At 39.5% G+C, this 144,179-nt stretch overlaps 3 protein-coding genes across 11 annotated transcripts in view; 2 read left to right on the top strand and 1 right to left on the bottom strand.

The window, feature by feature from the left end:
- PRICKLE1 (prickle planar cell polarity protein 1) overlaps positions 1-43,844 on the top strand; it is a 66,017-nt gene extending 22,173 nt beyond the window's left edge. For 2 of the 5 annotated variants that reach the window (XM_072862173.1, XM_072862181.1), the window contains 7 exons: positions 34,202-34,381; positions 36,624-36,737; positions 37,575-37,712; positions 38,211-38,414; positions 38,961-39,147; positions 39,304-40,167; positions 41,582-43,844. In XM_072862173.1, coding sequence (XP_072718274.1) covers positions 34,250-34,381; positions 36,624-36,737; positions 37,575-37,712; positions 38,211-38,414; positions 38,961-39,147; positions 39,304-40,167; positions 41,582-42,438 — 2,496 coding nt within the window. In that variant the 5' untranslated portion in view covers positions 34,202-34,249 and the 3' untranslated portion in view covers positions 42,439-43,844. Of the gene's footprint in view, positions 1-24,378; positions 24,449-24,771; positions 24,793-32,873; positions 33,013-34,201; positions 34,382-36,623; positions 36,738-37,574; positions 37,713-38,210; positions 38,415-38,960; positions 39,148-39,303; positions 40,168-41,581 lie in introns of those variants that run through there. The other 3 variants (XM_072862191.1, XM_072862210.1, XM_072862199.1) reach the window with 3 other exon arrangements.
- A 6,820-nt stretch (positions 43,845-50,664) lies between these two features.
- PPHLN1 (periphilin 1) lies at positions 50,665-123,002 on the bottom strand. 4 transcript variants are annotated; one of them, XM_072862111.1, is made up of 10 exons: positions 122,870-123,002; positions 117,448-117,495; positions 116,253-116,344; positions 112,968-113,147; positions 111,978-112,039; positions 92,891-93,147; positions 88,855-88,937; positions 84,529-84,648; positions 81,729-81,869; positions 50,665-51,258 (listed from the first exon to the last, which is right to left on the bottom strand). In XM_072862111.1, coding segments are annotated over exons 2-10 (1,146 nt in total). In that variant the 5' UTR covers positions 117,449-117,495; positions 122,870-123,002; the 3' UTR covers positions 50,665-51,048. The 4 variants fall into 4 exon arrangements, with proteins under 4 accessions (XP_072718212.1, XP_072718220.1, XP_072718227.1 ...); XM_072862119.1 differs by having other exon boundaries at positions 92,933-93,147; XM_072862126.1 differs by lacking the exon at positions 84,529-84,648.
- Positions 123,003-123,055: 53 nt separating this feature from the next.
- Positions 123,056-135,247, top strand: ZCRB1 (zinc finger CCHC-type and RNA binding motif containing 1). 2 transcript variants are annotated; one of them, XM_072862159.1, is made up of 9 exons: positions 123,062-123,208; positions 127,133-127,226; positions 128,346-128,433; positions 128,601-128,629; positions 131,913-132,024; positions 132,113-132,220; positions 133,089-133,198; positions 133,307-133,382; positions 134,296-135,247. In XM_072862159.1, exons 3-9 carry the CDS (start codon positions 128,350-128,352, stop codon positions 134,425-134,427), a joined length of 651 nt encoding a protein of 216 aa, XP_072718260.1. In that variant the 5' UTR covers positions 123,062-123,208; positions 127,133-127,226; positions 128,346-128,349; the 3' UTR covers positions 134,428-135,247. The 2 variants fall into 2 exon arrangements, with proteins under 2 accessions (XP_072718250.1, XP_072718260.1); XM_072862149.1 differs by lacking the exon at positions 127,133-127,226 and having other exon boundaries at positions 123,056-123,208.
- Positions 135,248-144,179: the final 8,932 nt, after the last annotated feature.

Below are 144,179 nucleotides of genomic sequence, written 5' to 3'. Positions count from 1 at the left end.
TATTGCACATGGTGCAATATAAAATAAAGTCTAATTCAAAGGGCTGCAGTTGCTCACTGCTTGCCCTCACGATCTGGAGAAGATACTGATGACAGATTGCCCTCAAAGCCATGGCAAGTTCTTTATTCCACTGTATTTCATGATGCTGCTAGGCTTCAGCCTAGTGATTGTGGCATCTTTCCCTACCTGCCCTAATGTGTGTGTAATGTTTGTACTGTTTATGTTTACAGGTGGGTCAATGTTTGCAACCATTCAGAAGAGCTGGAACTACCTTTTTTTAGAAGGGAGGAAAGCTAACAAGGACCGTTAATTGACCAAAATCCACTTACTTATCTGTAAACTCTCACATCTGTTAGCCGTCCTGAGTGTTGGTTTAACAAGGAATCTAGAGATATGCTCAGTTCAAAGAAGAAGGCTTGTTTGCCGTGCTCACCTCTTTCTTCTGGGTTGGTAGAAATAGGAAAATTACTCTTGCATATGGGTTGTAGATATGTTGTGCAGAGAAGTGGTTTTAGAAAGAGCTCTAATAGTGACTTCTGTCTAAGAAGCAATAATTGCAGCTTTGAAACCTACTGAAGCAAAAGACTGAATACTGTCTAAGGATACTGTTACTTTTAAGATGTTTTTTTAAAAGCAGATCTCCAACATGAGATATTTAGAAACTTAATTAGGGTTAAACTCATCATGTTAACTTAGATATAGACTCAACAAGATCCCCAAAACATAGCTATTACTTGTTTTTACCAATTGATCCTGCAAAGTCAAGGTAACTGAGTTTAATTATCCCTGTGTTATGCCTAAGGAAACCAGACAGGGTTGTGGGCTGGGGTGTCTCATAGTACTGACCAGATTTGTGTGTGACTTGACTCCTGGACCCTGGGTGTTCTTCTGGGTCTTCTGCTAAGGACAAATGGACAAAGCTTTACTGCTGTGTCACTGTTTCTAAAGCCAGCAGGAGAGGTTTAGGGGTTAGCTTTTTTTCCCCAGAGTTGCTATTAACTTAATGTCCATACTCTCCAAAAACCTAGTAGCAAACAGGATGGGTTGTTCTCCAACATTTGTGTAGTTACTAACTGATTGTTTTGAGGAACTATAGCATGCAGATATAAAGACTATCCTTTGAAACCAACCCTTGAATCTGCACAAAGGATTTCTCTTGCAATGGATAAATAGCTTGTTCACAGACATTAAGGTGTATATTTACAGAAGTTCTGTTTACTGTCTAGCCAGGAGATGGCTCTGTCTAGCCATTCCCAAAGGACATCAACATTTCTGAAGCTAGAGATACTTGGTATTCCTTGGGAGAAGTGTGTTTAAAACTGGTATTTTTATGCATCTGTTTCATGAATTTCAGGATACCTGTAGGGATAAGCTTGAACAGGAAGGAATCTGAACAGAATTGGAGTAAGAAAAATGGATGCCTATGGATGTGCTTGCCTGCAATTGGAGATCTGTTTGTGGAAGGCCAAGATAAAGGCCTTATGGTAACCAGAACCTGGCTACAAAAGCCGGGTGAGCACTTGCGTGGTACTTACTGCCAGAAACACAGCCTTTGGGCTGGAGCGTAAGCAGCTGCGAAGCATGGTTTTCTTATTTCTCTACAAGTGTTGTTATGCCTTGTTGCTACTTCCACTGATCTTAGAATAAAATAATTATGGTACATGCTGAGGGGCCTCACACCATTAAGCCACCGGTATTTCAGTCCATGCCACTCGCAGGAAGTAAGAGAATGGAGCAGGAATACTGATCTGCTCTTGTGGTACTTAGTGGTCCGGTACTAGACTGGGGGACCCAAGAGGCAGGAATAAGTTGCGGGTTGCACAGACTGTTTTACTAAATTGAGGCAAAGCGAATACTTGGGAAGAACCGTCTTCAAAGAGCAGTTGTTGACCACTGTCTGTTTAATATGCTGCAAAAACTGAGGAGAGCATGCGTCCAGAGTCTTACATGCTGCAGAGTAAACTATGACATGAAGGAAGCATGTTCGGCATATGTAGATTTTATAGTTAAAGGACTCATCTGAAAGAACAGATACAACCTGACCATGAATTGTAATTTTGAAGTATTAATACAGATGCTGATTATCACAATTCTTACACCACCATACTCTTGTCATCTAGATATGCGTAAGTGAATCCTTGCTGATTAGGTCAGGTGAAGTAACTACTGAGTATCTTGTCTACAGTCATAACTTCTTTGGTCAAAGAGAACTAGTGTTTTCCTGATGGGCGTTAGGTTATTAGCTGTTACTTTTTTCTAAAATCAAATTTAAAATTTGATAATTTGCTAGTATAAATTTGCTAGGTAATTGGCTAGTATAAAACTTCTTACTGTTCTTGTGTTGTCTTCTCTGTTGCATTGCAGATGACTTGCTTAATTTAGACCCACATTGATGGATCTATAGAGTATTCGCTAGATATAGGTCTCTAAGTAGAAGATTTCTGTCTAGTTGTACTCTTTACTGGTAACAAATGTTGCAAAGACTTTGCATAAGCAAACCTTACTGGAAAAGGAGGAAACTGTGATTTCCAGCCCCTAAGACTTCAAGTGAAGTCTTTGTCAGGATTCTGAAGTTCCAGGCACAAAAATGTCACATGATATATTTGAAAGTATTGCTGTAAGATTGTCTTAAAACGGCCAGTGCTTTTTTTAGTTCTTAATATCTGGTGAAATTTTCATCAGTGTTTAATGCTGAGATCAGCCTTCAATTCATAAATGAAAACCTATACATTTAAACTCAGGCAAATTTCTACTGAAAAGAGAAAAGCAAAATATAAGCATTTTAAAGTTTCAATAAATATGGCAATGTGATGGGTAGCATCTGTTCTCTGGGGATAAGACTCAATTTAGGACTTCTGGAAGTTGCTTAGTTTCCTGTTTCTCTTTATTTCCTGCTTCCTGTATAGACAAGATGATTTGCATTTTTCTTGATACTAAGATGCCTATGTGATCTTGAGATAAGAATCTCAAATTATTCATCACATCTGGGAAACCCTGGCTAGTACATATGGATAAGTTTGGCATTATTATTGTCCCAGCTTCTGAAAAGCTGGACTTCTCCATGAGGTTTCAGTATGGTTAGTTTTGTTTCAGTTGGGAGACATGTGAATTTAGTTTTTTTTTTTTTCCCCAGGGGTTTCACGGAACTGAGTAGCTTTTGGGCACACAAGGCCGACTTGTTAGGATGCTTTTTTTTTCCTGAGACTTGATACTTAAATATTTATATAATAATACTCAAGTATTTCTGACCTCTTTTAAAATCAGTATGGCTGAATGGTTTTCTATCAATGTTTTGCAATGTGACAAAGTATGAAGATCTAATCAGTAGAGGGAGCTGTGGGGAAGACCAATGTTTTCTTCCTTTCTGTGGTCCAAATTCTGTGAGGCAAGACAAGACTATTTAAAAAAGCTTTAGAGAACTGGCTGGCTTGCTGTAGAATACCACTGGCTGTTTACTTCAGGCACTTGTGTAAACTAATCTAAATCCTTTAGGGAAGTGCATTCGTACACAAATAGGTATAACTGCAATTATCTTTTTTCAGATGTTCATGAAACCATAGGCTGATCATAGGAAAGTTTAATTTTGAGATGCAGATCTCAACTTGGGCTGTACATATTTTGAGCAACAAGTTGCAAAAGGGAATGAAAAGCACCCAGTTTAAAATCCCTTTAATATCTGTAAGGCTGCTCAGTACAGGGCAAATCCTTGTCTTAAGTTTTCAGAGCTCATTTACAACTGTACAAACACTTACCCGCTAAGAAAAACAATTGTACTTGATTTTTTTCCCCACCCTCATTAATCCTTGTAGTTTTTATAACTCTGAAGTAGGATGGTTTAACAGCTGCCTCATGAGCAGCAGAGACATCCTTATTACCACTCTTCTTAGAGAAGGGTGGGACAGGCAGGTGGGGAAGGAACATCTACAATCATGTAAACATAAGTTATTCTGAATTCCTGGCACATCTAAGCATAAGAGGATCTAGAAAGCAGACTTGAGCTTTTTGTGAATCTTTGATTTACTTCTGAATCTTCTAACTCTTTGAGAATTAATAAGTGTGGCTTTTAGTGCAGCACTGTGATATAGAAGGTTTGCATTAGTAAGCTCTTTACTTGAGCTGCACAACAGCTGGTGGTTGAACATGTAATTTTGCCAAAGTTAAAATAAGAGATTTAAGAAAGAAGCTTTTTCTTGTAATTTGTGCATGCATATAATTAGTAGGTTTAAACTTTTCCATCTGCATGGTTGTTCTTTTGCATTACATAAGTCTTCAAGAACAGGTTTAATTACCTAATTAAGGCTATGCTTATTATTTCCTGTGGAGCATTTTAATTACAAATAAAATCTGAGGTGAAGTATCTAATGTTGAAGGAGAAGGTTTGTTCTGAGATTTTACAGCTGTTTATGCTGGTATAACTTAGTAAATGTTTCCATATGAAACCCTGAGGAGCAGGAACTCTTATTTACGTATATCCACCCACAAGAACAATTCCTCTACAGGTAGCCTGCAGAAGACGTTTTTGAAGTTGCTCTCAAGCCACCTTTGCTTCATACCTCAAAGTAGGAGGCCTAAAAATGGTTGCAGTTAAGTGGTATATATTCTTTAAATAATTGTTTCTTGCCTTAGGTACAAAAGGTATTGGATTAGTTACCTAGATCTTGATGGACTAGTGGTCAGGTTCTCCACAGCATGTGTTTTTGAAGGTTTACCAAGGTACGGGACAAGAAATGGAATTTCTTCAAAATTTACATCACTGAAGTATGAAAAGGTATTAATTAGTTCTTTAATGACTAACTAAAAAGAAACTCTCCTTTTAGTACATTAGGTTTTTCTTCATGATGAGAGGAAATTAAATACATACTTATACTTTCTCCAAGTTCTGGCTCCTCAGGAAAGAGGTTGATCTTTCAAATGAAATGCTGAGACCTGGAAGTGGTTTGGCTGAACTGCTTTTCTGTTTCTTCAGAATTTAGACTTCTCAAGAAAGTAGTGGCATTTTATGTGGGAAGATGCTCTATTCTCCATCCCTCAACCCTCAAGAAAATCCAAGTCAAAACCTAATTTTTTTCCAGCTGTTTTGTCAACAACAACAAAAAGCAGATAATCCTGTGTTTATGACAACGGCACAAGAACTAATGCTTGTACAATCACTCAAGATTTCTGTTAGACAAGACCTGAAGCTTTAGTGTGAAAATTACTTGAAACTAAGAAAAGCTTACTCGGAAAAGGACACTATAAACGTTGAGTCCATGGACTGCTTTTGTGAAGTGGAGGAAGCCATGTTCTCCTTTTTACAGTAAAGAAAGTGAAACAGATGGACCAAGTGGTTTGGCAGAAGCAGAATGTTTTATTGTTGGAAAGGATTAGAGTTTAGGAATTTCGGTTTAGTGGCTTGCACACGCCCTTCTGACTATTTACTTATTAATTTTTTTAATAAGGATGTGGTTTGAGATGCAGGATTTCTTGAGGGGTTTTTTGGAGAGGTAGGGGAGGTAGTCTTGCTTGACAATTTAATTCATATGTGCTTAATGCTATGCACTGGAAATGCAGCACAAAGCTCCAAAGATGAGCTCCAGAAATCTCTCTTGCTGAGGAGAGGAATATCCACAACTTGTTTGCCCTGGTGAAGTGAAATGTGGTCACAGATATGTGCTTGCATTCAGGCTTTCCAGTGACTGGAATAGTTGTGGTGGAAAAAAAAACAGATCTTCGTGCCACTCGCCAGAATGAGTGTGAGTCTGCACACTCAGTAAGCCTGTTTTGGGGCTGGCAATGAGAGAGGTTAACCTTTTTCTTCTTTGTTGGTGAAGCTTTATGAAATTTAAGTTCTATGGATGGTTCTTGGTCCAAGTGGAAGAGGATTTACTTCTCCTTCAACAGTCCATGTCTGGCTCGGAGCTCCGGAGTACAGCAAATCAGGCGGCTGGAAGACCTGTGTCACCTGGCTGCTGGGTTAGTGCTTTAAGGAAAGCAGCCATGGCTTTACACAAACTATAGTTATAGCTATTTAGGGTCTAGCCATAGAATAAAATAAAGAAAAAAGCCCAACGATTTAAGGCTTGTTAAGTTTGGCAGGGATTTCAAGTTAACTTATTTCAGGTCAAACTAATCTTGTACCCACACAAATAATTAAGAAAGTTATCTGAAGCCTGTTTGCATAAATTACTCCGGAAACAAATTTTACTGAATACAAAATGAATTATTCCACCATAAAATAGATGGAGGTACTTCTTAGAATAAACTACTTTGCATCTTTTAGCTGTCAGCTTGCTCTTTTAAATTGTGTTATTACTGACTTGTCTCAGCCTGTCTACTGTTGTGTCCTTAAGCGCTCTGGAATCATCTTGCCTGCATATAGTCTTGCCTCTGTGTGTGTGTGCATACATACATATACACACATGTAGTGTATATCTTGTATGTATAGAAAGAGCATGCAGCTGAGTGTGGCTTTGTTGTAGCTCACAGTCTTTGTGCTCTGCTTCCCTGTTGTCCTGAATCAAGATCTCTCCCTCCCTGCACTTCTGAGTCCTGTCCTGAGAATAGTAACCAAAGTGTTGAGATTACTTCATTTTACATCTTTTCAAATGAAAGAGAGGGAGTGTGTCTGGATCAGTATTGTAGTGAAGTTGTAAAAACCGAGATGGCCTTGGGGAGAGAAATCGTAAGGCCTGTATGTGTCACTTCAAATAGTAAGACTGATCATGGGGCAGGTCCTCCTTCTGCCAGGCAGGCTGCCAGAGATATTGCTGCCATCACAAAATAGTCGAGAGCTGAAGCCCCATTAGGTCTTAAGCAGAAAGAAATCTGATGCAAAACCCTGTGGGTGGTGTTGGGCATCCCTAATTCCTGGGCAGAAGAGTGAGCGGGACGTGCTAGGCTGTGCGTAAAGCAGAGTATGTTCTCCATTGAGCAGCCTGTCCCCTCTAACCACAGTGTACCACGGCTTTCTGGCTTGCTGTTCTGAAAGCTCTGCCTTTTGGGGGAACGTGGCTCTGCCCCAGGGGTGTCTCCACAGCAAGGGCAGCCTCTGGAAGTGCAGATGCTGTTACTGAGCCTGCTCCTGCTGTCCCTCTTCCCTACCATAGGATCTCCTGGCATGGCTGGAGCCTGGGGGACCAGGGTCCTCCAGACCAGCGCAGTGGGGTATGGGGAGCAGAAGCGGGAGGACAGCATGGTGGTGTTTCTCTGCCTCCTGCCCTCTGTGCTCAAAAGGAAAGCACTTCAAGCGGGCAAAACAAAGAAAATGTGATAGTATTGCTTCAATATTAACCATTCAATATGGAGGGGAAGGGAAAGCAGTCTCAAACAGCCTCCAGTGTGTGGTCAGACCTCTCTTCCCACTACTTTTCACTCCCTGTAAGTAGTTCCAGTGATTTATGTGCCTTAATGGAAGTTGTCTTCTGTTGTCTTTCCCATCCCTGCTCTGTGCAGCAGTGACTTGTGTTTTGGCCTAGAGCTACGGGCCTCCCTGAGAAGCTTTCTTCCCAATTTCTGTGTCCTGGCTCAGTCTGCTGCGTTAGCGTTGGCTTTTTCCCAACACTGCCAGTGCTGACTGTGCTGCTTACTTATCCCATTGGACATCATTAAAATAAAGCTTCAGTATCATTTCTAGGCTATTCAGTAGATTAGTGCTGTTTGCATCTAAAGCTGTCATAGTCTCACCAATATTCGAAGGCTTGACTGAAAGCAACAATCCTTTCTGAGTTTACTCTGATTTTTGTCAAGGACTGAAGTCCTATTTGAAACTTACCCTTAAACAGCTTTACACTTTTAACATTTTCTTTCTTCTTTGGTATCTTTTTTTCTTTGGTGAGTATCTGTTTCCAGATCCAGACTGTCTGCATTAGCTCTCCTGTTCACCCCCTTCTGCTCCTGGATATTGCAGCTGCTTGTTAGGATGGGGGATGGGGATGGGGAAGGAGGTTGGTTGTTAAATCTCTTCCATCCTTTAGCTGGCAGGAAGACAGTGATTCATCCTGTCAGCTTTGACTTGGAGCATTTCTAGACCCCAGATGTGCATTTCCAGTGTTCCCAGATTGGCTGCACTTCCTTGGAAGCAGAAGCTGTGGGGGAATGTGATAGAGACATCCAAGTTCAGCGGCACAAGAGCTATGTAAATGCAGCTATACTGTTGCTGGCTCAAGCTGAATATCCAGCTGCACTGCATCATGTGGATTTATGAGCCTGAGTCTCCACTAGCTCATGAATCTCTGCTTCTGATCTGTTGCTTGGTGTAGGCACGCACGTCTTTGCAGATGCATGCGCTCAGGGGTCTGGTCTGAGACGGTTGTAACTCTCTGTATCTTACCATTTCAAGTGCTGGTTCTTGAGCTATGACTGGCAAGGAGCCCAGCAGCCATATGGCAAAGGGCATGTTGCCTAATGCCTTATTCTTTTCACTGACTCCATTTGGAGTCATATCGAAGTTTTGAACTCTCCAAACTTTTGGATGGACTAGCCTGGTCTCCCACTTTGAAGCTCTCTCCCAGGAAACAGGTAGGCAACTGTGTAACTTAAACTGCAAAGGAGGATGTAAAACTTTCTTCTTACTAACGCTATGAAATGAACTCTCCAGCAAGACTTTTCTTAGGGAGACATGCTTAGAAGGTCATGAGCAGCATGAGAAAACCCAAATGGGTGATGATGGAATAACAAAATAATGACATTAATAAAGAGATCAGCTCTTGTAGATCAGTAGTAACTATTGTAGAAAACCTAATCCATCACTTTCCGATAAACCTTTACATACTGAATCTTGCTTTGTTCAGTTCCCAGGGCTATCCTGGCTTGCTTATATGTTACACTATAAAGTTAGGCATGTGGTGTTTTTAATAAATACTTATACCTTGGTCCAATAAAGAGATGTTTCAGGATAAGCTGAACGTTGCACAATCTTATTTCAGTGTTTTGTTTCTCTGTCCTCAAGTAAAGTTACAAAATGACAGGTTGCACTGCAGTTAAAGCAGTGTTGTCAAGGAGAGCCATCTAGGTATTAACTGATTAGTTCTTTACTAAGCTTTTCATGATAGAGCTGTTTTGTCAGTCAGGTCCCTGCTTATGTATGCGCTGGAAGAGTGGCATTAAATTAACTGTTCTCCTTGAGTTAAAAATTACATATGCATCTTAGCCTGCTGTCCCATAGTTTTCTACTGTAAAACTTGCCAAAACCAGTGCACAATGGCATGATGATTAAATGCCCTGTAAATGACTTGCTTTAAACAGACATGTGCAATATAGGTGGAAACTCATGGCTCTGGAGTCCATGTAGTACTTACTAAACTTGAAGTCTTAACACTAGCTTTTTTCTTCCTGCAAAGCCTACTATACATTGTTAGATCCCTGAGGATCATGGATCATTTTTCAGTAATACTGGCTTAGAATTTCTTCTAAAGGGAGAAAATAATATGTTGCATCTAAGTGCTAATGGAGGGAAATGGCTGGATGAACCCTGGCAACCGCTGGAGTAATAAACCCTTCCTTGGGCACGGGTTTAGAGCCTCCTCTGGCAGCGCACTGTAGTGGGTGGCTGGGGAAGTACAGCTGATGGGGCCACGTATTCAATACCAATACGTGGCTTGGTATTGAAATGCTTTCACTGTGTGTACACCTAAACCAAAGTGTTTACAGGGGCACAAAGACTTATCTGTACAGGTTGCCTCTGACACTCAAGTGTTGAGGGCTAAAGAAACTGGGCAGCTCTAGCGGAGGGGCTGCTGGTTTACATGCTGGTTGTGTAAGCATACCAGTACTCGCCTGGTAGACTTATGCACAACCACTTGCCTTTAAGCTTTGAGAGAGTCCTTTCTGAATGTATTGTATGGAAACAAGACCAGTGTTTTTATTAGGGGTCGCTAGCATAAAGATTTAAAACATCTCCTATCTAATGCCTCCAATTTTGTTGTCTTTATTCTTCTTCTCTGAAAAGCATGTTCTTTCTGAAAAGATTGCTCCTTCTAGAGAGAAGGCAGGTACTAATGTTATATATAAAAGATCATCTAAGAGATCAGAGAACTGTGTGTTTTGCTGTACTCCTGTGACTAATTGAAAGGTAATGCAGTAGAAGGAAGATGGGAGAGAGAGGACAAAAGAGAAGAGAGACTACATGTGTGCAAGTCACAACCACAAGCTGTACTACTTTGCTGCTGGGGGCATGGAAGGAGAGGGTGTATAAATGTACATTAGCCGAGACAGAATAAAGCCCTAAGACAAAACTGCTTATAACTTGCATGTTGTATCCACATCAGCCTATCAGCAGTGGAGATTAGGGTTTTATTTTGCCCGGGTCAATTTTATTAAAACTACAATGTGCCTTGTGTTATGGGCACACACTGGGGAATGCTTGTGTTGCTGCCTGTTGGCTAAGCCAAGGGAACTGCAGCCTCTGCAAAGTCTCATGCGTTGGCATAAACTGCTCTTACAGCTTTGCTGCTGGGACAAGTGGAAAGTATGTGGGGCTCTGCTGGTATGGTGTAACTTGCTGGTGTGCGATAATATAATAATGCATCCCATGCCCTTCTAAACCATGCTTGCATAAACCAAGCAAGAGAGGTCCAAGTGGAAGTTTCCTTTTCCCTTCTGAAGGTAACTAGAGTAACTAGAAAAAGGGTAATTCCTTCAGTGAAGATTGAATCTAACCCTTATCTGAGTTTAAACTGCTTTCTAGAATTAAAACTTAATTTAATCATAGTCTGTTTGTGGTTTCAACAGGCATGTTTTAGAGTAGATGGCCTTCGTTTGCTGTGGGTCACATGTTTACTCCTATGTGTAAACTGTGGCCTGTTGATCAGACAGGAAATGTTTTGGGTTGAAAAGCTTCCTGTCGTGTCTTCATTCATGTGAAAATGAAGCTTCTTGCTGTTGCAATCCTTTTCTGGCACATCTTGTTACCGGTGTCCCAAGGGTTACGAGCTAACGGGTCAAGAGAACTGTAGACATTCGAAAGGGATTGCAGAGCTCTTTACAAAGGATGCTGCTCCGTCCAAGCAGATGGTTGGCCTGAAAAAACAAGGCTGAGACTCTGGGATGTAGCTCCGAAGAAAGTGGGGAGAGAGCTAAGTGAAAAGGAATTTTAAAAGATGAATGACGTGCAAACTTCTTGCTCTCGGGGCAGGAGGGGTTTACTTAAAACATATGGTTTATGTGTGAGGAAAGGTCGCAGATCAAATGCTGGGAAAGGTCTGAGGCTGGTTGTCTAAGATCTAGATAAAGGTATGTGTATCCAGTGCTGATGCAAACTGGCAGATGTCGGATGACCTCATATGCTCCTCATATGTGTTGATCTATATCGTGATCCTGTGATAACTGGAGAATGACCAGTCAGTCCACGCTGACTGTGCTCAGTTGCCTCAACTTCATTCCATATAGCAAGATAACCAGCAAACCCCATGTCTGTAATCATCCAAGGGAGTACTGGTTCTCCTGGCTACACAGCCAGCTTAAATGAATCCAGGCTGGTGTGTCAGACAAGCAGCTAATCAATAGATCTGCTCATGTGAATGTCCGCTCCTGCAAGTTCTCCTCAGTAATACTACTGCCCGTGTGTTTTCCCTTGTGGGAAGAAGGGTTGCAGGTCTGTGGGATATAAGCACGTCCTACTGCCTCCGGCTCCCTGCTACAGCAGGCTAGTTGGACTTTGTACTATAGTAGCCCCATTTCTCTCTCGGTCAGGTACAGGCTTCTCTCTACCTAGGAAAACGTGAGGACCTGCTTTGGGGAGTAGAGGCACGTGATGGATTTGCTGCATTTCACACGACTTGTTACCTGCTTTTCATTTGCCTAGTGAAGACTCTGACCTCTGCATGAAAAAGTCTGTTGGATAGCGATGGCATAGAGAACTTGGCAAAATCAAAGCATTTACAACATCTATATCTTTGAAGTGCCTGTTTAATAGTGCCATTGTCATGCCAGTTGGAGGCAACACTTCTCTTTGCAGTTGAAAGGCTCAGCAGAGCTAGCTGATAAGCGCTGGTGCCCTGCTGGGAAATTGACCCTTTGAACTGGGAGGAATCCCTCCAGATAAGCAAGTAATGGAATTTTTATCAGGTCTCGCTTTTTATTGTAGTGTGTTTTAGAGTTGTCAGTCTTTCTATGCAGCACAAGTATTTTCTCTCTAGTCTAGTAGGTGTGTGGGTAATGTAATATTCACACTTTAAAGATGCTGCTCCCAGGCTTGGAAGGAATAGCCATGCCGTGCTCTCACAGAACAGAAGGGAAGCAATGACAATGTAACTTAAATAACAAACATATGTTGATTTAAGAGCCAAACTTGCTGAGCATCCTAACTCCCAAGGGAAGCGAGAGGAGTTGTGAGGCTACTCTTAGCATCTTCATAGGACAGATACAAAGTTTTTTTCACTGTTACCTTTTTTTTTAAAAAAGGTGAAAATAAAAAAAGGTCAGGAAATATATTAACGACTTTTTTTTTCATTTCACAGTAGAAATAAATGCTCTCTTCTACATTAAACCTCATAGATACATTTGTCTCTAAAAAGATAACATTGGTCTCAACAACATAATAACGTTTGCAAGCAAAGCGCTGTTAAGCACTAGGCTGCTTCTGTGCGGGTGAGAATCTGCATTCATTTAAAGCACAGATCAAGCTTTTCAAGGCTTTTCTTTCTAAGCCATAAAACTGAAGCATTAGACTTCTTGTCTCACATCTCAGTACTAAAAAAGCAAAGAGAAGGAAACTAAAATTCAGACTTGACCTGGTTTGGAGCCTTGTTGTGTCCCTGTCTTGGACTATTGATATTTCCAGTATGACCATCCCAGGAAACCACAGCGTGGGTCCTGTGGAAAGGTTGCTGTGGTCTGTGGAAGTGTTTAAGTCGGCTTCGCGTGTTCTGGACTGGGACATTGCAGATTCATCCTGCGCAATCTGTTTGGCAAAGCAGCCATCTCTGGGAGGCTACACATCAAATACAAATGGTTTGAGTTTTGAAGTTTGAGATAATGACAGAAGATATGGCTCTATTAAATATATCGATCCGAACAGATCTGTCTCGTGGACAACATTTCATAGAATGAAAGGAAACTGTAAGGAAAGGGTATTGTGAAGCGATGTGGGAAGCTGCTGCCGTGGCGGGGGGGGGCATGGGACGGGATGGCACAGGACGGCACGGGACACATTGCTCTAAGTACAAATTCATCAAGTTCAGGCTGACATTCCTTCGTGTCAGGTTTCCCCTTTGGTCTCCCTAAGACACTGCTGCGGTGGAAAACCTTTCTGTCCAAGTAGTTTTATCCCACTTAATTGCTCTTTAAAATGTGCTTTATTCCTTGCTAACAATATAGCACCATTGTGCTATGTTAATGAATTTGTAATTTAAAGAAGGGGGGCAGGGGCTGACATGCAGCAAATATGTGCTTTAGTTCTGGTAAGCACATAATTTTGAAGATAAACAAAGCTGTTCACTTACCCTCAGCATGTACTTATTTTGTTTTGCTGATAATGAGAAGAAATTAACACTGTTAAACATGATTGAAAACAGCAGTATCCTCTGAAATTAATGTATGTGTGAATGACATTGAAAGTCTCTTTGCTTCTTTGCATTTACTCTAAACTAGAGTTCATTTATAAGTGTAAGATGCATTAAAAAAATCATCCTAACTCCAAAAAGTAGTTTCAAATCACTCTAATTTTGTTTCCTTTTCAGTCTTGTAACAATGGTCTTTCTGCATTTGCTTCTCAAATGTGTATCGCTAAAAGCTATTTTTATTAAAAATCAGATTATATCAAAAAGTTTCCAAATGATGGAAGAGTTTTTAAAAGTATTTTATAACATGGATGTTTTGCATTGAAGTTTGTAACTACTTCCAGCGCTCAGGTTAGAGTAAATCATAGTTCCAAAATTGTGTTTTATAAGGAAACTTATATAAGCCTAAAAATTGAGGGAAGGCGGCAGATATTCTGCTATTCCACATTGTAAACGCATTTATTAAAGTTAGTGGAAGACTTCTCAGAAGCCCAAGACTACATCTGTCTGGGCAGTGTTTCATTTAGCAGTAACTGGTCCCCTGACCCTGAAACCAGATGCCAGACTGCCCAAATCCATGTTGCGTAGCCCTTACCCATAGATGCACTGTGCTGTGCACCCCACCACACACGTGCCGTTCGTAAAGACATTGCTTTTTGGTGAATTGTCTTTTTTCCATTCAATGTCTCTGAAATTCTCATCAGGGAGCTGAGAGTGTGTGTTGCATGCATTGGGGTACTACATGAAAGCGTGGGCTGAGTGGTTCAAAGCCTCTTTGAGCTAGAGCTCAAGGACTGTGGAGGGAGGGTGGAGAAACCCAAACCCAACTCTTTTCCAGCCCACGTGGTAGGAACGGACCGTAGCCTTTCCTATATCCCACATGCTATGTCCAGTTACTCAAAACCACACCATGGAGCGTACCACCAGTGAAATGGTGTAGGTGACTGCAGGCTAGTGCGTGAGCTTGTGCCCTGGCCCTGTTTTATGTACTAGTGCAGAGTCACTGGAGTGTCCTTCCTGTCAAAGGAGGGCCGAGGTACTCTACGTGCCTCTTGGCTGTAGCGGCTGGCTGTATTTGGTGCTGTGCAGCCTGCAGCTGCACCGAAGGCTCGTGTCTTGCTGGTCCTCCCAACCCACGCTCCAACGTGAGTGCTCTCCTGTGCCCCCTGGGCTGGGGGCTGAAGGCTCTCAGCACTGTCCTCTAGCAAAGTGCTCAGTGTGACCTGCACACTACAGCTGTCCATCCAGTCTGCTCCTGGGGGCTTCCTTTCTGGTGACTGCTTCTCTCCAAGGGGACAGTGGGTCAGGAGTGCCCAGATCACCATTCTGCACCTACAAGATAACTATGCACTTAGATTATTATGTATGCACGGTACAGGAGAAGCTAATCTAGGCTGTAAAAAGAGGAGCCAGGATGAGGAGGCTATGATGGGTAGCCCTTTCTGAGGCTGAACTGAGATCAGTGGTCTGTCCGGAAAAAAAGTTGGGCACCGCTGTCTTACAATACTGTTGTAGAGGTAGCATCATCTCTAACTCTTTACTGAAGCATTCTAGAAGAGAGTCTCACTGAGGTCATGGGGAGGGAGGCTGATGCTGTCAAGAACAGGAACCTAGTTTATAAAGATCTCTGGCATAACCTAGCTCTGTTATCAGTTTAAAAGAGAAGACCCCTTTTAATACAAAGCCCAGCCTCTGAAGTGGCTTCTCTCCACCAAATCTGAAAAATGTCTTTGCGCCCTGGAGTTGTGGGAGGAAAAAAAGAAGAGAGCATGCGATTTGGAGGTCTCTTGTGATTTGTTTTTTCCTTTATCTTTTAAAGTAGAGAGGTGATGTGTCGCTTGTATATCCCTTCTTAGCTGTTTCCATGGACTGAACTGTAGATGTAAAATCTTCTGGCCCTTGTTGTTAATGCTATGATGTTCTCCTACAAAGTGACTGTATTGTGAAGAGCACAGAAAAAGCAGTGGATTGTTTTACGCTTCTTCATTGTTCTTCTGATTAATGATGTCTATTTTCTCCTAACACCTATCATACAAGGGTTCTAGCTCACTCTTTGAAACAGATGTACAACTATGACGGTAATTAGATCAACTCCAGTGACTGAACTTGGCCCGCTCTCCCCAGAGGGATTCTCCTGTTTTGCTTGCATCACTGCCTAGGAGCAAGAGAGCACGGTGCAGAGCAAAACACGTTATTTAGCTGGAAGAATGGATTCTGTTGCTGCACTGGTCTTCTAGAGAAGAGATGTGCATGCTGAAACCTTTACTAATCAAGTTCCAGTCATTCAGAACAAACTAAGCTAATTGTCGTCAGTATTTCGTGGATGCTGCTTTGCAGATGAGTTGAGGCAGCAGTGCTTTCAGCGTTCTTGCATTGTTACCCCTTATCATGAAACATGTTTTCTTGTAAAATAACCAGAGTTTCTACATAAATTTGAATGGTGTGAAATTAATTTCTCCACTGTTCTGAAATGCTTTTCTTTGCCTCCATTGAATAGAGTCAAAGTAGTGAAATGTTGATTATACAATGATGCACTATTTTACAGTATTGTCAAAGTAGCATTCAAATAAGTAATGAATCTTTGCAAGACAAGGTGGTGTCAACCCATCTTTCAAATGAGGAAAGCTGACAAAGAATGTAAAGGTTCTGCTGGAGATCTGTTAGTAGTCACAGGAAGGAGATACTAAACCTTGTTCCATATTCCAGGAGTTAAGTTTGTATTGTGCACTCTGTTTTCATAGCTGCTGTGTCTTTCTTTAAATGTTCTGTATACATCTAATGATACAGAAGCTTCGTTCTGTCTCATAGATCAGAATTGAAAGGGTAATGTGCAAGCGTCTTGCTGGAAAATGTGACTAGATTTGATTATTTGGCAGTGGGTACACTTGGTACTGCTTAGAATAACTAAGAAAATTTACAGCTCTGCCTCAGGTAGTCAGCATTGTCCCAAAAAACAAATGCCCACTGTTTGAGGGATTCGGTCTTTCCCAAGACAGACCATGTGCTTAATTATTGCCTTGCTGTTCAGAGCAGAGATTGGCTTTCTAAATGATGGGATTTGCTTTGGGTTCTCATTAAATGTTGTATGCTGTAGTGTGACACATGATATGCCCTGCAGTGTGTCATGTGCTATGATGCTAATCAACATTCAATACCAAAGGAGGAGAGCAGCTGCTCCGCAGTCAGCATGTCTGAATAGTCCTGTGCCCAGCAGGGTATCGCTTAATTCACGCTAATGGATAAAGAACTGGCCTCATAACACTTATGTAAATGAGGCTAATGATTAGGGAAAAAAATGCAAACTAGTTTTCATTTATTCATAGAGATAGGTGTAATTAGAGGTAATAGCTGGATCCAAAAACTTGCTCTCCAGCATTTATTTGTTGATAGTACAAAATGTGAATGGCTTGTTCCACTGTCTGTCTCTTGTGAAGTTATTAACTTCACATAGAAGTTCAAGTATGTATGCTCTTAAATTCTCATTGAGAGAGTTACAAGGCTTAATGGGGAAAAGCTACAGATAATTGCACCTCCTAAACTTACCTCAGTCATTTTCACTGTGTGGTAACGGATCTCTATTGAAAATCCACTGCTGGGAGGATCAGCGTATTGATTCAGTTTTTTGACCTTTTTACATTAGCTCCTCTGTCTTCTGTAGATCAGAGAAATCAAGAGGAGGCAACCTCTCCATTGCAGTTGTGGCAGATGAGTAATAAGATCGTAATTAGGTACGAAGGTCTTATTTTAGCATCTAGGCTGTAGAGTACTAGCTGCCCTCTTCCATTTCCCCCACATGTTCTTCCTGTTCCTCATCCTTGAAGTCTGCTGTCCCTCTCACAGGTGTGTCATCCCAGTGGCACAGCTGATGCCACTTGATCATTCATGTCTTGAAGAATCGATCTATTATGGAGGCGTAGTCTAATGGTATCAAGCAGGAGTTGCTCTAGCTGTAATTTTAACAAGTCATCATCTACTGGGGGACTTCAGACAGTGCCGAACGTGTACTTCTGATCCTACACTACAAGCTAGTTTTGGCTATGCAGATTTCTCTACCAGTAGTCTTCCTGGTGTGATGTGTAGTGAAGAAGTAAATCCAGCCTTAATCTCATTTACAAGTGGAAGCTGAATAACACTTGAGGTTCTGTGGTCCCAATACAGAGCTAGTCCAGGTTGGTATGGGTGTTCGTTATTTTCTGTTGTTTAATGTGGTACAAACTAGCTACATAAAATTCTGCGAGAGTTTCACTCCCACTGAGCGGGCACCTCTCTGGATCTTTGCATGGTAACTAAGTCTTGCAAAATTTTAGATATTATCTGATCAGCACACCAAGAATTGATTGAGGAAGGACTTTCTAATCTAACTGCATAATGGCACCAAGCTGGTTGAGAAAGCAGTGGCAGTGCTCAAACCCGTGTGAGGATTCTCCATTCTGTAACTGAAGTCTTCTTAATGAAACTGTAGCTAATTTAATGAGATCATCTTTTTTAACTTTGTATCTCTTTTTTCTTTTCTTTGATGTGCCCTGTAGTAATCTGTTAAGGTCCTCTTTCTGGGAATGGAGTTTCCACCAGCCTGGAGGTGTGGGGGGGATATCTGCTGATGAAAGCCAATTGTCCAAACCTAAAAAGTTATTCTCGCCCAAATTCCCACCCTGATCTTTGTTGGGAAGAGTGTTTCTTGCTTTAAAACTTGCCCGGTGCAAGTATTCAGAGTAGCTTCAGAAGACTGGAGTTCTTGTTATGATGTTGGAAGTAAAGTCCAGGCCAGATGTCAATAGATTGCAATTACAAAAACAATGTAATTATCACTGAATTGTCACTGACTCATTATTTCTGCATATCAGGGAAGGAGAATTATGAAGGAGTACCACTGAAGAGAAAGTAGATGATGACTGAGGGAGGGAGGGATGTGTGTAACACAAAAATCCAACGATTACATCAAGCTGGAGAGTCATGCATATATGGCTGTTGTGAAACATTAATTCTCATCTTTCCTCTGCTTACTAATTGCCTAAGAGTTAATCTTGTCTCAGCAATAATTGTTGTAGACAAGAAAGCAAGTCAGGAAAATATGCAAGTTTAAAGGTACTAAATCGTCAAAAACTTAAACTAACACTAAACATACATGCATATGCTCAGGACTTTTTAGACTCTGTATGTAATGATTGCCATTTCTCAGACCTGTAAAAACATCATGTCTTGACAAATTGTCTGTCAGACATATCTGAAGTCGCATCAAGCAGCTCTGATGTTCACAGTTTTTACTTAGCAAAACCTGATTTGTCGAAATTTAGGGTTTTGCCTTGAGTTCACATTGCTATCTCAAATATTTGCTTTCAAAACCTGTTTAAAAGATACTGACGTATTATGTAGTGGAAAGGTTGTATGTTTTTCTGCTGTCTCCTCCTGAAAATGATTGAACTTTTTCCTTAGAAACTGCAAACTGCAGAAATTAATCTTGAACTATCTTTGTGAAAGTGGCCTGACACTTGAGCAGATTCCCTCAAGCCCTGATGCTGGACCTCATAGCAACGGTGAAATGCTTCACTTCATAGTGGCTGAATGTAAATGTATTCTTAAAAATGGGGGTGGAGGTTGCCTGTTCCAGAAGTATGCGTTGTCTATGGCCATAGATTGCATTAGCACTTGTTCACTTCCATTAAATTCTGGGACCCTTTCAAAGCTAGGCATTATCACTTCAAGGCTATGCATCTGAAGGAATCCATCCTCCTGAGCAAGCTCGTAAGAAAAGCTGGGGCATGCTGGCAAGCCCAGGTGGGTGTAGCTTAAAGCTTGGAGGCTGCCAGCTGAGTATCAGGTGTCAGGTATTGTCAAGCAGTTGCTATTTCAGCAGCTGACAGTACCGTAAGGACTTAAGGATAAATGGATGCTTGTACAAAGGTCGCTCATGTCAAGGGTAGCAGTTGAGTGTTCTTAAAACAATCTTCATTTGTACTGTGCTTCATACATAAGGATTTGCATTATTATGAATAATCTAAAATATTTTGCTCTGAAAATATGCTTTATATTCTTAGGAGTCTGCAAACATTTCTATAAATACAGTTAAGGAAATACATATGTACTTGGAGGCTCCAGACTTGTCTATAGTAACGTCATGTTGGTGATGAGGTGACGCTTGATATTTAGGGGACTTAAACTGATTTTTCCTTGTTGTAGTTACAATTAAATATCTTGCCAGTTAGTGTGGAAAGGGTAATGACTGCTAGCTAAGGAACATAATAAACTGGATTTCTATTTGAATATTTGTTTAACTGAGATCCTCGGTATTATCCTACTGGAAACCAGGCATAACTCGCATCTTGAACAGACACTGCCTGTCCACTTGGCCTTGAACTTCAAGTGCAGTGGAGATGAAGAGAAGGAGCACCTTTATGTCTCCAACCACCTGATCCTAAGCATCCAGCCCTGTGGTGAAGGGAATACTTGGAGGAGAAATTTTACTCTTTCAAATGCCTTTGGACTGTGACTCTACTAGGTCTGGGGTTTTTTACTGATCTAGCACTTCTTGCCTAATCTTTCTCCTCAATTCATACCTGTGTGTCCATAATCCCAGGGGCACTTGGCAGGCAACTGAGAGAAGTGCTGGTGAAGCCATCTTCCCTGGCTGACTTTTGATGTGGTTTTGATGTATTGGTATAGTTATAATAGCTAGCTACTGACCAGGAGTGGGACCGTCCCTCTGGGCTATCCTGCCGTCCCCTCCCTAATACTGACAATTGCACTCAACTCATCCTGCAGTAAACCAGTTCTGGGAGCTAAACCAGCAGAGAAAAACTAATCATACTCAGAGGAAAAAAAAAAAAAGAAGCAAAAGGAAAAAAAAAAGAAAGGATGTAACCTCCCAAATCGGCATTCCTCACTCTGTTAAGCGGAAAGCCTGTTTGGGTCTCCCAGAAAACATGCCGAATCATAACCCTCCTAGGAAAAGAGACAGCAAGCATAAACCCTACGTGTTTACCCCGCATTTTATTTGGTCATACACAATTAGATTAATGTGAAGTAAGGTGGAGTTCGTACTAAGGCTAAAACCCCTTTCACATTGATTTTTACTTGGCCAGGCATGTAAATGGGGGCTGGTTTGGTGCCCATTTTGGGGTAATGGTTACATTACAGCACTTCCACTGGGAAACAAGACAGTGGGAACTTTTTTTAGCAAGATGCCAGCTTATAAAGATTTGTAATGCATTCAAGAAAGACATGGGAGTGAGGGGGAAACCTTCATGCCTCTCATAGAAGGAACTTCAGTTAGAGGACTTTCTCTCATTCATCTCTCTTTTTTTTTTTTTTTTTTCCTTCTTTTTCTTTTTTTTTCCAGGGTGGGGGAGAATAAGAAGGGGAAGGAGGAGATTTGAGTGTCATTTCTGGTTTAAGGCAGTAACAACTTAAAGCATGGAAACTCACTGTAAAACTGTGTCTTAGTGCGTGGAGTCAGGGTGGCATTTGGATGCTGCCTAGCCCATGACGAGCCTTCTTAAGCATGAAGAAAAAGAAACCTTATAAAAATCAAGAAAGCTACAGTAACAGTAGTGGCAGAGGGCATGAACTGGACAGAGATGGGAGTGCAGTGAACCTCTGTTGGGGTAGAAGCCTGTCCAGCTATGAGACAGAGTGTTTTGTTTGCTGAGCAAGAAGTGAGAGGACTGTTCCCAGGCTTACCTGGCTGGGATAATTATTTAGCAGTTGATCTTTCTATGCAAACACTTATCTTTTTTTTTCGTGATGCCTTTTGGTAGAGTTTGTGACCTTCAGTCTTGACAGCTCACCACTTGTTTCTCTCTTGCAACTGCTGTACTAAAGAAAGCTAGTAAAGTTGTAATGCATCTCGTTATCCACCTGACATTTTTTACATCCTCCTTGCATCACTGTCTGCCTTGAGGATGGCCTGTGAGATTAATTTGGTAAAATAAACTGATAGTTAATCTAAACATTGTTCTCTCCCCCTGTATTTGTATTGTGCTGTGGGTATGGCTTATGGAAAATGGCAACATAGCACTCTGCTGGTTACCTGTTTCAGTGACTGCTAGATTTCCCTCCCCCTCCTGATTTTAAGCAAGAGGAGCTTACCACAAACCTTTGCAAATCTCATCTTTGGCTTAAAACTGGGTTTGATTTCTCTGGATGTAATGCCACAGCAGTAGCAGTAATCCTCCAGGTCAAACTTTGCCTTCACTTAAACTCAGTCACCTGTTTTTTTTCCTAAGTTCAGGCTGTCGAAAAGCATCACCAGCGACAGGGCAGACTAAGTGCAACTGGAGCATTACCCATGCCACAAAACTGTACTCACGAAGGGTTTGAATCTTTTTTTTAAATATTAGTTCAAATATATGTTTAAATATAAGTTTAAATATTTGTTTCTTTACACGGATGCCCTGCTCCTGGGGTGAGCGTCCCTTTGTGTGTGTGTGTGTGTGTGTGTGTGTGTGTGTGTTGGTCATAGTGGAAGAGCCACACAAAGTTTGCAGCATTTCCTTTTTTAATCTAAATCAATTTCCAAACCAATTTAGATTAATTGTGAGGAGTTCTTCGGAGGCAAGGCCTGAGAACGGAGCTTCACACAGATAAGAGTGACATCATTCATCATCCACACAGGGCTCTGGCATAATACTTGGCTGAAAAGTCTCTCAATAAGCAAACAGCGCATTAGCACCGGCTCTGCAACACCTTCCCCGTTGCATAATGGTGTTTGTGCTGAGGTGTTATTAAAAGCCCAGGCAGCAATTCCACCCTGCGTCAGCCTCTGCTACCGGCAAAGCGTTGCAGGCGCGTGTTGTTGCAACGCACTTTGTTGTGCCTTGTGCAGCCTGGGAAACGGGGCGCTAATTAACCGAGGGTGTCGATGTGGGTAGGAGAGCCCTGCTCGCACCCGTCAGCCGGTGGTTGTGGCAGTATTGTGGGCACCCAGGTGGTTACCCCTGCCCTGCGTGACTGTGGGCTGCGCAGAGCCAATTACGATAAAATCAAGATTACTGCCTTCAGAAAAGCCTGTGGGGTTAAGAGTTTCCAGATACGGCAACAGACCTGTTGGTTCAGGAGCAAGTCCTAGCCCGATCCAACAAGGAAGGGCATTTTAATGAAACTTTAATTCTTTGCTGCTGAAGCAAAGTAGGATCATGGTTTTAAAAGGTGTGTTGGTCTTCAACTCTGAGAGCATTAAGAAAAGGAAATAAAATAAACCTCTCTTAGACATGCATTCCCAACACACAGTAGCTGATGCCGGCCAGTCCTCAGGCCAGCGGTAGCTGGTGCAGCTCTCCGTAGCAAGCTGTGCAGGCGCTGTTTCTCTCCTTGATGTCTGGTTGCTGGATGCCTCAGCAGCTCCCTGTGCTATTGTTTGGTGGGTGAAAATACAAATGAGCATGTCTTTATATTTGTTTATTTGTTTGTTTGTCTGGTGCCACTTGATTGTCTCCTGATTTGTTATGTGATGTTAATATTTCCATTGGACGCTTTCACTGACTTTCTGAAGTCATTTGGGGCATTGTTGTCTTTTCCCTATTTTTTTACTTGCTGCATTTCTTCTGCACGCTTCCTTTTAATCCCCATATCTCCCCCTCTCTGTTGCATATAATCTCTTGTCTTTTACCTGCCTGTCTCCTACAGAGCTGTTTTCTCTGTATTTTTAAATGTTATTTAAACAATAGCAAAGATTCAGACTCTGAAGCCATTAGGACTCCTGAGGTGCTGCCTCCGTGTCCTTTCTTTGCAGCCTCAGAAAAGAAAATACAGGGAGACACCAGTCAGCGACCCGGTTGAGAGGCCCCAATACACCAGTAACAGCACCGATCTGCCTCTTGTAGCTTGTACTCCCAGCAGCACGTGGTGATCCACTGTTGGTGCCAAACTCGCCCATTTGGGTGGGCAGGAGGAAGCGGTGTTGAACAGGGAGAGCACAAGCAGGTTTCACCTACAGCTGTAGGCGTGGAGTGGCACAAAGAGGGGTGGCCTTGCTCTGGTGGCCCATTAGGGTCCTTCAAGGCTTCAGCTTTGCTTCAAGGGCATCCAGTGTGTCAGGTGTCTCCTAGTGATCATATATAGTGGTAAAATTGTGCAAACTGTTCCCGCCTAGGAAGGCGTACTTCCACACTCATGTTCTTAACCTGTGAGAGGAGGCCTAGGGCCAGGTTTGACAAGACGTTCAAGTATCTAGAGATGCAGGTGGATGTCCGCAGGGGTTTCTGAACACACCAAGGCGAGCATAGTTAAATTTCACGTGTATTTGAGTGCTGTGTAAAGTGGTCTTGGAGGTCAGGCTGTTGATGCACTGGCGGGGCAAGACCCTCTTGCCCTTGTGTTTGCAAGGCCCACGACTTACAGTTTTCCCAGAAGAGAGGGAGAGTGCAAGGCTTACAACTGAGCCTGCAGCTCCACAACAGTCCAGCCTCATAGGAGTCTGTCCTGGTTTTTCCTTGTGCTAACACTGGCAGATCCAGGGAACTAAAACAGCATTTTTTCACTGGATTGGGTTTTCCCGTAGTCAGCTCAGACCCTGGTGGAACCGCATCCCTTAGTCTGGCCTCTTCGCTCCCTCGGGACACAGACCTGGGGCCACTGAAGGTGGAAAGGACCTTGGTGCTGTAAACATGTTGTAGAGCTCCCTGCGCTGTAGCCTGCAGGCAGGACCGTAGGCTGTCCAGTCACCATCCCTAAAATTCCTGAAGGGCATACCCACCGGCGTCAGGCGCGGGCTTTGATTTGTGCGTAACCCCTTGGGGAGCAGTTGTAATTCCTGCTCCATGGACAACTCCTGTGCTGTCAGAAACAGGCAAAATCTTTCTTGGTTTGTTTTGTTTCAAAACACAAAACCTGGTTTATTTTGAATAGTTTTCTCATTGACTTCTCTGAAAGAATTATTACTCACGGATTTTTTCTTTTTTTGTTCTAGCTTCCATTCACCTTACTGCATACTTTCACCTTTCATAGCTGACTCATGACTTTTTATTTTAAATGAACAGGTGAGATGATGCTTAATTAAAACTCTTGGAGTGGGGGTGGTGATCATTAAAGGGTGATGATGTAGAGGGTGAACTCCTCTGTTTATCCACAGAACTAATTGGGCTTGAGAGGTGGGTGTTATGCCACTGTCCTACCCGGAGAAGCCGCCTCTGAAGCACAAGAGGTTAATTCGTTCTCTGCTCCTTGGTCTCTCTTCTGTGACTGCCAACAAAGGTAGCAATTACAGTGTTATCTCAGGGGATGTTCCCTGATGTGGATAATTGCGGAACTGGGAAACCACACGGATACGCTTAGCGAATTTCTTACAGGCCAGAGAACACCCCTGGACTGGTCAGTAGTAAAAGTAAGTTGTTACCTAGGCTAAATTTGTGCTAATACCTTAGGGCAAAAGGTTCCATATCCATTACAAGTCCCTTGAACCATCCGGTTGTTTAAAGGATCAGCTCTACCCAGCCACAGTCAAGAATGTGGAACATGCCTTAAAGGGCAAGTCGGTTTGTGCCTGTCTTTTTTTAGCTTTTTTTTGAGGGGGGCAACTTCTGTAGCATAGTTTATGCTTCAGATAACAAGTATGTGTGCTGTCATTTGTGTTGTGTAAAAATAATAATAATAAAAAAATCATAGCAACACATTTGTTCTGTGAAAGCAGCCTGAATCAAAAGACATAGTTAAGGAATGACTTTCACAATTTGCAAATGCCTAGGGGGAGTTATGATAGCTGGTTCTTTAGCCTAGCACTCAAGGGTATGATACGATCCAGGATCCAGCATTTGGGCACTGAAATACAGCAATCCAAGATTTAAAAAAAAAAAAAAAAAGTTTAAAATAATTGACTACTTGAAACAATTTAACAAGGGCTGCAGTGGATTTAACAGGAGTTGTGGTGGGTTTTTCATTGCTGGTACTTTTAAATCAGAATCAAATGTTTTGTTCATGCAGACAGTAATTTTAGGAAAATCTTATGACCACATGACTTCAGGGTAGAAGATCGCAATGGCTGTTTTTGGCCTGTAATCTTTAAGTGCATTGCCCAGAACAATATAGTGTAGTTTCTGTGCTCAAGCCAGAAAAGGCCGGGAAAAAAGAGCGGTGCAGCCAACTATCTCTGTATGCCCTCAAACACTTCGGTGTCAGGGAAAGTGTTAGCGAGATCAGGGACAGTTTGACTGCCCAGTAAGGTAAGTGAACATCTCTTCTTTGGCTTCGGTAGGCTCTAGGTCAGGAAACTTTGCAAATTTATCTGCAGCCCTTGAGCTGGTTGTGTTGCAGAAGTCCCCAAATGAGATTCTCCTTTTTGCAATGTGCTGTGCAGACGCGGCGAGTCCTCACTGCAGGGAACTACTAAGAAAAGGTCAGGCACCCTTGGAAAAGGAGTAGACAATATATGCAAATTGTTGGTATTTAATTCAGTTGTGTAGTGGGGAAGAATAAACGTTATTCCTGACGTTTCCATTTTTGATTAATGATGAATGGAGTTGGCAGATGTTCAGCTGGCCACCAGATGGGGTCTGCTCAGTCCAACAAACAGAACAGAAACAGCCTGGGTCTTGTAAAGCCCGCACTGACAAAAGCTCTGACAAAATCTCTGGTTCATCCAAGTGATACGCCAAGTTTGACCTCAAAACAACTTAGCAGTTTAAGAATGGAGGTAGTACAACCAGCGAAACTGCTTATGGAAGTGACGTGGGGTGTGGAAGGATTGGAGCTGGTTAATTTGCTGGAGTTTCAGCAGTTTTTTTCTGCTGCAGGAGCCACAGACTGCGGCTTTGATTTCGTGGGGCTCGATCCGTGCGGGACCTCGCTCATCCAGCTACGGTTAGGAGCGTAACTGTAAGGTCTCCGGGCACATCTCATGGCACAGTCGGTTTGTGATGGGGATGGGCTGTAGCCGACGGGCTGTTTTTAACGTCGTTACCCCAGGATAGGCTTTGCGACTGGAGATCAGATAGCCCAGTATTGGTCTTGATCCATCAGCCTGCCTCTCTGTCTGGCTGCGTCTGGCGATGGTTAATCAGCACACGGGAGCGGGGGGGAGGGCGAGGGCTCTTCCCGGCCCGCCTTGAAACGCGCGTGTGCCCGGCTGCGTGGCGGGCGGACCACGGGGACGGGGACGGGGACGCTTCTCTGAGCGCCTGTGCCCGCGGCAGCCGCCGCGCCTTTACCCGTCAGGGCCGGCTCCCCTTAGCACCCTGCGGGCAAAGGCATTCAAATTCAGAAGAGTGAATTTAAATTCATGCAAATGCGGTTCCTGGGGGAAGCGATAAGTGTCTGCGAAGTGCCCCGTCGCCGTCCCGCACGGCGGGCCCGGGCAGATAAGGCGTCCCCGACCGCGGGGCCCGGGGGGGCTGGGTCGCTGCTCCCGCTGCCCCTCGCAGCGAGGGGGGGTTGCCGCTTCGACCCCGAGATGCAGCGCGAATAAACTCCCTTTGATAATGACTTCCCAAGGGAGACAAAGAGCGGGAGGGAAGAGGAAAGAGGAAATTTGACCGCGGCGTTCACGGTTACATTCACGGTGCCGGAGGGGAAGCTGCCCGCCAGCCTTTGAAGCCAAACCTCTCGCCTCTCGGGGCTTTTTGTGCCCCGGCACTTGTTTGTCCCGGGGCATTTAGAAGATGCCCCGGCAGCCCGGGTGTTACCGTTCTGTGCATAAGCTGGGGCTCGGACGCCTCTTTCTCACTTGAGATGTGCCAAGGGAGGCAGCGATGGACATCTGCTCGCTGTGGTCCTCAGCTTCGGATTGATCTTTGGTTTTATTACTTTTATTACAGAGCGATCTCGAGCAAGTGTTTCCCCGTCCTTACCCGAGTCCTTAGTCTCTCCGTGCCCTTCGATGCGCGGGGCGGCAGGACGGCGGGGGCCGGGCCGGGCCGGGTCAGCCCGGAGCAGGGCGGAGGGTGGGGTGGGAAATCTATTTCGGGCGTAAACACGAACAAAAGCGTTGTCGCTGAACCACATTGTCCGTCGTGTCCTGCGAGGGAAATTGATTGCTTCTGCAAACGCTTGCTCCGCCGGGTGGGCAGGCGGCGGGGCCGGCGACCCTTCCTGCCTCGGGGTCGGTGGCAGGAGCGGCTCGCCCCGTCTCTCCCTCCCCCGCCCGCCGTGGGCAGCACTTTGAAGGGAGGGAGGGTCGCTGGTGGGAGAAATTCCTGCCGCCGCCTGACGGAGGAGCGGTGAGGGGCGCACGGCGATGGGGCCGCGCTCCTGTCGCCAGCGGGGGATGCCGGGGGAGCCCCCCGGGGGGCGGCGGGCGGGAGGTGGGAGGCGCTGCCGGTCCGGGGAGCGCTCGGGAGGCTTGCAGCCCCGGGGGAGGGGAGGCGGGGGGTTCTGCGGGGGGGCGGCGCAGGTAGCGCTCCCGGCGGGCGGGACGAGGAGGGGAAGGGAAGCGGCGGCGCCGCCCGGCCGGGCAGGGCAGGGCAAGAGGAGCCCCCCCCCCGCCCTGCACCGCCGCCCCTGCCCCTTTCCTCGGTGGGGCCGCGCCTGGCGCTGGCCGCTCCTCCGGACCTGCCCGGGGAGCGGAGCCGCGCTCCGGCCTGAGGTGAGCAGCGCGCCGGCGGTGCTGCGCCCCGCGCCCGCCCCGCCGCCGGGGAGCTGCGGACGCCTCGCCGGGTCTGTTGCTCCATGCAGCCCCGCGGGCAGCGGGGAAGGGGGCTCGGCTTAAAAGAGCGGGTGCAGCGAGGGGGCGCGGGGTCGGGTGTGCAGCGGGCATCGCCTCTCCTGCGCCTGCTCTCCCGGCTCCGCCGGCAGCCTTGCCACCGTTTCGGTGCTGTAAGAGGTAATTTGCGGTTACTCGCGTCCGCTCTCCGCGCGGCTCGTCCGCCGGGAGGCCGGGTGGGTGCCGGTGCCTTCGCGCAGCCGGTGGGGGGCCGGAGCCGGCCCCGAGGCGGGGGGACCCGGGGGCTGGGGGCGCCGGTGACCCGCCGTAGCGTCCCTGAAACTTGGGCGGGACGGGGAAAGCCCCACCTGTCCTTCAGAGAGCTCTGCCTGCTGAAGAAGGCATCGTCTCCGGCTCCGCTGCCATGAGCGCGTACGGCGCAGCGCGTCTGCCGGAATAAACCGGGCTGTGCGGGGGATTTTGTTTTTACAGCTCCAGTCTTGTGACTTATTGAACACTTTCTTCAAGTGTTTTCTCTGGAAACTTGTCTCAAATGAGTGCTGTGAGCCCTAACAAAGAAGGGTGTTGTTCGGGAGCCAACAGGTGACGGGGTGAAACTTGAGTATATGTGTACATTGGAGTAAAGTCTGGCTGCTGTTTAAAATAGAATTAAAGAAATCAATGGGAGGCTGTAAAAGGCAAGATTTCTTTCTTTCTAAATCTGACCACCCTCTTAAGGAGAGAGGGGGGAAGCATCCGTGAGAATACCGCTTCCTCGGCTAGAGGTTCGCTTCTTGCCTAACTGCAGCGTGCGCTCTATTTCCATCAGCGCTGCACAGCGCCAAGCGTCACACAGCCACATCAGATGCGCTGGCGTGGGGCGATGCTTTGTCACGGCGCTTCCTCCTTTTGTTAATGCAGGTAGCCTGTCTTTGCAGTACGGCTCGTCAGACGAAAACACCCCGAGAAGGGATCGTCTGACTTCCAGCTGGAAAAGTGGTCTTTGCGCTAGGGTGCTAGAGGAGGAAAGCAGTTCGCTCTTCTGTCGGTCCTTGTACGCTGGCTAACAAAAGGGAAAAAAGTTGTTACTTCTAGGGTCCATCTAAAGGTCTGTCGAATGAGCGAGTACACAGGCTTCATTCCTTCCCCCACTGCTCTGGCTAGTTCATTACTCAAAGGACCCAGCGGCTGAAAACGTCGCTGGTGCTGGTACAAGTTCTGCTCATCAACTCTGGATCCAGGTTTCCCAAGCACGGAGCCAGAGAGCTGTCTGTAAATACGTTACTTGTACTGTAGCTAGGGAATGGGACTTTCTGATCATTTGCGTGATACATAATAGTTATTTTATGGTGGTTTATTGCTGCTGTATTACACCCTTCCTCTTCTAATGCAGTTATCGTGCACCAGGGATTAAATAAGCAGGTGAATGGGCTGGCCATGCTAATCTTAACTCGTTGAGCCTTCATTGTGAATGGATGCATGTGATATGCATCTTGTATCCCCTATAGCCTTGTTAACAAGCCTTCTAACAAAAAAGTTGTTAAACAATTTGCCCCGCAGGACAGAGTAAAACAGCAGGGGATGGGCAAGGAGATGTTTGTCTAACTGCTCACAAATCATGACCTCTTCTATCTGGTCAGGGGTGAACATAATCAGTGAGCTGGAAATCCTAGCACGGGAATAACCTTCATATGGGGTTCAGCATCTGAGTTTAATATCCTAACGTTTTATGTGCCCATGGGTTTGTAATTAGGAGTGTAGTTTGTCTTCACTTCTAAGAACTTTGTCATAATACGGTCATTTTAATACATCAGTAGGAAAAACATATTAATTGCTTTTCTTTTCAAATCAAATTTAGCTGTTTAATTCCATTATGTTATTCATAGTTGTCAAGCTGCCAGTGAAATACCTCCTTGTAGGCTATGAAGCTTTTTTTGAGAGGTAGTATTTCAACAGAGCCGAAACCTCAAAATGTCCCACAAACTTTAAGAAGGCAAAACAAAACATCCTTGCTGTGTTTTGTAGATGTCATGGCAGGAGTAGAAAGACCACCTTTCTACTCATCCCTCGGAAAGCATTTATTTTTTCAGCTGTTGTTTATATTCATTTGAATCCTCCTTAGGATGTAATCATTTTAAACAGATCACTTTGAAGGATGAGTGCGGTTGGGGGGCGGGGAGGAAGAACCCTGTAGTTTTAAAATGCAAACCAAATTACACTTGAGCAGGAGAGGAAGGAGAACTCCTAAACAAGCAATTGCTAAAATAGTTCTGCAGATAGCCTGCTGTTAAGCTGGGCTGGTTTAGAAACCTCACTCTCAGCAACACCACAGTATTTATGATATGACCATATTGATACATGGTGTACTGTCAGTCATTTTTTAGCTGGTTCAGCATTAGCTCTGCGGTAACATTTTTCTTTTAAAGTGAATGCTGTCCTTTGAGTAATCTTGGTTCAGTGAAATTTATGAACCTCGCTTTAAACACTTCCAATTGCCTTATCTGGGGAGGAGCACCCTGACTGCAAAGTTGCATTTTACAGTTGGCAGTAAGGTGTATTTTTCCTTTATTCTCTACCAGCCATACTTTCAACCTGCCCTGTATCACCAGGAAAACGGGCCTGTGGGTCTGTGGTTTTCTCTTGTTGGGGCTGGAGCGTGTGCTGTCTGAAATGAATGGGTCAGAGGCGGCCCAGGCAGGATCAGTCTCAATGGAAAAGCAGCATGGAATCTCTCATACCAATGCCTTGGCTTACTTGGGAATTAGGCAATGCTCCTGCGCTTACATACCTTTGCTGTATTTGAAATCCTAACGTTACCTAGCGCTGCTTTTTGCTATGTAGAAGTAGCATGCAGCCTTAGTGTTCAAAAATCCTCAGAAAAGTTAACAAGTCTTCATGCATTCAGATTCTAGTTTGTTTCCTTGACTTTCAAGAGAAGAAAGTTAAGTCAGAGAAGGTTATCTTTGATCTTACGGAGAGAGATTTTTGAACAATATGAAGCAATTACTCAATTCCCCATGTGCTCATGAGCGTTGGGTGTTGTGTGAGCAGGCTGGGGTACATCGTGCTCCAGTGCCCGGGGACTGGCAGAGCTGAACCTGTCTCTTTGCCTAAATTACATTTCAGATTCACTTCCTGTGGTGCGGTTGAGGTTGGGCTGCCTAATGACATGTTGGCAAAGATGTTTCATCTAGTGACTCCTTTTATTCCTGGGTTATTGGGCAGGAGTCAGTTCTTGAAAAGTGACAATCTGACCAACACAAGTTCTCGTGATACAATGCCCTAAGAATTGGAAATACCAGCTTAGGCATCAGAAAGTGGTACATTATTGTAAACCAGAGATCTACCTCTTTCTGAAGGGAAATTGTGAAACAGTTCATCTGCTGCTAAGATCGTCTTAGAGGACTTGGGCTTCTCAGGGATACTCATAGTGATTTTATACTATGCTGGTTTTGGCTGGGATAGAGTTAATTTTCTTCATAGTAGCTGGTATGGCGCTATAGTTTGGATTTGTGCTGCAAAAAGTGTTGATAACACGGGAATGTTTTAGTTACTGCTGAGTAGTGCTCACACACAGTCAAGGCCTTTTCTGCTTCTCACCCCACCCCACCAGCGAGGAGGCTGGGGGTGCACAAGAAGTTGGGAGGGGACACAGCTGGGACAGCTGACCCCAACTGACCAAAGGGATACCCCACACCATATGGGGTCATGCTCAGTATATAAAGCTGGGGAAGAAGAAGGAAGGGGGGGACGTTCGGAGTGATGGCGTTTGTCTTCCCAAGTAACCGTTACGCGTGATGGAGCCCTGCTTTCCTGGAGATGGCTGAACACCTGCCTGCCCATGGGAAGTAGTGAATGTATTCCTTGTTTTGCTTTGCTTGCGTGTGTGGCTTTTGCTTTCCCTATTAAACTGTCTTTATCTCAACCCATGAGTTTTCTCACTTTTACTCTTCCGATTCCCCCCCCATCCCACCACGGGGGAGTGAGTGAGTGGCTGGGTGGTGCTTAGTTGCCGGCTGGGGTTAAACCACAACTATAGTTCAGAATTATTTGGGTATAGATGATGCGGGACACAAGCTGCCAACCTGAGCATCCCCATCCGTCTGCAACAGTGAGCACCGTTGCCTTTTTTGCTAGCAGTGATTTCTTAACTGCATCTCGGTATTCCTCCATCCCTCCTCTCCTTCCCCCCAGTTTTATACAAACAATAACAAAAACCATACCTGATGGTTGACTTCACTTCTACTAGTACATGGAGAGGGGAAACGGTTTCGTATCACTTGTCTTACTATCTGTTTCTGAAGGAAATTAATTCAGGAGATGTAGTATGTACCAGGATGTCTGTCTTTGTATTTTAAATATACAGGATTGAGCTTTTAGGACTGAGTTTGGTTTTACTCGCCTTCCTTGACAGAGGTTGTAATATGGTGATGCTAAGCTTGGAAGCTGTTTTCCTAACCTTCAGTTATTCAGCTAGGGTAAGATTTCAGAATTTGCCTGACAGCTGACAAGCTTTGTGGAAATAGCTTGTTCTCAAAGGGGAGGTTGGCAGGTTTGCTCGCCCCATCAAATATTAAATGAATCTTTTATTACAGTGCAGCTATGCAGTGTAATAGAAGGGTGTTGGCATCTTAGCAGGGTACCAAAAATAGTGCATATGTTTTCAAACCAGAAGATTTTGGGGTAAAGTTAACAAGTTAAATTTTTTGACCACTAGCCCAGTGGAAGAGTTAAGTAATCCCGTCTCTTTTTACTGGGTGTGGGAATGTATGGACTTATTTAAAATAGGGGTAGATAGACTGTGTAATACTGAATATTGTCATTTCTCCGAGTTTGTAGCTTTGGATGCATGTGGCCACTTCTTATGGAGCAGGTTTGAGTTTACGTACTGAATCAACAGAGCCTGGTGCTAACCAGTGCTTCACACTTAAGAAGGAGAAACTCCTATTGAGTAACTAGCAGAACACGTGGGTACGTGGTCTTAAATCTTTCTTCCACCTGTGATCTAGCAGCAACTTATTTTCTCTGATATGGTGGTGAATAGACTGGAAATGTAATGTGGGACCCACCAGAAGTTTTTAGATTGCTCTCCCCTTTAGACCCACCAGCAAGGTTATATGTCAAGGAGATTAAAATTTTCTACAGCTCAGATCTAGCACTGACAAAATTGCATCTGTGTTTAGATGAATAGGTAAAATAATTGCCTAAATGGGGGAAGGCACAGCTCATGTGTAATGTTGTGCTGTAAAAGCAAGCTTGTTTCTAACCCCAGTGGTCCGGAGGATGGCTGTCATAGTAGGATACATCCTCTCTGCTTTTGGTAGTCTGTGTTTCACTGAAATTCCTGGTCTGAATTTCCTAAGAACTTCTGTTAGAATTAATGTATGATATTTATCTTAATAAGCTTTTTACTGCAGAATGCTACAGATGTTGGTGAGAGCCTTCTTTGCCAGTTGTGACTCAAAACGATCCCACTGATATTAAGCTTTGCAGGCTTCATGAATCAACAGAAGCATCTCCCTGTAGGGTTTTAAAATAACAGAACAATTATGATGTATTTTACAGAGCCTAATCTGGCATAATTGGATTTCAGATATTTAACTGGACCAACGCCCTTCCGCTCTGATATAGCTAAAACAAAGTTCTCGGAGGAATCCAGCAGATGCTCACTGCTCTGTCCCTACCTTGTGAAAAACAGGATGCTACTTGCATAACCATCTTTCCCCAACAATTTCTTTGGTTTTTGACAAGCAGTTGTCATGTCTTTTGTGTTACTAGATTGGTGGTAGTAATGACTTCAGGAAGAGCTCGTGTCATTCCTTTTGTTAATACCTGCTCAATGAGTCTTTCCTAGATATACCTACATATAACCTGTGATATGAAACAAACAGAAGTATAAAAGATGACAAGTGATAATATTGAAATACATGTTGGTTGCCAAATGTGGTAGTGTGTGTCTAGTTTTCTTTTTCTTGAGTAGTTTCATTTTTATAACTCTTTTAAGCACTTTTGAATTGCTTGTAGCAAGTTGTAATGATGCTTCAATCATTTATTGTTCTGGGCCACACAAGGAATACTAAACTGTTGTAAGATCGTTTATACTGATAATTAGTTGTTGCATGTTCAAATTTATTAAAGCTCTGTTAATCTCTTCCTCCAGATCCATTGCTTGATGAGCTGCAGCTGAAATATTTAACGCCTCACACTTATGCCATCGGAGATGGAGCCCAAAGCTAACAATCTCGTTTTCGGGTGTCAGCGAAGCTCAACATCCGACGATGACTCTGGCTGTGCCTTGGAAGAATATGCCTGGGTCCCTCCAGGCCTCAGACCAGAGCAGGTACCAACTCTGCTTCTGCATTTTTAAAATAAGCCTCGTAAGGACTGGCTAAGGGAGTGATACCCTGCCTCTACAAGTCTAATTAAATTCTTATAATATATAGAACTGAAATTTGTCTAGAACTCTTCACTTCTTCTTTTGTTTCCTTTTCCAATGAGGCTGTGTTTAGGGAGCTTAAAATCCTCACCACTGAGGAGTTTTATTTTCCAAAAAAAAGTTCCCAGTCAAGATTTTTCAATAAATATGTGCTGCAGAGGTATGTATTGTCGAGTCTAAAAGCAGCATAGAAATTTGCTTTCTCTTTGAAATAAGTTATTAGGTTAAATTAAAGCTCATGGCATGCCTTGTGGCATTGTGCTGCTTGGCCAGTACTTCACTGCACTTGTACAACTCTTTAAATAATTAGGCATTTGACATCTAGAACATGTATGTTACTACAGCACACGTAAACAAAATTGTTCTGTCACTGTGACAGGTAGTAATGTATTTTACGCTTGTTTAAATAGTTGTATGCCTGCCATTTGTTCATGCCAGGATTTCTCTTATATGGTCTCTGGAGCTGACACTTCTGGGTTGGTTGAGCTGTTCCTTCCACTCTCCCCTTTCTTCTTTGTCTTTTATAACATCACAGTAATGGAAATAAAAGTGAAATTATTGATGAGCAAGCTGAGATAAAAATGAACCTCTCATAGGATTCATTTACTTGATATTGCAACTGTGCTGAAGCTGTGTACTCGGTAATACCCAGTGTTAAATGGGTAGAATGGCTTTGCAATGTTTCTTAATGGAGGCAGAGCAACCCTCCTTCAGCTGGCAAGCTAATACAGTCCATAGTTATAAATGCACAGAAGATGTCTACTTTTTGCTATGCAGAGATTTTCTTAATCATGAAAAAAGTAAAAAGTCAGCAGGAATGGCAAGTAATAAGCTATTTTTAGGGAAACTCTTTTTATCACTTACTTAAGCATATATAAGAATCCTGATGAATCGGACCTTAAGGCAAACAGCAAGCTTATGTTCTGCCAGAACAATTAAATGTCATAAAATATCCTCATAATCCAGCTAACTCAAACTCACTAAAGATTTTTTTTTCTAAGAAGAATTACTTATTTTGAGAACAGTGCAATAAACTTGAGAAAAGGGCATAAATATCTTTAAAGCTTCACTTTGTACTGCATATTGTTATCTTTTCCTACAGCTTCTTGAAATACAGTCAGTAGTAAGTGGGCTTACTGTAGACTTCTGATGTTTAAATTTTGATTAAGTGAAGACCAAATCATGTTTCGTACAACCTTTCCCTTGCTTCCTGAGTCAAGTGACTGATTACTGCTGCTTTTTCATCTGTCTTGCACAGTAATAAGCTGTTGACCTGAGCATTATTTAAATCTGGATGGCAAGTAATATTTTTGCCAATAGTCGGCTCTTATTTACAGCCCCAGGCCTCGTGACGAGCTGGAAACTGCATAGGAAAAACAATAAATCTGTAGCTGTTCCACAAAAATATTTTTTGCCATTGGGCTTTGTCATAGTGTTCATTACAGCTTTCCTGTCATAATTTTCTTTTAAAAAAAAAAAAAAGTGAAGATTGATAGGTGTGTACACCTAATATTGATTTCTTTATCAAAAACATGCAGCCTGTGAAAATTTCGTAGTTAATTTGCACCTGATTGAAATGTGGCTGGATCCAGCCTCCTCCCAAGGGAAGGATGTTTCCACCTTCTTAGCAAAGCCCACATGGAAGCAATGAAAGCTGATGCTTTGAGTGAACCTGATCAGCAGGAGACTACAAAACAGCTTTTGTCTCAACAATGTGTAAAATGCAGAGAGCAAATTAAATTTGTTTATATAGTGGCTGCTTTCTGGAAAGCTTCATGCCTTGTGTGGTAAATTGCAGAGGGGAACTTGGAATTTCGACGGGGTTGTTGACCAGCCCTGAAGGGGGTGGGAATAATGAGAACATTAAATGTGCATAATTTATGATACCCCCCTAATTGTCACTGCAAATTGCATTCCAGAAAAGCAGTTCAGCAGCTGGGTGCTAGTTTTATCAGAGACAATTCAGGTTTGCTGAGCTGGTTCATCTGGGTCTCGTATTTTCAGCACAAACCCTCTGACAGGTCTAATGTAGCGTAACCTTTTTCCCTCGTCAATGAGACCTGAGATAAAACAGTAGCTGAAGGGCGCTTGCAGTGCTTGGGTGATGTGTGTCCCTCGGTCTGAACTCTGCGTTCCTCCTGGTCAGGTCCAGCTGTATTTCGCCTGCTTGCCAGAGGAGAAGGTCCCTTACGTTAACAGCCCTGGAGAGAAACACCGAATTAAGCAACTTCTCTATCAGCTGCCACCCCACGATAATGAGGTAAATACGGAATTTAGGATGCACCGTCAGGGCTTAGGTCTCCCTGGCGGCTTTTATGTGGAGAATTACCTACCTGTGTATTTATTACAAGCCTAAACCGTGGCCTGCAGTGGCATCTGATCTATAAAGCAGCCCGGTGTGTACACTGAGTCCATTGTTTAGCTGTCCGGTTGGCTTGTGTGCAGATAAGAGCTGTCTGGAAGGACACTGCCTTTGCTTGTTGGGGAGGCTGGTGTCACTGCAATAAACTTAACACAAGTGGGTTTTATAGTGTTTGCAGCCACCCACCAATTACCAGGAACCTACAAATTCCTGGCATTGCATTGTAGCACACAAAAAGGATGCTTTGTGATAGTAAAAGGTTTGCATCTCAGATATGCAGTGTAGTTTGGAGTAGAAGTGGAAATAACAAACAAGCTCTTTGTAAGGAAAGGGGGCGGGGGTGTCAATACTCAAGATCTTGTGTATACTGCAATACTTAGTTGTGGGCACTTAACCATAAATCTAAAGGACAATGTTATGGCTGATTTAGGTTCATTCCATTATTTTAGGATAGCAGCAGGTTTTGGTTTGGCTTTTAAAAATCTTATTTCTTGCCTAGCCAACTTCTTAGTTTCGTATGGTGGGTTTTTTCCCTGTAATGCAAAATCTCTCTTCCGTACTGCTTTTGTATTATGCCATATTAGCTAAATACTAAGATGGTAGAGGAGACACGTTGGAAAAGTTTAATGAAGTTTGCCAGCACGCCTGATGAATTTCTTGTGCATATGCACTTATTAATCTATTACTTTAAAAGCTCAGTATCTAAAATAAGTTCTCCTGTGTTTTCACTGGAAGGTGAGATACTGCCAGTCTTTAAGTGAAGAAGAAAAGAAGGAACTGCAGATGTTCAGTTCTCAGCGCAAAAAGGAGGCACTCGGCCGAGGCACTATTAAACTACTCTCAAGAGCAGTGATGCATGCGGTTTGTGAACAGGTAATACTAGTGGTGCCACAAGCCAGCTAGCAGGCTGAATAATGTAAAACTACAGTATCTCAGTATTACATGTAAGCTTATCTCTGTCTATGTCAGAACACCCAAAAAAACCCCCAAAAGTATTTTTGAAACTGCACGTAAATAGAAAGAAGGTAGTGCTTGCTTAAGCAAAACACAACCTTTGATACTGGGAATTAACTGAATCTTTGATATACTTCCTACTCAAAAAAACCTGTTGCTGATTCATACTAAAGTAATGACAAATGAACAACAGGCATATGCTTAAAAATGTTGTTATGTATAAAATAAACTTCTATTCACAAAAGGTTTGTTGATGCACAGCGTTTGTCTAGACCAAAATTGAGAATATTTTTTTCCCTCTTGTCAGAATTTTGGAATAAAACCTGCATATTGGGTTTGGTGTTTTAACTTAGTTTAAATGCTAGAAGCTAGTAGTTTGGGATGGGAAGTATGTTCACTTTCTGGTTTTGTTCCTAGTGTGGTACAAAAGTAAACGGCGGTGAAGTTGCAGTTTTTGCCTCAAGAGCTGGGCCCGGTGTGTGCTGGCATCCCTCGTGTTTTGTGTGTTTCACATGTAACGAGCTGCTCGTTGACCTTATCTACTTCTACCAAGATGGAAAAATTCACTGTGGCAGACACCACGCTGAACTTCTCAAACCTCGATGTTCAGCCTGCGATGAGGTAAATAATTCACATTTTACGGCCAATCTACACTCCTGTTGTTCAGTTAACAAACTGCATCTCTTGGGCAATTACTAACTGCAGATGCATTCGTTTAAGAAGTCACGACTCTGCTGCATAGGTGTGTTTGAAGGCTGAGGGGTGTTTAATTTCTTGTCAAATTGGCAATATTACAAGAAATATGATGGAAAGCGCATACCTGTTTGTATTTAGAATTGAATCTTGTAGATTGAATTAGAAAAAGGATCTGTACAAATATTCCAAAATTTCATGCTGATAGCAGCTTCTTTAATGGTTGAGTTCTTATGTTGTTTTTTTTTTTTTGCCATAAAAAGTACAGCTTTTCTTTTCTTTTTTTTTATCAGAAAAGGTCAGAATGCTGCAGTTGCTATGAGAGATTGTTGTTTCTATTTTTGTATTCAAAAGGCAGCTAAATAAAAATAAACTTAGCGCATGAACTGCACAATTAGGATATTTTGTCTGCTCTAACTCCCAAGGTGAGGTTTTGGCCACTTAACTAAAAGTTTACTTTTTATCTCTGAAAAGATCATTTTTGCTGATGAGTGTACAGAAGCTGAAGGTCGCCACTGGCACATGAAGCACTTCTGTTGCCTTGAGTGTGAAACAATCCTGGGTGGACAGAGATACATCATGAAGGATGGGCGGCCATTCTGCTGTAACTGTTTCGAATCTCTCTATGCGGAATATTGTGAGACCTGTGGAGAACACATTGGTAAGTATGTCCTTTTTAAGCATTAAACTTACAAATTAAAGGAAAGCCAATTTATGAAATGATTTCACATTCCAGAAGTGTGGATTGTGCAAGTGATTTTTTTTAATTTTTTTTTTTAAAGAGAAACTCAAAGCATTACTCTTTCTCCCTTTCCAGGTGTTGACCATGCTCAGATGACCTATGATGGACAGCACTGGCATGCCACAGAGACTTGCTTTTCTTGTGCTCAGTGCAAGACCTCTTTGCTTGGCTGTCCTTTCCTTCCAAAGCAAGGGCAGATTTACTGTTCAAAAACCTGCAGCTTGGGAGAGGATGTTCATGCCTCCGACTCTTCTGATTCTGCATTTCAGTCTGCTCGATCCAGAGATTCCAGGAGGAGCGTCCGCATGGGAAAAAGCAGCCGGTCAGCCGACCAGTGCCGCCAGTCTCTCCTCCTGTCGCCGGCCCTCAATTACAAATTTCCTGGCCTTTCAGGCAATGCCGATGATACTCTTTCTCGTAAGCTGGATGATTTAAGCCTTTCAAGGGAAGAGGCAAGCTTTGTCAATGAAGACTTCTGGAAAGGAAGAGTAGAGCAAGAAATGCCTGAAGACCCCGAAGAATGGGCTGAACATGAAGACTACATGACTCAACTTCTTCTGAAGTTTGGTGATAAAAGCCTCTTCCAGCAGCCCGCTGAAGTAGACATTAGATCAAGTGAACACTGGATTTCTGATAGCATGGTCAAGAGCAAGTTGGACTTGAAAAAAAATAATCCAAGCCTAGCAAGTAAGAAGTATCAATCAGACATGTACTGGGCCCAGTCACAAGATGGCTTGGGTGACTCTGCCTATGGCAGCCACCCAGGCCCTGCAAGCAGCAGGAAAATCCAGGAGCTAGACATGGAACACGGGGCGTCAGGATACAAACACGACCAAACACCGTGGTATGGAGGTTCACTTGAATGTTTGTCTGACCTGAAACAGCAAGAACAAAGTGTTCGAGACTCAATGGATTCTTTGGCTTTGTCTAACATAACAGGTAATGGGGGAAAAAATTAATCGTTTTGATTGAGAGGTCAACTGAAGCATGCATGTTGGGAGTATTTTGAGCTAAGACTTTTCACATCTGTGATTTCTAAAAAGCTTTAGTAGCAAGAGATGCATGTAAAGTAGGAAATAGCTTTTATCAAGCACACATTCTTCCACAAGATACATTTCTGCTACTTAAATTCTACTTAAATTCTTCTCCCTTCCTTTTGAATTCTCCTTCCTTTGCTTATAACAAAAAATCCATAATGTTAAACAGAGTAAGGATGGTCTTGAACTATGCATTTGTTATATACAAACCACCGCTTTAAGCAAATGAAGATTTATTTTTTCTATACCTTACGTACAAGAAGTTGCATTATATACTAGGATAATATTAAACATAATCTGCAAAACACTTCACGTAATTTCCTGATTTGCTTGAAAAATATGTAGAAAATCTGAAAGGATGGTACCCTTCTTAGCCTTAGGAAATGGGGTTTATGAGATTATCTTTCTCCATTGACTAAAGAGAAACTGACAATCCACTTTTGTGAACCTCCTTGTCAAACGTGATTGAAATTAGCCAAAGGGATAAAAGTCAGATATGTGTGCATGTGTGTGTGTGTTAACCTTCCTTTCCTATTTCCCTACAAAAAACCCAAACCTGAGAGTTAGGTATGAGACACACATTTTAAAAGTTGTCCTGTCCTCTCCTCCCTTCCTTTCCTTCTGTAATCAGAATTATCGTAACTACTTGTGTAGTTACGGACTCACCACATGCTGCATTGTCCAAGCAGTAATGAAGGAACTGATGAGGGGAGCTTGGTTCAGGGGGCACAGGAGGAGGAGGAGGAACTAGAGGTATTGCACCTGGGAACGTCACAGGGCAGATGACGCTGTTGTTGTGGGAATGAAGGGTCATTGGACACAAACCTGGAGTAAACCAGGTCAGCTTACTGATGATGATTTTTGGAGGGTAAGGATCATTCTTTGCAAGGCAGTAAGCCTGGCTTTCCTGTAGCAACAGCTGAAATACTGAATATAGTGATACTAGAAACATGAAATATTTTAGCCTTAAAAATGGCAGGCACAGACTGTAGAATAATTTTGAGTAATTCTTTTTTTCTTAGAGGCTTAGCTGTATGCTAAGAGCTGTTTAAATATTTTAAACTCATTAAACTTCTTCCACTCTTGATGTCCTATGTTAGCTAATTCTTTGGTAATCGGAGATAATACTTAAATGTTTTAAGTCAAAACAAAGCTTATTCTTCTGTGAAGCTAGTCCTTTTGGTAATAGTTCCCCAAAACACTAATAAGGTCTGCTTTACTGAAAAGAAATGTTCAATATTTTGTTACAATACAATACTTATCTCTTCGATAGCCCTCTCATTTTCCTTCTCCTCCTTTCTCCACTCCCACCACAGGGGCTTCAATGGATGGAGAAGGCAAGCCACGGCCATCTCTCTATTCTTTGCAAACTTTCCAAGAACTGGAGGTAGAGGACTGTGAGAAAATGAGCAACATGGGAACTCTGAATTCTTCAATGCTCCACCGGAGCACAGAGTCCTTGAAGAGTCTGAGCTCAGAGTTGTGTCAGGAAAAGGTCTTACCAGAGGAAAAGCCAGTGCATATGCCTGTACTGAGAAGATCTAAATCCCAGTCTAGACCACAGCAAGTGAAGTTTTCAGATGATGTTATTGATAATGGAAGTTACGAGAATGTTGAAATACGTCAGCCTCCAATGAGTGAAAGGACTCGTAGGCGTGTTTACCATTTTGAAGAGCGTGGAAATCGGCCTTCTCATCATCGTAGAAGAAGTAGGAAGTCTCGTTCAGATAATGCACTTAACTTGGCCACAGAAAGAAGATGCTCTCCAAGAGAGAGATTTCGTTATTACTCCCCTCAGGATCATGAAAAATTTATTCAAAATAGAAGCTCACGTGAGATTCGGGCATATATTCAAAACGCGGAGCTGTATGGACAATATGCCCATACTAGGTCTGATTATGCACTGCGGAATCAGGTAGTTGATAAATTTTTTGGATTGTATGGTGAGGAAGATGACTCCTGGTGTTCAACTTCATCCTCATCATCCGATTCTGAAGAGGAAGGATATTTTCTAGGACAGCCAATTCCACAGCCACGATCACTGAGATATCCGTACTATACAGATGACCTTTCTGGTCCAACTACTGCATTATCTAGTTCTCAGTTTGGACAAAGGACAACCAAATCAAAGAAGAAGAGGGGACACAAAGGGAAAAATTGCATCATTTCTTAATTTGTTTTTAACAGTTGGGAAGACCAGTCAACTCTGTAGCTACACAGTTTGAACCACATCTTTTTATATTAATAATTGTACTTAGGCAAGTTGCTAAGGTTCTTAATGCTTTGCCAGTGTAAATGATAACCCTGCCAGAGTTTACATTGTACAAGTAACATTCAGAAATGTCACCATGCCAAATGATGATCTGCTCACATGTTGCTAGGTTTACATATTATGATTCAGCTGTCAAAATACTGTTACTGCAGTTCTTGATACAGAGGTTTTGTAGACATTTTATTCTATGCTCGCTATTCACCTACGTTGAATTATCTAACAGAAAGGATTCAACAAAGATTAATAAATAAAATTGTCAGTTCTGTCCTGTAGCTGTACCCACACAGGGTGATCTTTGACTTTTTCCTCTTACTGCCGAGAAAAAGAAGGCTCTTCATTGATAAAGCTCACTCTTCCTCCTTCAAGTTTCCTTACAAGAACTGGATTTTATTTTTTTTTTTTTAATTTGGGAGGATGCTCCTTTTCCAAAGAGTCCACTATTAAGGAGGCAAAAATCAGAATGTGGGAGCTGAAATGCTTGGGGCCTTGATGTATCCTAAAGCACCAGTAAATGGTTTATACGTTTAAGTTTCATGTTTTTCCCTCCACAATTTTTTAAGATCTCCATCCCTCTGTTAAGGGGGGGGTTTTGTGCCTGTTTAAAGGAAGATATTAATTCAGCTGCTGGAATTGGACTTAGCTGCCAATGAGTGGTGATGTGGTTTAGGCCGTGCACCCCCCAGCAGGGAGAGAGAGCGAGAGGTACAACTGCTGGAGTCCTTTGCTCAGGCATGTAACCCCATTTAAGTCAATGAATCTACTTACGTAACAAATACTTTCATAAGGGCTTAAAGGATTAGGCTCCAGAATTGTGTCTTTTCAAATGCATTATCCAGGTTTTAAAATGTATTAGCTGCAATTCTAAATCAAAAAACATTGATATTTATAATGTAGTATTTCATAGGCTTAAATGTATTCATAATTTAACAGTGCAAATACTAATGTACATATTGTACAGTTAAAATTTTAAAAGCTGAATATTTTTATATCCCTGAATTTGAAGAAGTTTGTTACAATATCAAACTAGATTTGTTAGAGGTTTAACAGCAGCGTTATGGATGAAATATTGCTTGTATTTTAGTCAGGGGTTTTAAGTTGAAAAATATTGAAAAATGTTTAGTGCAAAACTGCTTAATTTTGTCTACTAGGTATTAAAAGCTCTGTATGCATGGTGGGGCTATGTAAATACTCTCTAAACTATGGCCCTCTTAATCTTGCAAGTGTTATTTATGGGTCAAGCAAAATGTAAACTATATAAATGTAAAAACCACACAAGCCTGGAATATATCAGTACAACAAATATGCAACTCCTGTGGATGTGGATTTTTTTTTAATTGTTCCCCTCCCTTCCCAAAAATAGTTTCTGAAGTTTGCCTACATAAAGGAAGAGAGATGCTGGGTGGTTCTATAAGGGAAGCTGGCAAAATCTATCAAGTAGTAGGTAATCTCAAAAGTTGCCTTGAACTCATATGTGGAGCAGGAGCTATTTTAAGTTACAATAAACTTCTTCCTCTGTTTTAAATAAAGGGCAGAAATTTGTTAGTTGAATTCACAGTGACATCCACCAATTAAGATAGTAAATGCTGAAGCCATTGGCTTTCTGACCACCTGAAGAAAGGTAATTAATGAAAGAACAGATGCTTCTTACCAGAAAAGCCTGGCAAATTGACTTAAGCTTGCCCTTCTTGAGGATATAGAAGTTTGGAAATAAAAGCAGATGGAGGTAAGGGAGGGAATGGACACATGAGTATTGGCTTACACCAAAGAAAATGAAGCTATTGCTAAGGCTAAATCAAACTAGCAGTTACTTGCTTGTATTTTTCAGGGTAAAATAAGCAAAAGATCCTTTACTCCCAGAGGTGGTATTTACCATATAAGTCACTTTTCTAGTACAAACAAGTCTTGTGTACATGAAAGCTGATCAAAGTAATATCATGCTACATTGCATGGGCCAATGGGCGGCTCGTGGGATGCTTCCAGCTGGCAGGCTGCCGTGGTGGCTCAGGCAGCATTTGCTTTCCTAGCAGCCAAATGCCTGTTGTGCTTAAGTATATTACAACAACCAGACTGCCAGGACTTACAGGACTTGAGGAGAGATGCCGACTTGTTAATACGTTCCCCAGGATGCTCAAACAGTGACTGGGACCTTCCATTCTTACCTGCATTTCCAAATACAGGGAACCAGGATCCTCGGAAACGAAATGCTGTGCTGCTACTGCTGTGTCCTTTTTGGAGCAAGTAACTGTCTCATGGAGAAATGTCTCCACCAGTAGTTCTGATCTTACACCATCTTCTGAATACGGCGTATGTACTCTCCCAAAGTGCAATGTCTTGTGGAGTATTAGGTGATAAAAGTTCTCCAAAGATTGTTAGTTGCTTCTTAATACTTTCTTCTTTAAAAAAAACCAAACCAAGCAACTATTCAACGCAGATCTCTGAAGTGTGTCATTTACAAACTATCTTCAGAGTTAACGTTCACATTACCTCCCTCGAAACCTCAAAATAAATGAGTTGATGTGTCTCTTCCCCCAAAAGCCAAAGATAACTTAGGGCTAAAGGTGTCTGCTGGGGCACTGTGAGCTCTCTGCTCCTGCAAGGGCTCTGGGTACTTCAAAATACGTGAGGTAAACAATGGCAATTCCCCCCTCCCACCACCACTGTTTAGATGCTGGAAGCTTCTACAGCTTTGGCAGTGGATAGAGGCCTTTCCTTGTCCTCAGTTTTACTCCGAAAAAAATTGAGGCATGTTTGTCTGTGCAAGGGGGTAACAAACCTCCTGTCCGTAGTGCTGCTCTCCCTCTAAGCAGCAGCAGTTCTTCCAGCCGGAGGCATGAGCTCTGACCTGTTTTCCCTCAAGACCAGACTCTGCCAAGGGAGATAGATAGGGTTGCACAGCACGATGCCATGGGGAGCAGTGCTCCAGCGTTGCTGCCTTCCGGTGGTAAACCAGCTTGTTCAGAGCTAGTTTAGATACCTCTGCTCTGAGGCACATACATCTCCCTTACCTTACCTATGCTGGGCTGCAGGACCACAAGCAATTAAGAGCATTAGAAAATTCAGAAAGCTTTGTTTTGCCGAGGAATGGACTGCTGAGAGACATTCATGTCAGGGGAAGAATAACAGGTACTTGCAACCACACTTAAAAGAGGGGCTAACTTGTATTTTTACCCACTTCAAAAATTATAACTAAGTTTAAAGATGGCTATACAATGTTGTTTAGTTTTTTCAGTTGGACATAAAAGATTTCTACCTCATTATTTTTGATCACTTCCTATGAGAAATGCTTATAATTGATTCTTCCACCTTAAATATAAAGAGAATGGTAGGGGATATAGCATCTGCTACCAGCACAAGACTCAGATACAGTCACCAAAGCTGTAAATTCTGTTTTATGTTATTAGAAGTAGTACCTATATTCCAAGTGGAGCTTATATCCCAGTAGGCACCTAAGCACCACAGAGCCGCTTGCTCACTACCCCACGATGGAATAGGGGAGAGAATCAGAAGGGTAAAAGTGAGAAAACTCATGGGTTGAGTTTTCAGACAGTTGAATAGGTAAAAAACCAAACCAAACCAAAAACAAAAAACCCCAAACAAAAAAACTGAAGTGATACAAAAAAACCCAGTTGCTCACCACCAGCTAAACAATACCCAGCCAGTCCCTGAACAACAGCAGCCCTGGCAAACTCCACCACCCCCACCCCCCCGCCCTGATTTTATTGCTGAGCACAACATCATATGGTGTGGAATATTCCTTTGGGCTGAGAATGCTGAGATGATGCAGTTAAGAAATCACTGCTAGCAAAAAAAAGGCAACGGTGCTCACTGTTGCAGACGGATGGGGATGCTCAGGTTGGCAGCTTGTGTCCCACATCATCTATACCCAAATAATTCTGAAGTATTGTCATGGTTTAACTCCAGCCAGCAACTAAGCACCACACAGCCACTCACTCGCTCCTCCCTGGTGGGATGGGGGGGGGGGGAATAGGAAGAGTAAAAGTGAGAAAACTCGTGGGTTGAGATAGATAGATAAAGCCAGTTTAATAGGGAAAGCAAAAGCCACGCACGCAAGCAAAGCAAAACAGGGAATTCATTCACTACTTCCCATGGGCAGGCAGGTGTTCAGCCATCTCCAGGAAAGCAGGGCTCCATCACGCGTAACGGTTACTTGGGAAGACAAACGCCATCACTCCGAACATCTCCCCCTTCCTTCTTCTTCCCCAGCTTTATCTACTGAGCATGACGTCATGTGGTATGGAATAGCCCTTCAGTCAGTTGGGGTCAGCTGTCCCAGCTGTGTCCCCTCCCAGCTGCTTGTGCACCCCCAGCCTCCTCGCTGGTGGGGTGGGGTGAGGAGCAGAAAAGGCCTTGACTGTGTGTGAGCACTGCTCAGCAGTAACGAAAACATCCCTGTGTTATCAACACTTTTTGCAGCACAAATCCAAACTATAGCGCCATACCAGCTACTGTGAAGAAAATTAACTCTATCCTAGGCAAACCCAGTACAACCTTCATGATAGTGAGAAATATTAGGGCAATACATTATCCTCATCCTCATCAAAAGAGGCAACCTTGCACAGAAAACAGGGTCGCAAGGAACCGGTCCTTCTCTGACACATGGCATTAGCTCCTTTCATATGTGTAGTGGTTTTAGTGCTAATTTTCACCCTAACTGCTTACATTGTCACTCAAAGCTGCCAACTCGCCCAGTAAGGTTACAGACCTGCTCCAGCCTTGGCAGATAGCACTGAATTTCCACGCTCCTTTCCTTCCTTTCCTCTTCCCTTTTTATTTTTCTAAGGATATCTATCTGCACATTAATGAGTGCTAGGAGTAAGGGGTTTTTTCAGGAGCTCTTAAGGTGCTGAAGAAGATAAATTCCTGCCACACAGCATCTGGTTCCTTCCACCAATGCTCTTCCTACCCCTTTCCAGGAGCCCCATCAAGGCTATCCATGAGACCAATGACAACTTTTTACATTGATATGAAATAAATCCAACGTATATGTTTGTTTCTACAGGAAGCAAGACTAAAAGTCATGTTTCTTGCTTAAGTTAAGTGATTGGCATAATATTTTACTTACTTACATTAACAGAAAGCATACATTGCAAAAGGTAAAATGTAAACATTCAACATAATGACAAGTATTAAAGAGAAAACCAATTACCTATCACTTATGAATGTGAATTAAACCTTTCACAGAAATAGCACTTACAAAAAAATTCAAGAGGCTCCTTAGCTCATGAGTAAAATTTAATCCATTTTAGAAAAATATTCAAATTAAGCTAAGGACAACCTAACAAACTTTTGAAAGATCTTACTGATCTATTAGCTAATCTAAAAAACCCAAGAATGTTGGCTGATGGGCCGGGCTCAAAGGGTTATAGTAAATGGGATTACATCGGGCTGGCAGCCAGTCACCAGTGGGGTTCCCCAGGGCTCAGTTTTGGGGCCAGTGCTCTTTAATGTTTTTATAAATTATAAGGACACAGCAGTCGAATGTACATTAAAGAATTTTGCCGACAATACTAAACTAGGAGGAGCTGTGGACTCCCTCAAGGGTAGAGAGGCCTTGCAGAGAGATGTGGATAGACTAGAGAGCTGGGCAATCACCAGCCAGACAGAAATGTAACGACAGCAAGTGCTGTATTCTCCACCTGTGATGGGGTAATCCTGGTTATATGTACAGGCTGGAGAGCAGCCCCGTGGAAAGAGATCTGGGGGTTTGGGTTGATGGCAAGTTGAACATGAGTCAACAATGTGCCCTGGCAGCCGAAAGGGCCAACCATGTCCTGGGATGCATCAAGAACAGCAGAGCTGGCCGATCGAGGGAGGCGATTGTCCCACTTGACACTGCACTGGTGCACCCCCAACCTCAAATACTGTGTGCAGTTTTGAGTGCCTCAATATAAGAAGGACATCAAACTATTGGAGTGTGTCCAGAGAAGGGTGACCAAGATGGTGAAAGGTCTCAAGGGCAAAACTTACAAGGAGCGGCTGAGGTCACTTGGTTTGTTCAGCCTGGAGAAGAGAATCCTGAGGGGTGACCTCATCGCAGTCAACTTCCTTAAGGAGGGCAGCAGAGAGGGAGATGCTGATCTCCTCTCTGGTGACCAGCAATAGGACACGAGGAAATGGAATGAAGCTGCATCAGGGGAAGCTCAGATTGGACATGAGGAAAAGGTTTTCACTGAGACGCTGGTCGGTCACTGGAACAGGCTCCCCAGGGAAGAGGTCATGGCACCAAGCCTGTCAGAGTTCAGGGAATGTCTGGACAACGCTCTTAGTCATATGATTTAGTTTTAGGTAGTCCTGCGAGGAGCAGGGAGTTGGACTCGATGATCCTTATGGGTCCCGTCCAACTTGAGATATTCTGTGATTCTATGACTGTAAGCTTAGGTCTTACTCTACAGAAAAACACTTGAAAAATCAGATACTTTTATCATAGTAAATTTAATCAGGCTTCTAACAAAGGAGACTCCTAACAAATTGTACAGTAATAATGGACATTTTTAATCAAAAATATATTAAGCATGATTTTAGTGGTTTTTTCATTAGCATTTCTAACCCAAAGCAGAAACTCTGATGTAACACCCCGAAGGCTCTCGGTCCTGTAGGCAAGTAGCGAAGCGCTGTAGTTATGCTTCTGCCTCAGAGAAGACTTTGCCTGTGGTTTCATGACTGATCTTGATAAGCCAGGTTGTTGCCAGAAGGGGCTGGTCAGGTCTAGCTACTGTGCCGCAACAGCTTGCCTCTCTTCCCCTCTCTCCCTCCCCCAATTAGTATCCTGTAGGATCCGTGAGCTGATTCCCACTCACTGTGCAGCCCACACAATCCCAGGTGCCAACAAGGTAAGTTGCAGGTCATCTCCTTTGAGCAATGTGAACTCTTAGAAACCAACAAAAGCCAACTGCAAAACCACACCCTACTGACATTAAAACTAATCAGGCAGCTCAGGAATCTGATGTGATACATATTTAATATACCATATCAAGATTTGCATGTGTAAGATGCTGCGATACATACAGTACCTTGTACGTGCAAAATCATTGCTGTTTCATTTACTTTTCTGCAAACCATTCTGATGAAATCCGAGAAGCTGTCTTGGTAAGGGGGCTGAATTCAATTACTTTTTCATTTTAAAATACTGTGCACTTTGGAAATGGTGAGCTTTAGTCATTAGTCCTTTTACAGAGTTTCACGTGTTTTTATATGCAAATGTATACAAAATAGTTGTGCTTATACTTACCTCTTTGCGATTATGACTCAAGTTATTCCTTCCCTAAAACATTCATAAAAAACAGTACCTTGTTAAATGTAAAGCTGTACACAATCCAATAGTCAGGATACTGCCAATGAGTTCTAAATATTTTTCATCTCTGAAAAGTAATCATGTAGCACTGGCAGCCTCTTGACTCTCCTCAACCACTGTTCCCCAACTACAAGTCACTCTATCAGGTCAAAAGTGGCTCCAGACATTACGCAGAATCACCTAGGTTTGAAATGATGATGAATTTGGGGCCTCAGGGTTCACCTTCACATTACATCTAATCCAAAGCAACTTGGAGTTAGTAAAGAGACAGTCCTGCTCGCTTGTCGTGCCTCACCTTGCCACCCCAAATCCCTGTGCCTTCTTGATGTTGGAAGTAAAGATTACACAGCCTCTTAATTGTTAAAACTAATGCACAAAGAGTGGCGAGAAGGTGTAAGGGGGGAGGGGGAGAGAGTAGGAGAAGGGACCCTTCCCTGCTCAGTGGCTGCCTGCAGTTACACTCCGTAAGGTGTAGTGAAAAACATAAAAGGAAATGTTTAGTTGCAAATATTGACAAAAAATGGAGTTCATCCTACATAATACTGCTTACTAGTAATGACTCACAATATGGAAAACACCAGAATTTAAAAGGCCTTTGCAGAACCTGCAATTAGAGCAAAAATACAGCACTTCTTATATCAAGTAGAGTTGCTCTCGCAGTCAAAGACTAGAGATAACCCCTAGTGTAATTTTACAGAATGAATCTGAAGTTTAAAATTAAACTATAATAAATAATTTAAATCATAGTTGTGAACAATTTTGCAAGTCTTCCCTTCCTATAGTACGTATGAAAACAAGACATATTTCTGCATAAGTTGAGGAATGAAGAGCTGCTTCTTGTTATTTTAATAAAAAATACAGTGTTTGAAGTTACACTTATAAACATCAGAACATAAGTGTACATCCATCAGACTGAACATTTTTTCCTAGGTAATTGTGTAAAGGTTTCAAAAATAGTTTGTCACTTTACAGCATTTTTTAAAAGAACATCCTTTCAAAGGAATATATGTCAACAAGTACAGGTAGGAAGAATACAATTGTGGAGACCACAGTGAACAAGATATAGCCACCTGAGCTACTATGAAGGAGTGCAGGCCTTGGGTTCAAATCTCCAACAAGATCTCCTTTTCCCCCACAAAAAGCAGATTTATGTATTATGGCATACACAATGCAGAGGATCTAAAAGCATATTTTTGTCCTTAGTATGAGCCATCTTTGAAGGATTCTGATAGATCTTGATTGGCAGCGTCGTACTGAGCAATGAAATGTTTGAGTTCTTCAATGCATCGCTCACCTATTTCATGCAAATTCTGCCTCAGGGCAAACTGAATGGACTTCTCTAATGATGGATCTTTATCAATTAGCATCTTCACTACCATGCCAAAGGTTTCACAGTCTTGTCTGTAGACCTAGAAACAACACATTTTAGAAAACGATTAAGTGCAAGACTCTACATTAGCACACCAACAGCCCTCACCGAGTTAGGTGCTACTGCAGATCCAAACCAAACTAAGAATATTGGATTTAATGTGAATTTCAACTGTGGGACGTATTTGCCTTCTCCTCTCTTCTGACCTGCGCTAATATAAACCTAACTATTTCAGAACTATCTGGATACAAGAAATAAGTCTTATTGGAAGAAATGTCTTAAAAAGAGAGATTAAGTTCCTCTTGCAGCAATATTTAATAAATAATGGCAAAGTGCAAATGCTAAACCAGATTTTCATTGCAAATACATGTAAAATTAATTTAACTGTGGCATGTCTAGCAATCTCAATCTTTATACAAAGCAACAATAACTTAGTTTGTAACCTTTCCTAATACTTTAAATACAAGTTACATTTAAATAATTTCACCAAATTATGTTTGTTTGTTGGATATCTGTTTCTTATAGAAGTCCTTGACAAATATGACTTTAATCAGTTTAACTGCATTGGTGATTCAACCACTAAGGATAAGGGAAATCTTGGCAGCGGTTTACATGAACCCGTCTGATCTTGTAGTGCAGGCAATGAAGAGTTTGCAAGTCAGTTACGTACCACCGTTGAGGAGAACTAACTTCTTGTTATCACTGCAACTGTTTTTCAGACAAACATCTGACTATGCTCTTAGGCAGTTTTCAAAGCGAGACAGTGGCCTTTCAAAAATTCGCCCCCCCCCCCCCCCCCCCAGTTCCAGCTAAGGTTATTAATCTAAACACCCCCCAAAAAAGGAACTTGTCAAATTCTTCCAACTGCCAGATGCAGTTCATTTTCACACCTCTTTGGCCAATTTCCATTTAGAAAATACACTGTCTTGTTGAATGAAGATAAGTCAGTTTTATATCTCTGTACATTTTTTAGGAGAAAGAAAAGCTAAAGTGTTGATATTCCTCAAAGTATGATTAACTTTTACTATTGTGTGCTTGTGCTAGAACTTGTTTTTTTACAGAGATGTGTGACCCTTTCCTCCCATGTTTATCTATACCATGAACACAAACGATACAATTGTATATAAGCACTTCCCCATTAGTAAAAAAGAAAGAAAAAAAACCAAACAAAAAATCCCCCCAACCAAACACCACCACACTGTTTTATTCATAAGGACCAGTCCAAGGGCAGCTCAAGCATATTCATGTCAGAGGAGCAGGAAAAAAAAATACATTCTGCACACAAATTAAACTATTCTCAGAAACACAATGATTTAACATGATACCTTTATTTGAGGACAGTTCTCAAATGTTTGATAGTATATTCTATAATAATTGTTTAAAACAAGACCCACTTTTCAAACACTGGTTAGCAAATAAAAGAAAATCTTTTGGAAGAAACTCATTTTCAATAGAGATTAAGAGTCAAAAAGAAGAGCGCAGCCCAAAACAAACGAGAGCTAAACATCTTAAGTGTGGAAACAGTGTGCACATGGCATTTTTCTGAGAGGGAGTTTGTTTCCTGCTTTGTACGTTTAGTTCTTTGGTAGTAAAATCAGCAAGAAACACAGACTCTCAGAATTCATGTTCCACAGCAAGTGACACACGGTACTTGCTAAAAGAACTTCAAACAGAGCAAATTTGGGTTTCTTTTTTTTCTGACTCTTTCCAAGGAAAAAGCTCAGGAAGAATTGCTGTATCTGATTAGCCATATGACAGACAGATGGTATTTCACTTTGGATAACTCGTGCCTTTCAAGTACTTGCAGCATGCTTGCTAGCACCTTCACAGAATGATTTCTGAAAGGCTTTTTTCTCCCCAGAGCCATTATGTTTTGGGGGAAATAGTTCAAAACTTTTTTTTCCCTTATTGCATGTCTATTTGTCCTATTTTATCACCTTTGAAGTGGTCAGACCAAAGATGTGTGAATGATCTTCCACAGGTAAACGAAGCTCGTAACTGTCAGTCTTCAGAGGACGCTGTGCAACACCGGCACGAGTGAAACCCTGACGCTAACAGAGAACACAGACACATCGCCCCATCTTCTGCACAGGAAAGCACCCAAAGCTACAACTGAAGGAAATGCTCTACTTTTAATTGGTCTTCAAATTAATGGCAAATAGTGCTACCTGCTATTTGTCTCACACACCACAAAGAGCTAACCCAGATGTAATTCTCTGACCCTTAGCATATAAATATTAGCTCAATCTAAGCACATTTTTCTTCAAAACTTTCACAAAAAAAGACTTGGAGGAGAATCAGGAGAGCCATTGGTGCCGCTGCATCTGGAGTCAGAAGTCACTTTGCTGTCACAACAATCTGGAAACTAAACATCTTCATACACAAGAAGAAACATTTTCAATACTTTCTGACAAAAGACTTTTAAAAAAATAGAATTGACCTAAAATAGGGGAAGAGGGCGAAGGTGGGGCAGGAAGGCAGTTCTAACAACAGAAAACAAAGGAAACAGCTCAGCTCCTCTAATAACAATTGAGCAATTTTCCCTCCACAAGCTTTCTACCCCAGCTGCTAATTCTGGTCCTCCTGGTGCAATCTGCCACCTCCTCAATTGTGCTGATAAACCTATTTGTATAGCTGTGACATAAATTGCATCACTGAGATGATCCCTTTTTAAATTACTTCCCCTCCAATTAATGTGATTCAGTAATTCAATTCTAAAACCAGATGCATCAGCACAAGTGAAAGAACTGTAAGCCACAGTCATGAAGTGGACATAACTTCATAAACCAGTTTATACCTGAAGCCAGTGCACGACTAACAACCCTCAGAGCGAAGTTACTATGCTTTGCTGAAGGGAGTAGAGACTATTGATTACAAGAATATCAATTACCGCTTAATCAACTATTTGAAAAAATTGTGAAAGCACTCAAAGCTCTTGAAAAAGAGGACGGTGGTGTGGCTTATTAAAATCCATCTTCTCCACAGAAGAGGCGGCGGCTATTTCTGGAAAATAAGCCAAGAATGGGATGCTTAAGGAAGAAAGAAAACTGCAGAAAAGACTCCAAACAAGCAAAAAAGCTCTCTGTTGGAGAAAAATACTGGAAGAACTTGTGACCCAACAAGGTTTGAAAATATCCCTATCTTTAAAATTCCAGCTGATACTGATTTTGAGTTCAGACCACGGAAAGCTCATCTGTAAACATCTGGAACTAAAACCTGAAAATGATTCCATGTGTGGGGAAAGAAGAAATAACATTTTTATATTGAAAAAAAAGAACAGGAACGATACCAAAGACATGATTATTCTGTCTGATATATACATCAAGTAATCCTGAAAACAGCTAAAGCCATAGGGTGTTCATTTACCAAAGCCATAGCATACTTTTATTCTCTGACCTAAGCTACAGCACCAGCATAATGGAAAGAACGTCTAACGCTTTGGTAAGCAGATGAAGGAGAAGCAGAAACAGCTGTTGTATTCCCAAATATATAAATATATTTATATTTATTTTACATACACACACAAATACATATATATAGTCTTGATTTTCCTACAAATGAGAAGTATATAAGCTGAATTCAGGTTCTCTTTCAAAAGTTTTCCAAAATCAGCACATCTGGCATCTGTGAGGTCAGAGGATCACAAATATGCCTACTTTTATATTAGTCTCATGGCATTTTAGCTCTTTTTATTCTTACATGATAATAGCATAGAAGCTCTGGCTGAGATCAACTCTTCACTGTGCTAGTCTCTGTATAAACACTTAGGCTTTGTCTAGACACAAATTTAAAGGTGTGATGCACCTGCAACATGTTAGTGAAGACTCCTCATGTGTTTGAGAAAACTAACCCAAAATTTGCGCTGTTAGAAATGTTTAAATATAGCTAAGAGACATTAACTTCCAGATCTAGCTAGAGCAATGGAGATGTTAGTCCCCCAGGTTGGAGGTGATCACGCCCTAGAACTCACCAGCTAGACTGAAACTTTTGAGAACTCCCTAATCTGCATCTGTGCAAAGTTTTCACAGTTAACCTCAAAGTGCCATCAACAGTGAATTAAATTACAATGTATGACACCGACATGGAAGCGATGAAGGACACTGTGCATTCTCTTCTTCCAGCTCAGCTTTGGGACGTTAATCTCTGGTGGGGAAGAAGAGGGGCAGAAGCAAGCAGATGAGGACTGCTCATTTCCTAGACTGCTATATCCCTCCTGCAATGATCATCTAAAAATGGTCTTGGCTTAAAGCAAAGAAAACATTGAATGGCTCAGCTGATAGGTGGAAAACACTGTCACCAAAACTTGGTTGTACATCTGAACTCTGGGTGTGGATGAAATTATACCTAGCTAGGGAATACCTTGATGACATATGTACTACTCACTGACAAACTACGCATCATTTCCTTTCCATGCCTAGCACAGCCCATGTTCTCCAAAATTATTCTGGAGCTGCCTGTGTATTTTACGCAACAGAGCTGTTGGACAACATAAACAGTAATGAGAACAAAAACTACAACTTAAGATATCCTCCCCTGCAAGTGACTACAGTCTGCAGAAGAGTCAGAAACTTTGTAGTCTTGCAGTCTTGGTCTCAAAGTCTTGCATACCTGGCCAAAAAGCAGCTTGATTTCAATAGCAAGAGTAGACACAATATTCAAAGGGGATGAGGCTAGGAAAATGAGAGATGTTAAAATGGAGATATCCGCAACCCTTATTTCAACCCATGCACCAAGTTTCCTCAGCTTAGCTCTACGGTCTGTGAAAAGAAAAGCTATTTAACTGCTCAAGGTGACTTAGAACAGCTAAAACTACAGCTTCTGCTCTAAGCAGCCTTTGAAGAAGAAGGAAACAAGAGAAAAGTTCCCTGATAATTGGAAAGACCCTCAGGAAGACTGGTTCCACCAGGCTACAAGTTAGCCTCTGTATCTCCCATGTCCACAGCTAGTAGAAAGTACAACTGGGTAGCAAATGGGACATGCAAATTTCTCCTCTCTGTCTCAGAAAGGACTGAACTGAATCTTCACTTCTCATTTCTGGGAGAATTGTTGTAATCAATGTGTTTTATTTTATATAAAGGTAGACAACATTAACTATCTTCTCCAGCTATGGTTTTGAATGAATATGACTGTGGCACTTTTTTTGAATGCTCTTGGCTTTATGCACATGTAAAAACCTCTTGAATAGGAATCAAGAGACTTGGGCATGCAAAGCTCAAGCAGCCTTACGCAAGAGATGGGCAAATTCATTTCAATGCAGAAGGTGGTACTTCTGCTCACAAACACAAGCAGGACCACCAAGCATGAGGAGGACTATATGCATTAAGCAGATGTGATGATTTAGCAAGTGAAACTGATGCCCATGATTTACTCTGTAGTTTCCAATCCCTTGCTCTTTTTCATCACAATCTTTCCTGCCTCTTTGAGTATTCTTATCATTCCATACATTTATGGACTCATCTAACACTCCCTCACCTCCACCAGCATTCCTTCTTCACAGCAACAGGACACAACTCTAGACTCTGAGCAGCTCTGCACCCTACGTATACAGCTCCACCATCAGTGCTTGTGAGTCAGTACCCCCAGATGCCTGTTCTCAGCTCCTCATCCAGAAGGCCAAAGACCCTCAAGGCTCAGTTCACACGGGGGAAGGAGTTAGGGCTGTGGCTCAGAAACCACGTTAAACAGCCTGCAACCCTTAGATACTAACTCAGCCTTGAGAAGATCCAACATGCCCAGCAATCACAATCTTGTATCTGTGATTCATGCAAGTATTCATTTAATACATTATCTTTCAGAAGACAGAAACTTTTCAGTTACTAAGGGCACATTTCCCACAAGTATCAAATACCGCATGCAAGGAGGAAAGAAGCAACATGCTCACTGGTAGTTGTTTGATTTCTGACAAAGGTAGAGCTTGAACTTGCAGAGCACAAGTACAGCACAAGTTTGAAAGCTGTACCACATCCCCTCCAGACACCCCATTAATGAAAGAGCAAACTGCCTGAAATCTCTCTTGCTTCAATGAGGCCCCAGGGCTCCTCTACACCAGACAGAGGTAACAGCTTTTGTTCCCCCAGCTAAACCACGACAGCTAGGTTGGTATAGCCCTCTGGTGGTATAAGCCAGCTTCTCAGTTCCCCTCCTCAGCAGACATAAAATAAGTCTGACAAAGCACTCTTCTGTTAACACAGCCACATCTATGCGAGGTTTTCTGGCATGGGTAGACAGACTATGGAGTATAATTTTTCACGCACTCCTAACTAAAAGCTATGCTAAAAGATTTTGTAATGTAGACCTAGCTCTAAGCTGATTGCATATGCAGCAAGATTTTGCACTGTAATTGTAAACTCTAGCAAATTGGGAAACTACTATACATTGAATGACTTCAGTACTGCTGGTATCAAAAGTATTTTCCTTGCCAAAGACATGGTTTAAAAGGAATTATTACCTCTCCCCAAATCACTACTTTTTAATTTATTTACATACTATCTTGGATTTTTCTCAACCATGCAAATTAGACTTTATTAACCTACCCAAAATTTGCGCTCCTTAAGTACAATAAGCTAATCCTCTACTGAAAGAGTACAGAGAAATTTTCATTACAGCAGCAGCAATGTAATTGTACTGTTATGTTTATGAGCACAATATATAAATTTATAGCTCCACAGTGCAAAGAATGCTCAGAACTGTCATTAAACCACTTGCAGACAATTCCCCATGATCAAGACATTTAAAATTGGTTTTCAACCAAGATGAACTATTTTTCATGGTTACAAAAAGCTAAATTAACGTACAAAAAACTTAATACTTGGTTACAATAGTGGTATACAATTTTTAATTATAAAATATCAACAAGTCTATTCTATTCCTTTCTTAAAAATGCATGAACAATTTTGCCTTGAATCTATGTAATAATTTCTGCACCCATTAATCAATGTGTTTATAGACCAATTAGATATTCATTGAAATGCAAATTGGTGGAAACAAGTTATTTAATCTACTATGTAATAATGAACAATTTCATGGTAATTTGCTACTTACTGAAGATATGCAAAATATTAAAGTTATTTGCACTTAAATGCAATTCTGCCTCCCTTTCCACTGAAAGTTTCAAGTGCCTGGTTTAACAGATTTAACCAGCTTTCAGAATGTAAGCCCACCATTTTTGGCATCTAAATACCTGACTGAAAGGTCTGCTGGAAGTCCCTCATGTGGAATAGATGCTGATACAGCCGTCATTTTAAAAGAAGCGTGAATTCTGATTTGAACTCTGCTTTGCTCTCAAGGACCAGGACTGGCAATGCGGGGGGCGGCATGCGAGCACAGTGCAGCAGGGACGGGCGTTGGGAGCCGCCGTGCCTGGGAGGAGGCCCCTGGGAGAGGCAGCCGAGGCCACCCGGCTCTGAACCCCCCAGGAACCGGTCGCTGCTCCCCACATGGGGCCACGGTGTTTCCGTTCAGCTGGTCTACAGTATCTCGCTTCTAGGAGACAGCATCTCCTGCTTGCGTTTTTATAGAATCACAGAATCATTTAGGTTGGAAAAGACCTTCAAGATCATCAAGTCCAACTGTAAACCTAGCACTGCCAAGTCCATCACTAAACCATGTCCCTAAGCACCACACCTACACATCTTTGAAATACCTCCAGGGATGGTGACTCAACCACTTCACTGGGCAGCCTGTTCCAATGCTTGATAACCCTTTCGGTGAAGAAGTTTTTCCTAATATCCAGTCTAAACCTCCCCTGGCGCAACTTTAGGCCATTTCCTCTCATCCTATTGCTTGTTACCTGGGAGAAGAGACCGACCCCCACCTCTCTACAACCTCCTTTCAGGTAGTTGTAGAAAGCGATAAGGTCTGCCCTCAGCCTCCTTTTCTCTACGCTGAACAACCCCAGTTCCCTCAGCCACTCCTCATCAGACTTGTGCTCTAGACCCTTCACCAGTTTCGTTGCCCTTCTCTGGACAAGCTCCAGCACCTCAATGCCTCTCTTGTAGTGAGGGGCCCAAAACTGAACACAGTAATCGAGGTGCAGCTTCACCGGTGCCGAGTACAGGGGGATAGTCACTTCCCTAGCCCTGCTGGCCACACTATTTCTGATACAAGCCAGGATGCTTGGCTTGCCAGGAAGCCTTCTTGGCCACCTGGGCACACCGCTGGCTCATACTCAGCTGGCTGTTGACCAACACTCCCAGATCCTTTTCCGCTGGGCAGCTTTCCAGCCACTCTCCCAAGCCTGTAGCATTGCATGGGGTTGTTGTGACCCAAGTGCAGGACCCGGCACTTAGCGTTGTTGAACCCCGTACAACTGGCCTTGGCCCATCGATCCAGCCTGTCCAGATCCCTCTGCAGAGCCTTCCTACCCTCAAGCAGATCAACACTCCCACACAACTTGGTGTCATCTGCAAATTTACTGAGGGTGCACTCGATCCCTTCAACCAGACCATTGATAAAGAAATTATTTATTCCTTTGATTAAACTAATCTGAAAGAGGAAGATGCCGTGGCATATCAATGCCACTGCAAGGCTTCCCACTTCATTTTAAAGTAGAATTCTAGTATGAAAAGAGCTCTGTAAAACTGGGGGGTAGGTGTCTATGTATACAGTAACAAACTCTGCTGAGTTTACATGTATGTTTTAAGGCTGAAAACCCTGAAGAGTTGGCTTAGGTCCTGAGACACAACTCTGGTCTTTTCCATGCTGTGTAATACACTGGGAGAAAACATGCAGGCCAAATTATTTACTTGCATGAAACAATTATCTCCATTTTAAGCTCAAGACATCATCTGGATACTCCTTTGCTTCATATCATGCCCCTGGTGACACCTCTGCAATTACAGTGAAGTCATGGGGTTTGCACAGGGTGGAGTCCATTGCAGCTCAGGGGAAGCCTATGACTGGCTCGGGTGTGCAATGACTGCAGGAGCGCCCGAACAAAGCCACGCTGCCTTGTCTTCGGCACGTCAGCCTCATCTTCCTATGACTTCTGTTGTGCAGGGCTCTGCCCCTCAGCAATAATACTTTTAATCATCATCTCTGTAGAGAAGCACCATCCCTCCTCAACTCCTTTCTTCCTCCCTTCACCATCCAAACAAAAAATTACATGTTTTTGTGCATTTACTCAATGCTTATAAAGCAATCTAAAGATTGAACATACAGCATTTGTATGACACTGTTGAGCAGAGCCAAAAAAAATAAAAAGCAATTAAAAAGAAAACTCCTCAACAATTGTAGTAAGTGTTTACAGCTCCAGTTACACGAGAAGGACAAACCTGTAGAGCAAGGCTACATAGTTCTGAACAATCACAGCAAAAGCCAACCAAGTTGGTACTATTTAGAAAACTGTTCATATAAACTATTGAACTGTCTCAGCTCTCTTTTAAGTCAAAATGAATGGGGAAACCGTCACATACAAAGCCTCCAGCACAGTGCAAGATAAACCTTAAACTGCTATGACTTGTACGGCCTGGCAATTAAATTAATATCTGGGAAGTTCAGCAACAGAGTTTTCATTTATGAAAATTTACATCTTCCAAATAGTTCCCCACTGCTTTAAAATTACTACAAACAAGTTTTCAATAAGAAGCTAGAAGTTTACTTTAAATATATTGCTAGGAAATCCATATATTTACTTTAATAATTTTTAATATTACAGTGGAGGACTTTAAGCAAATGTTTAAATGAAGAGGAATTGATACACAACAAAAATGTACATGACGATACACTTCATTTAATGTTACATTTTGGCAAGAGCAAGTGCATTATTACTTCTTCAAGAAATGTCTTGCTCAGTCAAGCAGAAGTAGCTCCCATGTGGGAGAGCAAGGACTATTATGTTACATGGTTTTACTGGAGATAATTCTTTACTAAACCAATCAGCCCACATAATAACAGCATTCTAACACCAACTACAGGCCCTTGGAGACCAGTTTGTGTGTGGCCTAGATTTCATAGGCTTCTTTACAACAGATGTGTTGGATGAGGGTAGTGTTACTTCAATATATTAACTTGTGTGTTCCTTAGGTAAAACAGCAGTATTAGTTTAAGTTCTACCTCTTACATATTCTTCCTACAGAAAGTGTGTGCCTTCTGCAAGCAGATGATAAATCTGAATTCAAATAATCCACAGCAATTACAATTCATCAGTTTCTAAACCTCACTAGAAGTACTGATAATCTCTTAAAGATATATCAATGACATCTTTTCAGCTCACATATAAGAATACCCAGCTATATGTTTAAGAATGCCCGTCTACAAACAACTGTGCAGCTAAGTCCAAAAATTGTCTGAAAGAGCAACAATTTATATATCTATTAATTTCTCTTCATTATGTAATGATCTTTGAGTCTAGAAACTGCATTTTCATAGGACCATAAATGAAAACAAAATCCTAAAAGCTCTCCTCTCTGACAGATGCTAAAAAAATCCCATTACTTGAAATGCACCAGTTCAGGATTAAACAGGAAATAATCAGCTTTATGCCAAAGGAAGGACCTCGCCCTGCAACTTTTTATTTATAAAATACTAAATTGATGGAAAGCAATTTCCTAAATCTGCTCCATAGTAAACTTATTGCTCCATCCAAAACAGGAAGGGTGAAGTTTATCTACAAAAGACTCTGTCTATGTTAATTCTCTTGTTAAAAATGCTTTAATAGCTTTCAGTTATGTCCACTGACCATAAAGGAAAGCGATATCCATTTAAGCTTCATAAGAATGGGCTGTATATTAATGGCAACAATTACATGACAAACCAATCTTCCTTGTCATAAAAACACACAAATATTTTTGCATGGAAAGCACAGTAGTTTAAAATTCACATATACGGACTGTGTTGCAGTCAAAATCAGCAATGTTGCATTTGTTTTTACCAAAAAGTGACTTGTGGTGATTTAGTCTTCCCTCAACAAAAGTCTTCACACTTTCAATTTCAACAAATATCCTCAGCTACAAATATTGTCAGATTCAACATTCTGCATTAAGAGGGCTCATTTTTGTTAATGGGCAAGACAGAATTTTATCCTGAGGTGTGGATCACCTGTATTTTCTTGAATGGCACAATGTAAACGAGCAGCAAGAGAAGAAAACAAAAAAATAAATCTTTCTTTTCCAATTAAGAGCAACTCCCAGCAGATCAGCTGCACGATTAACTAGCAGCGGCATTGTTGTTATAAACTCAAAGCTAGTGGATCGATGAGTTTAAGAACCAGCCCTTAAATGAGAAGACTTTCTCACCATCACTGTCTAAAGAGCAACTTCTTTTTTTTTTTTCTTCTTTAATGGTTAAAAAAAATGCTAAAGCAGGCTTGGATATGCATGCCAAAGGCTAGGTTTTTTAATCACATGTGCAGCATAAAGAAAATACTACACAAAATAAGTAAAATACTGTATGTAATGGACAACTTTTCAGAAAGGAAAAGCAACAGCTGCAAGAAGAAAAACAATTACTTAGATTACCAACATTTTATTACTTAGTTTATGTTAAACCTTAAGGTTTCTGAAAGTTTAGAATTACTTCACACATTATATTAGCCTCACAAATCAGTTTTATTAGTGCCTTAATAATGGATCAAATTTTTTTCCTGTCCAAGTCATGGTCCTGTCTCTACCCTCTAAATAGTCATTCTCATCATTACTTTAAGTACTTATTTCCAATATAAAATCAAATAAAGGAAAAAGTAAATTAAGGCCATGTTTTTGAAGACTTCTGTAAGCTTTCTCTAGCTTGCGGATGGATATCTTTTTCCATATGCAGCTGTGATGGCTGAAAAGACTATTCCCCCTTCCCAGCTGTCACCATTCCCATGCCAGAAATCAGCACTCCACTTGTTTGTGTGCGCCAGCAATATACAGGATTACTCCTGAAATTCATTTTTAGGCAAAATCAGCCTGATTTGGTCACATGCTAGCACATCAGTTGGGCTGCAGGGAGGAATCACCTATTCTGGGTGAGAGAGCAATGAGCAGCTGTAGATGACATCCAGAAAGGCTGTTTATCTATAGCCTTCCTAGTGTGTCCAGTCTCCTTGAGCTCATTCAGGACTACTCACAGAACTGCTACCTAACCTAGACAGACAAAGCACACAGGATCTGCGCTGAAATGACCATATATCTTAGCATGCACCTGCAGTTGAATACAAAATATATAAAGAAACTGAACATAAAGCTAGCATAATGGCTGGGGGAGGAGCAGGTCAGAAAAGCTGTATGATGAAGCCTCATTTCTCACTGCAAATATATTCATTCCTTCTGTATTTTTAGCATTCAACACTCAAACTATCTCTCCTTCTGAATTTGTTCCCACAATTCTAGCTATTTCCACTTCAATTCAGAAGCAGAAATCCGATCCAAAAATTGGTAAAAATAGAAAGCATGTCTCTCCCCAAAGAGAAAGCCACAAGGAGTAGCGATTGTCTTTTATGGTTAGTAAATCGTATGTCTTAGGGCAGTGATTACCAATTGTGGTTCCAAGGGAACTTAGTAGGAGTTCTGCATTTACTCACTGGATACACCACTGACTGTATCCCACAGTACTTGGAATTAGTTATTTGATAAGTTTGGGTTACACCTTGTAAGTAATATTGAAGAATCACAGCAATTAGCTGGTTCAAAAAAGCTTGGGAATCACCGATTTTAAAATTGTGAACTATTTTTCCCATGTGAAAAATAAGCCCATTCTGTATTTAAAAAGATCTTTTGAGACTAAGAACATTGGCTTTCTATTTCCTCATTACAAGCCTTTACTAATGAGATAATTAAGCAATGCTGCAGCATTTCAGCACAAGAACTGTTACCTATCAAACTCATTAAAGGAATGTCTGCCCTGTTCAATCCAGTGCCACTGAACATTTTCCAGAAGTTGTCTGATGGGGTGAACTGACAGAGGACAGATTTGGAACGAGCTCGGCAAGATATGTGAATGCACTCATGACTTTTTGAAGTGTTTGCTTGTCTTCAGGTTCTGGCATCCAAGAAAAAGCTTTGATTCTTTTCGAGTCTGGCTTTGGTCAGCCCTTATAAGAAGTATTATGATCAACAGAAGAAAACTGGGATCATCAAATATTGTTTTGTGTTGCGTTTGGTTTTGGTAGTGGTTTTTGGTTTGGGGTTTTTTGGGGGTTTTTTTGTTTGTTTGGTTTTTTTGAGAGCTTTTGTTTTTTTGAGAGCTTTAGCTCTGTATTCTTCAGATAGCCTAGAGCAGCTTTCTGTGATCCCTGACATCTATAAATTGTGAAAAAGGCATGATGCAACAAATTCACTAAGTAAAAAAAATAAGTGATATTTCTAGTACTCAAGAGACAAAACTTGCACAAGGATACTAGAGGTCTAGACTCAGTCCTCTTGGATTTACTTCATTAAATATCTTATTTATTCTAAACATAAAACAGGGAGGCTTCTTATGGTATCAGTATTTGCTTACTACTAATGATGGTAAAGCATCGTGTAAATTAACAAGTCAATAAAACAAAATTAAAACTAGAACAAATTAGCTGCTGCCCAGCAACTCAGTCAACCTCCTGCAGGTTAAAGATTTTTTGAGTATCACCAGCAGCATTATGAATTGTGGCCACTTCAGAGATGCAGCAAGTTCTGCCTCTAGCCAACGCTTCAATGCATAGAACTTCACTCTGGCAAATCACACAGACAACTAAAGGTATGGGGGGGGTTGATTCTTCAGCTAAACGCTTCATAAAATTTCAAATTACCCCCAACACCTTGATGATTTGAAGATATCCTCAAATAATTATGAAATCTGTTAATATCTGCAAACGTACTTACTTTGCCATATTAATCTTATCTTTAGAGATACATAGGCTATTGTTTGAATAGTCTAAAATAATTCACTTCAGGGCAGACACCAAAACAAATAATGTCAAATCCAACAGTTAAAGTCTGGGGAAACAGTAAGCTAATAAGGAGGTAATATAAAAGAAGATCTAAACTAGATAATGAAAGTGGAAACCACAGAACCATATATGAAAGTATTTTTTGAATAAAATGTACTGTTACAATATAAATAAACTTTTTTATGCTCTATCTCTAAGCAGAATAATGGCCGTTGCTGATAAAGTCTGCTGATGCTGGATTGATACGGTGTGTTTTGGGTAAGAGCAGCATGGAAAGAGAGCAGTGAAGTCTCTTTTGATAAGCAGAACTAAAGAGTTTACTGCCTAAGATAAAAATAGGTTGCTAAAGTTCAAACACTTTAAAGCAATAGCCAAAAGAAACAGTACCATGCCATTTACCTTTTAACCTTAACTTCATACAAGATTACCATGTGCTCTCAAAGATACAGAATAGACAGGGGTTATTCGTACAAACATATCCTGAAAAATAAGGCATGCCTCCCTTCATGCAGCCTTCCAGAACTTTTTTTTTGTTTTGTTTAACAAAACTGTTAATGCTAATAAAGATCTGGCTGAACTACACTGTCTGGAAACAGAATTAAATGAGGAAAAAAGATTTAATTAAGATTTTATTTAGAACAGAGCAAGCCAAATCAAGTAAAAAAAAACCACAATGAAAACGAATGACATTTTTTCATTTCATTTAGAAGTTCCAGTGGGCTTCTTGTTTTTTAAAATCACAAAAGGGTATAAACATGGCAAGCTTTCTATTTTCAAATCAGTAGGTAAGACATTTTGCTATTTCAAGGATTAGTATCCACAAAGAATTGATTTACATGCTAAACAAAGGATTATTTCATTTATTTATTTATTTAAGAGTACCATGGACTCTGTAGAATAACACTGTTTCGTTTAAAAAAAAAAAGTTGCCTTCTACAGCGTCAGTAGCTTACACTCTTAATGAAGAAAATACTACTAACACTTTCCATTTGTTGGCTGCAACGCACTGAAACCAGATCTTAGACCTATTGCTTAGTTTTAGTATGATCCATTGACTCACTTCATCTTACCTCAACTTAGTATTAACCTCTCTCACTTGTTCACCTTCTCTTTGTTCTCCTTAGTTCTTCACAGCTCAGCAAACTACACTGTGGACAAAGCCAAATCACTCCTCCTGCTCCAAAGACCCTGCAGTTGGCCAATTCACACATAATAAAGGAACCACTACTACCTCTGACTACCTTCACTTCTGCCACCACAATTTTATCCGAATCCTCCCCATTCCCTTGGCAAGTCCTCACTCAAGCTCTCTTATAACCTAGCGCTCTGAAAAATAATAAATTCATTGAAAAATATTTCACATCAATTGAATTATCTGAGCATCTTTTTATTATCTTGTGACATAAATGCATTTACATTTCATGCATTTCTATCGAACTTGAAAACAGAAACAAAAGGTATGTTTCATAACTAAATGGAAACATTATTTAAAGAATAAAAACAAACACTGCCCACTGTATACATTATGTACAGGTGCACATGTGTTCTTTCAGAGCTTTAATATAATATATAATACAGCAGCTTTACTTGCGTACGTGTTACACATACGTGCTGAGCAATTCATATTGAAATGAACTGCAAGCATACCCATGAAAGCTTGTACCCTTATATGCATAAAACCTTACCTGACACTCAACATTGAGTATTCATACTCAGTTAACATGTTAAAATGACCTTGCCTCTTTTAAAATCCTAGTTGATCCACAATGGACAAAAACAAGCTCAGCACTTTATCCCTAACAGACCTCTGCATATCTTAATATAACTCTTCAGCAACATGCACATATATTTTTCAAGAATACTTAGTCTCACTGGACAGAAACACTTAGTCAAACAGCAACAGACTGAAGAGAAACTGAAGCCTGAGATAAGTAAGACACGAGCCATGTTACCATAAAGGCACTAGACTTTCAAAAATAACCAGTATCATTTTTAACAAAAGGGTTATATGTGATGGAATCCTGCTTTTCCTAAAGGACAAAGGATGATTTTTATGATAAATGACACAATTCAAAAAAAGTTAACAAACTGGTCCATACGCAGAGTAAAGAAAGAGGCTTGTGTTGCAAAGCAAAGCTTACATTCTCAGAAGTCCCCAACATATAGCACAGGTCTAAGACAAGCAAGGAGTTAGCTTACATTTTCACTGCATTGTCAGAAATACATACATGCAAAAATTAGGTTTCTCCCATGAATAAAAAAAATGTATTTGGATCAATATAAATGAACAAGGAGGGAATAATCTTTACAGTAGATGAGATACTTCTCTTCGAAATCACTGCTCTGGCTGCTTACCATGACATGAGTAACACCTACACAAATTAAAAGGCTCCAGAGCTAGCTCATTATAACAATACATGCTTTTCTTGGTAGCAAAAAGCCCACCCTGCTTAAAATAGGAAGGAACACTCCTAAAACAGAGTTTCTTTGGTAACTTATCTGGGTCATGAGAGACTATATAATCACTTTAAACTCAAGATTTTTTTGACCACCCCCCATTCCCCAAATACTGGCTGACAAATGATGTAGAAAATTCACACACCAAGAATGCACACTGTATTTAACTAATTTTTTAAAAGTCTGTCTTATCGAATCACATATAAATCTGCAATTTTAGATTAACCACATCTGGATTAGATATGTTAATGACTCAATACTACAATCTTTTTACTGTATATTTACTAGTGTACAGATTATAATTGTCACATTTGGAATGCAGATGTAATTCTCGATCCAAAAGGAGACTGCAAGAATAACAAGACCAATAATTTTGTTGTATGTATTATGAAACATTTCACTGTGTTATTAAAAGCACAAATCACTTATACATGGGCTCAAGAAGCCAATAGCCCAAACCAAATCAAGGGCGAGTCAGAGAGCTTTCCAGAGCTCAGAGTTAAACATGTAGGTATCCTGTTACTAGAAAATCAAAGGAAAAGACAGCATTAACTGACCTCAGTGAAACAGGAAACAGAATCTCAAAGTTTATCTTTGCTTCTGATTTTAGAGAAAACATAGTTGCAAGAAAACATCCTCAAGAGCAACGTAAGAAAAAGGAAAACTATACAGTGAGCTGTAGTTATGCCTAATAGTAAATTTGAGAAAAACTAAAAAAAAAAAAAAAGTATTTAAAAATTAATCAGGGCATTTCTGAGTTATGGCTAGACCTATGCTTGTGTAAACAGATTAACAGTTTCATTAAAAACAATATTTTTTTGCTTTTATTTTTAGTTGATGAGAAATACAGTAAAGTGAACCAAATGGACAAGAGAACAATCAGCAGTGACCGACATGTTTATCAAATTATTCAGTAAGCAATTTCAGGTACTCGATGCAGGAACGCTGCATTTCCTGCCTTATGATTGTAGCTTCCTGCAGATGCCTCGAGGACATCCAGAGGGGAAGACACCAAGCTGGAAGCACCTGACTGCTCCCCACTTGTTTCTGGCACCAGAAATAGCAATGAGTTTTCTTGCATGATGTAGTGTCTCCACCCTCCAGCCAGGGAGAAACTCCACTGCATTTGCCCATAGGCTTCAGAGGTTCTGTGGAATTAATTCCCATCTCCACCCATGTTCCTCTTGTTCCTCATCTCTTTCTTTTCCCAACCCTCTTGGCTGCAGTTCCTGATCTTGGCACAAATCTTCTTTTTTCAACTGCAAGTCTAGTCCCACCCTCGTTCATTGCTTCCCACACTCCCAATTCCCAACCCTACCTCTCCTGTCACCACAAATGCTTTCATCTCCTCCAGATTTCCTCCACCCTCCAACTCAGAGGTCACCTCATCCCTCAGCCAGGCATAGTTCCACTCTGCCTCTTCCTCAGAAACTCTTGCATCCTTTTGCCCCTGCCTTCTGGATCCTCTCCTGCATCCAGTCCTCCTTGCATCTTCCCTTTGGCATGGTCCACCTCTCTCCATAGAGAAGGAACTTTGACAGGAAGATTCCTAACTTGAGATTCACATGTCTTCCTACACTGGTTTATCTCCTTTCAACTGTGTGAAAAAAACTGAACTTTTATTGGGGGTGGAGAGGTGCACCAGTCATTGCCAAGAGCTGGTGAAGGTACGGTCTCCATCCCCTTCCTGGGAGAGCTATGGCCAAGAAAAGTAATATAATTACAGGTTTCAAGGAGGCTGCATCCAGCTCACAGGTTCCCCCAAATGAACAGAGACATCTTTATCTTAAACTGTAACAGAGTCTTTGTTGCAACTTCCCTTTCAGTGGGAGGTAGCAGATGCATTCAAAAGGGCATTCAGCTTTACTTCACAGCGAGTTGTGCCTTGGTGTGGGAACGTTTCTCTATAATTGCATGCTTCCAGTTCTTCATCACGTTAACTGACAGGCAATAAATACATACACCATTCAGATATCTTTTGATCTTCATTTTCCTAAAACTGCGAATACTTTAATGAACTGTAAGAGGTCAGAGTTTTAATTAAAAGGGACCATTTAGTTCACAAAACTGAGCTATCTCACTACCAAAAATCCTGGTGATTGTAACTGTTCTTTCCTCTCAAAATCTACTCAAGAACTTTAGGGGCTGGAGCAGCTGGGTACCAGCTTGGTTCACAACTAGATCAAGGTTCGGCTCCAACAAGCCAGCTGGAAGAAGCTGTTATGAGGGTGTCTACTCATGCACTAGTGCTCCCAAATGAGTAAATTCTCCAAAACATGTAGAACCAAGGCTATTGAAGTTAGAAGATGGTGAGGTGTCCTAAAGGAAGAAGAAAGTTCTGGTCACGGCAGCTTTAGGCTGAAATTAAACAGAACTATTTTTAAAAGTTTTATCTTCCCTATGACAAAAAAGAAACAGTTACTATGAAAATGCCAAAGCTACCAAAGACTATCACTTTCTTTAGATTTCTGCCTGATGATTAAATAACTTTGAGTGCGTAAGGCAGTGCTTTCAAGATACTAAATGTTCAGAGATCGTAGTGGCTTGACACACAACACAGTGTGAGTATTCACTTGTGACAGCAGGCACATTTAAGGAGCCACACTGTGAATAAGAACTACTTAAAGAAGTATCTGCAAACTTTTCATTCTTTTTCCTGATCTGATGCATAGCCAGGCCCCACAAAGACTGTGCCAGTGCAGAGGACAGTATAGCACAGGGACATAATTTCTTAAACTATGGTTGCCACCAAACTCTGTAACATGCAGCTGAGGTCTGCAATGGTACAAGTTATTTTTTTGTTTTGTTTTTGAAAACAACTGCAGCACTTGCTTCAGGGGACTTTCTGATGTCTAATGAGATGCAATCATATTATGATCTTTCTCTTAACTTGTAGTTTCTGCTACTGCCTATTTTCATAAAGCTTGTAACAACTAATCATCTTGGTCTATGCCTAAATTGAGTTTAGTTGAAACCTGACAATAGAGTCAGGAGATACACAGCACAGATACTCTGCGATTGCATAAACTAGTTTCTCCAGGAAGACAAATTAAAAAAAAAAAAAGTAATAAACTGGGCAAATTTCCACTTGAAGATGATCACCAAAAAGCTTGTGTCAGCATACCCTAATCTATTCTGATTTTGTGTTTAAAAATGCCTATGTGAAGATTTTTTATTTAGGTAGCACGTGACCAAAAAGTTAATATATAAATTATCTACTATACTAAGGTGGCAAACTGCTTGGGGGGAGTAATTATGGTCAAGTAAGTACACACAGTACCCACATAAGTACAACATTTCATGTTGTAACGAAACCAAGTATTTAAGCTATCTGGGGGGCACGAGAGGTGGAAAGACTGCTAGCAAGCCAATTAAACCATAGAGAAACAGTATCAAACCCATCTATTAAAGGTTATTAGTGTCATTCAGAGCAATACTCGAAGTTCAATGGTTCAGAAAATTAATGTATAAACAGTCCTTCTCAAGAAGGATGAGAAGCTGAAGAACCATGAGCAACATGACCCACTTGATTTTGTCAGTATTCAACTTCTGTGATTTTGTAAGTCAAGTTGACTTTATTAGCCTTTCAAAGTCAAAGTACCAAGCTAAAACAGGCACACTATAACCTTTGTCCTGTGAGGAATCTTGGCCCTTGTTTTTCTGCCACATGTTGTGAAGCGTATCATTAAAAGTTGTGATATCCATACTAGTGTATGTCCAGACAATCACTGAGGATTGAAAAATCACAAGATCACTGCAAATAAGAGTGAAACAAAACAGGGACGTGATCCTTGTGGATTGGTGATAAGTGATGATGTGCATTAGTCATTTACACCCAAGATAAACATATAATGTTTTTATAATCTTAACTTACAGAAGCAGCACATGCATAAGCAACTTGCTTCCCAAATGCCATCCAATTAACGGCTTTCAAATCATTAATGTCCACAGAAAAGAACAAGCTATTAAAAAAGCACGACCTACCCATCTTTAAAACGTATTGAGTTTAATCTGCTCAGTGAAACAACTGCCAGAAGAAAGAAGACATCAGGCTAGGCACTGAGATACAGAATATAAAAAGAAATAGAAATTTAAGAACCAGGTGATAAATGCAACCTGTCACCAAAGCGTCTTTGGTCACAGATGATCCTATATTTATACACAAATCAGTGTTGTATACAAATCAGATTACAAATGGATTAGAGGATTAAACTCCACGCACCAGCAAAACTGTCATCTACAAAACAAGTTTCTGTTATATTAAGATCAGCCCTGCAGTCTGTAAAAGACATACGAAAAAACATAAAACTGTAGATTCACACTTCAGCAGATTTTCCCTACCTACAGGTTGTCTGTGTGATACTCTTCTGTCACTGTCTACTCCAACCTCCTGAGGCCTGAAAGCTCTTGTCAGTGCTGAAGAAATGGAAACCAGCTTTCATGCCAAACATCAAGTCCCTCCTGTCACCTACCTTCCTGCCACTACATTTCATTTGCCACTTACCAGGGGTTTTTGCTTGTTCACTCAGTTACCACCTTCCCATCATTACATATGGTTTTACAAAACCTTTCCTTTACGACACTGTTCTCCGTTTGCCCTACATACATCCTGTTTTAAGCACCACTTGGATTCCTGCATCATCTCTAAGTCTTTCAGAAGATCAATGGTCAGACTGTATCGGGAATACTGATAGAGCTGATGTGAAATCAGTGTTGGGGGGGAGGAAGAGATGCTAGACAGTAGTTCTTTGAGCTAGGGCTATTTCTGAGGCGATTTGAATTTCTGGATCTAATTATTAGGTATATGGGACCAATGCTATTCTCATTCTGTTTCAACCCAGGAAGCAGCAGGTTTCCCCAGCAGCAAAGCTGAAATATTCCTCCAAAATTCAAAAGATGCCTTGTTCAAGAGACACTAGGTTATAAGAAAGAAAAATACTGAAAAGTTGAAACTTTAAGCCTCAGTGCACTGAGCCAACTAAGAGAGAATTTTATCTTCTACCCTTAAAACAGTTCAAAACCAAAATCAAACAACACTGCTAAAACCATCTCTCAAGTCCACCAATGCCCTTCTGTTAAAGCAAGAATAAGCTGGAGACAAAAGTTGGAGAGGAGGCTCCCTCTATCATCTAAATTAAAGTTACTAAAACCAGCAACAACAAAACACACACACATGCACACACACACGAAAAAAACATAACCCTCACCCCCACAGAAACTACTGCCTTTATCAAGGCTCAGACTATTCATCATTTCTGGTTTTGTCCTTCAGCTTTCTCAGGAGGCTCGCCAGTGTCAGTTCTGCTTATCCTTCCAAGCATCTTAACTTCTGACAGTTTTTTCAGTAGGCAATTTTTCATAATTAGTTCCTAATTATATATCAAGGCCCACACATTTTAGAGAGTTTCTTCTCTTCCTAACGCCTTTTCCAATCCTGTTTACACTCATCATCTCTTGAAACTAATCTTTCTTCTTCCTAGTCTACTCAGTATTATAGTTTCCAAGTCTTCTTTCATCCTGTGGTTAAGTTCTTCTGGTTTCTCATGACAGAACAAGAAATTTTAAATCAAGCAATCACTGCTAGCTGTTGATTGAAACAAATACTATTTAATGGACAACTCCTTAGATTTTCACTTTACCTGACCAAGAAGTGATCTTGTCTTTCAGATTTGAACAGCTGGGCACTGAGTGAAACAGGTACAACATTTTTTCACATTTTCTTTGGTCTTAACTAAGTCCAGCAATTTTATCAAGTACCTAACTACTAACACTCTCTCATTTAAGTCTTCCAGAGATATGCCATGAAATTATAACATCCATAAACAATCCTCTTTAAGAGTGTCTGTAAGCAAACAGTCCTCTGAGATCTTGGAATCTGCAGTCCTGCTTGGTCACACAAATGAAGCGCCACTACATCAAAAACCGTATCAATGACTAGATTTGTCAACGGGTTGAGGCCACAGAGTTCAGCAACTTCAAAATAACGTGCTTAGCACAGGCCAAAAACTGTTACATGAAAAAAAAACATAAGGCAAAATAAACTGTGACACACAAAATCTTCCATAGACGGATAATGATAGAAAGCTAAAGGTGAATTCTATCTAATGTATTTGAGTCTAAGAATGAAAATACCCTACTGTTACAGTCTACATGTGTACATTTATGGTGTTAGGTTCTTTTAAAAGTATCGCTCTACAAGTGTTGCATATTAAATAACACTCACCTTTAATCAGCTTTCCAATGAAAAAAGCTGCTGGCAAAAAGCTGAAATATGGTAATACATTTCCTTATTAAACTATACCTTCAGGTGCTGAAGTAAAATGAGTGAGTTGCACTGATTTTGCATATGCAGCAGTTTGTAATTACGGACACTGCAATACATACCAAATAACTCATTAATGTCCATGGAAAGAGAAGAGAACACAGCTAAAAAAAAAGGAAAGGACTGCAACTTGTAAAGCAAAGCATGGTGACCCAAATACAAGAAAAGGAAAGTAATTAAACTTTTCATATCCTTTTAAATGTATCCTGCTTTAAATCAATGTATTTGTAAGGAGAATCGATACTATGAGAATACTGACCAAAAGCTTTTATGTTCTCCATCTTGCAGTCCCAATAAATGTGAGAACACAGATTTCTAAAAAACAGCTCAGATTTAGAAAACTGAAAGATCGCAGCACAGAAAAGACTTAAGGCAAGCGTGAACTATAAAGATGCAAATAAGCATAACAACTTAATTGATTTGATTTTGCAATGGTAAAAATTAAGGAGGTCTAGAATAAATACTAAAAGATAGTAGAAAAATCAGCAAGTCAGAATTAATATGGAAGAAAAAGTGCCTAAGAATGTGTAAAAAGTAGTAAAAGACTTGCCTTGTATATAAGGAGAGGGGTACTGATACAAGGAAACTAACAGACTGCAAAAGGATGAAACAAGATCATAGGCAGATGATATCATTAAGTAAAGAAATCATCAACAATTTTTCTGAGAAGCCTAAGGCAAAATACCAAAACCTGAGACAAATATTTTCCTGATTAGGAAAAAAATAAATTAACACACTTAATTACATCTTACATTTAAATAAAATAAACATAAGCTCAGAGGAGGCATGATACATACTATGCTACCAACCAAATTAGACCATGATGATGAGTTCATCATCAAGGCCTTGCTACTGTGTATTAAGTACACAAGGTTTGAAGGACAACAGAAAAGCTAGGAGGGAACCAAAATCTACAGCTTCCCCATCTTTACTCTCATCTGGCCTGTTACTCTTGTCTGGTCTACTCCCGTCAGAAACAAAGCATGTCTGACCTCATCCATAATCAGAAATAATCCTTTAATGTGTTCTCTAGCTACTGTTCCAGTTCCCTCAGCTTCACTTAACTTACCTACCTCTTAACTCCTATTTTAATTAGGGGATTTTTTTCTAACCAAGATAACTTTGCCTGAAATGAGCAACAGCACAAGCAGACCAACAAGCTAATCTAAGGAAATGGTAACCAGTTTCCCTGGCTCAGACGAAGTCAAAAGAAAAGGTACATCCAAGGCCAGCTTTGACAGCCTCCTTCATTCCTTCCTGGATTCCCATTAGTCCAATGTATTCATTTATTTATTTTATTACAGCCGCTAAAACTTAAATGTTTAATCTAACATATCCAGAACGTACGAAACTTTTCTGACCACGGTTTCTCATTCGCTTATTCCTAGCCAAGATGTGGAAGCTACCTCATATTTACATCCTCTTTCACCTTTACACTGTTGAAGCACTATAAAACAGTTTTGTTTGAAGCAAAACAAAACTAGCAATGGACACGGGACAGGGTGGGGAGGAAGGCATGTAGTATACTTCCATACATTACAGAAATAGTAACTGTTTCATCATGACAGAAATGCCTGTATATTTTCTTTATGGTCTGATATTAAAACCAAAACTTTCTTAACTAAATCCTCGCAATGTAAAGTTTCACTTTGTGAACCGTCAGTCTTCTCTTAGAGCAGCACCTCTAGAGAACAGCGTCCCATTAAAAAGTGTTAAATACACACAAAGGCAATTCAGTTATTGCTAAATAGATCTTACCAGAACAAGAGATTTGACAAAGCAGAACAAGAAGCAGTTCTTCTGAAACTACACACACTACAACTGCTAAAACCTCATCTTCTAAGTCAGAGATTTAAGTAATTTACTGTTGTGGTTTAACCCCAGCCGGGAACTAAGCACCACCCAGCCACTCACTCACTCCCCCGTGGTGGGATGGGGGAGAGAATCGGAAGAGCAAAAGTGAGAGAACTCGTGGGTTGAGATAAAGACAGTTTAATAGGTAAACCAAAAGCCACGCACGCAAGCAAAGCAAAGCAAGGAATTCCTTCACTACTTCCCATGGGCAGGCAGGTGTTCAGCCATCTCCAGCAAAGCAGGGCTCCATCACGTGTAATGGCTACTTGGGAAGACAAAATGCCATCACTCCGAACGTCCCCCCCTTCCTTCTTCTTCCCCAGCTTTAAATACTGAGCATGACATCATATGGTATGGAATAGCCCTTTGGTCAACTATCCTGGCTGTGTCCCCTCCCAGCTTCTTCTGCACCTGGCAGAGCAAGCTGAAAAGTCCTTGACTAGTGCAGCAACAACTAAAACATCAGTGTGTTATCAACACTGTTTTTCAGCACAAATCCGAAACATAGCCCCATACCAGCCACTATAAAGAAAATTAACCCTATCCCAGCCAAAACCAGCACATTTACCTAAAAATGAAAAGCAGTTAGACAGCAGACCTGGAAACAGAATCTGGAAAGCCTGTTGACCCAGCCACACACCCATTTTTCCTTCTTTTTATGCACCATATCTATGAAGTTTCAAATGCAAGCTTTAGAGAAATCTGAATTTCAGCATCTTCCAGCAAGAAGGCTGTCCAATAAGGGTAACAGTTCATTAATCCTACTGAGGGCTGTTAAGAAGTAATATTAATTTAGAAAGTCAAGCAAACAAGCAATTAATGCAAATGTTTGAACACTTAAAAATATTATTCTGCTGAACATTTAAAAATATTGTTGAACTGAAAGTATCCAGTCAGCCAGTAATTCCATTAAGAAAAAAGCATTCATGAAACCTTAATTCCTATGCATCCTTCTTAGATGCCAGAGCTCTGTGCTAATAGACAAATTGAGGTCTGAGTGTCAAATCTCATTCAGAAACTTAGAGGTTTGATTTTTTGCCAAAATCAAGGAAGATACTTGGCTCATTTGGCAAAATTTGTCTTCAGAAAATAATAGATTTTCAGAGGTAACCTATGTCACTTCAACTTGCATATGCAACATTTAAGAAACCGGACACATAATAATGGACTAATTAATACAGTGTTGCAGACTTGATGTCTAGACAAGATAAGACATTTCAAGAATCCCTGCTACTCATGCTCATAAAAGAACAACAAAGAGATAGCCTTTTGTGTAACACCAACGCTGAATTGCTCCAACTGTGAATTTAACACCAGGGACATATTTGTCATCACTTCCGAAAAAAACCCACACTTCAGCACATTATGTGCTAAAAGCATAATCTGATCCTTAACTACATAAAAACAGAAACTAAACAAATCCAAAACAATAGTTTAATGTATATTGCATATTATTAAATGCAAAAATGTAAAAAAGTACATGAAATTGTTACATCAGCAACCTATGAATATTCATTGACCTTGACATGCCAATGCAAAATTCTCTGCTACACTATTCTCAAGTACCCAGACCAATTTTTTAAAACACTTATTTAATGGGCTTCTACCCCACCATGCTCAGACAACATATAACACCAAATTTCAAAATTATAATTGTGGAGGAAAGACGGAAAGGCATGTTCACAGGCATAAGGAAACACTTAGCTCCGCCCCGCCCCCCCAAACAAATGACCAGAAAGCTAATTATCTCACTATTTTTGGTTTTAAAAATTCTCCAAAGTTTCTGATTGCTTACAAATAGAACATCAAAAGCCACATCATGGATCTAGATCCTACTTCACAGAACATATTAAAACATGAGACACACATTAATGCTGCAGAATATTCATTCAGCGTAAAGAGGTACAAAGATGGAAAAGAAGATGCCCCAGGATGGAAGGGATCAGTTTTCCTGATACGTGCCATGCACAAGTGCCAGGAAAGATCCTGTTCTACCAACCACAAAGTGGCACAGCCAGCAGCTCCTGGGAACTCAACCCTTCCCTGAGAGCAGCTGAGCCCACTGCAGGTGGAGCAGGTCCCTCACCTCCCCCCAGCCAAAAGCAGGGGACCACAGCAAGGAGGTGGGACTCTGCAGTTCGAGGATGGGGAGAGGAAGCTGCCAAGAGGAGCGGGGAGCAGAAACCATGTCCTTGGTGGAAAGAAAACATGTTCTGGAGAACAGCATGCAGGACTGATGGCAGCTGAGCTCAGAGAGAGCGCACTTGTTTGACAATTTTTGTCCTGTCACAGTCAGCACATGAAGAATTTTATTTTTCTTCAAATTACATGATTTTACATGAATGCTTGCAGTAAGTCCCCCATCAAACATTTAATATACAAATATTTTGCTGATGAGCCAGAGGGACCATTTACAATCACATTCCATTTAAAACTCTGAATTTGGCGATTGTGTTCCTGTAACTTAGAGGAAAGGCAGAGGGAACTTTACAAAAGAGTAATATGAGCGATACATAAGATACGGAGATGGACTTATTTAAACAGAACACCCGTATGAATATTTCATTCCATTGCTTAAGGGACTTTTTGTTTGGTTGTTGTTGGGTTTTTTTGTTTGTTTGTTAGGTTTTTTAAAGAGAAATAACAGACTATATCACAAGCTGCCACCCCCTCCTCTCCAGCCCAGGGCATCAGGCTGCCTGTTTCTCTGCTGTACAGCAATGAATTTGCTCATTGTGACACACTGTACATGTTCTGTCAGCACAGTTTTTTGCCTCTGGGTTTACCTGAAATAGTACCATACTATGAAGTAAAAGTACATATTTGGAAAATTTTGCTCTTTTTCCTGGTTGGAGCTTTGGAGACAGATGGATATGGAGAGGACAAAGCAAAGAGGGCTTTATTAGGAGTTTGGAACTGCAAGAATACCTGGGAATCAGGATAAGAATAAATATGAACTGAAAAGCAAACATCACTAGATCTGGTGCCCCAAGAGAAAGAAGAAAAACTTGGGAGACAGAAGCAGAAGAGGTCTGATGGGTCAAGCCTTCTAATCAAGCCTCACTTTCTCAAACGCCAGCTGGATCCTCACCACTTCTTAGACACATACCCAGTGGCACAAGAAGTTACTTCTACCCTGATTTTTTAATTTATTTTAAATACTTTGATAGCTGTCCAGTGAAGACTGAAAACCAATCTTTCAGGAATCTTGCTTCGTAGAAGGATTACAGCTTCACCATTTTTGCAGCATAACTCTTTGCAATAAGTATTTTATTTTAGTAATCCTTCCACAAAACTATATTCCAGAAATAATACATTAAAACTAGGTATTCAGAAACTATTTTAAACATCGGAACTGGAAAAAAAGTCCATAGAACAAAAATTTTTTCTGCTGTTATTTGAGTCTTCAAGACAAATAATCAGAAACAAATTATATAACAGCTTTCTTATAAATGTATTGTATATTTCATTATCAAGTCAGTCTTACTATTCCTAAAGTATATTATAGCCTATAGTTCACTTTTAAGATTTAAGTGTTACATCTATACAAACAATACAGCATGACTACCGATAGTATTAAATATGCGTTTTAACAACTAATTTCATTGTGCAAAAACCAGAAAGATGCTTTCAGTTAAACAGTAGTAAAACCAGTATAAATTATATTGAGTTCATCCAAAGAACCTTTAGTAAGCAGTTTACCACAGGACTGCCAATTTAGTTTCCATTCCACTCTTTGCTCCCTCCCTCATTCCTTGTCAAAGGCAGAGAGCTCAAGCCGCACAGAATTAAACCAGATTTACTTTTAGATGCCGACAACTCAAAGTCAACAGAATAGCGTACAAATTTCTACAGAGAGATTGCTTCCATATACAGTAGGAAGATTCACAATATTTCACAATTATGAAAATTACCAGGACTATCATAACAATAAGTTTTCTGGATTTTTTTTATTAATTGCTGAAGTAGAAGTTACTTTTAAACATTTATCTGAAAAACACATAGGTCATTTTACAGTCTGAAGTTTAAATTATTAAATACATATCTTGTCTAGCTCTCAACAAATTGACAGTACCTGATTTTATAAAAAGATACGAATCTTGTTCAGTTGAATAAAACATATTGAAGATGCTTCCAGTATCACTCTAAATTCTTATTTTAATTCTGCAGAAGCTGACAGCTTCGATATTCAAATCAACAACAGGAGAAACTAGTTCTATGAAATCCAAATCTTTTTAAGTTATTCCTCAGGCTTTTCTGAGCTAAGTTCCTGCAAGTATTCTGTTTTACGGAATGTAATCTAGATTTCCTTAGAGATAAGTGCACACTCTACCAAACACAGTAACATCAGATCATATTGAAAACAGCATTTGGTTTTTATGCTCAAATTTTCATCTGTCTTCACTGTAAGCCTGTCCTTAGGACTGAGGGGTAGATCTTCGTGGCAAATAAACCAATCACAGATTCACCAGCATCAGGCTAAACAATCACAATTGCTATTTTTTAAAAATCTGCTCCTAGTCTTCATTTTTTTTTTTCAGTTTGTCATTTTTAAATAGTCAGAAGTTTATGTATTTGGTAGTAGCCGATTTAGGCCATGCACAACCTGGTGATCAGACACACAGGGATAAACAAACTGCATCATGACCCTCATAGTTACAGCATGCTCTGCTTAACTCCATCCAGCCAGACCCAGCACATGTGCAAAGCCATGCTCACTAGGAACATGATTATGCAAAGTCAACATTAAAAAAAAAAGAAAAAGAGATAAAAACAATTGAGTAGAAAGTTGTTTTTCAAGTGTCAAGAATAAAGGAACAACAGTGTTACAGTACAGGAAATGGGCTCACAGGCAACAGAAGAAAAGCCACCAGAATTAAGATGGAAAACGAAGTCCTAGAATGAGCTTATCTCAAGCAAGACCAGAGACCTATTTTCTTGAAATGTTATTATGAGGTAATCATGGGGGGGAAAAGTGATATGTATTTCCCTTCCACCCATCCCAGGCATACACTGAAAACACTGTAAATCAGAGCAAGTTTGAAGAGAATAATCTCTTTCTCCCACCCAAATTATAAACTTTAAATGCAATTTCCAGAGTTGGGCATAGTTGCATTTACATCAAAAAGATCAAGTCAGGAAAATCTCCAAACTTTCTATTTAAAGTACCAAAAATATGGAAAACGACAACATTGATTGTTTATGACAAATGAAATTGAAGGTTATTGTAGATAATTTCCTTATTGTGAGGTGACACAGTATTAAAGACTAATACATGAATAAACTTCTATTGAACCTCCTCAAAAACTCAATGTTACAGGAAGAGTAATAGAAATCTTGTTTTGTATTAAATCAATCCCCAACTACTCAACACAAAAGAGAAAAGAATACAAATTTTGAACACAATATCCCTCCCTCATCTAGATATAAAATACTGTAGTCAAAGCAAAACTTAAAGGTTCTTAATCTTCAGAGAATGATGAAGGCACTGAGATTCACAGCTGATTTAAAAAAAAAAAAAAAAAAACACAAAAACCCAACAAAACACACCCCCCCACACACCCACACACCCCCCTCGTCCCCCCCAAAAAAAACCCCCCACAACAAAAAAAACCCCAAACAGGCAGTTTCTAGTGTTCAATCCCAAACTGTATATATTTCAGTTAAGGAAATTACAGTGCAAAAGTAATTTTTGATAATTTGAGCTCACATAAAGCCATACTTTTTAATTACATTTGAAATTATCTGTATTATATTTGATTTTCAATTATTCAAAGAAGCAGTCATTTTCTTGGCTTGCCAAATAGCAGGTGTTGCATCTAAGTTACAGAAAACTACCACTAATTCCCCTGTGCAGATAAATGCCATGCTTCTTTGGAATTAAACAGATGGAGATGTTATCACATCATCTCAAGAAATTAGATTACATTCATATTCTGCTCCAAGGAGGAAAAAATAAATCAACATATTTCTAGCAGATCAAACCATTACACAGGTACTGTATCAGTGACAAAATATCAAGAGGACTCACCTGTTCAATCTCCTTTGTCTTAGTTGCAATTGCTTTTGAGCGGCCAAGAAGCTGGCCATCCTCATATAATTCCGTACCATCCGTTATATTTGTTTCTGTTTCCTCCATTTGTTCGACATACAATGGAGCTGAAGATCCAGCCTTAAAATAAATAAATCAATCAATCAGAGTTTTGAGAGCAAAATAAAAACTTCAAAGTGTGAGAGCAAAAATAAAAACCCAAATAGTCATTCAGTTAGATATGAGTTTGCTTATCAAGACTATTAGTGAAGTATTATTGCTACACTCTAACAGATACAGAAATATGGATTTTAAACATGTAGAAAACAAGACATCATAAAAAACCTGTGACTCAGTCTTAACTGTGTAAAGACAATGATGTCAGGTAACCTTTACCTGCCCTTCTGCTGAGAAGGAACTTGTATATGTGATATTTATAACACCAACTAGCAAGAAAAATCCACAATGAAAGTGGGATTAGTTTTCTGGGAAAGGATAAAAGCAACAAAATCAAAGGTAAATAAGCATTGACAAAACCAAAATGCTGTCAGAAAGAACTCTTGCAGCATTCAGGACCACAGGTTTAATATTAAAGGAACAGAGATACCTATTATATAGCAAAAGCAAACACGCACTTAGAGGATTCCTGATAATATGAGAAATCTTACTGAAGTACCAAAATTGTATAAGCTTCCCTCTAAAACAGAAATTAAGACAGTATCCCTGACCCAAAGAAAACAGACCCCCATTCCAAGGAGTCTATATAGAAGATGTAAAAAGAGAAGAAATTGCTACAGCATATTTAAATCCAATATTATAGAACAGATTTGTAGAATGTAGTAAAATATTTTTTTAAATAAGATTTGAGAATTGAAGAAGATGCATAAAAATATTTTCTACTATAAAAAATAAGAGGTGGAGAATCTTAAGACTTTACTAACATGAAAGAGAAAAGCATTAGACCAAAAAAAAAAAAAAAAGGCAGCTTATGTGGTCCCATGAGTATCTGCTCAAAACGTAGCAGAAATATAAACCATTAGGATTGCATCCCAAATCTTGTCACTGCAGTAAATCATGAAATGCCTGAGAGGGAGTAAAGGCTGCTAAAAAGTTCAGCACAACACAAAGTTCAACTATTAAGCACTATGTAAGATAAACTGGAAAAAGTTAAAAACTGTTGCAATTCATACATGACAGCCTACTAATCAAGGTGAGAAGTATCCTTTCTTCTAGGACTCAAAATGAGATGCCTCACCTCCTTCATTAGCATTTCTGAGGCACACTTTCTTAGTCAATAAATCATCTCAGACTCTGCCATAATCAACTGCAACTGTTTCATTTTGAATGTTTCTTTATTTTGAGTCTTTGTGCCACTGCAATTTTCTCTGAGGCACAGAGGAAGCTTTAAACAACTCTTCTCCATATGGCCCACTCTGTTCTTTCCTCCCTTGCATTACGTTCCCCTCATCAAGAACAGGAGTGACATTTCTCTTCACTGCTACTCTCCTGAACCTTCAGAAATGTCCATGCATATGTTCTCCTCCATACAGCATTCATGCTTGGATCAGTTTGCTGCTTCTTTTTCCTCACTCCAACCCTTCCCCCCTTTTTTTAAAAAATTTCTTTTTCCTGGAGGGAAATGAACAATTTATTTATCCAACTGGATCTTCCTGTCCAGTATCAAGAAGCTGTTGATGCACTCATCCATTACATCAATGGACAGGACTTAAAAGTTCAGATAAATATAGATCCAGTGAGTTTATTTCTCTAATCTAGCCTTTAGGTTCCACAAATGTGAAATACGAGGAGGAAATCTGATGCTTCCCAAGATGCTTTTATTTTCCCTCAAATTATTTAAAACAAATATAAAATACAAACCCATTCATTGTAAGGTTTAAGACACGTGACTTTGTAAAGTAGGTACTATTTTGTTTTTGTAAGAGTGCCTGTAAAGTTGAAGCAAAGTGAAAGTTGAAGATGAAATGATCACAGAATTAAAACAGGCTATTTTACAAAAAGACATTACATGACATTTGGTTTGTTTTAAACGACAAATACATCTTCCACTAACACAGCAGAATCCAAAAAAGACATCCTATCCAAGAGCAGTATAAAAAAAAACAAAGACTGAAAAGGGCTATAACCACACTGCAATACAGCAAGGGGTAGACGACAAGGAGGGGCAAGAACAGATGGGTATAAACCAGCAATTAATTAATGTTGATTATTAATGAAATAAAGGTTCGGGGGGGGGGGGGGGAGGGGGGGACAGAATCTACCCACTGCAGTACGAAGGCAAAAGCTTAATTTTTAATATAGAGAAGGACTGCTTTCTGAAAAGGAATACATGGCATGGCAGGCTGACATGGCATGGAACTGAACTCAATAAACCAGAGTTTCTCTTCTAGTCTTATGTTTTACATATACACTTGTATTTTGACTCAGAAGTCCCTTGCTAATTTTGATGAGTTCAGTAGGCATACATACTTACACTAGCGCAAGAGTTCCTTGGAGAATCCCTGGGAGAGCTGGAGCCTTATTTTGTCAGTTTTAGCTCAACATGAATTCAAATTATACTAACAAAACCTATACTGGTTTTGTGTATTTTTTTAAATAAAGAAACAAATAAATAAATCACAAGGCTTTAGTCTCCTTCTTGCTCCCTTTCAACAAACATTTAATAGCATAGGCAGAAAAATTCAGGGGTAAGTTAGAAAATGTGCCTTTCAGGAGAGTACAGAAAAACAAGAGTCTATTGTTGTAACACTTTAAAATAAATCGATTAATACTCCTGTCTTACATCATACTCTGTTATTTCAGGTAAATTGCTTTCATCAGCCTTCTCTGACTTTTCAGCTGCCCACTTGCTTGCAGCTTCTGCAAGTTCCTTTTCCGATAGCCTGTTGCTCTTATCCAAGGCCTGTACAAAAGCATTATAGTCAAGGTTTAACATGAAATACATTTACACATGTCAAAACATCTTCAAAACTAAGACAAACATTTATTCAGATCCCCAAAACATTTAAAAATAGGAAATAAGGAAGCTGAAGCTATTTAATTTACTGACTGATTTCTTTAAAAAGGAAAGTGGGTGGTGGGTGGTGGTGGGTGGTGGTGGGGAGGAGGAAAAAAGATAAATCAATTAAGTTCAGTAAAATGTTAAAAAAGCACCATACTTTCAGAATCAGTTTTATTAAATTCACGGGACAGAGATAACAGAAAAATTATTTGAGACCAGTTGAGTTTAAAGAGGCATGGATCAAATGGGCACTAAGAAGTCAGATACAAGCATGGAGTGATCTAACAATTCAATGTGATTTTCAGGCATAAAAGGTTGTAACAAATTTAAACTAAACTAGTAAATACTGTGTAGGGTATAAAACCTAAGCTAATTAGGGACAAAAAGTATTTTATACGTACTTTAAATTATCAGAGCTGCTTCCATTAAAATTTATTATTTTTTATTTGGGGGGAACGTTGATCATTTATAATAGAGTCAGTCATGGCTTTATGGCCTTTTAATCTATCTACCTTTTCAGATGGAAATACTCATATAAATAATATTTAAAAATTGATTTCCCTCTAAGAATACGATTTGGCTTTTACTAACAGAGCAACAAACAGACAATGACAAATATCCATGTACCAAAAATTTTAGGAATAGCTAGCTTTATAACTCGTTACCATTATGTAGGTACTTAATTTGAATCAACTGTATGTATAGAAGCATCCATCCCAGAATCTATAAAATTCTAGTATTAAAAACTGCAACACTAAGGTGGATATCTAAAAAAAAGATACAAAAATTCCACTGCCTGAAAAAGGTTGTCACAACTTCTACCCAATGCCTGTTCCACCTTAGCAAATAGATGGACCAAATGAAAAAAAAAAAACACCACTCACCCCCCTTATTGTTAGTTCATTCCAAATTGCATAAATGGCCAGAGGAAGCAAATACTGTGACCTGTAATAAGACTGCTTCATCTTCAGACCTTTTGTGCTTACCTCAAGTAAAATATTATCCAAAATTTGTGCTGTAGTATGGCATAAGTATACAATTCACAGAACCCTTCCAGGATTCTGTGTCAAAGACACCACCTTTATCTGAATCCAGAAGAGAAGTACAACACAATGTTCAAATAGGAATCCCTCTTTTCTATAATTGTAAATTACAGAATTATATCCAGCGAAATCAGGAGGTGACAAAGTTCAGTATGCAGCGGTACAAAGAGGCTTCTTATAAGAAAGGGGTAATGTAATTCATAGAATAATTAGCCCAGCTCACCTTTCTAAACTACACAATTATTCTTATGCTAGTCTCACTACAAACTATCTGCTGACAAGTTTTTTTCCCCCCATGTTCTTATTCCCCATAGTATGCCTGACTTTTACCTTTAACCTGACTTTTCCCTAGCTGCCAAAAAATCTTGTATTGTGGTACTATTATGAATCTCTCTCTTTCCTCAAATGTAGCTCTGGCCAATACTAACAAAAGAAAAGGCCAGTATCTTTGTCACCAACAGTCAGCTTTGCATGAAATGAAAATAAATAAAATCTCACATGACTTACAATATTTCCACAAGCCATAAACAGAAACTAACTACACTAGTATCTACTGGAATACAGCAAAAAGAATGTGTTTAATTTAATCTCACTAAATTTAATTCTATAGGTTGCATGTCAATAAATATGTATTAAAAGAAACTGAGTGCATTTTATGTAATAAAGTAATAGTACTTCCACAGGTACACTACAACTGAGGAACAGGAACATATTTACTTAGGCTGCAAACTGGCAAGAAATTAACAACCTAGTATATGTCGGAAAAAACAACCAAACTTCCCCCCCTGCCTCACAACAGAGCTGTCTTTTTTTTTTTTTTTTTTTTTTTTTTTACCTTATGCATAACATAAGAACAGCAAAAACCTGTCAGTTTTCTGCTATCTTTGCTGGGAAGCTTTCCCTGTCTCACACATCTGCCTTTTGCTCTAATTATGTTGGATACAGCCTCCAAGGCTTGCAGTCCAGACAGCTATTAAAGAGAAACACAAAAGATTTCATGCCGTAGTCAATTAAGCAGGTGGTTAAGATCAGATAACACCAACATGTATTAATTCACATGCATGAATATGTAAAAAATTAATTATAAGACAGATAAGAATACCTTTTCAGATTTGCATATAGTTACTACAGTGAAAAGAGATATTGCTGCAGCAGCATATACCTTTGTAAGTATTTCAAAGCTAAATTATAACTTAGAGCATTGAAAATTTTCTCCTTTAATCTATAAAATAAAGTGTATAACTCATTTCTCAAGTTTATGTAGATTGCAAGACCCTGGCCCTAGAGATGTTAATCATGTTTTGCCAAGACTTTTTCTGTTAATATTTCTACGTCAGTGAAGCACTCATATCACTTAACTGGTCAGTGTAATCCAGCCATCACCCTAAGAGGCTCCACTGACACAAGACAGCACATTACAAGCAGATTTCAGGACTTCAAGAGAAAAGCAATAAAAGGTCACTGAAGTACTTCCATATCTGCAGCTGATGCATACCCAACAAATATGTGTTGTCTGGGGAAATGATTTCCATCAAACAGGAAGTTTCATTTTGTGTAGCTTACATCAAGTGGATATCCACTGCCAGCAGATATATGCAAACTGCTGGCAAAAAAACCCCAATTCAGCATAGATCAGACCTGACTGAAGAAGAAAGCAAAACATTTGAAGAATACTTTATAGTTCAAGCTCACACTGCATATTAATAGGAGAGCAAGAGGTTTTGCAATGCCTCCTTGTTCTCAAAGGTTTGTGTTAAGCAAGGATCTGGTATTAAGCTGTAATATGCTGAGTCTGTAAGCAAAATCGGTGAAATAATTATAAAGTTTATTTTATAATCCAAAACAGTGTAACTTTTGCGTAACAACTTTTATCTTACTTTCCTTATTTACATCGCTGAAAATATATTGCTTGCCTCCCCCCTTAAGGACATTAGCAATTAGCTAATGCCTAGCATAGCAGTTCTAAAAGAGCTGCATAAGGGATAAATACTTAGAATGACACAGCACAACCAAAGCCTGATTTTTCCCCCCACCTAATTATTTCCTTCAGTCTCACCTTCTCACAACAAAAAGTACCTTTCTTTCTTCCAATTTTTTTTTGTTGAAGCATTCCACTATTTTTATTAAAAAGACCTCAAGAACCAGGCTAGTACAGCATGCTACTTAGGGCGAATGCTACTTTTTAATAGGACCTTATTCACTTAGAACAATATAATGCATTGTTTCTTTATTTCTCATTAAAATATTCCTCAACAATTTAGAGAAAATACTCGTGTAGAAGTGTTCATTTTAACCTCAAATATAATTTACAGGCAAGCAGTCTGTGATGTGAAAATGTTTTTGCTGCCACAGGACAGCCAAAACAATATTGAATGCTGATTGTTCAATAGTGTTTATAGCCTGTCCGTTTAACTAATCAGCAAGATTATGTAGTTGGTGCTCAGCCCACAAGAGTTTTTTAATGGGAAATTAAGCAGCATCATTTAGAACATAAAATGGCATTTACCAAACTATCTTGCAATGTGGCTCCCTTCCCAAGTAAACGCTATCACTCTTGCCACATCCTCAAGCAGCCCTGCTTCCAAGCCAACTCTGCTATTCACATTATCTGCCCAGTCAGTCAGACACTTCACCACACTGTTTCCAAATCCAGTCACAACTTAGGAATCACTGAAGGATGGAGTTCAGTGCAAGTACAGGCTTGTCCAATTGATCTGTTGCTCCTAAAAACTGCTTCCCCATTTTTCTCCTTGCCATTCCTTTTCTAGCACACTCCAGACTTTGGAAAATGACAATTTTAAATACATACAAAACTCCCTTTCTCCTAAAATGAGACAGTGAATACAGAATAAAAAGGTTTGTCGGTGTCATCATTAGATACACAGCATTATCACCACCTTCCTGCCAGGTAAGGGAAACCTATCCTCTGCTGGATTGCAGAGCAACTCAGGATGCTCCTTTCCTTAACAGCTGCATACAGTATCTCCTTCCAACTGAGGGAAAAAATCCAACAACAATGAGCAATCTGAAACCATGGTGAGAAGCACTTGAAAAGAAAATTCACCTTTGATGAGGGTACTGCTGTGGAGCCTGAAGGTGATGCATCTCTTGATGTTTTCAGTGATTGAACTGACGTCCTCTCTTTACCTACAATTAAGAAAAAATTAACAACTGTAAAATTATATTAAAGATATACATTGGAAATACACTTATTGGCTTAGAAAAATTGCAGTGAAATTTGCTCAAGTCAGACACGAAATCTACACACTCCACTATCTGATAAATATTGGTAACACTTTCTTCTCTTTACAAAGAGAGGAGAGATATAGCTATATTATTTCACATATTTAGGAAAACCCATTGTCCTTTTTTTCAACATTAACTGAAAGGGTGTATCAATATGATTTGGCAAGGTGATGTGGTTTTATTTTTTAATATTCCCATAATAATGTAAAGAGGTGAAATATTAGACACCAGTCAATCACTCCTGGAAACCAGGCAGTGTAGGAACTGGTTTAGCAGGCCACAGTATGTTGAAAAGCCCTGCCATGGGAAACAGTCCTGTATTGTATCAACCACGGGCTAGATGCTCTTTGTATTATCAGTGTTTTTCTTGTAAGAGTTAAAATCAGCAAAATGACAATTCAAATTCACTGCGCTAATAGTCTGTGCATAGCCTTGCCACAGACCGGTTACAGGCAGCCCACAGCAGCAGAACTGGTTGCAGCGTAAACTACTAGTTTTCAGCCTGTGGTCCATGGATTACATCTAAGGGATCTGCAAACAGTAAATACGAAAAGCAAATGTGTTGTCAGTAGGCCTAAATTAACTAGACTGTTCACACGCACTGGGAAATGGTTAACAGTGCACAAATGGAAAACAATATAGACTTACCTTGGCTTTCATTGAATTTGTATCAGTACAATTAAGAAAGGGATGAATTAAAAAGTCTATCACATACTTATGAAAATTGGGATATAAATTATTTTAGTAGAACTATAAACAAATATGGCTTTAATTCAAGGAGTCAAAGCCATAAAGAGCAAACATGGCATCTCACTCCTAATAGCTGAGCTATTTTCTTTTTTTACTCAATGCCATAAAGTAAGACTGTATCGTGTTGAGTATTTTAAAATACCACTACCTACACAAAAAATGTAAGGAAAAGTCTATGCAAAATGCATACTTTTAACAATAGGAAATGTTCAAGAGGTATTTGAAAAGTTGGTCTTCTAGTCTTTCCCCACATTTTCATACCACATGTATAGAGTAGACTTAACAGAAAGCAAAGATCAAACACCTGCTCATCTCTGCACATTGTTAGAGGCAAGTGAGTTACTGCTACGATGCTGAAGTCCTACTAATCCATGCAAAAATCTTCACAGCTACTGATGGGTCTTTTGAAAATGCTACTGAAAATAGTTGGGGAAGTTACTCTGGCAAAAGCAAACGTTACAAATTGCACTTTAACCCTCAATTTGAAGATGATGCTAAATGGAGAGCATACTTAAAAACATAGCAAGCAGCCTTATTTAAGAATTTCTAGTGGCCATAAAACAAAGGTAATACATAATTCACCTTCTACCTAAAAAAGCTCCTTAACAATGAAAAGAAATAGCAAAAAGAAAAACTGTTTTAAAGTTCCTATAAATACAAAGTATATGACAAAACCAAAAATATGAAGATAGAAATAATCATGCCTTTAATGTCATACTCCCCAAAGCACAGGACGTCTCCCTTGACACCACCAAGTAACACAGAAATTTTGTTCCTGTGATACCTGCTTTTCAGCCCCATGGATGAGCTACCTCCTTTTAAAACTTACATACTCTAACTCTGCCTCCTACCTGCCTCCTTCATCACACTGGATTCTTCAAAGATTATCTGAGTGGATTATATGTTTGTGCTTGAATAGATGAAATAAGCTGATACAAGTGGCAGTAAATTATTCAAAGCTAACCAAAGAGAGAAACCACCATTTAATTTGGAGACATTATTAGGCCGTTTTTTTCTGAATGCATGTGGCTATTTTGAACCCACAAGGCCTACCTGTACAATCGCACATGATGCTTTCCGAGCACCACTACTTGCCTTCTTGCATCTCCTTGACATACCACTCTACAGACCCCTTACCGACTGGCCCAGTGAAAGAATACCACCCTGCTTCTCTCCATGCTCTCCCACCATGGCTGAATGCCTGTTCTTTCCCATCAGCCCTTTCCCTCCCTTTACCAAGCTTCTTTATGTCCCCCCAGTTTTCTTTGTTCAAATCCCATATTTATCCTAATTTATGAGGGGCTGGAGAGCATGGGATATTCCTCCTTCAGTGGAAGTCATCAGGCCAAACTGATTCAGACAGCATTATTTTAAACAGTATTACAATAATTAAAAAGACGTCATATTACACGTTCTGCATTAAATAGTATATACTTCGCATGTTGTAAATCCATTTAAGTACAGACTAAAATGTATTGCTGACATATATGAGATATGTCCCACTTTATGTTCGTTTTAAATATGTAATACATGATCTTACCTAAGACAAATCATATTGAAACACAATTCTTAAAGTATTATTTAAGCCATTTATACCTTGCAAATAGGCCGTTTTAATTCAGTCATCTAGAGGGACGTTTAGTAATACTATTTTCCAGGGAACAGGCAGTTATAAAGAAATAGCGGAAGCCATCTGGTCTTTTAAAACTGATTTAAAGATGACAGGGAGACATGTTTAACCATGCAATTGGAAAAAATCCCAAAAGCCACAGACCTAAACATAACCTCCTCTCTTGACCAGCACCTTTTCTGATTTGTGCAGATGTCTGCTTCTACTTCGCTAGCTTCACTACTGTTTGAGTAATTCTGCCAATATACTACAAATGTGATAGAAGTTGGCTCAAAATTTTAGGAAAACCCTGAAACATTCCAAAATTTTATATGGTTTCTCACAAAAATTTTTTCCTGTTCCTGGTAGTTATGATCTGCACATCTACAACACTTCTACAAATTTAGTTGAATATATTTTTCTCATCCTCTCCTAGACTTACAGGAATTCACGTTCACTGAGTATTGCTACAAAACGTTAAAAGAATTGCAATGGTGAGCTAGAAAGATAATTTGTATTCTACAAGGACTGAAGTGATGCCTCAATATTGAAACAATGTTAACTGAACTCCACAAGATCTTTTTTGGCAAGAAGTGCTACATAGTGGTCCAGTCCGCCACTCTGGAAACACACAATATGCCTATCAGTGAATAAAATAATATCTAATTAATTTTTTAAAAGTTGCCAAAATGAACAGTAGGTTTGTATTCACCAGTTCACCAGAAAGCATTTGCAGAAATCAAATTGGATTAATTTACATAAGCTGTACAAACAGCAGTGGCTAAGACTGTAGTATACTAAAAAAAGCAATTTATTTGCACATTATTTAAATAGGAAAACCTTAAATATTTTCAAAAGAGATGATTCAATAGATTTCTGGGAAAGATTAATAGCCAAGCTTTTAAAAGGCAGAACATGCACAGTATAGATTTAACTGAGATATGTTTCACATTTCTTTGAGGAGAGCAAGATTTGAGAGAATCTGATGATCAGCTGAAATTGCTAAAAAACAACAAACTTCAAAACCCTAATAATACAGTTCTAAGAACATTTACAGAAAATGTAACAAGTAACAATATGTACTTTAATTTCTCCAATTTTTTTAATCCCTCTTTTCCCCTGGTTGCAGGAAAAGTCTTCATCTGCTATAAATAATAGCAAAGTTTCTTGTAAGGGAATCCAATGAAGCACGTAAAGAAGTAACAGAGGCAGCTGATGCTAAAAGGAAAATAACATACGATAATAGAAAAAGCTGTGCAGCTGAAACTCCTACAGTCAGCCCAGAGCTGCTCCTGAAATAACACCTACAGTCTCCCACATGAAATACGTAAGGGAACAGAGAGTACAATGAAACAACCAAAGACCAGACAACACATAATTGGTACAAAATGGCTCGTCTTCTCGTTGTAAAAGACAGCATGTAAAGAAAAAGGGCTTATACAGTGAGTTGCAGTTTCACCTCACTAACCAGTTCTCATCATTAATCCAGCATTACCTTGCTGAGAAGAAATATTTCTTTTATGTAAAGATGACATACTTCTGCTATGCTGGGACTGGTGGAAAGAATAGGCTTTGCTTCTTTCAGGAGAGTAGCTCCTGCTGCTGACACTAGAGCCGGATCTGCTGTGCGGAGAATCCCTTCGGCTCCCTGGCGATTCCCTGAAGAAAGGAGAGTCCCTCTTATGAGGGGATCGCTCTCTCATATAATGAGAAGGATAGAAGCTTTTTCTTCTGAAGCCATCTCTGATGTCCCTTTGAAGACAACAGAAAAATAAAAGTTACTTAGTTATCCTTCCAATGTTTGTAGAACAGCAGTAGATAATACAATGGCAACATTTTAAGCCTGGTAAATACAAATAGGTTAGCTGTCATCTGCAGAACACATCTGAAATCTTCAGCATTGCTAGAGTACTAGGCAATGAATGAAAAACAAGTAGGAAAGTAGAAAAAAATATGTATATGTATGTAATTTTTTTCAGATTTCATTCAACTTCTTCACCACTAGATGCTAATTCCTTTCTATTTCTCGATAATACAGATAAAATATAAGACAAAAAGACATTCAAGAAATTGGGACTCTCACGTTTTATTTCTTCAGATTCACTCCACCTGGAAATTAAGCCTTAATTTAAAATAGCTAAAAATGCATATGCAAATATTGCTCACACTATTTGGCTGGTTTTCAACTCTATTTTTCTCTCACCCTTATTTTCAAGGGACTATGTCCCTCGTTTGATTTCACACATCTTCCTACGGGAAATATCATTGAGGGATTTCAGTTTATATCCAGCAAGGACAAAAAGAAAACTACAGGCTATCTATCCTCATGCCTATGTATCCACCCAAGGTCAAACTGTGAATGAAAATATGAAGTCTACTAAGTCTACTAAAAAGTCTGTCTTTCACAATACACAATATTCATTTTGAACTTTACTGTAAAATGCCACAGACACACTCAGTATTACATGAAACCCAATTGATATGAAACCATAATCTAATAAACACCAAAACTTTCTACTAAATTTATATATTGTTACTCCAGACCATACCCCAAATGTCCTGGTTACCTGCAAATTATATTAATATACATATTTATGTAAAGGTCAAAAAACCAGTATCAAATTGAACTTTTCCTAAAGAATCTCAAAGCTAACAAACATGTAAGCGAACACCTACTGAATCTAGACTTGTGACATTTGCCTTGGTCGGAAGACACGTTGCTAAGAGAAGCAAGTACTTCTCAGCTCCTCCACAGCACTGCTAAGTAAAAATAAAGACTTCACAGCATTTATAATAAGCCAGAATGTACCCTATTTCACTGCTTTTCTTTCTTATTTCTCATCATAGTCCAATATTTTAAATAAGGGAATGTCTCACAAAGACGAGCAAAGATCTGGTGGTCTCATTTAGCACAATGTAGCTATAGCTAATTTTATGTTGGTGGAGAAAAGGAAAAAAGCCCTCTAGTGTACAATTCCTATAGCATGTTACAGGCCCACATTTGTGACAGGTAACAAAGGACTTCAGTGTGCCAAAGGTGTTTTGGACTACTGAAACTACACAGGTAGCACCACAGTAATACAAACCCTATTACACTGATGTGTTTTATACAGTGTGCCAATTTACTTTTTGCATAGAAAGCACATCTGCATGAGTGGCTCTGCTTCAGAGCACAAACATCCCACAAGCAACACTGATGTTATTCTGCAACAGAAAAGTCATTGGGGAGGGGACATAGCCAGTAAAAATACCGACAATCCTTCAGCTTATTTCTCCAATTCCAGATGGAATAAAGTATCAGGAAAATAAAACAAATCTTTATTTTGAAATTTTTCATACGAAACTAAACTATGAATCAATAGCTCTCAGCCACCCTGCTTTTCAGTGAAATGCCAGGGAAGCAATGCCAGGTTTTATAGTTAAATAATTATTTCACTGTTAACAGACCACAGGCCTTTTATAGGTATCTCATCTTATAGAAAAGCATATTTTACAGGTCTGCATACCAAAACTGATACACGACAATATTACATGGTTTTATATCTAACAGGTGTGCTAAAAATCAATATTCATTTCCTTTCTAAACATGTTTTCTTCTTCCGTTTTCTTCTGTTTATTGTGACACTTTCTTCTCCCCCAGCGCGCCAGCAAAAGAAACAATTAAGGAATTGTTCAATAGTACTCTGTTTAACAGCCTCTATACAATAGCCATTGTAGCTACTTACATCAAAGAATGAAGCACCCCAGAATACACAGAAGGATAATCCTCCTGCTTTCTTCAAAGGCCTAAGAGCAATGTGCCCAGCTTTGGACACTACTCTTCAGGAAATGTGTAGATTCACGGGAGACTTTCCAGAAGGAAATAACCAAAATTATCAGAGACTGAGAAAACACGTTTAATGAAGAAACATTCAAACCCTTTTGTCCACTTAAATTTAGCAAAAAGAAACCTAAAGAAGCCAGGTGAGTTCTCAAACCTATGAGAAGTAGCTGAAAATAGGGAACTAACGCTTTATCTACATTACATGTATAAACATTTCATGTAGCAGTACACTTAAAGCAAAAGTTCAGACTTTAAGTATACTAGAAAGATTAGCTCAGCAGTGAACAAGTTTGTCTAGTTAAGTGGGTTTCTTAAATATTTGATCAATATGTTCTTTAATAAATTAATCAGGAATGAGTTAGGTACAGCACTTTTTCTTCAGTTTCCTTCTAAATCTCTCTCTTTAAATAATCTTATTTATTTTTAAAGCACAAGCTTTCTGGCAGACCAGTACACCACTTTTATGCCCAAAGCACGTTTTTATGAGCAAGTTATTAAGCCCTAGTATACAGAGAAGTTTATTATGGAAATGTTTACAGAGCCCCAGCTATTACACACATATAATAAGTGCTCTAATATCCACATAAGAATTTACAAAATATAATTGAAACACACTTTTAAACAGGAAAACATTTAAAAGCCTCACTCTACAATAATATTATGCACAAAAAAGTAGAATCTCACTTTCATTTTTTAAATTTTCATTTCATCACTCCATGTTAATTCTTAACTGGACCCTATCTCATACTGAACACTTAAGCCATTAACTATATTAAATCTGTTTTGGACAGGCATAGCAACAGCACAGCATTTCTGATGTTTTCCATTAATGTAACAAACTACACTGAACAGAACAAAATAAGCATTGTTTTATTTTTTTTTTTCCTTAAATACTTAAGCTAACATACACCTGCAATTTGGTAATGAAGGCCCCAATTCAGCAAAGCAGTTAAGCACATGCTTCAGATTCCAACACATACTCAAAAGGTTTATTGAGCAGGGACAATATTTAATAGAGATGCAAAATTTTGTGCTTGGCTGTAACTTTAAAATAGAACTACTGCCCTTACTAACAAATACAGGATTATTCTCTTTTATATAGGATCCCTCTTATCTTTATACTTTGTCTTCACACCTCACACATATTCCTGAAAGCACAATTTAGTTCTCTGAGCAGTGTTGCAACAGGAAGTATCAGCATTTTTAATCTCCATGAAACTTGACCATTAAATTGTCACTAAAGCTGATAATCTTGGGTGAGCTCCTGAAATTTTAGAAGTAAACAGCCATACCCTGACATACCATCCACCAAGGGCAGCTTTGGGAAGAGCACAAGCCCTGAGAGTTATTTCAGTTAACCATCAGTTCCAATTTCCTGGAGGAATAAACACAAATACAGAATAGGCAAAGGTACAGCTTTCTGCGTAGCAGGAGACCAAAGGAATACAACACAGGGGAGATTTTCTGCTGCCAAAGGATCAGAGACACCACCTTTCCTAAGCTACCACTACCACATTGAGTACTTCTGGTCTCATCCCTCCTTACCATTTTAAGCCCAGCAAACCATTCAGCAGTAATGTTGTGGGAAACTGAGGGCTGCAGGAAGCCGCCTAGCTTACAAAAGGGAGTGGTACAGCTTAAGCTATGTGAAACAAAGACTAACAAGAACTGGTGCATCAGTTTTACATTTTAAGAGTAAAGGCAAAATTCAATCACTTGGTAGATGTGAAATGCCTGGAATGGAGGTGTACTTGGGTACATGAAAGCACATCACATGTAATAAGGGAAAAAGTTTTGTTTGTAAGAGGAATCTTAGTTCGCTCTCTTGAATTCATGCTACTGGGCAACTGTGTACAATACTTCATGCTTACTATTCTCTTGGACTTCTACAACCCAATACAGACATCCATCTTTTCAACTAAAACGTGAATCTACAATGTGGTCCAGCCATAAAGGACATAACTCACACTTGTGACACTGCACTGAAGAGACTGGCAACTCAACAGCGTATCACTGTGGAGCAGAAACTGTAGGTTCTTTCAGTAACTCACACGTGAGTGCAGTCTACCACCTAGATAAAAAGTCAGAGAAGTTTATGTGACCCCTTCCATCTGAGAACGATTATTGCTATTGTCAAAGGGGTCAGTCATTCCATTTAGAGGCTTGAGCTTGATTACTAACCTTGCCTAAAAGCAACTCACACAATTTTATAAATAAATTGAGGAAATTCTAAGACACTAGACTTCGGTGCAAGAGATAAAACAGACAAGATTTGAACCATGCTTCTTAACTCAGTACACTTTCTCTGTCTCATAATACACAGGCAAGGGGAAGGGGGAGGAAGAGAGAAACAAAAATAAAAAATCCTCTTGCCTTCCTTGTCAGGACACTGCAGGGGCTAACAGAGCTACCAACATGACTCAGATGATGTGGAAAACATTTAATAAAATATACTACACCCCTGATTTCTAAGTTTCTCAAAAGGTTTGCTGTGTTATACATCCAAAAAGCAAACACAAAGAGTCAAGAACACCTCTACTTTTAACATCTTCAAAGTAAAGGTAGGTGGTGGAAGATTCCAGCCACCATCCTCTCTCCCAGAACTCATTCCCTTTCCTTCCAAAGTACACAGTACATGTTTGTGCAACAAACCAACAATTTACTTTAGTTCTGCTTTAGAGACTTACTATAATCTCATTATTGTCCAAAGATCTTTGTGCTGATTTATCATAAGCTAAAACAATACAGTGAAGTACACTATTGTTGATGTAAGTAATTGCATCTTGTTCCATCGGCTTTCATTTGAACATCTGAAATGATGACAGACTTCTTATAACAACTGTTTTTCGATGTTTTATGACTGTTGTGGTTTAGCCCCAGCCAGCAACTAAGCACCACACAGCCGCTCGCTCACTCCCCCCCCAGTGGGATGGGGGAGAGAATCGGAAGAGCAAAAGTAAGAAAACTCATGGGTTGAGATAAAGACAGTTTAATAGGGAAAGCAAAAGCCACGCACGCAAGCAAAGCAAAGCAAGGAATTCATTTACTACTTCCCATGGGCAGGCAGGTGTTCAGCCATCTCCAGGAAAGCAGGGCTCCAGCATGTGTATCGGTTACTTGGGAAGACAAACACCATCACTCCAAATGTCCCCCCCTTCCTTCTTCTTCCCCAGCTTTATATACTGAGCATGATGTCATGTGGTATGGAATAGCCCTTTGGTCAGTTTGGATCAACTATCCTGGCTGTGTCCTCTCCCAGCTTCTCCTGCACCTGGCAGAGCAGGGGAAGCTGAGAAGTCCTTGACTAGTGCAGCAACAACTAAAACATCCCTGTATTATCAACACTGTTTTCAGCACAAATCCAAAACATAGCTCCATACCAGCCACTATAAAGAAAATTAACTCTATCTCAGCTGAAACCAGGACAATTACTAAGCAAGTAACTGCAGTACTTGTGATATTTGCATTTGCTTTAAATGAAATTAGCATAATTAGGTCTAGTCAATGTAATCTTATTAACAGCTTTTCACATGAAGGCAAAAGGAAACAGGCATTGCAAACAGTAGTAAATCTCATGAAGAGAAGGATAACTAGACATACCAAATGTACAACAAAAAATTAAAAATATATGAATGCTTCACAATTTTTATGCTACACGTAGTACTACTGAAGTCATCATATGCAAACACCAAAACTCCACACTGATGCCACTTGTCCACCTCACTCAACATGAAAGCTACTAAACTCATCTCTCCCCCTGCCCACCCACTCTGGGATGTCATGACAGAGCAGGGAATAAAAACTAAGGCAGCTTGAATATTACAGCAACATTAGAGAGAAACGCCTGCTATGCTCTTTAACTGAATAGTAAAGCTATGCACTTCAACTGAAACTGGAAATCAGATTACACTCCTTTTTATCCTTAGTAAAGAGTACCCTCTTTTCCACTGTCATCGATAATGTACTTTATTAAACTTGCTGGAAGATAAGCCCGCACAATAAAAGTATATTTAAATTCAAACTCTCTTTCTATTACCTGACAGAGAGACACTATGGTCAAGCATACAGATTAGGACAGAAGAACAAGAAAGAAATAAGGAGTTAAAGTCCAGAAAAACACAGATTTAAGTTCCAAAGAATTAAGAGCAAACAGCTTTATACAACTGTATGCAGAATAAAGACAAAATATGTTAATTAGACAAATCAAGAGCAAATTAGACAAAATAACTGCATTCAAATGCATGTGAACTTGGTTTTTCTTCTTTTCAAAAACAAGGGCTTAGTAAGTCCCTGCAATTTCTCTACAATAGAAAATAAATCATAGGTCTAAAGTTCCAGAGTGCATATTTGCGTAAAGTGATGGACCAACTTACAATTTCTATTAACAGCTACAGCAATTACAACAGCACAGAATTTCACTAATAAAATATTTACTGATAGACACTGCTGTTGGGCCAGATTTCCTACTCTCAACTTTCTGAGCAGCATATCATCCCAGGACAGTCAAGCAGTTCAGATAACTACGTCGAGGAATAAACTTCTCAATACAGTAGCAACTGAATCAATTCCTAAACAGATTTAACTCAAAATGGAAATCACTCAAATCTTGTATCTCAATACACATGCTTAATATTGCAAGGAAGATAGGAAGCAAGATAAGGTATCTTCACATACTCTTATCTTTTTTCCTGATACCATAACAGACCAAAGAAACTGGTCATCATTATAGCTTCCAGAGAAAGTTCTAATGGGACAGACCTTCCTAAGTAGGTGTTTGCAGACTTACTGTCATCCTGCCTCAGGTACTGAGACCAGCACATGGGAAAGAACTTTAAAAAGTTTCCCTGTGGTACTGAAGAGCATGGGGTTGATGGGGTGGGAGATGGATAAAATTCCCAAGTACTACCCAAAGCAAGCATAAAGCTATTGAGAACAAACATTTGTGGACAGTAAGATACTATGAAACACAAGTAAACAGCTCTATGGAAATTTAGAAATAATTTTATTTTTTAAAGATCTTCTAAATCAGTGTGGGAAATAACATGAGACTGGAGAAAAATACGTGCTGTTTAGAGTCACACAACTTTATATTGCCAAATTTCTAAACACAAGAAGGTTTTCGGGGGGGGGGTTGGGTTTTTGGGTTTTTTTTGTTTTGTTTTCCCCTGGTGGGTTTGGTGGGGTTCTTTATTTTATTGGTTTGGGAGGGGTGTTGTTATTTGGGGGCTTTTTTGTGGTGGGTTTTTCATTTGTTTGGGGGTTTTCTTTGGGGTTCGGGGGTTTGTTTTGTTTTTTTACTTCACAGTCAGTGCTTGCCAAGCAATTCAATGTAGCCAAGCGTTTGTCTAATATACACACTAAGTACCTGAAAGAAAGAAGGAAATATTTTTGCACTATATTTTTAGGGGCATAAGTGAATTTTATGTTCAGCAAGCTATTACTCTTTCTCAAAGGCTATCTTTAAAATTCTTAAATAGAAGAACCCAGAAACTATGAAATATCTGCTAAAGGAGCTCTTAAGGCTTTTCATTGGTATGCCACAGAATGCCATTAGTTCACTGATACTTAAGAGAAAGCAACAAGTAGTGTACTGTAGTAGTATATACTGATTCGATCAACCCTTGTGGTTGACTTTCTAACACTACCAATAAAAAGCTGCAAAAGGAAAGAGCAAGTTGTGGAACAGGTTTGTAAGCAGCAATACCTTATGTCAGTAACACTGATACACAATACCCTTATTATATTTAGTTTTCTTCTCTTTCCAAATCCCTTAATGAGATCTGTAAATCAGAAAAACACTCCATTTTTCTCTGTATCAGAAAAATGCTCCAGAAATCGTTATGTTTTTATTCTTAAATTAAAGTGAAATTTGAGGCAATTAGGTCAAATAGGTTTCATTTGCTGATGTCCCAAAGTTTTGTAATAGTGGTATGGACTTCTGCATAGCAAACTTATACAAAAGTTAGCAAACTACCTCTGCTTTTGAATTTCTCAAGATAAAAGACATTAGATGTATATGAAGAAAAAAAATTATTGTCCATAATGGGTTTTTTCTTTATTTGATCTCGTTCCTTCCTGTCAAGTATGGAGTTTGTTCAAAATCACAAAGCCCTGAGTTAAAACAGATATTTCCTCTTATGAATTATTCAGCCATGTAGCTTTATCTTTTTTTTCCAGTTTGCTTTTTCCTTTCACTTTAATTACAGTTTACAATCACTATAATATACATTAGTGTTTTTTTTTTCTTAGGCCATTTCCTATGTATTACAAATGGCACTTACTTGAACATATTTAACCCAGAGACAAGCCACGCTACCTGGGTAAATCCCTTATTAAAAATCCTTTTGCAACTACTGTATGCCTTCAGTTATTTCAGTGATTTAATAACAGTTAACGTCAGAGTGCACCTCCATGACAAGTCATACTGATTCAAAGTGGTGCTGCTACAATCCTAATCTTCTCTACTTTCCTGGAATCCATATTCCCACCCTATGCCTAACCTGGCACTGATATTTTCTCTGAGGCAACCAAACTGGTAGATAATTATTTAATTGATTATGGTGGGTTAGCATGCAAGACCAGCTCATTGAACAGTACAAACACCTGAAACAGTACCAGGGAGAGGTAAGGACTGGAATAGCACCAGCTTAGATAGGTTTAAACTGCTGTGGAAATAGATTTTTACTGTAGGAAGATCAGTCTCCTTACTGCATTTGTGACATTTATTTATGATTAATAAAATAGGTCCCTTGGCAGAATACTTTTTTAAAATAAAAATAATAGACATACATATCTAAGCAACTCTGAAAAGACAATATTCTGGCTGTGAGTAATAAATGTAGATTCAAAGATAAATTTTTAAACAGAATACTGTTTAAGAGGCAAGTTTTAGTAAGGAATAAAAGTAGCAGTAGCTGAAGAGAGTTTTTTAATAAGATTATTGCTTGTCACTTCAATCTCCTCTGTTAACATAATCCTTTGCCTTACTTAGATAATCCTTGTACAAAATTCCTCCAAACAATGCATCAAGTAAGAAAAAAATTGTAGATCACATACTGAGTTTACTACCTCATCAAACCTGAATTCATTTGCCCCTCTGCTCTGGTGAGACCCCACCTGGAGTACTGCATCCGGCTCTGGAGTCCTCAGCACAGGAAAGACATGGACCTGTTGGAGCGGGTCCAGAGGAGGGCCACAAAAATGATCAGAGGGATGGAACGCCTCTCCTATGAGGACAGGCTGAGAGAGTTGGGGTTGTTCAGTCTGGAGAAGAGAAGGCTCCAGGAAGACCTTATTGCGGCCTTTCAGTACTTAAAGGGGGCTTATAAGAAAGATGGGGACAGACTTTTTAGTAGGGCCTGTTGCGATAGGACAAGGGGTAATGGTAGATTCAGACTGGATTTAAGAAAGAAATTTTTTACAATGAGGGTGCTGAAACACTGGAACAGGTTGCCCAGAGAGGTGGTAGATGTCTCATCCCTGTGGAAACATTCAAGGTCAGGTTGAATGCGGCTCTGAGCAACCTGATCGAGTTGAAGATGTCCCTTCTCATTGCAGGGGTGTTGGACTAGATGACCTTTAAAGGTCCCTTCCAACCCAAACCATCCTATGATTCTATAAGTCAATACATTAAAATAGCTTTTCCATTCTACTTCCAAATTGCATAAACACGCTCTCAAACATCATTTCCAAAAATAATTAGGCATACTAGACTAGGTAAGGTAGGACTTCATTTAACACAATGCAACTGTTAAAAGTCAGATTTCAGAAGAGAAAGACATTCCCACAGCTGGCTGACACAACACTATTGCGTGTCATGGTGTTAATATTCAGTTCCACTTAGACAAAAGCATTTGTTATCAATTCACAAACTAATACTACAAAGCTTCATATACAAGGGAAAGAACCTTGTATGGTTATGCAAATATATATCATGAATAAATGTCAAGACTAACTTTAAGAATAATTTGTTAGCATGCAAAAATAGCATCACCTTTTAAAAATAATACCAACAGCATGAGATCATGGAATTGCTTTACTGATGAACTTTTCCTCAGATATAGACCATAACACACTCAAGCGCAGCAGTAGGTGGAAATGACATATCAAAAGTCTTCTCTTTGCAGCAAAATGCTTAACAAAAGCATTCTACCTATACTATCAATAACATCAAATTTTTTCCTCTCCTCTACTGAAATTTACAGCACATCTCCTTTTGTCAATTAAGGGCAGCAGGGGGGGCGGGAAAGCAACTTGCATTCATGTAAAGAAACAACATCTAAGCAAAGCTCATCCTAGTATTCCCACCCTCTCTCAATGGGAATTAAATTCCCCGAAATGTTTAATATATTCAAAATATAACAAACAAGTCCTTGCAACCTAACAGATGAAGAGTTTATCTTCCTAAGGGAAATTATGTACAAGTCCTCTGTGACAATACTCCCCATCCTGAGAAAGCCATGGCTACATTCGTTAAGCCAATTCATTGGCTAGTCATTGAGATGATTTAGTTAGATGCCCACCTTAACAGTAGTTGTCTGGACTCGAAGGGAGACTCCCTTCTCTTTCCCTCCCCACTGCCTCTCAGCACATAGCTGTTTTTCAGCATATTTGTTAGGAAACCTTTCCAGGATAATCAAGTGCTGTCCACAGGAGTTTGCCTCATTATTTTCCAATAAAGCATTAACCTGCTAGTTTGATACCATCTACCACCCGATTATAATGCTAGCTATAAAACTGGACCAGACAAGCTTGCTTTTTAAAGTCTTCTTTGAAGTGAGGTGTTAGCCAAGATCTTACTGTGTACAGGTACATAATCTTGTCTTTAGGCATGTTGCCCTATCATACTTGTAAACAGAGGATCTCCTTACAGTTTATTAGCGTTATGTAAACATCATCAATAAGAAGAAAATAATAATTTTCCCAAAATGTGACTTAGTTTTAAGCAACAAATCAATGTTACTACAAAATTTAACTGAGTTTGCACACACTACTATATTTTTTCTTTACATGTATATCGTAACATACTAATAGCTGTAGTAAACAGTTCTCATGCAATAACCATTGTTAAAAAATATAATAATGACACCAATTTCATATGACAATTTACAGCCTTACAAAAACTGCAGTGGGAAACAGTTGTACACATAAAAAAAAATAGATCCTTAAAACACAACATAGCTTTGGATCAAAAGCAAGTTAAATAAACACATGACAATAGTTGAGAACTGCCATGATGAGAACTTCCAAGTTTTCTGTTACCAAATTTGGTCTGTTTACTGTAATTGTTGTCAAATAAATACTTACAAGTCAATTTATGACCTAGCTGTTCTTTATTCAACAATAATTCAGGCTGGGTTTTTAAGAATATCAAAGCATTCTTTGAGAAGATTATAACTACCTGTCTTTAGTCCAAAGAATACTTTGTCAATCCTTTAGAGTCACAACATAGACACCATATTTAAACGTAACTAAAACATTTCAAAGGACCAAAGTATAAGAAATACCATACATACAGAATCAGACTGGAACTACTTATTTTTAATTATGCTTTTCAAAAACAATCTTACTCAGTTTTCTCTTATGGCTCTCAGCAGGAGTTAAAACCAAGATTTAGAACCCTTCTAAGTTTCATAGAACAAGTAAGCTCTACTGCATGAGACTGTATATTTACAAGCTCAGCAGGGAAAACAAAAAAAAATCAGGTAGTGGGAAGTTCTGCTAATTTGACAATTCCCACATAAAAGAAACTTTGACATGTTTTGATAAGAAAAACAAAGCTTCCATGACATCATTCTGAAAGGAAATAGAACAGCCAGACCCTTCTATTAACAACAACACTCAAAGGAGTCTCCCATCAACTAGGAGAAAAAAAAAAACAACAATCACAGCTCAGACTCCTGTGGGAGGTTCCAGGGTCCCAGCTGAATGGTAGGAATACTGTCATTGACCTCAGAAGCTCATCAGGAGAAATGATTAAGAGAAAAAGAAATTAAATTATCAATACGGCATATATTATGACTTTAAACTTTAAACTCCTTCCCCTCAATCTGAGATGGAAATTGCATAAGCAATTAAATCAGAGTTCTGCAACACCCCTAAAAGGAACAAAATTATCAGTAAGCAATTTTTGAAAGCAAACGTGTTTTTTTAGAATTGGAATGAGAAATTCTGCAAAAAATAAAAGAAAAAAGGTCTTCAATAAAGATCATGGTCAATAGTTATGCAAATAAAAATATTTTAAAATTAAAAGCAATCACTCAACAACAACTAGCTGCCAGTGAAAGCAACATCCACCTTACAGAATAACCCCACAATTAGCTGAAACATGCAAAAAAATCCAGATGAAAATAAGAGGAATTTTTACCTCCCCATATTTTTACATTGTAAGGTGGGGGCAAAAAAATTCTACAATTGAAACCCTGTCCACCAGTCTCTCCTTCTCTCCCCATTCTCTCAAGTGACAAACATTTCAGAAGTGAAGGGACAGCAGTCTTGCTTTGAATGAAGTTTCTAGTATAATTCTGGATATAAACAAAGCAGGTCCCACCAACATAAACAACAGCAGAAACTCAGTTTGACATAATAGTCTTAGTAAGACAACAGCCAGTGTTCACACACATAGTTTTAAATCCCTGGGTTCTAAGTCAAATGGAGGAAAGAGATTCATCACAGCAACAAAACCAGACTTGTCTGAATTGAAACTTTACTTTCAATTGCATTGGCCTGCAATAGTGGACAGTCCTGAACTGTTCTTAATTACACATAATTACACATAGCCTTCAGTACAGAGCAGTTTTAAACTGTGAAGCAATATCTGCATGAGAAGATTCAAGTTCTTAAAATCCATTCAAAATAAAAACCCACGGTCCAAAGGAACCCAAAGCATTAGTAATACAATTAGACATAGATCATTTTGGCCAAGTAACAAAAATCAAATTATAAAACATAAATGTCAGTTTGCAAACAAATTGGTTGTCCCAAGCAGAAAAGAGCTAAAGAGGCGGTGAAGCAGAAAACAGCCCTCAAAGAAAATGTAGCAACTACTGAATCAGTAAGATTGCTGCATAAGCCATGAAGTGTAATATGAAGTCATTAAATATTTAATGTAAACTAGAATCTACTTTTAAGTTATCTATTACCTATTATCTTGTTCCAAGAAGTTCTAAATCCCCTCTCCACCCCCCCTGAATATCATAAGCCAAGGTAAACTAATTTAGCTAGCAGCCTAATACAATGGGTCTTCTGAACTAAAGATTTCAACAGACAAGTCCTTGCCTGGAGTTGTAGACAGGTATAACGAATCTACCACAATGACCTATTATAAGGAAACTGTAATTTCATATATGAATAAACAAGTTACTCTAGTATTTCGTGTGAATACCTGAGAGGTTCAATGTTCTGGCAGAGATTTTCTTTATTTCTTTATTAAAAGAAAAAGGCATGTGCTAATGAATATGATTAGAACTCTGCTTATCAATCTGTCAAAAGCAAGACCATTTTCTTTGGGTGACTGCCATATTTATTTCCCTCCACACATGTTTTTTTAATAAAGAACGAGGTTCTTGTATGGTGTCCCTTAAGACCTGTCAAATATTGCACCAGAACAGCAGACTTATGTACAATTTTAGCACCATCTCATAAATCCCTTTGGCTAAGTTTCTCTTCTATAAGCAAGACAAAGATCAGTTTACATTACAAGAAAGTTTAAATCCAAAGCCTAAAGACCTCCCACAATATAATACACTGTTTTAAATGAGTATAAAATATTTAAACAGGTTCACTGCTTCATTCATACAGGGAGGGGAAAAACAAGAAAAAAGCTACTCCCTGTAATTCAAAGGCGATTGCACAGTGATAATGTAAAGATAACTGCCTTGGCCTATGACACATCTGAACCCTCAATATTAAGTCCTGCTTTATTGAGAGAAGAGTTAGTGACCCTTAACTTCTATCTGGAGATTCTCTCATCAATGGTTTTGCTTTAAAATAACCATTCTTGCCAAAGAACAATTTTCTTCTTAATGTACAATCTTCAGACCACCCCTCTAGAACATTCGGTCATCACATACTGCACCTGCAAGGGGTTAATCACCAGGAAGGGTAGTTCAAGCAGGGATCAGAAAGCCACAATTGCTGGGCTTCTATCCCCGACTTTGCTACCAATTTCCTCCATGGTCTTCAGTAAACACAATCTCATTGTGAAGGTTTATGCATCTACAAAAACTGTGGTATATTATGCTTCCCCACCCTAAAGAGGTAACTGTTAGTTTAGTGTTCAGAAAGCCACATAAAATTTTCAGAGGAAAGGCAATGTGCCATTGATTTAAAAGACTTCCAAACTAAAATATAGAACTGACTGATGAATCTTAGTTGTTCACAGATCACCAACTGTTTAAAATTAAGTTTCAACATTTTGCCAGACAGTTTTCTTTCATTTCTATCATCAAAATTACTTTATTATTTCTATTTATTACAAAATATTTCCTGTGTACTCCACAGATAAGCAGATCTGCTTTATATACACAAATGCATTAGTATTAAAGACTGGACTAAGACTACTTCCTAATTTCACACAGAACATGGGAAAAAAACCCCAACAAGCAATAAACAAAACAACACAGCAGCACGTTTCCTTCATTAACAAAGGAAAACTTATTCATATCAGCAACCTGAAAGGAGATATTAAAAACGTCCTACATGAGACAATTCTCAGGAGTCTGTATTATATGACCCAACATTACTACTGATGCAGAGTACTTTGTCTACAAATATGGCAATCCTTATTTTACAAAAATCTGGACCTCGGATTTTACGGATCAAATTTAATGCATGTATAGCTGGGATTTACAAGTGCGTCATTTTGTAATTTCTCTTTGAAGATGAGTCTTACCCATCTTAAGTTGCCAAGTTTCGCATATTTCACATCTTATTAACTCAGTTTGGCTAAAAAAAAAAGAATGAAGTAATGCTCTGTGCACTCAAAAGGATTAAAATTTGGTATGACTAAAGTGAACAGCAGCTAAAAATCTAAAGCATTTCGCACTGAAAAGTTCATCTGACTTTATAAAAATGAACTTGTATTCAAAATCCATTGCTATGAGGCCCATACAGAAGTACTGTAAAATTGGAGTTCCTCAACATATAACAGCATAGCTCTCTGCAAGTTTTCAAAAAATCTGACATGCATAAAATAATTTTGAGTGCTTTGAATAAATGAGTTTGATGTATCACTAAAGACAAGTAGTAACACATTCCCAGAAGTGATCAACATCAGTAAAAGATAAATGTACAAAGAAGTCATGTGTTATTTGATCTCTACTCCTCTCATAATTTCCAAGTTTCACAATTCTCATAGCATCAGCGACCAACACATTAAAACTGTCATCATGTGTGCAGAAAACTCTCTGTTCTCCAAACTAAGAGATTCTGCTTTGATGTACAATTCTTTATACATGCCAACTAGGCTTGAACCAAGAGGCACTTCAAACCAAGCTATGACTCTAAGGTTACACAATTCACATCAGTTCCTGGAGTTCAGAAATCCAGCAAGAATCCCCTAGGTCAGAACAAGAGAAAAAGGGCAAGGAACTTGTTTTCAAAACTATGTCCAGCACATCCTCTGAATTACTTTATTTTTTTAGACATAAAATATGATATTACCATAAAGAAGCCATGGTCAGGATGAGAGCTGTTCAGTGAGCATAGTATAAAACAGGGCTAACAACTCAAGAACTGAGTGGTCCAGAAAAGAGCAGAAGGATCAGTAATGCTCTGCTCAGTGGTAGACTATGGGCATATGACAGCTGCTTGGAAACTGGAGCGTAACTCCGTAAGAAAGAAGGCAAGAAAAAAAAGACAGCTAAGCCAAGTGGTAGAACCTCAACAATCCTCTCGTCACTCACAGAGAGTTGCTGCTGGTCAGTGGACACATCACAGCTCAAGCCACAGCTATGCAACTGCTAAATACGCATGCACTTCCTATTTCTAAGGAGAAGGCAAGAAGCTTAAAAACACAAAAATCCACAAAAGAAACAACAGCAGCAACAAAAAAAACCAACACTGCAAAAAACCTAACAGCTGGTTTCTTCAATATGGGAAACTTTCACCCCCTGAAATTCTGCATCATTTAAGGATTTTTGATATTCCAGGTAAGCAGCTTATTTTACTTTGGGAGAATCTCAAGTAATGTTTTTCAGCACTCCAAAGAAAGATAGGGGGAACAAAAATGGAAAGAGTAAGAGATCAGAAACTACTTTTTGACACTAAGCTGCCAAAAATCAAAGAAGGAAAATATGAATGATTAATGCTTAAGAGGAAACACGAAACATAATATTGACAACAACTTCTTACAGCACATTTTTAGCTGCTGAATGAGTTTTTTAAAATACTCAAGAAAACTAATTATTTATGTCAATAAAAGAGATATTCTTTTTAGAATTTATAGTCACTGTACTGACTATGAAAACCCATTAACTTTACAGGTCTCCTGAGTGTCTTTAGCTTCACAAATCTAACTCTGTACTATGTTTTAGCCATGTTCCATGCAATTTTTTAATAAGTACTTCTGGTTAAAGTAATCTTAAATCTCCTTCTACTACCTCAAAGAAAAAAAAATTATTTATAAGTGTGTATATATATATATATATATATATATATATATGTATATACCCAAAATAACTTTCATCATATCCAAAGAGAAAGCAGTTCCGCATATAATAATTTTTTAATCTCATGTTTTATAGTGCAAATGCCTTTGAAATAGAAAGTAATCAGCATTTTCACCACAGGAGACAACATATACCAAGTACTGTACTTCAATTTCCTCTGTTGAGATCCACTACATAGTTCAATAGTGAGCAATATGCAAAAAATCATAATTAAGTTTATTACAAAGCATGTAATGCTACAAGTGTTTAGCAGTCTGATCACAGGATTTTACATCCAAGGTTATTTACTATTCCTGTGCTCTTCTGTACAATCAGACTTCTGACATGCTAATGCATATTTATATAATAGATCAGTAGGGCTTCATTTAATTGCAAATACATTCCCATACCCTCAACTGAACCAAGTACCTTTATGAAGTTCTTCCATAGTGTTATTGCAGTTGTATAACAGTTACTTATTCTGAAATATATAATAAAGACTCAGATGGGACTACCAACTACCACGCAACACATTTTTAAAGCCTTCAACAAAACAAGCTGACATTTTATCCTCACATTTTAAATGGAAGAAATCAGGATGCATTTTAAGAATATTTTTGACCACTGGGTGCCACTCTTGTTCTGTCTAAAATAAACTGCCTGGCACTAACTCAGTCTTCTCAGTCTTTTTTTTTTTCCAGCTTTAAACAACTCTGATTCTTCTAAAGCAGGAGGAAAAGATGCAAGAATTTTTACACAAGTTTCTATTAAACATTTACCAATTTTCAAAACCCTTTACTGTTGCTTCTAGCCCTGAGAATGCAATTTTGAGAGCATTCTAGTGCACACAGACCCTTATGGTATATGAAGGAATTTTTTTTGTGGTGAAGTTATGTAATAACCTAGTTATGCTATGTCTAAATCATCACATTCAAAGCAACAGATATCTACCGCAACTGTGTAGCCCTGTAGCACTATATTGCCATTGCTACTAACAGCTTTGCAAGGCCTCCACACTGAGGCTTTGAGGAAGCTTGTCATGCTTGCTCTGTCTGAGCTTTTCCTGACCTGCCTGAAGTCTTTTTTTTAACTTGGTGCAGGCTTAACAGCAATTTTTCTAACTGACCTGCTGTCTACAGCTAACTTGGTTTACTTTTGTTGATCTTTGTATGGTACAACCATAGTTTTATATAGACTGCAGTAACAAGGAGTTATTCTATGTAGAATGAGATATTTATGACTAACGCCACGATGCAGTATATAGAAATACAGGCCTGGTATAATAGCAGACACCTTGAGAAGTGGAAACACAAGATGTGGCATATAAAAGTACAGCCATGAGATGACATTCTTAGATTAGACTGTTAATATTTCAGTTACACTAACAATTAATTCTTGTCTGAATATTTAAGGTGAGTTTCATCCTTGTCCATAAATTTTGAGTGTAACACTATCCTCTGTACTTCATTTATCATATGAAACAATCCCATATCAAACATCACTGCAGGCATGTGTATGTTGCAGCCCTACTGTTTAATACTATTCCTTAAATTTCATAGATGGGAACCTGAGGTACAGACTAAGAAGTGCTCACAGAAATGAATATAATCTACTCATCAGTCCAGCTGAGAAAACAGGGAGGTCAGAATAAGGCTATGGTGAACTTCATAATCCCATTATCTATCCCACCAACCTTTAAAATGGTGCAGGTATCTTTCCACTGTATTGTGGCCCCAAGGTACTGCAGTCACAGAAGCAAATTAGACCAAAGAATTCTCTGAAGTCATGTAAAAAGTGGGACTGATCAGGGAGATGCACTAAATTATTTACAGTCCCAGGCTAACATCATAAAGATGCTATCATTATGCCTCCTATCGTTACTAAACAAATACTATAATAGATACTTTCATGTCATACCATTCATTTAATCTGTATTTCAAACAATAGAAATAGAAACAACTTTTCCACTATCGTCTTTTACTTCAACAGATGTCCTTTCCCACATCCCTGCCATTTCACCGCTCTGCTCTACCAACTTTTTGATAACAAAGAAAAATACCCTAAATAGTCCCAGCCTATGCATGGCACTACTGTAAAGTCTTATAAAATACCTGTATTCAGGCTGCCGACTTATAGGATGATCATCCCTTGGCCATCTGTACCCTGATTCATCCTGCAAAACATACATGCAAAACAATTGTGTGACGTGTATCTCAACATCAGATGTCAGGTACAGTTAGTTGCCAAATGGTACTTATTTACTGCAAACCCAAAGCATTTAATGAGCTAAAAGAAAGTATTAATCATTCACAGCAAGGTTCCTCTCACTTTATTCACTCTACCCCATTCCTCTTATTTTCTTCCTCTATCAATACTAAAGAGAGCAACTTTGAAATGCTGTACAAAGCACAAAAACTACAAAAATTTCCAAATCATATACATAGGCTTTGACTTTAAAAAAAAGAAAATTTTCCTCACTGAAATGTAAATTATCATCAATAGTTTGAAATTACAGAATTTCAAACAGCTGGGTTGGAGGAAGCAACAGTAATGACCTTTCAAAGGGACCATAAATTTTGTACTTAGGTGTAGCTGCTGGGGGAAAAAAAAAAAAAAAAAGCATTCCACATCATGATAGAATTTAAATAAGTGAACAACTGTGCAAATTAGAAGGATAGGTAGACAACATCCAACAAGTTGCATGTGCAAGGACTCATTAAATAGAAAGATTTTGCAATCATTCTTCTACTCATCCAGATAACTTTGCACTGCATTACAGAGGACTTCTGGCCACTTTTGTTTTCCCAGGTCAGAGACTGAGCTTTCCACAGTGCTGGACAAGGGCTCTTTTCTAAGTCAACAAAGTAGCTAGGAACCATAACAAGCAGCAAACAGGTATTACCATATAATCACAAGAGTCTTAGAAGCACAGTAACTGCAAAAATGCACCAAGTATCAAAATTTGGATGTTTTTTCTATTCATTCTATTTCAGTTTTCGAAAACAGCAGTAACATCAATGCTCTGTCTGAAACTATTTTAATTGTTCAGTATTCAAGCATTAATGAGAAGATAAACATCATAAACATGTGAGAAGAATCACCTTATGTACACCTCGGTGTGGAGGGCCACTTCTTCGGTCATGAGCAAAACTGCGACCCTCTTCATAGTCTCTGTACTCAGCATGACTGTAATCATCATACCGACTGTAATTCCCATCCCCAGGTCTTTCGAGCAGTGGTGGTTTCTTGGGCATAATGTTTACTACTCTATGGTAATCATCCTAAACCACAAAAGAAACAAAATTACATTGCTTTTAACAGCTGGAAATCTGTAGTGAATACACAAAAGTAAAAATAACAAGTTATTTCTAAATATGGGGCTATAATAATCTTAAAGCTGAAATAGCACAGGGGAAGAACAAACATTAAAAATCATGCCAGTCTGATGGTGGAACAACTTATTAAATCTAATTGGACACCATTCAGATGCAACCCTTAGGCATTACAAGTTCATTTATAGAGGGAAATTTTCAATATGGTTTAAGTTTCTTTTGAAAGTTTAAAGCAGTAGCATTAGCTACTTTCTAAGCATCAGCTACTTTCTTTTTTTAAGCATTAGCTACATGTATTTCTCAGAGACTTTTACGTTAACTTAGGAATGCAATACAGTTACACTTGTAATGCCTGTAAAACAAAGAGCCTGTTTGAAAATACTATCAATCTTCTTAATGTCAATAACATCCTCCACACTATGGAGATTATAGTGAAGACAGTCCTTGCTTCATAATCTGAATAGATAAGCACCTTCTCAATACAATGCAGTAGGTGATCTGAGGATTCAAGTGACAGAGAGAATTTTAACACTCTCGGGTTTTCTTTTAATACAAGTTTCAGATAGCTTTTTGCTAGAATGCAAAACTAATTTCTTGTATTTCCTTCAAATAAAATGTCATACTCTATTTACCAATTAAAGAAATCCTTTGTTTATTAAGCGCAAATTGCACAGTTGCAAAAGATACAAATCCAATTTCTAGAACCAAGTATTACATAAGCCAACTGCAAACAAGAAGCAAATGGAAACATGAATGCAAGACCTTGTTTTTTAAGTCTTCTTCCTTTAGCAAGATATATTTTCTATGGGCCTTAAAAACACAAGCTATAAATGCAGAGACTGGAGTTAGCATGTGCTATTGGGGGGTGGGGGGGATGCGTGTGGAGATACTCAAACTAGTTTTTTTAATAGAAGTCACAATGTAATGCACCAATAGTTTTTGTAGAAAAATACATTAAATTCACAAACTGCTAAATATGGTCATGCAAAAAAAAGTTAGTTCTGATTTCAGAGATCACCCAACAAATTCACTAGAGGGCAATCCAAAGTCAGCCTACAGCCATACTGATGCAAAGTAGAGACTACATACACATTCATACACAGCCACAATGCTTGACCTACCCTTACCTCATTGAATATCCTCCACATGTTTGGGGTTTTTTTTAATTTGGTGTCTTACAAAGATGATGTGCTCTGAAGCTAAAATAAAACTGCTCTGTGCTTTAACCTCACCCAGAAGTCCCCACAACATAACTATACTGACACACAGAAGGATAGTTACATAAAGCTGAAGGTGTAACCACTTACAGTTAATTGTGCCAATTGTGTTAATTGTGCCAATGCACCTGAAATTTAATTGTGTCAATTAACCGTTGCAATGAACAATGGCACAGGCTTATAAGGACAGAAATTGCCTGTCAACTATCTTGAATTAGCAGAGCTATATGAGAAGGAGCTTCACATCCATCTTTCAGTAAGGCAGAGAGACACCAGATCCTGGTTTGCCCAACTACTGGGGGTATTTTTTAGTGCAGAGGGATAGTTATTGATTGCGATAGATAAGCATATTCTACTAGTCCCTTCATCCCCAGGTCCAAACACATGTCATATAAAGCTAGCATTGAACTATCTAGTTAATTCTTGCATCAAAATGAGTGCATCACGTCTTTTAAATTTTAAAGTAAATTTTCGTAATGCATATGCCATGCATTGTTCCCTGGACAGCTTGAAAGACTAAAGGAATTTAGGAACGTCACTCTTGCAATGGTTAAATTAAATCAGCAATGTGTTAGTCAAGTCAAACAGATTTAAAAAAAATAATGTGAAATCTGTGAAAATACATTCTGCCTTTTCTCGTGTCCTATTGCTGATAAATATTTTGGAAAAGCAGCTGACTAAATACCCTGTGCAAACTTATCTGATTTCCAGTTTGCTGAAAATGCAGAAATTTTGTTGTTGCCTGTAAAGAGAGTTAAAAATGTCACAGAGCAGCTGAACACTAATACACTACTCAATAGAGAAGACTACGTAACTAGTTACCAAGTTAACCAACACTGGTACACTTTCAAAATGACAAGCTGAAAATATGGTAGAGGGAACCCAGGAAGTATGCTAAATCAGCTATGCTATTATTCCAACATTTAAAAGAATTAAAAGAAAAGCCAGACAACAGGCACAGGTACCTGAAATTTTATTTTGCCAAATGTAAATTGCACAGCATGTAAATAGAAATACCAAAAAGTATTCTTGAAGTTCTATTCAAAAGGTGTAATAGCTCAAAAGACAAAACTACGGCCCGTTTTCTTTCTTCTTTAGAGACTTCAGACACAGGAGAAAAAAAAAAATAATAATTTTACCCAAATCTTTGGCACAGAGATTTTCTAAAAGCATTCTAAAGTTATTCTACAGCAGAGTAAGCATAGCTTCCGCATTTGCTTTTACAAGCATAACATACAGTAGGAGTCTCCATGCCTACAAAGTAGATTTCCATTGACACTCTTCTTGATAAGCATTTCCCTTACAAGGCTCCAAAACACAATTTCTTTAGCAAAGATGTATTTTCAACATTGGTTATAAACATTTCCTTCTATACTTTAAGCATCATAATAAACAACTGCATCGGTGACAAGAACAATACTGAAAGTAGCCATTTTACCACTTCAAATCAGTTCAAAGATATATTAACATTAAAAAAAACGGTCTGGGGAAAAATATAACATAGTATGGCCTTTGGTTCTCCAGAAGTTATTAATCCTGTGTTTAATAACAAAAAGAATTACACACACACACAAAAAATCTATTTATGAAAATACAAATATTCTAAAACACTTCCAATAGATTTGAAAAAAAAAATACAAGATTTAATTCTGTAAGCATCCTATTATCTCTGTGCAGATGTATTTGCTAGATTATTGGCTTAAATGAATGAGAAAAGAACAGAACTTGAGGTATACTAGGAACTTAAATACGTACATAAATCCAGCCGTTATGGTACAAGTCATGGTATAAAGGTGTAGTATAATAGTATAATGCTAAAGAAACATTATACACTTACATCAGGATGAAACCTTGGAGGGAGACGTTCTCTTGGAACTCTTTCATAGTCATATCGCCCTTCAGACCACATTTCATCTCTTCGATATGCCACTAAAGACAATAAAAATCCAATTAGCCAAAACCAGACTCATTATGAATAGACGAAAGGATAGTGAGCATAGAAATGTTTCCGGACTTCTCCCAATATAATGTATTATGCACAAGCCCTGTAAATACACTTTTTTTTTTAATTAGCCCTTTTAAAACTAAATCTATCTAGTTACAGAAGTAATTAATGAACTTTAAGCAAAAATAAGTCACAGTATGTGCAAGAACAACTGGAAATTCGTGTAGCATAATCAGTAATTACAGGACTTACAGATACTATAAACAGCTCTATTGAAATATATGCATATTGCAAATACCAGCTGTACACATAAATTCATATACACATACCTTATAGCAATTTTGATATTGCTCTGCTAAAAATAGGGGACTTTTTTTAAAAATAGTGTTCAACTATTTATTACATTGAAGAATTTCTACTGTTTTATATAATATAATAACTTTGATTGAATTATTTCATCATCTCAACCATCTGGAAAGAGGTTAAAACACAACACATCACTCAGTTAGTACGAAGCTCCACATTTTGAATACATGATCGAAATGCATTCTTCACATGCAGATTTTTCCTGTTTTAAATTGGGAGCCAGCAGAACACACAAATTCCTCCTTCCGGAGAAAGGTGACTTTCAAAGTCAAAATTAGTAACTAAATACAGGTGGAAATAAACCATCACCATAAGAGATTCTAGTCACGCTATGTTAGACAAGACAAACTTGAGAAGATGAAACCTTTCTGATGATTATAGAGGTGACAAATTATATACTATACATCACTGAAAACAGACAAGAAATTGCAAGAATTACATTTTTCAAAATTGCCCTTCACAATGGTAGTTCTAGCTATTAAAAATACTCAATAAGAAGAAGAAACAGCAGATCATATTCAGAAAGAGAAATACATAACATTATCTACTTTCACAAAATAAAAACACTTACCTGGAAATAGACTTATGAGGCTATATGAAAATACTGATTATTACAGATGTTAAGAACCAACATGACAAAAGGGTTTATTAACTGTAAACAGAGGTAGCACCAGGTCAGATATATATTTTTGTGAAAAACAACGAACACTCACATACTTACTTTTCTGTCAGTTTTAGCACCTCTGCTTCTGAAGACCCATTCAACTACCTACAAAAAAGAAGAACCTGAAGTTAACAAAAAATGCATATATATTTGTAAGTACCTTTTTTTAAGTAAACCAGACGTTTAAAATCCAAATCTTTCAACCGCCCGTCCCCCATGATCTGTCGAATTAGTACAGTGTAATTCACTACACTCAATTAAGAAAGAATATGAACTACTCAGCTGAATTCACAGTATCAAAAAACTTCTGGTGACAAATTATTACAAATACAACACCTTCCTAATAAATTCCAGAGTTTTCTTTCCCCTTTATCATCTTTTACTCACTATCTCAAGTCTCAGTTTTTCTTCCACTTGTTAACAAAAGCTTTTGGAAACTACTGTAACTGCTTTCTTAAAAATACTCAGAAAAATATTTAATATATTCACTTAACTTATTTAAGTGTCTTTCAATATCATTAAGTAGAGAAAAATAAGACTCAGTTGCATGTGATGAGAGGTTAATTAAAAGTTTGATTTAACAAATGCTTTTCCTTTGGTAATAGATAGTAAATCCTGATGAAGTAGCTCTTTCCTCAACTGTAATAAGCCTTTCTATTCAGAGATTTTGACCCTACCATTGGTACGAACGAACCAGAGTATCTTCCTAAAAGTTTGTTCTGTTTTATAAGACTTGACCTTAAGTACGTTCCACAACCAAGACACAGGGCTAGTCTGATGTAGTCACAGACTATAAATCAAAAGCTGACTAAACCAACAGAGTTTGGTTGGGTAAGAGCTAGAGGCTCTGCTGTCCCTGCCCTTGCCAGTTTGCTCCACATAACAGTTACTAATTCTGAAACCATTGCTCATATTGCTGTATTTGTTGGTCAGGTGTATCCATCAGAAGCACCTTCCTGGCACTTTCACAGTAACTGCCTCAACTTTTCTCCATTCTCTACTTCAGGGACTTCTGCTAAAGTCTTAAAAATTCATAACAGGGGCTACACATGCATTAAGTGCTCTCAGGCTGACCCTGTGCCCTCTCTTTCCCACGTCACCGGGAGGGTGCTCTATCTGCTCTTACACTGTCCCCACAATCGTCTTTCCTTTGTACCTAGAACAGTACCTGAATACTCCTGTGTTTTACACATACCAGGAGGGACAGAATTAGCCGAGGCAAGACCAAATCATTACACTGGAACAGTGCCATGTGCTCTCTCTCAAAACACTTTGCTGCTGGTCCCTCACGCCCAGCCCTTGCCCCAAGGTGGGCCATTCCTGCTCACAGCTGGAGAGCGCCTGAGCCTCCTGCAGTGCCTGCTCCCACCCCTGCTCGTCCACAGCCCACCCGCTTCTCACATGCACATGGACTTTGGTACCCCATGGCGAGCCTCACTCCGTTTTTAGACCAACAGCAAATATCAGAAGCTGGATTCAGATAAGGTTTTCAAGGGGGTTTTTTTTTGCATTTTGACAAATACAGTAGTGTCCACGCCCTGCTGTCTGCAGCAGTTACTGAAATTGTTAACAGAACACAATGTTCAAAAAGCGACACATTTCAGTAAGTGCCACTGCAGCTAGGTGCAAGCTTTCACATCATGCTGCTCTCTCAGTCAAGCTACCTCCAACACCTCAACACACATCACTGGCAGCAGGCACCGACATTCACATACATGCTCTGTTATACTATCAGGCAGCAAGGCTGACAGAAACACTCCCATTTTTATCAATGTTGAGGGACCTCACTGAAACTAGCAAGAATTATCACCAGTATTTTGACAAAACAAAAACAAAAGCTGGAAAAAAGATAGAGATAAACTATCACAAAAGCCAACAGACTGAAGAAAAAAAAAATACAGAATTACATCAGACAAGTATGGAGGTGGAAGAAAAATGTCAGAAGTGAGAATATTTTGCATTTAGAGGAATGAAATGAAGAAAATTAAGCAGAAGCAACCATCAAGTACATTGTTCAAAATGCTGGTAAGGAAAAAAAGTAGGAGGAGACCACTTTTATATAGAAGACTAAACAGACAAATTTTATCTGGGACCAATGAGATAAAGTAAGATGTATTTGAAAATACCAGAAGAAAAATGATGTTTAAAGGGAAGAAAATGCATTTCCTAGCATCTTGAGCACATTTCATCTGTTTCTAAAGAAAAAAAACCACATCCATTTCTTAAATGATGTGACCTAACACAGCTTTAATAACAACCATGAAGAGGCTAAACTCTTAGGATTAATATGAGAAGATTCCATTAACAAGGATTCAAGAGATCAAACCTCAAGTTTACTACACTGTATTCAGAATCATCTGTTCTCTCAGTACAAAGTTGTTCTAAAACAAAGATTTAAAAAAATCTATTTTTATTTCACACCTAACACGATTGTCACTCACATTGACTATTTTCTATTAGCATATACAGCAAATGTAGTTGATATTTCTTTAATATCATGACATATAATCACTTGCTATATTAATTTAAACAACCTCTTCCTATTTTTGATCAGAGGTGACTGTTTTTCCTGAAGCAAGGTCTTTATTTTCTCAAATAAAGCATAGGCAGCGCACTCCAGCATACGCAGAAGCCATTCTATTAACACAGCGCAAGCTGCTCCACTGTGGCCAGATGCCAAGAACGGCTTTGCTCCGATTATCACAGCACTATGTCTTGCTCTATGCTACTGTAGCTGATGTAATACAAAAAGGGTTTCTTCATCAAGCAGATTACATGGGTCACTTAAACTTCAGGTTTTTTGTACAACTGGGTTTTCTTTATCAATCATTAACTTTTTATTCTTTTTTGCTTTCTAAATAATATATGCTAAAAAAAGCTCACACATTTGCAAAAGCACTCCAGTATTCTGCAATATTTTGTACACAATTCTTGTCTACACTTACTTGCGACATCAATTTTCATCATGGCTAGAAATATCTACTTCTCCAGGATCTGTAATTTTCCAGTGTGCGCTATCAACCTTCTGCAGAATCTACATTTTTGTTTCAAAAACATATAGCTTTCTAACCCAAATAGCTACATCCTGGCATATGTGAACAAAGCATAAAACCAACGCTGTGCTGTAAATGCAGAGGCAGGCAGCTGCAGTATCTCTGATGGTACTGGGATATATCTGGTTTTATACTGTTAGTTTGACAAAGATTGACAAATGCGGGCCAGTTCTGTCTCTCCTCTGCTTTGGAAAGCTCTCAAAAAAAGCTTAGATGCTTTTGTACGAGTAAGGCCTAGGAAAGACCCTTAGAGAATTGTAACTTATTAGAAATACCATGGCCAATTTTGCAACAACTGCTGCTTTGAGGACATAAAGACAGAAAACACCGCTTTTTCTTCCAACAATTAGAATCTGTCTTTGACAGTGTTTCAAAGATATTCCAGTATCTCTTACCTAGACAGGAGGCAAGACAGATAAAACTGAGTTGGGAAAAAAAAAAAGTAATTTTCTCCACCTCCCCCCATACTTGGTACAGGCAGAAAACATTGAATAGACATAGTCCTCTATTGGTAACATGAAAAAGCAGAAGCGTAAGAGCAGAGGGAAAAATCCATCACAACAATCCATAAAATACTATGACGGAAGCATTGAGAAAAAACAGGGATACGAAGAGAATCCATCTCTTCCTAATAACAAATATTAGCCTATAAGATTTTCAAAAGTAATTAGAAGCATGACTGCAACAAGTCTAGGCATATTCAACCTAGATACCAAATAACCCGAAGGAAAAGGCTTTCTTCCAATCTTTCCTGACCTGTTCACAATAATTTTGACTTAAAATAAGGAAAAAAAAAAAGAAAAAAAAAGGAAAAAAAAATATTTGAGACAGCACTGACCACAAAAGTCAAATTAACTCCCACCTCAAAAGGGAAAAAAGCCAGAAACATGTAAACTGAATGAATGTATTAACAACAGCAGCATTCTCATGAGGATTTACAATCCCACTGCTTCAGTTTTCTTACCACATCATTCTAATACATCACTGGGAGCAAGAGAAATGCAGACAATGCGTTGGGGGTAATATTAATACAATGATTGATGTATTAGTGCTTATCTTTGCCTGAACACCTGCAGCTACTAACGTCCCGTCCTTCATCAGTGTCAAAGCTACAAAAAGAATGTTCTGCTGGGCTACGATGGGGCTGCTACACTAGCAATGTCAGTGCAAACAACTGTATGGATCACTGCTTCCACTGTGACTTTTTGTCTTGCAGCACAAGCATTTTGACAACAAAATATGTCAGCTCACCATACTGTTGTCATAACAGGTCAAAACTTCAATGCTTTCAACGTTTACACTTGAAAGTACCAACCAACTCTTGAGTATTTCACCCAGGGAAAATCAATGTATCAAACCCTACTCATGCACAGATTCTGTGGGTTTCCACATCTTTTTGTGTATTTCTGAAGAGTTTTTGTTCCCTTGAAGTTGCAGACGCCTCAGACAAAGAATTATTACAAGACTATGCATGAAAACCTCTAATGCATGGTAAAGAACCTACTTAAGGAGTATGAGAACAAAGAACCATGGAGAGCAGGCTTAGTGCTTGAATCCTAGTGAAGACTTCAAATATATTACAGAACACCCTATCATCAGGCTAAGTGTAAAGATTTATTCTAGTACGTTCAAGGAAATCAGCTAAGCAACACACGTCTTATTTATCCCTCTAGAAACATAAAGATACTGATTCTGCACCACCATACCCACAAGAAGCCTCACTGACAGCATTTACAATGGGATTTATACAGCCTCCAACTAGTTATTAAAGTTTGAAATGACTCTCGCAAGTATGCAGAAGGACTAATACCCATCCCTTCAAAACAAAAACGCAAATTAAACTGAAAAGCAAAATCTTCTGCCATGCATGGGTTTTAAAACGGATTAAATGATAAGGTTTACAAAAGTCACCCTCGGTGCTGACACAGCGGCGGCCTGCCCAGAGGAAGATATCCTTCCACCCCCCCTGTCCCGCCACTTCCACTCCCCCCGACCCCTGAGAAACCCGGGGAAACAAAGGATCCCGTCCCAGGGCACGGGCTCCCGCAGGCGCTGGAAGAGGGACCCGCTCCCAAAGCCCCCCGGCTGCCGCCTCCCAGGACGGGCCTCACAGACGCTTCAGCGACCACCCGCGCACGTGCTCGCAGCGCCCACGCAGCGCGGGGGGGAAGCCAGGCCCCTTCCTGCGCCCCGCAACGCCCACCGCCTCACGGAGGAGACTGAACGGCGAACCGCCGCCGGAGCCCGCGGGCCGAGGCTGAGGGCCACGCGATCGGCTCTGGCACCACGCAATGTCACGTTCACTCCGCGGAAGCGGGAGGCGAGAAAACGGGCTCCGCACCAGCCCCCGCGGGCACAGACCGCCGCCCGCGCCCCCAGCCCGGGCCCGCCCGCGCCCCCAGCCCGGGCCCGCCCCCGCCGCTCACCCGCCTCCCCCTCTCGCTCCCGCGGCGCGGCAGGCAGCTCCCCTGGCTAGCGCCGCGCCGCGCCGCACCGCACCGCCTCCCGCCGCTTCCGGCGCTCCCCAGACGTTGACGGAAACACCCGCCTTCCTTCCACCATCGCCACCGTGTATTGGCCGCGGACGGCGCCGGTCGCCGCGCGTCGGCGGAAGAGCGCCGCCGTGCCTGGAGAGCGGCTGGAGCGGCGGCGGTGCGGGAGGGGTGTGTCCCGTCCCGTCCCGCCCCGCCCCGCCCGGGCCTGCGCGTCGTCCGGTGTCGCGTCGCACCATGGGCGCCCGCGCGGGCTGAGCCCCGCCGTGACGGGTAGGCCGGGGCGGCTGGGTAGGCCGCTGCGGGGGCCGGGGGCCGCGGGCTGCGTCCCCTTGAGGGGAATAGGCGCGGGAGCAGATGCGCGGGTGAGCCCCGGCCCTCCACCCCCCACGGTTCGGTGGCGGCCGGAGCGAGGGCACCGCGGAGGCAGGAGCGCTTGTTTACAGCCGGGGAGGCCGTTCGCCTCGCTTCTGGCTTTTGTGGTTGTAGGCGGGGAGGCAGCGTTTGTCATCGCGCAGCAGCCAGGCAAAGCTAAATCAGGCGCTACCGGGCAGCCGCAGGGGGATGTTGCTTACAGCGAAAGGCTTTAATACAACGTGTGGAAGTTTCTGAGTAGCCTGTAGTTCTCTTGCCTTAATATTGGCTTGCAGCTGCTGAGCTCTGGAAGGGAATTGCTTGTCTCAGCTGGGGTTTTTAGGAGGAAGGGGCGTCCCTGAGTGAGTTACCTGGATCTGCCCCTCCTGGGTGAGGTTCTGGGTGAGACTAGACTGGGTGTGACTGAACCAAGCGAGTCTTCTCACATCTTGACTATGCTGGAAATGCATTTAAAAAGACTCTGTTGTTAAAGCTCTTAATGTAGTTCCTGCTGGCAGCCTGGTTGTCCAGTCTTATTGTCCCAAAGTTTTTGTAGTTAGGTTAGTACATAAGAGTAATTTGATTCAGACCATGGATCCTTTTTATGTACGTCTTTGGCTTGGGCAGATTGAAAGGCTCTTGTACTCTTTCTTCTGATAGTGTCAACTTTAATTACCTAATTCTGATCCTATTTAATATTTGTCTTGTAATGTTTAAGTGACTATGTAGAGATAAAACAGATTCTGCACCAATAGTTTATTATATGCCTCTTGTGTAGGAAGGAAGTGTAGAATACCCTTGTCTGGGACCAAGGAGAACATGCGTTTGGTTTCTCCCTTTACTGCGGCCTTTTGATTATGAGCTTGAGTCAAGCTCCTGCCCCAACTAATGGTTTATTGATTTGGGCCTAAACTCTGTTGATACTGTTAAATCAGAAATAAAATATGATGTTTTAAGGATCAAGATAGAAGAACTCAAATTAATTGGCCTAAACAAGCATATCTTAAGTAACTTACCCACAAATCATTTATACATACCTAATGGATTAAGTCACAAATCTGACCTTGCTGCTGTGCACTTTAAACAAAAAAGTTTGTGCTTAAGTTGAAATGCTGATGTTAAGTAATTAAAATAATAGTAAATTCAGACTCCACTTGATGCTTCAGACACATCCAAACTATTTTTGGTGGTGTCCTTATGTGTTCTGGGACAGAGCAGAAAAGCCAATTACTGAAATTAATCATTGTCTTCTCTTGTGATGTTCTCAACATGAGTGATGAATGCTGCATTAAGCATATTGGATTCAAGCAAAACATACTTGTGTACCCAGTATATTTTGCAGGAGACTTAATCGTTACTGACAGATGGCTCTTGTTGAAGAATGGCTTCTTTTAGTTCGAGTTGCTGGAAAAGACAAAAAAGATTGAATTCAAGAAGTCATAGTAATGAGAGACAACCCCATCCTGAAAGTCAGTATGTGAAAATGATAAATGAAGAATGCATTAATATTACAGAGAGGCTATTACATTAATGGGAGTTGTGCTCAACTCCATGGAGATAATGTACTGGCTTCCAGCTGATGCTTTGAAGTTAAGTAACTGGGTAATACCTTGAAGATCAGGCAAGCCCCATAAAAGCATACTGTATAAAACAGAAATGTTTTGATTCATTGGGGAGATCTAGCTGGATATAGAAGCCAGGCTGTACATGAGACTCAGGTGAGTCCCCTGCAGCAAGTAGAAAGCTCAGATGGTTTGGGTTTGGGTTTTGGTTTTTGGGTTTTGTTTGTTTGGTTTGGTTTTTTTTGGTCAGCCTGTGAAGTGAAAACCTATAAAGCAGAGAGACTGGTGATCAAGGAGAAAGAATGTGATGAAGATGTTAAACTTGTATTGGACAGTTCTATGAAGTTAGAAAATTCCTGAAGTAAAAGGACTCTGAGTCTTGTAATGATGAGCCTCCAGATGAGATGTATCTCACCTAGAAAGTTAGCTTAAAGTTGGAATTGGCTTTTTTTACTCCCTGTCCACCCCCCCACCCCCCCCAAACTGGAAAATGTCAGATCAATAAATGTGAAGCTGATATGGCAAGGTTGGCATCCATAAATGAAGGGAGGGGGAAAAAAGAAAAGCTATTCATATGGCGTTGGCAGTTGGTTATCCCCACAGGGGCTTCATGGTGGTTTAAAAAAAAAAAAAAAAGGACTAACGGATTTGTTAAGGCAGGTTTAAAATTGACATGTGTGATGAGGGTGGGAAGAATTGTGCCAGTAGTTGGATGTAAAACTGCATTTATACCACTGTATTTACAACAGATAACCAGAAATCTGCATTTTAACATGCTCAAGCTTTTTGAGAGATTGCTTTTGGTAAAATGTCATGTTTGAATGTTCTGCAGAAGACTTAGTAAGGACAATGAGGCTTTTAAGTAGATAAGATGAATGGCCCAAATATTGCCGTTTGGCAAACCTGTCAGTGTATCTGCTGGCTTAAATAAGATATTTATAAACCATACCAATGACCCCTTAGTATTTAGAACAGGAAGCCCTCCTGCAGATCTGGGGAAATATTCTTTCCTGTGGCAAATGGAGTGGCAAATTTGAACCTTTGCCATCTTGAACATGAGCATGGTGATAGCCTTATAGTTACTCTACTTCCTCTTTTATTAAAATTGTGCCTGTCTGGCGAGTCAGGCTTTAAAAGTAAGAAATCCTGGCATGATAGTCCTAAACAATACAAATTGCTAAGAATATTTGGGCAGCTGGAGCAGCAAGACTGTTTCACTTAAATTTGTCCAGGGGACTAGAAACAAAGCTCAACCTCAGCTGCCTGGCAGCCAGCGCTCCAGGGTGCAACTGTTTCAGCTTGCTTCTAGGAAAAGTAGTGTGCACCTGAAAATGGCAGTTGTGTAGCTTGCATTCATTAATAATTTCCGATCGACTGAGTTATTAGGCCTGTAGTAATCTTCACGTGACGTATCACCTTCTCTTTGGAGGTTTGTGGTGTTTGCACTGTGGTGTTGTGGAATACGCAAGCTGACTGCTCTCCAGTCATGCCATTCTCACTGGCGTCTGTTCATTAATATGGGGCCTGCTTGATCTCCTGTTAGAAGGTGCTCTAGCTTCTCTTGTCTTTTAGGCAGAGTTAAATTGCTGTCTACAGCCACCTGCGGTTCACGTCTGCTGTTTTCTCCTCCACTGTTGCAATATATGAGCATTGGCAACATACTGTAATGCAGCACTTAAGGTAGCTTGTGCCGTATCCTTTGTATCCACTGTACATCTGGATAACTGCACTTCAGGCCATCTATTTGCATGGCATGTTGCCAAGTCAGTCTGGTTAGGCTTGTCAAGGATACTAACGCCAAGCAGCAAGGAATTTGGGATAATGAATCCAGTCTGCGTAACACCAGATGCAATGTGTGACCCTTATTGCAAATTTATTCTGTTTTCATTTGCTTAACCTTTATGTTGCCATTTCTGCTCATGCCAAAAAACACAGACTCTGAACATGGAAGAACTCAAAATTCAAGCACTTGGAAACTGCCACGCAGATGAATTGTGATACAGCAAGCACGTCAGGAAAGAGAAGCAAAACACTTGGATAATCAGTGTCTACCGGGAATGTCAGGTCTTCAGATGACTGAATCGTGAAATGCCAGCAAATAACCACAACCGGATTAGAGTGTGATATTAGTTACTTTGTTGGCACTTGGCCAAGCAGTCTGCTCAAACTCACTACCTGAAAAGTCCCCTAAGAAACTGTCCGTACTATGACGGATGTTGGTTTCTAATACTTTAGTTTCTTTCATCCCTTCATCAGCTTTTGTCTGCATTTTTAAAATTAGTTGGTCTTGCTGAAGAAGTGGCTTGATCCTCAGTTAGGAATCGGCTAGAGGTGCCAAGAAGCAAGAATAAGGCTGCAGGAAACTGGATAAGGAGGTAGTAATTGGACTGCATAGGGAACGTTTTTGCTGTACTATTTGGTGTGCCCTCTCATAAGGGTTGTGCTTTATTCTGATCTTAAATTTTGCTCACTTAGCTCTTGGACCGAGCCATGGCTACAGAATTGATCAGAGGGAAGAAGTGTTTTGCACAGATTTTAGCACCACTTAAAATTTTGGGGAATGTCTGAACATGAGGAAAAACATAGGCTGTTCTTTTTCAAGTTAGTTGGTTACTCTTTACCTAGTATTAGATGATGTGTATGCAGTTATAACAAGGTTTTTGAATTGATTAATTATGTCTAGGCATATTCTTGGCTACTTAGTTTCAAGAGCTTAAAAGAGATTGGAAATGAAAATGGCTTTAAGATTTCCCTGGTTCCTGCCAGTATAGAGCTGTTTAATCAGGAGGAGGAGGAAGGGGAGTGCCTCTAGGGGAGATGCTGTCTATGATCAGCTCTGGACACTTGCAGTTCCAGAGCAGTGTAAAAGCCTGAGCAATAGATACAAGAGGAAATACTTGCTGTTTTAGCATCTGAGATACATTTTAAAGTCAATGCAGTATCTTTTTTCACCCCCAATAATTAGGACTCTGCTTTAGGGAAGCTTCCCCTCACCCCTTAACCGAATGTGGCTTATTCTATGTCGAATGCAGCTGCACTGAAACTTGTATAAAGAATCAGAACATGCAGCTAAGAATCAGAACATGCAACAAAGGTCATTAATTTCACATATTGGCCAGAATGTTTAATAAATGGAGATTGCTTGTTTCTTTCTGGACCTAAAACTTTCTTTGCTGCACAAATCAGCAGAGGCTTATTTTAAGTTACACCAACTTGTCTGTTTTTTCAGGACTTACAAATTGACTTGCATAGAGCAAAAATATGCTTTGGATCCGGGGGAGGGGGAAGGAATGTGTTCTTTTGTAGCATATGAAGGCAAACACTAATTTAGTGTAAAATGATGAAAGGGAAATGAAAGCTATGCTTTCCTGAAACTTTATCGTGACTGTCTGGGTTAGGTTTGAAAAACAACTTTAAAAAAGTCTTGCAACTGTTTTATAATTAATTGCTCTGTTGAATACAGTTTAACTCTTCTCTCTTTCTCCTTTCATCAGAAAAATGAGTGGTGGGTTGGCACCAAGCAAAAGCACAGTGTATGTGTCCAATTTACCCTTTGCTTTGACAAACAACGATCTATACAGGGTAAGTTTTTAAGAGCTGCGTTGTGCAGATTAAACTTGTCAACAACAATTTTCAGTGTAAATACAATACTGATATATATCTCTTAGAAAAGTTTGTCTTGATAAATTTATTACTAATGACATGCAATTGTCTATTGTTAAATCTTTTTATTTTGTTTCATATTTCAGATATTTTCAAAGTATGGGAAAGTTGTCAAGTAAGTGACCTGATATGGCCTGCTATTTTTGTAGCTTTCATTTTAAATATTTAATGTCTTTGCTTCACTTGAAAGTCTTGTGCTTTTTATAATTTAAGTATGAATGTGGAACTGTATTGAAGTCCTGTTCATTTTTAATAAAGTATAAATTTAAATTTAACAACTGGAGGTTCTTGCGGTTACACACATAATGTAAGAATATTTGTGATGGGGACAGGTTTTTGCTAACCACTTCTTAAGAGCACGTAGAATGTTGTTATATACCAATGGTCTTTTCTCTGAAATAGTTGAAACAATATTCTTCCAGTAAGTGTTGTTCCCCTTCCCCCAAACACCACCTGGGACACAAGTGGATAAGTGTAAAAGCAGGAGCTTCTTCTTGTGTGAACTAGATGTCACAATTCCCACAAACAGTTCCCACAATTGCGATGTACAATTCCTCTATTTGTGGTTCTAGAGAGACTTGTTATTGTGACTGCATATTATTATATTTAAGATTAGATGTAAGGCTGCATAGTAACAGCTTTTAATATTTGGGGTATTCATGAACAACACTTGTGAATACCTGCCTCTATGTTCAAATGATAGAAATAAATGCCACAGTAAGGAACTTGCTGTTTTGTTTCTTTACTTTTTTAACTGGTCAGAATAACGAGACTCAAGACTTCAGTTTTCAACCCTACACCAGCAAATATCTACTCTAACTTTTAGTAGCTGCTGTAATAATCTGTGAGATACAGAGCTAAATTCAAACTTTTTGAAGTCTCAGGAGTATGTTTCAGGTGACAAATAGCAGGAAAACCCAAACTACAATTTTAGAAAAGCGTATTTTTTAAATTGACTGAGAGGAAAACCCTTATGTAGGGCTCTGTCAGACATGCAGTGACCAATACAACTGGGCATCTACAGTCTCTATTGTTTCCAGGGTGGGGTGTCTTTTTTAGTTGATTGCTGAACTACCGATTTAGAAAAATCCTGAGGAAAGGTTGTAGTCATGCTGGTGTTTAATATCCATTGAGGGGCCTGTTCGCCATAAATTTGATACTTCTGACCTCCCTGCTATCATTTGGTAATGTACCTATACTCTGTGTGTTTGTGGGTAGGGGTCTCCTACTGTCTTGGCTTTTTAATTTGTTCGATAGGAGGATGAGAATTGTATGACGTATTGGCTGTATGATGCATTGCTTATTTTAAACGTGTCATAGCAGTATTCTCTCTCTTTTTTTTTTTTCCTTTATTAATAGTTTCTAGTGTTTTGTTTTGGTTTGGTTTTTTTACTGTCATAGATAACAGAAATGGTGTTTTCAGATGCCTATGCAGAAGAAATCCTGCACTGTGTCCTGTGTGAAAGTAGTGAATTTAGAACTTGCAATTCTATCTGCATAGTTACTGTTTTCCCCCACCTATATATTGCTTTCCAAAAATTCACTTAGTGATACCTAATTTTTCCTGACATTTTGTCTAGTCACTGCCAGAAGTTAAACCAAATGCAAAGAGCCACAAAACACCATGTGTAAAATACTACCATGATTTTTTTTTTTTCAGTCTAGCAAAATTTGTTTCCTGTTTGCCCGTTTGCAAGCTGACCTGACTATAAAGAGTGCAGATACCGTGGGATTCTACTGGTATTCCCATTTTGCTGTGAAACTGAGGCTAACAAGAATCAGTTTTCCTATTTCTAACTAGTTATTAATTCCCAAGAAAAATCTTTTCAAATATTAGCTTGATTTCTGTAGAGTCTTTGTTCAGGGACTTTAAAACACTTTGCAGAAAGCTTTGTGATGTCGTCTAGGTCAGCTTTAACTTAATTAAATAAGCTTTAGAGACTTCTTTCTGAAGTGTGTCTTGACTCAGCAAAATCATGCTGACTTTTCTTCCGTACTGCATTTCTCACCCCAATATATCCTGACTATTATGATTTCAGCTCAGTTTGTTCAGTGAGAAATCAGACTTTCCAGGGCTCCAAGAAGTTGCTGACTTTTTAAAGATTTGTCACACTTGTTTCTTTCTATGCTTCTGTTATTAACTGGTACATTCAATATCCCAATTAGAAGCCTGACAGTCATATTGGGGTTCTGTTGGAACTCTTGAAAGAGTAACTTGGCAAAAGAATTAATAGAATTGTTCTAAAGTCAGTTTTATTGACACTTCAACTCAGTGCATTCAATTGGACACATCCTTGTCCAAGAGGCTTTGGTAGAAAAACTATTCTAAGCTCTATCTTTCTGTGCACGTATTTTGGGGAAAATTGAGCTTTCTTTATTGAGCTTTTATTTTATACACTTTTTACTATGTAGGTCATCTGTTACTTATACAAGTTCTCTGGCAGGCCTTCTGCATTGAAGTGGGGTTTGTTTGATTTTGGGTTTGGTTTTTTTGTTGTTTTTTTTTAAAAAGTCTTATTACTTCTTAAAATTTTGGCTTGCCTTATGCCTGAACCTTGTTCTGCCCGTGGTGGACACAGAGGAGTTTATTCCCTACTTTTTAACATGTACTTTTATTTTTATGTACCTGCAGACTGGCATCCTGTTTCCCACTGTTTTTTGGGGGTTTTTAGGGCTAAAAACAATTGACGTTAAGATTGAAAGAAATGAGGTGGTGGGGGTTCTCCCCACCCCCCTCACCTCTTGTCATTCTTTTTCTTTGTCTGTTGTTTTTACTGGGTCTAAATCTTTCTTGAATTTCTCGATGTGCCACTGGAGCTGTTGATTCCAATGTTAAACTGAAGATTTAACTTTGTATGCCATGCAAAATAACACATGCATCCATGACCTGCTTGGATTCCAGTTGGAGATATTTGTAGAACAATACTGCATATACTTATCGTTTCCTATCATGAACCTGTTTAGCTGGTTAGTCCTACACAAACATAGATTTCTCAGTTTGGATGCAGTTCAATACACTGTGTTTTTCAGCAATGATAGCAATGGTCAAGATTACTCCTGAATTTTAATTTCACCTCCAGTGTGTGTAGTTCCCTCCAGTTACGTTGTCTGCAAATCTAGAGTACGTTCTCTGTTCTTCAAGTCATCCAAGGGAATAAAGAATAATACTGGACCCAGAAAGACCCCACATACTTTTTTTTCAATCATCTCTGCTCTACCTGTAACCACATGGCCAGGTTAGCTGTTCCTTTGAATTTCTGTTTAGTGAGCCTTTCTATTATTAAATATACTTTTTCCTTTTTGCTATATAACAAAGCTAAGATCCCACTGAGATCTTTAAGGCAAAAATGTCTCTGAAGTAATGTTAGTGTCTCAATAATGTGGTTATATGTTTTCAGAGTTACTATTATGAAAGACAAAGACACCAGGAAGAGCAAAGGAGTTGCCTTTATTTTGTTTTTGGATAAAGAATCTGCACAAAACTGTTCTCGGGCACTTAATAACAAACAGGTAAACTGTGGAAAGTTGTTATGGCAGGAGGGTTGAGTTTACAGTCCCAAAATAGTTACCTTTTTTTTTTTTTTCCAATTTGCTGTAGTTGTTTGGAAGAGTAATAAAAGCAAGTATTGCCATTGATAATGGAAGAGCAGCAGAATTCATTCGCAGGCGTAACTACTTTGATAAGTCTAAGTGTTACGAATGTGGGGTGAGTAAAACCAAAAACGAACTAATATATTCCTTCTTTTCACTCTTAGCTTGTTTCTTCAGTTTGGCCATTGCTAATCCTGCCTGTGCTGTTAGTTTTTTTCTGTTGATATTATCGACTTGCATAGCAGTTGTACTATTTTCAAGAATGATAGTACCCCTTTTGTCTTTTATTTGGGATTTTGGTGGTGGAGGAAAATATGTACATATAGTTGCTGCTTAACATTCTGATGAGCAGACAGGTCTGAGTATCAGTATAATGCTGTTTGAGAAGGAAAACCTCCTAATCTTTGCTTCAAAATACCTGCTTTTGCTATACCTTTGGAAGTTCATGATATAATTGTCAGCAAAATAAATATTGGAAACAACTGTTTTTAAACAGGAGGAGTGTGTTTTAAGTTGTAGACAATGCCTCACTTTTCCTTAACATAATAACATAGGAGATTGAGATTTGGATAGTATTTAATGTCAGACACAAACTTGATTTATATTCATAACATTTTTAGAGCAAAAATGTTGACTCACTCCTGTTTCTTAAACTGTTAATGCTGAGGTTTATGTCTTGTCTTGAACATAAACCGTGCTGTAGTGTATTCAGCTCTTGCAGCAGCCAAAGAAAATCTACTTTGCTCATAGCTTGTACTCAATTTGCAGTTAAGCATGCACATCACCAGCAATCTCTTCATTTCTATGGCAAGCTTACAGAGAAGAGTTTGTCTTCCGTGTGCTAATTCAGCATTCCATTTATCTTACTAATTGCTTCCATTTTTTTCCCTGTGAACTGTCTTACATTAACTTTCCTCATGATATGTTTCAACATATAGTTGTTTGTAATGGTTTTTGTTAAGCAATATTTCTTTTTCTCCAAGGAAGCAGGACATTTAAGTTATGCATGTCCTAAAAATATGCTAGGAGAGCGGGAGCCACCAAAAAAAAAAGAAAAGAAGAAGAGAAAGAAAATAGTTGAGCCAGAAGAAATGTATGTATATTTATTTACATGTTACTACTTCTTTTAGGAAGCTTTTTCATACTGAACACTTTATTTAAAGATCTATATATTTTTCTCTCTCATATTTTTCCAATGAAGTGAGGAGGAAGAAGAAAGCGAAGAGGAAGGAGAAGACCCTGCTCTAGATAGCCTCAGCCAAGCCATAGCTTTTCAGGTACAAAACTGAAGCATTGCATATTTATTATTTTTTATTATTTTAAATGCAACTCTACTTCCTTTTTTAGCTGCTTTTCAAAAGCTCTGAGATACACCCATGGGTTGGTCTGCTCTGTAGCACTTAGGGCACTCTTGCCTGGCAGTAGTTGGTGACTAGTTGGCTTCTTCATATTGCAGGCATGTTCAGTTGTTTGTTTGTGTGTGTGGTTTTGGGTTTTTTGTTTGTTTGTTTTACTGTTTCACTGTTGCCGTGTTTGTGCGTTGTAATTTTTTCTTTCCTTCAAGCTCCTTTGCTGCTTAGTTTCCTGTCATCTCTGCTGTGATGCTCTGTTAGGTTTTTGGTCCACAAATCCCCCTCTACTCTGTTAACTGAGCAGCCAGAAAGAGAGTCATGTGTAAATGACCAGGTACATTCTCTGCCCTCAACTCACGAGAATATATTTGAACAACATCTATCTCTGGAACACTTCCTTTGCCTAATACAGTCCATTGTGGTCTCTAATAGACCTCTTCTCTCAAAACATGTTTAATGCATTTTCTGTTATGTAGATAAATAGTCTGACAGCTGTATTGCTGTCTTCTTTTAATACTTCTTTACAGGCTTTTGCTTCACTACACAGAGCAAGCCTGACGTGATGTACAAATGTCTTGGCTCCCTAGTCCTCAGCTGTTACCTGTGTGCCCCTGTCCTCCCACAAAAAAACCCTCAAGAGTTTTTAAGATAACTTTTCTCTGAATATGACTGTAATGACTGTGCATTTATTGCACAGTTTGTCTGGAAATGGAGATAAACCCTTTGAATTCTTTAACTTATTAAATAATTCAATGCATATTAATAATTAGTGTTACTATTTGTAATGCATCTTAATTTTTCTTAATCCTAGCTAATACTTTTCTTTCTTTCATTGTAGCAAGCCAAAATTGAGGAAGAACAACAAAGATGGACGCAGACTGCAGGGGAATCTTCAATTTCAGATGATTCAAAACGTCCACGGATTAAGAAAAGTGCTTATTTCAGTGATGAGGAAGAACTTAGCGATTGAAATAATACTGGTTTATATGCATATAAAATATATATAGTGTACATTTTGTAAAGTGCTACAAAGTTATCTGTAATACAGGTTTGTCTTGGTGTTGAAGACACTGAAAATCATGTTGTAGTTCTACCTTGCCCCCTGAATTTCCCATCTTTTGATATCTCTCTCTCAAAACTTCACCTTTCAAGGCAGCTTCTTAAGAAAACAATGTGTTTCTATACTTAAATCCAAAAAAATATCTGGGAGAATGCTTCTTGCAGTTAGTATCTAGACCCAAACTCTGGGAGTGGAATCTTTCATAAGAGAATTTCCTAAGATTTTTTTCCGAAGAGGAGTTCCTCTTAGGACCACTGTTAGCACCACTGATGCTTTATGTATTGGTCTGGTTATGCCTGTTTGGAAGCAGTGCTTTAATAGTACTTTGGTAGTAGATGAATCTTGCACTATTTCCTCTGCATAGGGTTGAATTTCAGCCTTAAGCATTGTACTAGTCTTTTAACTCTTCATGCAGTAATATAATAAATTACTGTCACATCAGCTTGGTCTGTGAAATCATTTTAGACTAAACATCTCTCTGTTTTCCAAAAGGATATGAAGATGTTGATCTTCTGTGTTATGCACAGTTTTAGTAACTTGCTGTACACTTCATAGTCTGATATAGCCTGTATACAATATAGGCTTCATAGGAGATGCAAGTTAAAAGTGATGCAATTAGTTTGGCCATGAACTTGAAATATACTTAATATTTTTTTAAGAGTGATAGTTGTGATAGTTCTGTTGCTCTTGCATTAAAAATGAGAATGGACGTATGTTTTAAAAATGGGAATGTGCGTATGTTTTAATATGCTTTAATCTGATATTGAAAGTCTCTTGCTGTGATAAGGGCTTATACTGCACTGTTTCTCCTGACTGCAGTTTGGGTGCCTAACATGGTCATTATGGTTATACACAGGTTTTTAAATATACTTGTATCTAAGTGGATCACAGTCCTGTCTTCTCAGGCATCTGAACCTGCTGGCAAAATCCAAAAGGCACAAAGTTGCCTACATGCTTAAATATCAGCTTTCATGTATACTTGGAACTGTCATGGTCTCTAAGCAAAGTGTGTTGGTGCCTATTTTGCACCGAAGGTTGTTCACATCTTTTAAATAGGGTCTCCATCCTTAAATCTCTGTCGGGTTCTAGTCATGTTCTCCTACAAAGCCTCGTGGACACATTAGGAGAACAGTACAAAGACCTGCAGCAGTGATCACTCCCAAAACCACAGACACGTGGTGATGGTGGTAACCCTTTTGTATTGGCCATGTTGCGTAGTCAAACTTTTCATTTTTAGGGGACACAATATAAAACACATTCACACTTTCACACTTAGAAGAAGAGACCAGCGGTCTCCGTTTCTATTTTCAGCTCTTCCTGTTGCTCATCAGGACTTGGTTTTCTTCCAAATATAGAAAATGTAAATCCAAATATACCATTAGGTATTCAATATATACAAATATTATACTGGGTGCAGTATAATATATATACACTGGGTGCAGTGTATATATACTGTATATATACAAATATATAACTGGGTGCAAAGCAAAGACACACACACACACGCACCCCTCTAAGCTAATATGAAGTCACATTAAGAAGGCCATTCTGGGGTCTTCTGTTGCTACTTTCACAAGAATTCAGAAACAAGAATAAGGTAATAAAGTAAAAAATTTTTCTGTACAAACTGCTCAAGCCACAGAATGGGGAGAATTGTTGGACTTTATACATAGGAAGGTCTTGGGCTCGGTAATCCAAGGAATGTTTTTAAGACTTACTTTGTGACTTTCTGATGAAAGTACTATATATTAAATCTGAAGCTTCCTGTACTGAATTTTGGAAAGCTATTGATACTGAATAGCCAAGTGCTAAAGTGCCAAGTGTAACTTAGTGGTAATAAATGCAAATCACAGTACATTATGTGTGTAATAATGAAGACTGAGGAGTTCTAAACTCTGCTAAGGAAGAAAATCTTGCTGCCAGCATGCTTCTCTGCAAATACTAGGTTAGGGCTCAATGGCAGTAAAAAGCAAAAGAAAAAAGAAATGAAGAGCAAAACAAAAATATTATGCCACTACTTAAAACTGGGGTTTTTTGTCTTCTCCAATACTATGTTCAATGCTGTTTTTATAAAAAGATAGAAAACTAAAACGTGACAGACGACCAGTTTGACATTGTCCATGACTTTGATTTGGGAATGTTTGATAGCTTATAAGAATTAAGATTTCAATGAAGTGATCAGGCAGCAAGTTTCAAACTTCTATTTCATTACACTGTATCATGTAGTAGTAGAACTCACTGCTATGAGACTTTTTTCAGGGTCATAGGGTCAAAAGGATTAGACTTACATGTGGAACATGATATTTTAAAATGTTAGTTTAAATACCGTCTCCACTCAGAAATATCCTAAATTACTCATTACCTCTAACTGTAAAATATACAGAGCTATTAACAGTCTAGGAATGTTTTATTCTTATACCCTTTACTGTTTCATATTTGCTACTGGTGTCTAGTCAGAAGGAATAAAAACAAACTGACCTTTGTTCTGACCTAATATAGTACTTTTTCAAGAGTTCCAGTAGCTGAGGCATGTTGATACATCTTTCTACTCTGCTGCTTCTGCCTCACTGCTTTCCCTGTAGGATTTGCTTTTGTCAGCATGAAGCAGTAGCTCAGTCCAGACTATTACAACTGACCCAGTGGTGTTCCTCCATGCTCTTTTGTTCCAAGCATAAAGTCACTTCAGTCAGGTCACATTGGAAAAGAAACAGATAAAAATGAGCCTGCTTCTGTGGAGAATTGGCATCTAGAATTCCTTACCTTAAATCATCTTCCTTTAACAGTTTTCTTAACTGTGTTTGAGCGTCTATTGATTAGCAGTGCTTATAGTTTTTGGCATGGAGTCGGGGTAAAGAAGAAAGCACCTAGTGCCTAAAACAGGACCTAGAGGGACCTTGGAGGAGTAGGATTTTTGCACTTTGGTCTCCTGAATCATTTTAAGTTTCTATTCTTTGTTGGCAAGATAACGAAGCATCTCTAGGTGAGAAATTCAGAACACTAGCATTAGATAACCATTAAGTTAGATAGCACGAGTATCTATTCTGCTTGCTTAAATCCAAAATTGTTGTCTGCAGCACCCCCTGATGCAGCTGCCTCATTCTGGAAAAAGGCCAAAACTTGTCAACTAAGTCCCTTTTTCATCTTTGAATGCCAAAGGATTGGCTCCTGTTCGTGTCCAACCTCACCTACTCCAAGCAGCATGGCTTCAGGCTTCCATCTGCGTCTGATCAGTGCCGAGAAGTTAGGTGGAGCGTTAACTAAGCTCCTAATTTAGACCAGGCCAATAGGGTGCAATTAGTTTTCAAAACTCGAGCAACAAGGTAGTGCTTTTGTCAGTTTGATATCTTAAAGCACCAGCTCAGGAAGCAGAAAACAGCTTTGGTGGCTGCATGGCTCTGGGCCAGACAGATGAGGCTGCGTAGCCATGTTATCAAAAGAGAGAATAAAAACCGCCTGGTAGAACACCTTCCTGTTATTGTTAGAAAAACCACAGGGGTTTGTGGGTGGGGTTCTTTTGTGTTGGTTTGGGGTTTTTCTAGTACTTGGAGGACCTAGCTTAGACTGGCAAGCCGAATGCTAGTTTTAGAGTATATATAATGTGGCTCTGATTATAGAGGAAATGACGTTAAGTGGCAGACAGGTTTTTTTTTTTTAAATAATGTCAAAAACTTGGATGTTTCTGCAAACATCCACTTATATAGATTTTCTTTTGTATTTTCAAAACAGCTTGAAAATTGTCAAAATAATGCTTTCTGCGTCATGGGACCTCTTGTCTATTGAAATGGCTAACCGAGTAGTGTCTTAAAAGAAGATGACTTTTTTCTGTCCTTGGGGAAGAAGGGGCTATGGAAGGGGGATAAGGACAATTAGCTTAACTGATTATAAATGGTATTACTCATACTGTGCCTGTGCAGCACTTGTTAAACCACTGCACCTATGAGACACTGGAGTAATTTTAGTCCACGTTCAGCAGGCTCCCGCTATGTTCTTGGCATATTCAGGTTACTACTCTCAGCAGAGCAATAGAAGGGGCTGTAAATATAAAGAACTACATGTAGCTAAATAGGTGATGTCTGGAACAAATTGTAAACACTTTATCTTTGGCTTCTGGGTCACCGTATTCTCTGGGATAGCCCTTTTTTAATCTGCAGAGATGACTTATCGTAGCATGAGAAGGTGAGCTGTTTTGGTTGTAGACTTCTGAGGCACAAAATATCGAACTGCTTAGAAAAGCTAGATGTAAAACGTGATATTTAAAAATGAGATTTATTAAGTGTTACTATGAATGTTCAGAAGTAACTAGTATAGAGACCTCTTCGTTTCCACTTTCTATTCTATTTGGCGTCTGCGGTGTCAGTATAATAATATATACCATCACGACAGCACAATTTCTCTTCTATAAAAATATTTCAAATAACACTCTTCTAGATGTGTTATCTTAAAATAACTGATATTGGATAGCTGATTGCTTCTTTTTAGTATAGATCACAAAATTGTTTTTAGGTGTCCTTAAAATGTTCATACCAAACAGCTTTGTTTATCTTACGGATCTTAACAGGGTGAGTTTTTTCTGTAGCTGTCGATGGCAATATTAAAAATTACGACACTGTTCCTTCCTTGGAGAAAAACGTGTAAAGTGAAGGGTTTAGTCACTCTCAACGTAGATGACCTTGTTTCTTGTATCTATCCTGGTGTATGTAAAAAGTATCCTAGAAGGGATAAGCTGAGGAGATTCTGTATGTAAAAGAAAGCAATACTTTTTAAGTGGAAGAATTGTACAGGTTTGTGAAATAACGTTTCGTCAGTGCCAGGCTAACTCTGCTGTGCATTCAGACAGCCGAGATGTGTGCTTATACAAGCATTTAATGGATGTGATAGGAAACACAGCAAGTAAAGAGTTACACGAACTGTGGCAGTAAAATGTGATAAAAGCATGTGTGAAAAATCCAACCAACTTGGTGAGGCAATGTAGGTCACAGTGGCTTGAAGAAATACCACAGTTACTAATATGAGAACTTTCCTGTCTGATTAATAGGATGCTCCAGAGAATCAAATGCAACTCTGAGATTGTGAGTCCATCAAAGGCAACAGCCAGAAGCCTACGTTAAGATGAGCTGATCCAAGAAAATTCAGTTTTATCAATATGCAGTTAATTAGAAGGCATGCAAATTTAGATACTGCATCAAGCTTGGTGCAGTACAGCAAAAACTGTCACTTGGTTGCAGGAGTAAAGATGCGTTATTGTAACTGCGTATGTGGTGGCAGAGGATGTAGACATGTTCTGCCCAATGAACAGCGTGGCTGTGGAAGAAGGAGAGACCCAAAATAGAACCAAAAGGGATATTAAGGACTGTGTGGGTATGCCGTGAAGTTCCAAGGCACTGAATTGTATTTTTAGAGTGAATGGGATAGAACTGCTTGTACTATGTTGTGCTTAATTGAAGAATGAGTGTCTTATATCTGAAAATTATGAACCTTTTGCTAGTACAAGTTTGTACTGATGTGCAAATGTTCAAGGAAAGAAGAGGGACTAAAGGAGGATACAGTTCTACAAAGGACCTCAGTTGGGATGCCCTTGATGTGCAAATTTGATTAGGTGGCAAAGAGCCATCTGCCCATGAAGCCTGGAGCCATGAGGGTGCATATAAAATGAGATGACTTAGTAGCATATGGCAGTTAGGAAAGATGAGAACATGCAGTACTTGGACGTGATGGTTTTGAGTTCATGAACCATGTATCTGGAATGAGTGATTGTAGTCCTTGAAATTATGCTCTTTCGAAGAAAGTTTTTGAAAATTCAACAGCTAGATTTATTTTCATCTGCTGCAGCATAACGTTTTTAAGAAGTGTTTTTACTGTGGGAGGCTTTCACAGGAAAAGCTTAACAGAGGAAACTCAGTTAATTAAAATCTGGAACACAGTTCTGCAGCAAGGGTGGATTCTCTGTGAGTCCCATGCCTGTGGCATCCCAGAGAATGCAGGGCCCCGGGGCATTATTCCTGTTCATATTTAATTTAGCTGAAGCTGCTGGAGAATGTCCAGAGTCCTCTCCATTTGCTGCACAATTTAGGTCGAGCCCACGATGGAGTACTTGAGTTCAGGACAAAGTAGCCCTTGCAAAACTTTTACCTTTTTTTCACTCTTCTGTTATTTGTGCTAGGCTGGCGGATTTTGTACTATATTGCACACATGTTGTATGCTTGCTAAATATTAAAAGAGTACAAGCTACAGTATGTTATTATTATTCCTGCCAACTTACTGCAAATTTGGTGTGGTGTTCTTCCTTAGGCTTTCATATGAGTGCAGTCATTACTTAAACCTTTGGAATGGCAAACTGGTTGATGGGAAGGCACTGAGCTCCCTTGATCTGAATGTGGTAGGAGTGCTGCACACAGATTACTCTGCTCCTTTGAGGACGGGGCAATCAGTAATTATTATAACAGCATTCTCTGGATGCAACTTCACTGCTCCTAGGGGCTGGGAGCCAGAGGAAGAGGGAAAGAGGCAGGCAGGGCAGAGAAATGGGTAGGCAAAATGTCCATCCAGAATGACTGTATATTTTCAGATTTCTTTCTACAGATTCCCCTCTTAGCAGTACTTTAGATCAGAATTTATGAGGATTAAATTTATGTGTCAGTCTGAAGTACATAGGTGTAAATTCTAACTGCAAAGATTTGATTTCAGTCATGGGATTGTTTCAGAAGTATAACAAAAGCACTGCATGGATTATATTAGTGCAAATGGGACTCGCTACATCTTCACGTCGTTATCTTCATGCTTTAACTGGCTTCTCCTGGGGAACAATGACACCTGGCTGTTAGTAGAACTGTTTATTGCAAACTATTTTTTACATAGGTGTTATATTTAAATAGATTCTGAGATGAGAGGCTTGGATGCAGACAGCACAGTGGTTTTGTGGAAATTAAGAGGACATATTATGCTTGGGAGGAGAGGAGGGAGAGCTTCAGAAGTTGAAAAAAAAAAATTTGGCAGGTGAGACTGAGAATATTGGTAGAGCAGAGACCAGCATCAGAATAAGGGGCAAAAGGGAGCAAAAAAGGTCAACTAAAACCCCCACACACAATCGTCTGTAACATTAATTCTTCTCTATTTAAAGAAGCCTTTTATAGGAAATGAGTGATTTTGCATATTGCATTGAAGGTTTGTTTTTCACATTCATCTCTGAACTCAGTTATCTGATTTTCTCAGGTGCTAAACTTCACAGCAATATGGCAAAGGTGGATGCGGCTCAACTTTTTTTGAAAAATAAAGCCAGGAATGACTTCCCAATCTATCCTTTGCATCACCGGTTATTGTTCAAGAGCTCTTTAGCCAATAAACATCTTCTAAGACCTAATGATGCTTCTGAAAACCAGTGTCTCAAACTCACTTCTTCGCTCTCCTGTCCATCCCCATGGGATTGTAACTGTTCAGAGCTTTCTCCAGTTTTTCCAACTGTCTGGATGGCAAAGTCCTCCTATCTCAATTCACTTCACCACTGATATGATTTATGCTGAGGGTTTTTTCCCCATTCATAACTTGCTGTTTGTTCTTCTGCCTAAGATGAAGTTTTCCTCCCTAGATTTCTGACTGTGTTAGATGGAGAGATTTCTGTTCTGTGGTTTTTATGCATTGATATCCAATCTGCAGACCAGCTTCAGGGTGTCTCATTGTAACTATACTTTACCTGCAAGATGCTTTTTTTTAAAAAAAATTGCTTTCCAGCTATGCCATTCATTTAGTTATTCTGTCCAATTGATTTTACACTTTTCTTATCATTGACTTAATTTAACACCTAAATAAGGGCCTAGGTTTACAACTGAAGGAGTCTTTACTCATTCAGGTTCTTTTTCCTTCAGTAAACTGCTAATAATGTGAGGGCATAGCCCATATATTTTTTAGTTTTTAATTAATCAGAAGAATATAAAATGTCTAAAAAGGGACACAACTCTAGCAAGCGGAAGTGAGCAACTACTAATAAAAGTTCATCCTATGGTTTGTTCTAAAATTACTTGTATTAATAATGAATAAGGAACAAGAAATTAATTCCAACATTTGCTGCCTGGAAACTTTCCTCTGCCATCTCTGTTTCTCCCTCTTCTTGCAATAAAATTGTTGCAGTGCCTTGACATAATATGAATGAGTTAAATTGAATTCACTGAGATAATTAAAATATATATGGTCATCATTAACTGAATTATAGCAAAAACAGCAATGAATCACACAGGCTAATGTTTGCTGCCATGTTTGATGACAGATGCATAATACTTAGGCTTCAGTTGATGAGAGAGGCCAACAAACTGTATTTCAAATGTCTAGACATATTCCTTTGCAGAATACTCAAGTATGAGTTTCATACATGCCTCCAGTCTGAGTGATAAGTGCATTATTCATTGATAACTGGTTTTAAAAGATGTATTTTGTGCCACAGTATTATGATAGGCAGTATTTTTTGCTGTTGCTATCTTAAGAGGTTTATTAGCTGTTCTGTTATTTTTTTTCTTTTTTCTTTTCCCCCTCCTTTTCAAGGGTTTAAGAGTTCACTGTGGAAATCTGCTGATGTTTGGCAGAAAATACTCACTTTAGAATCGTATCTTTATTTCTAAAATAGAAAACAGCTGGGGAATCTCTGTTACATTTTTATATGGTTTCAAAGATACTGTCTTAAGCTTATTCAGTTCATTTATTGTATGTTAATTCATTTAGAAATAAAAGTTAGCTGTTTGTCCCTTTTAATAAGAATAAGCCAACCAGCAGATGGTTATTCCATGTTTTGATTCATATTTCTATAGTTCCATACTCAGGCTGTTCCCAAATGTTCATATTTCTTACTAGTACCACTACATCTGAGTACTGGTTTAGGGAAACTGCATTTCAACTCAGAGAACCACAGGAGGGAACCGAGAGACTCAGAGGAGCCTCAGTAGGCTGCTGTCGTTTACATGGCATGAATAGTTTGTTGAGAAACAAGAAAGTCATATGAAGGAAACCAGCCACCTTGCTGAGGAGAAATCCCTCACAACTGATCATTCACTCTTACTGGTTTCCCAACCTATTTTTCTCATCCAGAGGCAGTGGGTCAAGTTTCACTTAGTAAAAGTACTATTGATCCCATTCATTTTCAAAAGTGTCACAACAGGACTGAAGCAGTAAGAGATGAAAACTCAGAGCTCATGGGAAGTAGTCAAAAGCAAAAAAGGCAATTCCTTAAAGAAGCTGTGATAAAGGCATTATTGCACACTACCCCAAAGTGGAATAAAATAAGGAGTGAAATAAGATCCCAACTTAACTAAGCCATAAACTCTTCAACAGTGTTAAAACAGAAAAAGAAAAGGGGAACCTAGGTCAGTTTGCTAAGTGTTATTAGCACAAGGATACAGAGGCGAAATCAAAAGATCGGCCAATCTAACAAGAAACAGTAATGAATGTTGTATGAATAACAAGAAAAGAAGAGGATGTTCATAGGAAGGGTAAAGCCAGGGAGGAAGTTGATCCACCCTTCAACGGGGAGGAGTTCTCGGAGTTCTCGGTGCAGCAGCTGAAAAGGCAGAGGTATTTCAGCCCTGGTGGAATCAGCCCTCACTAATAAAGTCAACTGTAATGCTAGCAACCATCTATCAGAGTGCAAGCTGCAACTGGGAAAGAAAGGGGTAGGGAATGCT

Source organism: Ciconia boyciana, chromosome 1, assembly GCF_034638445.1.
Source record: "Ciconia boyciana chromosome 1, ASM3463844v1, whole genome shotgun sequence".
In the NCBI taxonomy this organism is placed as follows: domain Eukaryota; kingdom Metazoa; phylum Chordata; class Aves; order Ciconiiformes; family Ciconiidae; genus Ciconia; species Ciconia boyciana.
The sequence above is the reverse complement of the archived record's forward strand: the minus strand, read 5'-3'. Positions and strand labels throughout refer to the sequence as shown.

Coding starts and splice junctions, on each gene's coding strand:
- PPHLN1 (XM_072862111.1), bottom strand. Junction 112,040..112,967: donor CACACCGAGGTGTACATAAG/GTGATTCTTCTC, acceptor TATGTTTTGCAG/GATGAATCAGGGTACAGATG. Junction 51,259..81,728: donor AGACAAAGGAGATTGAACAG/GTGAGTCCTCTT, acceptor TGTTGTTTCTAG/GTCTACAGACAAGACTGTGA.
- ZCRB1 (XM_072862149.1), top strand. CDS start 128,350: ATGAGTGGTGGGTTGGCACCAAGCAAAAGCACAGTGTATGTGTCCAAT. Junction 128,434..128,600: donor CAAACAACGATCTATACAGG/GTAAGTTTTTAA, acceptor TTCATATTTCAG/ATATTTTCAAAGTATGGGAA. Junction 132,221..133,088: donor CTAAGTGTTACGAATGTGGG/GTGAGTAAAACC, acceptor TTTTTCTCCAAG/GAAGCAGGACATTTAAGTTA.